Genomic DNA, 144,179 nt, shown 5'->3' on the forward strand with positions numbered 1-144,179 from the left:
TCTGGCTTAGTCACGGCATTGAGTCTACGGTAATTACTGCAACGGTGCCATGAACCTTGCTTCTTTTTCGTAACTAAGTGCAATGGGCTGGCCCACGTGCTTTCAGATCATCATCATCATCATCAAGGGCGCAACAACCGGTATCCGGTCTAGGCCTGCCTTAATAAGGAACTCCAGACATCCCGGTTTTGCGCGGAAGTCCACCAATTCGATATCCCTAAAAGCTGTCTGGCGTCCTGGCCCACGCCATCGCTCCATCTTAGGCAGGGTCTGCCTCGTCTTCTTTTCCTACCATAGATATTGCCCTTATAGACTTTCCGGGTGGGATCATCCTCATCCATACGGATTAAGTGACCCGCCCACCGTAACCTATTGAGCCGGATTTTATCCACAACCTGTGGAGGCTACGGAATCGTCCATCCTCATGTAGGGCCCAAAAATTCTTCGGAGGATTCTTCTCTCGAACGCGACCAAGAGTTCGCAATTTCTCTTGCCAAGAACCCAAGTTTCCGAGGAATACATGAGGACTGGCACCCTATGGTGAGACGTTTCGAGCGGAACAGTCTTTGTAAACTGAAATAGGCTCTGTTGGCTGACAACAACCGTGCGCGGATTTCATCATCGTAGCTGTTATCGGTTGTGATTTTCGACCCTAGTTAGGAGAAATTGTCAACGGTCTCAAAGTTGTATTCTCCTATCCTTATTCTTACTGTTTGACCAGCGCGGCTTGATGTTGTTAGTTGGTTCGTCTTCGGTGCTGACGTCTTGCCTTCATTGATGTGCAGCCCAAGATCTCGCGCCGCCCGCTCGATCTGGATGGAGGCAGTTTGTACGTCTCGGATGGTTTTTCCCATGATGTCGATATCGTCAGCATAGGCCAGTAGTTGGGTGGACTTAAAGAGGATCGTACTTCTTGCATTTACATCAGCATCATGGATCACTTTCTTGAGTACCAGGTTAAATTGGACGCATGATAGGACATCCCCTTGTCGTAGACCGTTGTTGATGTCGAGTGGTCTCCAGAGTGATCCTGGCCTGGCCTGCTTTTATCTGGCCTCGCACATTGGTCAGGGTCAAGCTAGTCAGTCTTATTAATTTCGCCGGGATACCGAATTCTCTCATGGCGTGTACAGTTTTACCCTGGCTATGCTATCATAGGCGGCTTTAAAGTCGATGAATAAATGGTGCAACTGTTGTCCATATTCCACCAGTTTTTCCATCGCTTGCTGCACAGAGAAAATTTGATCTGTTGCTGATTTGCCTGGAGTGAAGCCTCTTTGGTATGGGCCAGTGATGTTCTGGGGGTATGGGGCTATCCAGCCTAGCAAGATAGCGGAGAATATCTTATAGATGGTACTCAGCAACGTGATACCTCTATAATTGCTGCACTGTGTGATACCTCCCTTTTTATGTATGAGGCAGATAGTGCCTCTTTGCCAATCGTCAGGCATTGATTCTCTGTTCCATACCTTGAGCACAAGCTGATGAACCACTTGGTGTAACTGGTCGCCTCCATATTTAACTAATTAGGCTGTAATTCCATCGGCTCCTGGCGACTTATGACTGTTTCTCCTAAACTTGGTGATGGCAGTATTTGTCCGTCGTCTTCAGTTGGTGCGACCTCCAACTCGCCGATGTTCTGGTTGTTCAGTAACCAATCAAAGTACTCCACCCATCGATCCAATATGCCCATTCTGTCGGAAATCAGATTTCCCTCTTTGTCTCGGTAGGATGAGCATCGAGGTGTATAAGGCTTCATCCTACTGACTTGTTGGTAAAACTTCCGCGCCTGGTGCGGTTGCTCCTTGTACTTTTCTAGTTCACAGACTTGTTGGTCCTCCCAGGCTTCGTTTTTCCGTCTGTGAAGTCGCTTCTCCGGTCGACAGAGTTTGTGATAAGTCTCTGCGCGTGCCCGCGTTCTTTGAGAATGCAGCATTCTTCCGTTCCGTTGTTAGCTTACATTCGTCGTCATACCAGCCGTTCCGACTTCTTTTGCGGCTGGGGCCAAGTATGTTTGTGGCCGTATCCACGATAACGTTCTTCAGGTGGTTGTGAAGATCATTTGTTGATGCTTCATCTCCAGGTCCTCTGTTGACTGCGGTTATTGCGGCATCCAGCTCCCTCTTGTAGGTATCGCGGAGTGCTGTGCTATGAATGGCTTCAGTGTTAACTCCCACCTAATTGTCAGAGGGGATTCTAGGTGGTGTTGTTATTCGAGCTCATCAACGAGATAGTAATCCCAGTCTATATTGGCCCCCTATATGTTCTGACATTCATCAAGGCTGATAGGTGGCGGCGTTCAATCAACACGTGGTCAATTTGGTTGAAAGTGGTCCCGTCTGGAGAGGCCCACGTATGTTTGTAGACCGCTTTCCGCGCAAAACAGGTACTTCCAACAACCATTTCGTGTAACCCTGCTAATTGAATAGTCCGCAATCCGTTATCATTTGTATTTTCGTGTAAGCTATGGGAGCCAACGTATCCCCTGAATACGGGTTCCATCCCTACTTGGGTGTTAAAATCCCCAAGTGATTTTGATATCATATCTGGGACAGGCTTCGAGGGTTCGTTCTATTGCTTCGTAGAAGGTATCTTTCTCCGACTCTGCAGTCTCCACTGTAGGAGCGTGAACGTTGATGAGGCTTATATTTCTAAACTTGCCTCGCAAGCGTAGAGTGCATAGCCGTTCGCTTATGTTTTCGTCGCCAGCTTCTCAGGGTTAGTCTATGAAGACGTTCTGCAACCAATGGTGCAACGGTAGTCATATGATGCGTTACATATTTGTTTAAGTTTCTGAGTATCGAGCAGGCTGTGGTACATTAAGTCGCGAGTTACGCAAGAGACAGGGTATTGCACGACTGAGCTGATCCAGCCGGCCGTTGATAAGTACGTACCCGGATCCGTCAGGCGCTGATTCTTAATATCCACCACAGTTCCGAAATAATTTAAGAGAAAGATCATCGCAATCCGAGAAATAAAGTTATTTGTTTATGTCCAAATGTTTTTATAGGGGAATTGTTAGCAATAAGCTACTTCTACGGAGACGGTTTAAATTTATCTGCTAGTTTAGAACACTGAATGATGGACACGTCAGCTTCCGTAGCAAATCAAAAGAAGAAATTGTACTGATGTACGCGCATTACATTAACACCAACAGACAAGGAATTTAAATTCCTATGAACCCTAATAAAACTCAAGTGTGTAGTGTGAATTTGGAAGAATGGACAAATTTACGTAGCATGTTGCAGAGTGAGCTCCAAAAAATTTATTTAGTCGTGCACCACAGAATCAACCCAAAAATATTGTATACACTAATGTAATTAATTGAATTATTCATTTTTTCCAATTTATCCAAATAAAGAAGTCAAAATAGCAGGAGCCTGGCGCTTGAGGTTTGTGCTTATCTTATGAAGCTAAGAATTCGAAATATTCTGCCATATATTGCCATACAAAATATGCTTATGTACATACTTATTAAAGATATAAAAATTGTGCTCAAAACGCATCTTCAGGCATTTCCACTGTACTCTTTGCACGAAACATACGTAAATGCAAGTTACACCCAATATCAATACTGACCACAAACTCAAGATCAAACCCATTAACACTCCTGATAACGATATAAGAGCATACAAAAACGAGATTAAGTAATCAGTTTAAATCGTAATTCATTAAAATCATAAAATATTAGAATGACATTGCCAGATAAAATCAATGTAAATATTCTTCATACTAATGTAAACATCCTCTAACTAAAAAGCTAAGACCATAGAATGACTCACCCTCTTATCTCAAACTTGATATGAGTCAATCAGAACAATAAACAAAACAACATAATCCGCAGAATTACACATAGATATCAAGTTACCAAAATGCATTATCAGCATTTTGCACCCTTTGTCTTAGAAACTATAAATATAGGATAATAGTTCGAGAGCTTGTCTTCCTTGATAGAATCTACAGTCGTTTAATACGGAGTCTTTCTCAGTTAAATCTTCGGACAGAGTCTTTCTCTCATTAGAAGTCTTTGAACCTAGAAGTCTTTTTTAGTGAAATCTCCAGTCGTTTAAGACGAAGTCTGTCTGTCTGAGTAAATCAGTAATCGGTCGGAGTCATTCTCTAAAACTAAAAGGTATTAAGTGGATTTGTACAAGTGAAATAAATATAAATAAAGTATTTGTCATAAAAGAATTGAAGTGTTTGATAGACCAATCTCGCGGAAAACCAATTTTTTATTGTTATTTGCGGGTTATCACAATCTCGGCAGATGCCGGATTTTACCTAACACTAGCAGTAAGTGCCAAGCATTTAGGTTCGGACGAACCTACCTACTTAAAAACTAAAGGGGCACTGATGGTGGTGACCGTCAAGTACTCCCCGCAAAATCGAGCACGTATGCAGAATGGTGTACTTCTGCATGGTTTGAACCAGACTGTGCGAAAGTCCCAGGACATCAAGGGAAGCCGTGAGGGATTAAGGTACAGTACCTGTAGCTGACAATATTATACACCACCACAACCACCCGCTCGAGACGCCAAATTTCTTTGATTTCCCGCGCCAATGGCTCATAGTTCACCTTCTTCTCCACATATTTCCGTTCAATGTTGCTATTATGGGGGATAGCAACATCAATAATATACGCGGAGCGACCCGTCTTGTCAACTAACAGTACGTCAGGCTTATTGTGTACGGTATGGCGATCAGTCAGAACTTGCCGGTCCCAATACATGCTGTAAGCAGAACTATCAAGTACTGCTTGCGGCTCATATCGGTAAACCGGATATGTTCCCGTGATCAGCCCATGCTTGTATGCAAGGTTTTGATGGATAACCTTACATACAGCATTATGCCTGGTGATGTATTGCACCGGTGCCATAACAGTACAGCCAGAAATGAGAATGTCCAACGTCTCTAACGCCGAACCACACATTCTGCACTGGTCGTTTTCCACCCGTTCTTTCATGATGAGCTTTTTATAAGCTCGGGTGGCAACCACGCCGTCCTGAATGGCACACATGAAACCCTCCGTCTCAGCAAAGACCTCCCCAGCATACAGCCATCTGTTCAACAAATGGCTGCTAAAGACAATTCACGTGTTTACCGTGCATTGCCTTCGACTTCCATTCATCGACCCACTCTTGGTCCGACTTCACCCCACTCAGAGGATTGAAAGATCGATCCTTCAACTTAAATGGAGTCAGCCCACAGTCTGCCTTACAGAGAGCCGCATGCAAGGGACTCACCTGCTCTTTGCTGTAAAAATAAGTGCGCGGCGAGTCGACTTGGCGATGAAGTTATGCCGTCACGTCAACCACGCCCCTACCTCCGATGTCACGCGGCAGATTCATTCGCTCCACCGCAGACTTTGGGTGATGCATTCGGAATTTGGACATAGTTGTCCGTATCCGCCGCTGGACGTTTTCCAGATCGGTCTTCGTCCACGGCAATATTCCGAATGCATAAGCCAGTGAAGGGATAGCGAATACATTCAACGCGCTTATTTTATTCTTCCCCGAAAGATGCCATTTCAGCACCAGCTTTACACGTCGCAGGAATTCGGACAGCAGAGCTTCTTTCAGATCACCAACTCGAGCATGGGTTCCTTGCAGAATTCCTAGGTACTTGTAGAAGTCTGTCTCGGTCATAGCTTCGATGTGGAAGTCACCAATGCTATGTCCGGCATGCGGCTCGTGATGACCTTTGCGGATGGCTTGGATTCGACATTTGTCTAATCCAAACTCCATCCAAATATCACGGCTGAACATGTCTATTATTCGCAACAGACTTCTAAGATGGTTGTCAGTACCAGCATACAATTTGATGTCATCTAAGTATGATACATCAAGTGTGTCAGTTCGCACTTAGTACGTAGACCATACTTTATTGCAAAACCATGCCCTCTAGCATCATTCAGTAGCCATGAAAGGGGTTTCAGTGCCATACAAAACCAAACGCGACTTAACAAATCCCCCTGAAAGCTGCCCCTACGTATACGGATGGGCTCTGAGGTATTAGCACCCTCAGATGTACGCACCGATAAGGTGGTATGTCACCCTTCCATGACTGTCGCCAAAAACTTTATTAGTTTCGGATCAATGCGATACAGATGTAGGATATCGATTAGCCAGGTATGTGGAACGCTATCAAAAGCCTTGGCATAATCGATATAGCAACTAAAGAGGTTTCTTTGGCCTCTAGTTGCTTGTGCTACAACTACCGAGTCGATAATGAGTTGCTCTTTGCAACCCCTTGACCCAACTCGGCAGCCCTTCTGCTCCTCGGACAGAATGTTATTGGTCTCGAGGTGCGCATTGATCGTTCCACTAATAATGGGCGTGATGAATTTGTAGAGGGTTGATAAGCAAGTAATCGGTCTTGTGTCTGCGGGGTCCTGCACCGTGTCCTTCTTAGGGATAAGGTGGGTAATCCCCACAGTGAGGAAGGGTGGAAATTCCTCCTATTGTTATTATTTTTATTATTTAATTTTACACAAAACCTTAAGAAGTCAGAATACCGGAAGCTGGTGCTCCGAGTATACCGGTTTTGTGTTCATCTTATGTGAGCAACTTTGTATGCACATTTTTCCATTCGTATATGACTAAAAACCCAAAATCTTCCTTAATATTTTTTTACGTACATATTACAGAGGTAGAAATTATGCTCACCCTAAACAAACAAATATTGCCTTTTAACGAAGACTATACTTGTACATGCACGTATATAAATTGATCGCACTCATATTTACGATTTACTTCGTGCGCAAACGCATACTTATGTACATATACAGTACCTATATTGAATACCGATGGTTTAATGTACAAACATATCTATCTGAACCCTACCCCAAAGCTTCATTAACAAATACATGTAAATACATCCATATGGCTGTCTCGAATAATTGATATTGATGTATAAATGATCAAAAAACTAAAACGAAATATTTCCCTGCGACTCCCTTGAGTCGAATTGATGTCATGATGATGTCATACATGTTTAGATTACCCGAAATTTACATAAAATGTAAAAATGTCATCTTCCATAACGTTGTTAATAATAGTTCGATTTCCTTCAAACTCACCAGAGTTATGTCCTCTATAAACAAACTACTAAAATATGGGAATATACTATTATTAACTTTATTTGCGCAGATATCGAAGCGAGATGTTTTTTGAGGCCGTTCGTTTAGATACACCACTGTGATGAGAGAGATCTATTACACCTTTTGGGGTTCATATTTTGAGCTCCCACTCCCCTATGTTTCACAAAATATCAAACATAGGACCGGTTTCAAAAAGCACTAATTGAACCCTTTCATTTGATACCACACATGACCATCTTCTGTGAAAAAAATATTGGTGGTAAGGTGAGTGCAACAACCTTTCGCATGTATGGAGCAAAAAATAGCGCCACTTGTTATATATGAAGGGATTCATAGACCACACGTTTTCATCAAATTTGACAATCGGTCCAGCCGTTTCTAAATAAATCGAGTATGACAGCAGACAAGCAGACAGACAGACCAGCCAGACACTAAGAGAGATATCAAATCGATTGTAATAATGTTTTGTTTATCTAAGTTTAAAAACTTTAAAAACAGTAAATGATAAAATCGTGTATTTGATTTAATGTTGGTATTCGTGTGTAGTGAAACATGCCGGAAAGGGCTAGTTTATGCTAATAATAACCGGTTGTTTTCAACATTCCATCAATAACTGTTATGTAATTGTTTGCAATCAAATGCAGTACCAAATAATAGGCACGAATTTAGTCGCTACGTAGAAGTGCTTTTGTAACCTTCGGGTATAAAGGTTTTGTGTTCATCTTATTTAAGAAATTTCAATGCACATTTTTCTATCCGTATATAGCTGCAAATCCAACATAATCCTCCATATTTTTCCAAACTACGAGACGTACATATTACAGCCGTAGATATTACGCTCACACTAAACAAACAAACTGCCTATTTCCGAATACTGTACACATATATGATATGTACGTATATAAATTGATCGTACCCATATTTTCGATTTACTTCTTATATCTACCCGCAAAGTCCATTAGCACGCATATACTATATACCTACATACACACATGCCTCGTTGGAATAATTGATATTCATATGCAAATGATTAAACAAGTCGGGAAACCGGAAGCTCGACGCTTCAGGTACGAAAGGTTTTGTGTATTTCTTAGTATGTAGCACGTAATATATGCATATGTCCACTTTCGGGTGATATTGGCATTGATAGTCTTCAATTTTCAAAGATGCAACAACTTCGACGTATTATAAATTTGTTAGTAATAGTACGATTTCGATCAAACTTGGTATGATCATGCTCCACATTATAGCTTACATTACTGCAGAATTTCGTGCCGCTAGGATGAATTTAAGGGGGGTTTCCAGCCAATTACAAAAAATTATAGTAATATACTATTATTAACTTTATTTGAACAGATATCGGTATGAAAGGTATTTCGGAGCCAAGGTACCATATAGTGGCAGCCTCCTGATTTTTTTCAGATTTTTCGGTTTGGTAGTTTCTGAGAATGGCCCCCTTAAAGAAATGATCACTTCCAACCCCCCGCACTCCCCACGTTTCCAAGAAATGTCAAAACTAAGACCGGCTTCGAAAAGTACTAATCGAGACCTTTAATTTGATACCCCATATGACTATATTTGATGAAAAAAAATTGTACACCCCCCTTTTGCATGTATGAGGACCCCCCTTAAATTCAACGTAAAAGGATGTAACTCACTGTATGTATGAGCGTTCACAGTTCCCACCTTTCTACCAAATTTGGTGTCAATCGCTATAACCGTCTCTGAGAAAAATGCGTGTGACGGACAGACAGACAGACAGACAGACAGACGGACAGACAGACGGGTGGATAGCCCTCAGTTCGATCTGCAACCAAAGCAAGAGCGTGTAGGGATCAACAGACAAATTTGTTTGTAAATTATTTCACTGCAAACAGTGGAGGAAGCCGAGAATTTCGGGGGGCTTCCCACCAGCAAAACGGCTAGTGGGGAGTCGCCTTTGATGGTGTTAAGCCTTAATGATCCTTTTAGGCGGAGCGGTAAATTAGTGCGATCGCCTCCAGCGAAATCGAGTGAGAAACAGATGTCGGATCAAAGGAGCAGCAGCGGTGGAGTCAATTCTTTAAATGAGGCTGACGCGTTCACACAGCTGGGAGCAATGATCCAAAATCTGATGGAGTACGTTGGTCAGCGAAATAACGTCCATCACGCTATCAAAGACCAAGTGCGTTCTATTAGGGCGACGTACTTTAAGGCTAAAGAGGATGTAAAAGCACGCGAAGAAGGTATACTGCCGAACAGCCAACAGAAAGTGATGGTTACTGTAGCAACACAAACTATGGTGAAAACATCTCTTCCCAAGAGGCTTTTTGACAAAGAAGGTATCCAAGGTGAAAGAGACATCTCAGCAATGCGCAATAAGCGACAAAGAGACCCCAACGAAGAGGTACAATCACCCCAACGGACAGCGAAACGCAAAAAGGAGAAACCAATTCCGGCGCAACCTACGAAGACAGGAGACGGAAGCTTATCGGCCCACCCGAAAAAGGCCACTAACCGTGCCGAAGAATCTACCTGGACTAAAGTAGAAGGTAAGAAACGGTTGCAAAGGAGAGCCAGGCCAGACGCGCTGATCATAACAAAAACTAGCGAGCTGACGTACGCGGAGATTTTGCGTAAAGTAAAAGCAGATACCTCCCTGACTGAACTAAGTGGTAATGTTACGCGTATCAGACGTACGCAGAAAGGTGATCTGTTCCTGGAGCTTAAAGCGGGTGAAGATGTAGGCGAAAACCTACGAAAAAAAATCGAAGTGGCACTAGGTGAGGCTGCAGCAATCAAAATGAGCAGAGATTCAGTGGTGATAGAATGTAAGGACTTGGATGAAATCGCCACGAAGTCGGAGATCTGTGAAGCCTTGCAATCTCAATTAGGAATACAGTCAGTGAGCGAGGCCAACGTGCTACGACTTAGGAAGGCGTACGGGGATACACAGATAGCGTCGATAAGTCTTCCTGTCGAAGCAGCAAAAAAGGCTATAGCAGCAGGTAAAGTTCGTATTGGATGGGTGGTTTGCCGGATACGAGAGCAAAGTCAGGTGCATAAATGTTTTAAGTGCTGGCAGTTCGGCCACATTGCGAAAGCCTGTACCAGCTCACAAGACAGATCTAGTCTGTGTCGTAAGTGCGGAGAGCAAAGCCATTTTGCGAAGGATTGCAACGGAAAGCCCAAATGCGTGTTCTGTGTCGAAATGAAAAATAGTGACAGCGCCCACATTGCAGGAAGCAGTAATTGCCCAGTATTCAGAAAGGCGTTCATAAATAAGCACAAATGAAGTTTATGCAACTAAATCTGAACCACTGTCGAGCGGCCCAAGACCTGCTCTCCCAGAGCGTGTTTGAAAATAATGTCGACGTAGCTATTGTATGCGAACAATATGAAAATCTTCATAGCGGAGTATGGGTAGCTGACAAAAACAGCAAAGCCGCGATATGGAGCTGCGGAAGTCGTGCTATAGAAGATGTAAAAAAACATCCAGAGAACGGATTTACACGTGCCAAAATAGGAGGTATATACATCTATAGTTGTTACGCAGCCCCGAGCCTCACGCTGGAGGAATTCACTTTGTTGCTTGAGAAACTATCTTTTGATGCCAGGCGCTATAATCCCAAAATAATTGCCGGTGATTTCAACTCATGGGCAGAAGAATGGGGAAGCAGAAAAACAAATGCAAGGGGGCAAATACTGCTAGAGGCATTCTCGCGTCTAAATGTCGTACTTGCGAACTCTGGGGGAGCCAACACATACCGGAGGGGAGAATTACAATCGGTAGTAGACCTCACTTTCATCAGTGACACTCTTATCAAAGACTTGCAGTGGCATGTTAGCGAAGAGTACACACACAGCGATCATCAGGCTATTGTCTTCCAAACCTCGCGTGGGAATAACATGAAGCCACAAAAAAGAATAACGATGAGTTGGGTAACTAACAAATTCGATGAAGAAATGTTCAAGGAGGTACTTCTAGATGACACATTAGTATCGGGAAGCGCACAAGAAAAAGCTTTACAGGCCGCGGAAAAATTGCAGCGGGCATGCGATGCCTCTATGCCACGGCGTAGCGCTTTCCGAAGACGAAATCCCAATTTCTGGTGGAATTCAGAAATTGAGGAATGTCGGAAAAACTGCCTCAGAGCTAGGAGATGCTCCCAGCGCAGAAGAAATCAACCTGAATTCGTTGAGCTGCACATGCAATACAAGAACGCGAGGAAAAAATTGCAAGTAGCTATCACGAAGAGCAAATCCGAACATTTCAAGCGGATGTGTACCGAAGCTGATTCTGATCCATGGGGTGGCGCCTACAGGTCCGTAATGTCATCACTGAAAGGCAAGCGCTCCCCACCGATTACCTGTCCAAAATTACTACAAAACATAGTGGACACTCTCTTCCCAGAGGATGTGAACTACACAAATCTGCCTAAAGTGCATGTAAACCCCGACGAAATTCCTGAAGTGGTAGAAGAGGAAATTTTTGATGCAGCAAGTAAATTCGCTGAAAATAAGACCCCAGGGCCAGATGGAATCCCGAATATCGCCCTGAAAGTGGCAGCCAGGTCAGCACCAGGTATGTTTGCTAAAGTTTTTACGGCATGCCTCAGAGAAGGAGAATTCCCCGAGCAATGGAAGCTGCAAAAGTTGATACTTATTCCGAAGCCAGGTAAACCATTGGGAGACCCCTCCTCATATCGACCGATATGTTTGGTCAATACCATTGGTAAACTATTTGAACGAGTATTATACAACAGGCTGCTCGCTGTTGCGGAAAAGGAAGGAGGCCTATCCGACAAGCAATTCGGGTTTCGTAAGGGGAGATCAACCATCGATGCAATCAGCATGGTGACTGGCCTGGCTCGCGCTGCAATACAAGATGACAAATGCTGCGCAGTGGTGACCCTCGATGTAAAAAATGCTTTCAACACTGCAAAGTGGACGAAAATCGTAGAGGCTCTAACCAAACTAAAGGTTCCAAAGTACATTGTACGCATCGTTGTTGCATTTCTTCTTGGAAGAAGATTATATTGCGACTCGGACGATGGAGAGAAATTATTCCCAATGACGTGCGGCGTACCACAGGGGTCTGTCTTAGGTCCCTTACTGTGGTTAATTATGTACAACGGAGTGCTGACGCTACGCCTTCCTAACGGCGTGACAACTATTGGTTTTGCGGACGATATCGGGGTAACAATAGTGGCAAAACGCTTAGACGAGATCGAAATCTATGCAAATGAAGCGATATGGGAGATCAATTCCTGGTTGAAAAAGTCCGGTCTATCACTTGCTGAACATAAAACGGAACTAGTGCTAATCAGCAAAAGAAGGAAAGACACGACCGTGAAAATTAAAGTTGGTGGAAAAACAATTTACTCCCAAGAGTCGCTTAAATATTTGGGAGTAATGATTGACAAAAGACTCAACTTTAAAAAACACATTGAGTGCGCTGCAACTAAAGCATCCTCCATCGCTGTAACGATCTCGAGGATACTACCGAACATTGGTGGACCAAGACAAAGTCGACGTCGTCTTATTTCAAGGGTAGTTAATTCCGTGCTACTCTACGCAGCTCCAGTTTGGGCAACCGTTCTGGAAAACAAATCAAACTGCGGAAAACTAGGAATGGCGTATCGACTAAGTGCACTCCGGGTATGCAGTGCTTATCGAACGACATCAGGAGAAGCAGCATATGTACTGGCAGGGACAATCCCCATAGACATCTTGGCAGATGAAGGTCGGCGTCTCTACGACAATATGTATGCAATCGGTGAGTCTATTGTACTTCGCCGGCAACTAGCACGGCGAGAATCCATCGCAAAATGGCAAAAGAGATGGAACGAGGCACAAACTGGCCGTTGGACCTACCGTATCATTCCACACATTCGAAGATGGATGGAAAGGAATCACGGGGAACTAAGCTACGAGCTAACACAGTTTTTAAGCGGACATGGAGGTTATCGGGCTTATCTTTATCGATTTGGACACGACGAGTCACCATGGTGCCCAAGATGTGGTAACGTCGCTGAGAATGTGGAGCATGTTGTGTTTGAGTGCCCAAGGTTCACAGCACACCGAACTAGGCTGGAGGCGATCGCAGACAGGCGCTTAACACCTGGAAATATAGTGGAGTTTATGTTGGAATCAACGGAGGCTTGGAATCAAGTGGTAACTGAGCTGAAAATGATTCATGAACAGCTAAGGCATGAAGAACTGCGAAGAAAGCAAGAAAGGGAGCGAACAATAATGCGCCGCAGTTAAGAACTGATCCAGCCCCACGATGCAATGCTTATAGCAGTCCCGTGGGGAGAGTGGAAGAGGAAGGAGGTGGTTCCACCTTCCAACGATGAAAAAAAAAAAAAAAAAAAAAAAAAAGACAGACAGACAGACAGACAGTAACAGTCGACTGAGCCAGGCGAACTTTAAAACGCTCCGCGTCTATTTGGTGTTTAATAACAATTTTGGAAGCAGTGAACAAAACAAAGAACAAAAACAGTGAAAGTTGGTGAATAAGGTGAAAGTGACAAACAAAAGTGTATAATTATCTGAGTACTTTGCAAGAAATTCTTCTTCATTGACTCTTCAGTGATAATTTTTCTCTTTGTTCATTTCATTTCCTTTGTTTGCCCTCTGTATTGAGCTAGATATTAATTAGCCGTTTACTGAATGTATTAGCGGCTACAAACTTGACTAGTGAATAAAAAAGGAAGCTGGCGATAGTGATATACGTGGTGGGGTGCGAGCTTGTCTGCCCGTCGATCACGAGGACTCGGGTTCGAGCCCGCGCAAGGACGGCGCATTTTTTATCAACATTTTTAAACCTTGAATTCTGTTCGTATAATGCTGCGTATAACTTATTGATACTCATTCACCAGAATTCCATTTCCACCCTGGGTTTGAATCCCACTAAAAACGAAATTTGAATTTTCTATTCGTCAAGAATTACAGCTTATTATCTTCACAAACACTATGGAATGCAGTGCTACGGTAGGTAACTTGCTTGATTTGTTTTGATTAGTAGATTATTTAAAAAAAATGGAAGGAGAATATAAACAACTCGGAGAAGAGACATCCGCCCGGACGTTGGATGTTAACACAACATCCAGCCTGGTCCCCACTAGTAAGGGCGTCGGCGAGAAGACGCCACTGGTAAATATTGGAGGCGACCCATTTAAGAGGAGCAGTAGAGTCATGCGATCCCCGGCAGCAAAGCCCGATAATGCTGACAAAATTAGCCAACGCGCCTCGATTAAGGATGCGGGTAGTGAGCCGGAGGCGATAACTAAGCTAGGGGCAATGATAAAAAACCTCATGGAGTATGTAAACGCTCGGCATAATGTCCATCACGCGATTAAAGACCAAGTGCGTGCTATTAGAGCTGCGTATCTTGAAGTACGAGAAGAACTAAAACAAAGTAGTGAAGGGAAGAAACAGGGAGAAACTGCAGCACTGCAGTCAACGCCTAGAGTCCTGCTTCCATCTAGGGACAGCCCCTTCACTATTAAGGAAACTGCGGAGCTCCGTAAAAGACCGAGAGAGTCTAATGGGGAACCAGAATCTCCTCGACGTAGCCAAAAACGCAAAATGGAGAAAACGCCTCCACGGCAACTTCGCGAAAGACTACCAGAGCCTACGGCGAAAGACGGTAACTCCAATCAAGGTTCCACTTGGACTAAGGTGGAAAAGAAGAAAAAGCTGCAGAAGAGAAGCAGGCCCGATGCGCTAATAATAACAAAAACAAGTGAGCTTACGTACGCTGATATTCTGCGCAAGGTCAAAACAGACACCTCGTTAATGGAGCTAGGTGAAAGTGTGAACCGCATAAGGCGAACACAGAAAGGCGACCTATTGCTGGAATTCAAACCAGGCGAAAACAAGTCAGAAGACTTGCAGAAAAAAATCGAGTCGTCACTGGGTGAGGCGGCAGAAGTGAAGCTCAGTCAAAATCGTGTGGTCATTGAGTGTAAAGACTTGGACGAGATCACAACGAAGGACGAAATTTGTCAAGCGCTACGATCCCAGTTGGGAATACAGTCGGTCCAGGAGCGAGATATTCTACGGCTGAGGAAGGCATATGGCGGCACACAAACTGCGTCCATAAGCCTAACACTTGAAGCGGCCAAAAAGGCTATCACAGCCAGTAAAGTTCGGATTGGCTGGGTCGTCTGCCGACTACGAGAGCAGATAACTCTAAAAAGATGCTTCAGGTGTTTGGAATTTGGGCACGTGGCGAAGAAATGTGCTAGCGTTCACGATAGGTCCGACCTGTGTCGTAAATGCGGAAATAAAGGCCACATTGCAAAAGCCTGCGAAGAAAAACCCAATTGTCTGTTCTGCAGGCAAATAAACGACATTGACAGCGCCCATGTCACAGGCAGCAGTACATGTCCGGTGTATAGGAAGGCGATCAACACTATGCGCAAATGAGGTTCCTACAGCTAAACCTGAACCATTGCCAAGCGGCTCAGGACCTGCTCTCCCAGACGATATTCGAAAACAAAATCGACGTTGCTATTATCTGCGAGCAGTACAAAAACCTAGACAGTGGAGTATGGGTCGCGGATAAGAGCGGAAAGGCAGCGATATGGACATGCGGAAATCGGGCCATAGAAGGAACCACCAAGATCCTCGAGAATGGCTTCACTAGAGCAAAAATAGGCGGAATATCTATTTACAGCTGTTATGCGGCTCCAAGCCTTACGACAGAGGAGTTCCATTCTTTGGTGGAGAGGCTAGTAACAGACGCACAAAACCATAGTCCTAAGATAGTGGCTGGAGATTTCAACGCATGGGCTGACGAATGGGGCAGCCGAGAAACGAACGCAAGAGGACGAATATTACTCGAAGCTCTTTCTCGTCTGAATCTTGTAGTGGCTAACACTGGATGCGTGAACACTTTTCGTAAGAGAGAAATGGGGTCCGTGATAGATGTCACTTTTGTTAGCGATGTTTTAGCTAAGGATCTGCAGTGGTATGTCAGTGACGAATATACACATAGCGACCACCAGGCCATCATTTTTGAAATCAGACATGGAAAACGATTGAAACGGTCTCGGACGAGAGCTGAAAGGTGGGCAGCTAATAGGTTTGACGAGGAGATTTTCGTAGAGGTTCTGCAGCAAAATACAGCGCTTGAAGGAAGCGCAGAAAATAAAGCTCTGCAGATTGGCGAGAAGTTGCGACGAGCATGTGACGCATCCATGCCAAGGTATGTTGTATCACAGAAGCGAGCTCCGAACTTTTGGTGGAATTCTGAAATCGGAGAATGCCGCAAGGCCTGCCTCAAGGCCAGAAGGCGCAGTCAGCGAAATAGAAACCGATCTGGATACGAGCAATTACATGAAGAATATAAAAACGCTCGGAAGAAACTACATGTGGCCATCATGAAAAGTAAAAGCGAACACTTTAAGCGACTGTGTAATGAAGCTGATACGAACCCCTGGGGTGGCGCCTATAAAACCGTAATATCGAAAGTTAAAGGCAAACGCTCCCCACCGATCTCTTCCCCTACTCTGCTTGATGAGATAGTAACGGATCTTTTCCCGCGGAATGTGAGTACCGCTGACCTTCCCACTGTCGAGATAGACACCGCCGAAGTTCCAATGGTAAGCGAAAAGGAGGTCCTCGAAGCTGCGGATAAAATTGTTGGAAACAAAGCACCTGGCTTGGATAGCGTCCCCAATAAAGCTCTGAAGGCAGCAGTAAAAATAGCTCCAAATATGTTTGCCGAGGCGTTCACCACATGCCTTAAAGAAGGAGTATTTCCTACACAATGGAAGAAGCAGAAATTAATTCTAGTCCCCAAGCCAAACAAACCTTTGGGTGAAGCTTCGTCCTACAGGCCGATATGCCTTCTTAATAATACTGGTAAACTATTCGAGCGAGTAATCTATAACAGATTAATTCGAATTGCCGAAAAGGATGGCGGTCTCTCCGAAAATCAGTTCGGTTTTCGAAAGGGGAGGTCTACAACCGATGCACTTGTCCTAGTAGCTAACACAGCTAAGACCGCACTTGACGAGGGCAAATGTTGTGCAGTGATTACACTTGATGTGAAGAATGCCTTCAATTCCGCTAGATGGAGCAAGATACTTGAGTCCCTAATGAACTTAGGCGTGGCGAAGTACCTGGTGCGTATTGTTGCCGACTTCCTAATCGATAGGACTCTGTGCTGCGAGTCAGATGAAGGAATGAAATCCTACCAAACGACATGCGGAGTTCCACAAGGGTCTGTCCTAGGGCCACTCTTGTGGATTATTATGTATAACGGGGTACTGACCCTAGACCTTCCTACTGGTGTGGCTTCCATTGGTTTCGCGGACGATATTGGTGTGACGGTTGTTGCACGCCTTCTCGAGGAAGCCGAGCTCTATGCAAATGAAGCAGTCTATGAGATTAAATCCTGGTTAAAGAATGCTGGTCTACAGCTCGCAGAGCATAAGACGGAAGTAGTACTTATTACCAAGCGGAGAAAGTGCACTTCCATGAAGATCAAAGTTGGAACGCAAACAATTTATTCCAAGCCTGCACTTAAGTACTTAGGTGTAATGATTGACCAGAGGTTGAATTTCAGATTGCATGTGGAGGGTGCAGCAACCAAGGCATATAACATCGGAGCGCTGGTTGCGAGAATGCTACCAAATATAGGTGGCCCAAGGCCGAGCCGTCGACTCCTTATTTCAAGGGTGGTCAGTTCGATCCTACTGTATGCAGCCCCAGTATGGGGCAGATGCACTGGAAAATACAATAAATAAGAAAAAGATTGGAGCTGCGTATCGCATAAGTGTACTCCGAACATGTTGCGCTTACAGAACAATTTCTACTGAAGCAGCTTGCGTGATAGCAGGAATGATCCCGATTGAGATTCTGGCGAAAGAAACACAACGACTTTACGATCGAACGTACCTCACCGGAGAATCTCCTGCCCGTCGGCGACAGTTCGCACGAGGTGAAACTGTCGCGGAATGACAAGAGAAGTGGGACGAGTCAGAAAAAGGCCGTTGGACTCACAAAATCATATGGGATATCCGGAAATGGATCGAACGACCTCACGGCGAAGTAGGTTTCGACCTAACTCAATTCTTGAGCGGACACGGAGGCTATCGAGCATATCTGTATCGATTTGGGCGTGATGATTCGCCATATTGCCCACAGTGTGCAAACATTCCAGAGGACGCAGAACACGTCTTTTTTCACTGCCCCAGATTCGAAACCCAAAGGGCTACATTAGAAGCTACAACCGGGGAGCACTTTACACCCGAAAATATCATGGAGCTTATGGTGAAAGCCAAGGGGATATGGACCGAAGTTGAAAAAGTTACTACAGCCATCGGAAAGAAGCTTAGGCAGGAGGAAGTCATCCGAAAGAATGAACGCGAGAGGAGCACGAATGTTGACATGAGCGCAGAATAAATTCTGATCCAGCCCCGCGACGTAATACCAAATGGGAGTCCCGCGGGGAGAGTGGAAGGAGAAGGAGGTGGTTTTAGTGGGTAAGAGTCCCACATAACCGTGTGGCAGGAGCCTGCGGTAGCTTTTGAAGCTTTCCATCTTCCATCGGGAAAAAAAAAAAAAAAAAGACAGACAGACAGACAGACAGACGGTAAACCGATTTTAATAAGGTTTTGTGTTTACACAAAACCTTAAAAACTAAAACAAAATAATTCTTTTCCACCCAATTCGTACGAACTAACTTCGTTGTTCGTATTGACGAATTGATATGTGATGATGACGTCATGCAGGTTGTAGAGTCCACGAAATTCACAAAAAATTGTAAAGTTTCACCCCCTATAACTTTGTTAATAATAGTTGGATTTTCTTCAAACTTGACCGAATTGTGCACCATGTTCTTCATTACACCTGTGCTAAATTTTGTACTTCTGTGATGAAAATAAGGGGGGTGCCGGGTAAATTTCTAAAATGTGGAAATATACCATTATTAACTTTATTTGTGCAGATATCGGAACCGGATATATTTTGAGGCCTAGCTTTCATAGAGATGCACTACTGTGATTTTTTTCGGATTTTTCGGTTGGATAAGTTCTGAGAACGAGACCTGTTACACTTTTTGATGGTTATATTTTGAACCCTCACTCCCCTATGTTTCACCCAATATCAAATATTGAACCAGTTTCGAAAAGTACTAATTGAGGCCTTTCATTTGATATCCCACATGGCTACATTCTGTGAAAAAAAATGTTGCAACCTCCTTTCACCTGTATGGGGAGCCCCCCCTTAAACTTAACACAAAATGGCGCCAGTTTCTGCATGTAAAAGGGACGACAGATCACATACTCTTACCAATTTTCGTTACAATCGGTCTAGCCGTTTCCGAATAAATCGAGTGTGACAGACAGACAGACAGACATCAAATCGATTCTAATAAGGTTTTGTTTCACACAAAACGTTAAAAAGTTACAGGAAATGATAATTGTCTTAATTCATAGAGTGAACATATTGGACAACAGCAATCGAAGCGCCAAATTGTCAGTTATCAGCTAATGAAGCGGTTTCCAGTTGTGCTATAACTGGTGCAAGGTTCTCTGTACATCTTTGATAAAACCAATTGAGTGGACATTTGTCTCATTAGTATCTGGCATGCAATGTATGCATATATTATGTGAGGATGTCCACTTTCACAACAAATGGTGATTTTTAGAGCATCCTATGACAATGATGTCATCGATGTATAGGAATGCTATTTCTGGTGAAAACCTGTCATGGCTATGGTCATCATTCTTTGAAATGAATTTCGGCTGATGTTTAAACCGAATGGAAGACGTGTAAACTGATAATATCCAATATGGAAAAAGAAAGGTAGCCCAGCAGAATGTTCAAATCACCGTCTGATCCGGTTACTTTCCCATTCCATGAAGATTTTTGAACGCATTCTTGACAACCGTATTCGCGAAATCGTTGAAATAACCGTGAATCAAGCCGGATTTGTCAAGAACTGCGGAACTACTGACGCAATACACGCTGCGCGGTTACTCATGGAGAAACACCGTGAGAAGCATCGCCCTCTTTACATTGCCTTTCTGGATCTTGAGAAAGCGTTTGACCGTGTACCACACGAACTCATCTGGTATGCTTTACGACAACACTTCGTGCCAGAAGAACTCGTGCGCTGGGTTCAATTGCTCTACCACGATCCGAAAAGTAAAGTTCGAAGTATGGCGGGTGTATCAAAACCGCTTCGTATCTCTGTTGGAGTTCATCAAGGAAGTGCCCTCTCACCACTCCTCTTTGTCCTTGTTATGGACACCGTCACACGGGATATCCAACGTCCAGCGCCCTACACACTACTTTATGCAGATGATGTTTTCCTAGCATCTGATAGCAAAAATGATCTCGAGCAACTTGTTCAAAAATGGAATGATCGCCTCATGCAACACGGTCTCAGATTGAATTTAAACAAAACTGAATTTTTGACGACCGATCCCCATGAAACAGGCACAATCACTGTCAGCGGCAGTGATCTGCCCAGAACTGAGCGATTTAAATACCTCGGGTCAACGCTATCAGCCAATGGAGAGCTGCGTTATGAAATTGCTTCACGCATTAACGCAACCTGGATGAAGTGGCGTTCCACAACTGGTGTCCTTTGTGATCGACGTATCAACGAACGTCTCAAATCTAAAATTTACCGCAATGTCGTCCGTCCAGTCGCTCTCTATGGTTCTGAGTGTTGGCCGACCATAAAAGACAATGAACGGCGTCTTGCGGTAATGGAGACGAAGATGCTACGTTGGACTAGTGGCGTCACACGTTTAGATCACATCCGAAATGAGGATATCCGCTATCGTTATGGGGTTGCACCGATCGTGGAAAAGTTGCGAGAGAGGCGTCTTCGATGGTATGGTCACGCAATTCGTGCAAACGAGAATTCACTTGCAAAGATTGGTCTGAACATCGAAGTCGATGGTAAACGACCAAAAGGCAGACCTAAGCAACGGTGGCTTGATACGCTGGACGGGGATTTGAAAGCCTCGAGATTGCACCCAGATCAGGCATTCGATAGAGCCAAATGGCGAAGCCGATCACGACGAGCCGACCCCGCTTGTGAACGGGTTAAAGGCTGAAGAAAAAGAAGAAGAAGAAAAGAAGAAGAAGGCGGTTTATTTTCTAGATTTCGGTTCTATGGGTATTTGGTGAAAACCTGACATTAGATCTAGTGTAGAAAAATATTTGGCCCGGCCCAATTGGTCTAGTATGTCGTCAATGCGCGGTAGTGGGAATTTGTCTGCTAAAACTTTTTTATTTAGGTTTCGAAAATCTACGACTTAACGCCATTTTTTCTCATCTATACTCTTCTTTGGTACTAGTGAAATTGGAGAATTGTAGTCTGATGTGGATGGTTCTATAATTCCATCAGTCAACATTTTTTCTACTTACCTGTTTATTTCGGCTTTGTGGGTTTCGGGAATGCGATAGTTTTTAGTATAGACGGGTATTTGTTCTTGCAGTTCTATATGTTGTTTGTAGAAGTTATTTTCTGTTAGTGGTTCGTCACTTAAAGCAAAAATGTTGCATTTTTTGCAAAGTTGTTGAACATCTTTCATTGCGTAAATGGGGACGGCTTCGAAATTAAATTCATTTAGTATACGCTGATATCTTTCTGAACTGACTGATTCTTTGTTTTTTTCAAGTTGTTTGAAGTCCGAAAGAGGTTTAATACTTGGGTTTAAATCTTAATTATGGCTGTTTCTGAAGTTGTATTTAAAATTTTAATCAATGGGTTGCTGGGTGAGGTTATTGAGCTTGCTACGAAAATGCCTGGTTGTATTTCCTCATTTTGTATAACTACGTCGGTTGTGACTGGTATATACAATTTACGGATCACTTCACTTCTAGGTGGAATTAATATGGTGTTAGCATCTGGTCCGTCGAATATTGGTAGTTCGTATGGACCGTCTGAGGTGTTTATTGTCAACGTCCAACCGTCATAGTTAATTATTGCCTTAAATTTTGTGAGGAAATCAAGTCCTAATAAGGCATCTACTTCAATGGGAAAATCATTGGTACCTATTTGAAAAGTGTGTTCTATTGACACTTGTGGGTTAAAGTACACTTTAGTTTGTGTTGTTCCGAGAGTCTTTGTTTTGATCCCTGTAACATCCTGTATTACACATGCTCGTGTTGGATAATAATACTGGTCACCGTTTATCTTTTCTCTTTTAAATATAGAGATGTCTGCTCCCGTGTCTATGATAAAAGTGCATATTTTGTCACACATTTCGACATATGCTTTGATGAAGTTTGTTAGGGCAGGGTTTACTGAAAGGCAGTTCTTTGTGAGTTGTCCCTCAGCTGGGTTGCCCTTTCTTCCAGCTGAGGGAGTTCGGATTTCCCCGACTCATAATAGTTTATTCGTCGGTTCTGGTTATTTCTATTTTGGTAATTTCTATAATATTACCGATGTTTCTGTTTTGATTGCGCGAGCGATTGCTATTTGTGCGTGTCTATATCCATTATTGTTATTCTTTCTTATCTTATGATTCCTATTATTGTAATTATGGTTAAATGTTTGACGGTTGATATTGTTATGGAGTTTGTGCGAATTAAAGCGCAGTATTTTATTTGTCCAGTTATTGTCTACAGTTAGTGCCTTCGACACAGCATTCGTTAAGGTTTTTCGGGTACTTGCTCGGAAGATTAGCGCAGTTCCGGGATTGGTTAAGTTCTCAATAAATGATTGAGTAGAGAACTTTTCTGCGAGTTTTTCGGCAGTTTCACCTGTAGCGATTTTTTCAGTAATAAAGGCTTTTGTTAACTGCCGTGATAAATCTTCTATTTTCGTAGAGTATTCCGTAATGGAAGTATTCCCCTGTTTTTGTTTCCTTAGTTGAGGTAATATTGCATCTGATGACAATTTTGATGAATATTTGAGTCTTATTTTATTCGTTAATTTAGAAATTGTGTCGATATCATCTGTTATGGCGTATTTTGCTTTGCCCGTGATGCGTGTTTTGACAAATTTCAGCATAATTATTTTTTGTTCGACTGGAGTAATTTCGTCTAAAGTAGGACTGATTCTATGAATGAATCTGTTTCATCCACGTTTCCGTCGTATGGTTTGATAAGTGACGTGGCGGTTTTAATATCGTAAGCCATGTTTATAGGGGATTGTTTTGTTACAAGGTTTAAAATTTTATTTCCTAGTTGGTTCATTTCTTTATATGTCTCTAAAATAGACGGAGTGTCTTTTACCATTGTTGGTGTATTGTTAATTATGATTTCTGTATTTTTTATTATTTCAGTTACCTGTTCAGTTACCAGTTCTTGTTGAGAGTTTTTTCAGTGTATGGGCGATGTACACCTTTATTGAAATTTAGTAAAATTGTTTCGAGTTCAGCTTTATATTGAAATAATGATTCCATTTATGTGAGAATCGAGAGAAAAAAAAGCAAAACAATTTTTGTTTACAAATGCTAAAATATTCCCTTCTAAGACCCCTTTTTCTCTATTTGTTTTTGAATGTAAAATTTTCAGGTAGGAATATTATTCATTTATTTACATTCATATTTGCTTATTTTTATATATTTATATATTTACTTATAGTTAGACTTACTTATATTTATTTACAATTTTTCGTTTCTTTTTATTTATTTCTGCTTTTTTTGTTCTTAGCAAGAGGCTATATTTGAATTTTTCCTCTTCGCTTATAGTTTTCAAATTCGGCTTTCAATTTAACTCTTTTGCCGGCTCTTTTAGGCCTTGCCGGTTTTTGCTGCTCGAGCTGCTGATGATTACGTCGTTTGTATTCTTCTAGCGATATGGGTTTAGGTCGAGACCCAGGCTCTGTTGGTTGCTGGACTCGTTGTGGTGTGATCGGCAACTTCGAGTTTGCTGGATACAGCGTTAATTTTTTGATATTTTGTTCCGGCCGCTTCGCTTCTCCTGATCCGATGTCACGGTCGCCATGTTATGGAATCCTTGCCGCAACTGGTTATTATATATATATATTATTATATATATATATATAAACTATTATTACTAGTTTACAAAATATTGGTTCGGTGTCATAAGTTGCAAGTGCACAGATCATTGTGCATTGTTATAGTACATTTCACTTGTACAGTTGTACTGTGAATTCATATTTTGTTAATAAGTTTATAGTTTGAAAGTTATTATTATTATTAAGTATCATGACAATTGGTATGGAGAGTATTTCGGAGCTTAGGCACCCTATAGTGGCAGCCTCTAGATTTTTTTCAGATTGGGTAGTCTCTGAGAATGGGTTCGTGAAAGAAATGATCACTTTCGACCCTCCGCACTCCTCACCTTTCCAGCAAGTGTCAAAACTAAGCTCAATCTCGGAAAGTACTAACCGAGTCCTTTCATTTGATACTCAATATGACTATATTTGGTGGAAAAAAAATGTACACCCCTCTTTTGCATGTATGGGGACCCCCTTAAATTCGACGTAAAATGATGTTATTCACCGCATACGCGAACGTTCACAGTTCCCACCTTTCCACCAAATTTGGTGTCAATCGCTATAGTCGTTTCCGAGAAAAATGCGTGTGGCAAACAGTAAACCGATTTTAATAATGTTTTGTTTCACACAAAACCTTAAAAAAACAAATGCGTGTCTTTCCGATTACATCCATTCTTAGTGCGAGTTCGATGAACTTTAAATCACTCACTGACAGTTTCCTTGTTATGGCCAAGCCAGAAAGTGGAATCATCCAAAGGCGCTGACGTGCGCGATTCGACGTAAGTCCCCGCTAACATATTAAACCACACCCGTGCATCCTTCAACCGCTCACCCTACGGAAGAGTCGTTAGATATTACTTCACGGGACGGGTTAGTAATTATGCTGTCATTCCTGTATGACTGTTCGCTCACCTTTTCCTTTCCGCTATACGGAGCTTTTTTTGCACATTACGAATGACACTAATTCCTGCCATTTGTCTTCCGAAGCATGCGCTGTAGCAGAAGATGCACGCTCGGAATGTTGTCCCCCACACCGCGCAGCTACTGCAATAGAATATTGCATGCTCTGCGTCTTCTTCCTCGCCTGGACAGATTGGAAATGCTGACGAGTTGTCATGCCCAAACCTATATAGATATTTGCGCTACTCATCGTGCCCAAATAGAAACTGCGTCAACTGTTAACTACAGGCCCCGTGGCGACGATTGACCCACATACTAATAAAAAAAATCAGCTTATGCGTCCATCGGCCTTTCGTTGAGCTCCCTCATTGAGTCTGCCACCTGACCATTGTTGATGCTCTTTCCTCGCTCTTGATCAATTGCACAGCATCTTGGGTTGTCGTTCTCCTCATGTAGATTCGTGATATCTCTTAAGCCAGGATTTCTACCGGCAACAGCCCCGCTATAACATACGTTGCGTCGTCTGCTATCGAAAGCCGCAAATCACCCTCAGAGCACATAATCAGTGCGAGCGCAATAGACTTCTCCTGATTTCCTTAGTCGCCAATGCTGCAGCCCATACAGGAGCGGGATAGAGCAAGACTGAGTTTATGACTTAATATAGCGACACTCTACTGACGTATTTGGGTCAGCCAAGCTAAAGCACGAGAGTGAAGGCTGCAACAGTGCTGCTTTTTTTACGACATACTCTACATGCATTTTGAATCGGAGTCTATTGCCGAGCCTCACAGCTTAATATTTTACCGCCTCCTTGCTTCTTATAGTCTGGCTTCCACTCGAATTTTGTAGTCGTTGTCTCAGCCTCGTGAATGCGCTTGCAACCACAGCCACAGCAATATCGTACTTTTACCCCTTTTGGCAAATGCGGGGAGAAGACTCCATCAAACATGATGTTCCTCAAGAGTGGACCCAGTACGAACCCCTGAGGGACTCCAGCTGAGAGACAGTAGTAATTTGTGCCTCGGTCGCTCTCGTACTTAAGCTCCATCGGTAAAGTAGTTAGTTTCTCAGGTAGCGTGGAGTGTTAATTCGTCGGTGAGAATTGTTACTTTGAACAAATTTCGCATTAATTTTTTCACCGAAAGCCTCGTTCCATTGCAAAGTTTCGATAAATTGAGATTTCGAAGAAGCATAACCGATATACTAATCATCAACTTTTGCATTCTTTGGTGCTAAAATTGCGCGTTCTCTTAACTAATTATGATTTTGGTAGTTTTGAACAATGTTTGGAAAAACTAGTTCTTCTTTTGATGGCAAAATTACGTAAAAGTTATTTGGCTACCAAGGCAAACTTTCAGTCAATTTTTAAAAAATATGGTAATACAGCACCTACAAAAGTTAAATGAAGGGAAAAATTAAGTATGGGGTCAAGCAATGCACTGCAGGGTAGACTGACGCGGAACATAGCTCCCTGAGGCCAACATATCTCTCTTTGAGGATGAGCTGTCTCTCCACTGGGGCGGTGCGTGGCTTTTCAGGGGCCAAGCCTCTCGTCTACCAAAACCGTTAGTGAGTGGTGATAGCCACACCCTGTACGCAGTGACCCTACTATTAACAAAACGCTACGGATCTAGACTGGGGAGTCAAAAAACACCTCCCCCAATCCAGGGTGTTATGCGAACCGTGCCCATTGGATAGTTTGCAGTCGGGAGTAATTGACTGTATTCGAACGGAACCTCACTGATACCTGGTCGCCTCAGTGAGTAAGTTAGACCTCACCGTGCTAGGGGGGGCTATGACATGGCGGACCTCCTAACCCCCATACTCGTGGGAATCAAATGAGTACAAAAAAAGAAAAGAAAACGAAAACCAAGAAAGCGGGGCCCCGCATCGCACAAAAACTGGTTAATCAGACGGGGGCACATCTCCGAATTACTGAGAGCCACGTGATTACACCCAAGAAGGGAGAAGTTGGGACATCAAGCAGTGGATCCAAGGTTAACATTGGTATACTACGTGGACAACAGCCAACGAACGCATTGCTCAAAGAGCAGGGACCAGCAAAGGCACGTCTGAGATAAATATAACAGACGTCAGGAAGGAGACAGGTCTCAGTGCCGCCGGTGTTAAATGATACATGCGCTATCTGAAGGAAACCTAAAACCAGAAGAGGCCCTTAAGAAGGCTCAGGACAGACGTAAGCTATCTCTACCGGAGCCGAGAAAGTGGGGAGCAGCAGAGATCAGCCCGCATGAAGGGAATGCTCCCAAAAAATCCAAACCTGAACCCAAGGGGAGAGAAAACCCGGGCAGGGCAGGAGTGAAGGCAGGACCCAGGAAGCCCGCCATTAGCTATGCTAGTGCGGTGAAGGGCATTCGACTGGCCATACTGCCAAAAATGATTCCCGAGCAAATACTCACTCGTGAGGAGCAGGAAACCATTGTGGACCTTGTCGTCAGGCAGATGATCAAGGGATGGACTTCGAAACTGGTGTTCACCGGGATACACTTTCGACCACGCCTTATACTGATGGACTGCGCGACGAAAGACACCGCAGAATGGATTAGAACCATAGTTCCTAGATTGCCAAGCTGGGAAGGGGTGGAACTGTCAACATGTGCTGCGGATGATATACCAGGAGCCCACATGGTGACAATTTTTCTGCCAAAAGCCGCGACAATAGAAACGGAAGACCTTATGTGCCTTCGACCCTTCGACGCCACAACTGCCTCTCGAGTGCTTCTCCCGCTTTCCCATTAGACTTGGGTAGCCACAAGTTCCCCGGTTAAGAACTCTGAAAGACATACGTATTTTAAATTACGTTTAAGAATTATGCAAGCTCTTCGTTTTTCACAAGAGGAGTCCCAAATTACCTGCATGCTTCCTCCTTGCAGACCGCGAATCTGCCCCCGGTACATCCAGGGCTCCTGAGCCAGCACTATCTTGCCAATGCTAATGTTCTCCTTGGAACTTGCCCTTGCAATTACTGTAGATGCAGCTTTCGCATCGTGGAGGTTTATCTGGGCTATCTTAGTGCTGGCCATTGGCTCCGTTACTGTTTGGAGTTCTTCTTCACAGTCGGAGTATCGCCCTCCTCCTCCGACATGGCGCTTTCCTGCCCATCGCTGTCCACCCTGAGCCCTAGGAGTCCTAGGTCTAGGTCGTCCAGCTTCTGCTCTTCACTGGAGAGCTGTAATTCCATCGGCTCCTGGCGACTTATGATTTTTTAGCCGATGAATTGCACGAACTGTTTTTCCTATACTTGGTGGTGGCAGTATTTGTCCGTCGTCTTCAGTTGGCGGGACTTCCAACTCGCCGATGTTCTGGTTGTTCAGTAACCAATCAAAGTACTCAACCCATCGATCCAATATGCCCATTCTGTCGGAAATCAGATTTCCCTCTTTGTCTCGGCAGGCTCAGCATCAAGGTGTATAAGGCTTCATTCTACTGACTTGTTGGTAAAACTTCCGCGCCTGGTGTGGTTGCTCCTTGTACTTTTCGAGTTCGCAGATTTGTTGGTTCTCCCAGCCTTCGTTTTTCCGTCTGTGGAGTCACTTCTCCGCTCGACGGAGTTTGTGACAAGTCTCTGCGCGTGCCCGCGTTCTTTGAGAATGCTACATTACCCGATATGCGCCATTCTTCCGTTCCGTTGCTAGCTTACATTCATCGTCAAACCAGCTGTTCCGACTCCTTTTGCGGCTGGGGCCAAGTATGTTTGTGGCCGTATCAATGATAACGTTCCTCAGGTGGTTGTGAAGATCATTTGTTGATGCTTCATCTCCAGGTCCTCTGTTGACTGCGTTTATTGCGGCATCCATTTCCCTCTTATCGATGTTGCGGAGGGCTGTGTTGTGGATGGCTTCAGTGTTAACTCTCACCTGATTGTCAGAGGGGATTCTGGGTGGTGTTGTTATTCGAGCTCGGAGCACCATGACAACGAGATAATAGTCCGAGTCTATAGTAGCCCCCTTATTTATCCTGCCATTCATCAAGGCTGAGAGTTGGCGGCGTTCGATCAACACGTGGTCAATTTGGTTGAAAGTTGTCCCGTCTGGAGAGGCCCATGTATATTTGTGGACCGCTTTCCGCGCAAACCAGGTACTTCCAATAACCATTTCGTTATGGGAGCCAGCATATCGCCTGAATATGGGTTCCATCCCTACTTGGCTGTTAAAATCCACAAGTATGATTTTGATATCATATCTGGGACAGACTTCGAGGGTTCGTTCTACTGCCTCGTAGAAGGTATCCTTCTCCGACTCTGCAGTCTCCTCTGTAGGGGCGTAAACGTTAATGAGACTTATATTTCTAAACTTGCCTCGCAAGCGTAGAGTGCATAGCCGTTCGCTTATGTTTTCAAAGCCGATAACAGCAGGTTTCATTTTTTGGCTGACTAAGAAACCTACTCCGAGCACATGGTTTACTGAATGGCCACTATAATATATGGTGTAGCGGCTCTTCTCCAGGAAACCGGTGCCTGTTCAACGCATTTCCTGCAACGCTGCTACATCAGCCCTATATTGGGACAGGGTATCGGATAGCAGCTCAGCAGCTTCATCTCTGTACAGGGAGCGCACATTCCATTCCAAATAGGATCATAGTGGGAATTCTCACTCGTCATTGTCGGCTGAACTATCCTTAGGGAAGCTAGGGATATCTACGGACGCTGCCTGCAGGTTTTGTGAGGAGTACGACGAAACCTCTGTACACGTCCTGGGACAGTGTCCGGCACTTGTGCAAAGTAGGTCGAGGCATCTGGGAGAACATTTAATACCAGATGCAAAGCTGAAAGATCTGGAAGTAAGGAACATACTAAAGTTTCTGACGGTTATAGACCAGCTTTAGATACTATGATCAAAATATACAGTATAACCAGTAAAAGGTTCACAATAGTTCTTAAAGGACGCGGTGCGACTTTCCCTTAACAGAATAATAATAATAATAAGTTAAGTAGACTTCCGGCACCACAGGAAACTCTAAAAAGTTTTTCGCTAACTTTCTTTAACAAAGTTCGTCGTTCAATTTGATTTTACGTCGATTGCCACTGTTTGAAGGTTCATAAGAAACAATAATGCAGTCGCATTAACTTTTATGAAATATGTGCATACAATTAAAACAAATCGTTTGAGTCAATTGATTAGCAATGAAATTGATGGTTTCTTGTGCAGTAATTCCCAAAGGCAAACATAGGACAAATATACAAATTATATTAATCTCCCTAAAAAGTTGATAATTCCCAAAAATTGGCAGGCCTAAAAACAAACAGGTTACCTTTTTTGAATCTCTATTGTAATAAATATAGTAATATACTATAAAGTTTCACACAAAACCTTAAAAACCGAGGACTATGACCACTTACCGGACGATATAATACAAACATAGTGACTGACTACAGAAGATGCAAATAGTCCCAGTTGTAATTTCAACGAGAGGAATAGTCCTGCAAAATTTACATAAAGCGCTGAAGATGATGAATGACGAAGATGAACCTAAGGACCAAACAATACATTACGATGCAAAAACCCAACTTCTTTACGATTTTTGCTATAGCCCCAAGTCCCGCCTAGTAGTAAACTAGCCTGGCAGGATCTGTTTTCAATTTATATTTGTACTGACTTAACTTTGCCTCCTTTCGAAAAAATAATTAAACAAATTGCAAGATTATCTTTGTTTATCACTTAATACCTATATTTACTAACCACTAAGTAGCACGACAGTGACATTATATATGTTTCCGTAGAATAAAATCTCTTAACAAAAAAATCAACAATTGCTTCTCACTATAGTTCATATTATACAAAAGTTCATACATACATTCACGCGAAACAGCAAAATTTAGGCACGTGCAGCATTATTACACATAACTACCTACACTAACCTACCTCGGAAATCAAGTAATTCTTTCTTTCAAATCAGAATTACTTATTATTATATGTCATTTTAGAAACTCTTTTCGCTTATCGTTCTAATAAAATCATCCAACTAGCCTGAATTAGTAGAAATGCCTATCATTTTCATGTAAACGGGGCTGCTAGAAGTGGCTCAAAATTTAGCAAATCACTCGAGAAATTAAATTTTTTATATCCCCAAGCCTCCATGGCCTTTGTGCATACGCCTTGTATTGATTCGATCTAAAACGGGATAATTGAAATTAACTTTCTGCTGAGATTAACTAGCAATATTTTAAATTGATATGAATTTGCAAGAGAGTAATTCGAAGTAAAATATTCTTGCTTGCAAATATTAAATTTTTGGACTTACTTCATCCCAGGATAGATCCCTTTTCCAATGAAATGGTGTTGCTTTCGAATCTCGGAAAGTTGAACTCACGCCGCCTATGTCTATCTTCGTATGAGTATCCAAAAATTCTTCAACCATCGAATCGAATGGTAAACCCAAAAATTGAAGAATTTCTTGAGTTAAATCATAAGGACTTAGCGAGAGATCTTCGTAGCGTACTACTCTGGAATGATAATGTTTGCACTAGCTTAAATTTCCCATCAAATTAGTTTCGTTTACTTGAATCTCGAAGCATATTTCTTAGTGAATTGCTGCGCAGCTTTGTAATCGGCTTCTAAATCTGCACATAACCTGGATTCTTCATCGCAATCAGGATTTCCAGGACACCATAATCTATGCTTTCTCGACTGCATAGTGCCACGTGGATCCCGAATGAGAAGTATTATACGAACATTCAAACTGAAACGAATAAATTTGACTTAAATATAAATTTACATTGTGAACTACGTATATGTTACAATCATAACTTCATATATTTATGGAAACATGATAGTTAGCTGTGAACGATGAAAATAGACAATGTAAGCTTTAGTTTAGTCCAATTACAATTATCATACAAAAGTAAAGTGGGCTCCACAGCGTAGGTTGTGTTAATGAACATTTCATTTCACCTCCAACGAAAACTTCACTTTCGACATAAAACATTACAAGATAGCATATTATGACAAAATTGCAAAGACTGCATACTTCACAACAAGAAAAAAATTGTGCCCACCTTTTGATTGGGAATTTTTATTTATTTTATTTGCCGAGTAAGTAAGTTTTCTTCATTATAAAAACTGCGTCCAATTCATTAAAATCAAATAAATTGTGGTACATCTTAATATATACATATATGGCTGCTATTCACGCCTTGTCGAAGGATGGATTCCTTAACTAATAAGAGAAAGATCTTCCCTTTGTAAGATTGGAAACTTTATTGATCATAATTCATTAATTTATACCTAATTAACAATATGATTTTTTTTTTTGGCAGGGTAAGTGAATGCTTTTCCGCACACAGTGTTGGACTCCCGGTTCGGTACGTCGTCGGACTACCAACTAAACACCTCCCCATCGTCAGAGAGCTAGCCTGGAACACACTTCGGGCTAGTCCCCGAAATCTCGCGCCTTGCGGAGTCTTCAAATCAGGCAATTCCTTTCACCAACGGGAGGGGAGAGGAGGAAGGGAACTGTCAGTTCAAGGAACCCTCTGCCATCCGGCTCCTCCACCGGTCGAGTTCTATCTTCTTAGCAACGAGAAGGGCTCGAACATAATGGGCAACACGGCTCCACCTGTCAGCAGTCCTCAGCATCTCTTCGAAAATGTTGTCTGGAGAGAGATCCCCTGTGTTTGAATAGTGCTGCTGATGAACCCCATCCCACCTTTCACAAGAAAAAAAAGTGTGGTGGGCGTCGTCCACAACTCCATTGCAAAACACACAATCCGGAGATCGCGCCTTTACAATCTTGTGCAGGTAAGACTGAAAACTTCTATGCCCACTTAAAAATTGAGTAAGGGAATAGTCAGTCTCACCATGCTTCCGATTCAGCCACGCACGTAAGTTGCCGATGAGCCGCACAGTCCATCTACCTCTAGTTTCATTTTGCCACGAGTCTGCCACTCGTGACTTGTATATGGCTTGACGCTCCTTAGCAAGAAGGGCAACGGGGATCACTCCCGCGATCACCATCACGGCGGGTTCAGAAACAGTGCGATACGCAGACGCCACCCGCAAAGCTCCCCGTCTCTATACTTGCGCGAAGCGTTTACGATCCTCTGCGCCGTAGAGTAGGACAGACTGTGTTGAACTCATCAGGAGACGTCGCCTGCTAGACGTAGGACCTCCAATGTTCGCCATTAGCCTATCTAACGCCAAAGCTGCTGCTTTGATTTGCTCAAAAAAGCTCATCTTTGAGTCAAGAGTCAACCCAAACCCAAATACCGCTGATTTAGACTCGATTATCGATTCGCCGAACGATATGGGAGGCAGGGTCGGAATTCTCTTTTTAGTCAGGATGACTACTTCGGTTTTTTCCAATGCAAGGTTGAAACCATGAGTAGTCATCCATCCGCTTCCCCATCGCATCAATATGTTTAGTCTGCTTTGCGCCTTTTCGACAGTGCGTCCGAGCCGAGCAGGCGCGACTCTTCTGGCATGTCGACTTTAAGTAGACTGTCATAGGTAGCGTTCCAAAGGTCCATCATTCTTTGACCCTCTAGTGTCTCATAAAGCAGGGAGCGGTTCCTCAAATAGTCCCTCAATATTCGTAAAAGATAATTCGGCACGTTGAAAGTATTGTCTAGTGTGCCTAGAATGTCTTCCCATCTTACGGAATTAAAGGCGTTTCTGACCTCAAGTGTTACGAGGGGCACCACCCGTCGAGTTCGGCGGCTATGTGCCTCTGCTCGTCCAACAGCGTCCACAACTTGCATGACAGCATCAATTGTGGATCTCCCTGCTCTAAAACCAAACTGCCAGGGAGATAAATCTCCGGCAGCGCGTATCGCTTCAGCGAGTCTATTTCTGATGAGCTTTTCGAGCACTTTCCCAGTAGTGTCAAGCATACATAGTGAGCGGTATGAAGACGGCAAGTCGCCTCGCCTCGACGGCCTCGCAACCTTCCAACGAGCAGGGAAAATGCCCTCTTTCAGGCAAGCGTTGAATGCGCCGCGCAGTAAGTCTGGCCGGTTTTGGAATACCAGTTTGTATACCTCTGCTGGAATACCATCGATTCCTGGCGCCTTCTTGTCTTTCATAGAGAGGACTGCGCAGGCAAGAGTGCCCTTAAAATGCGATCCCTCTGCTCCGCCTTAAGTGAACAGGGTTTCCGCAGAGCCCTGATTTTTCGGGTTACCAGTTTGTAACTGAGTCTCCACGGATCCCCATTCACCTCGTCGACCAGATCTTACCAGCAGCGAGCTTTGCTCTTGTTTGTTGCGCTGCGGAGTCTCCTTTTGGCTGATTTGTACTCCGTCATTATGGTACATGCCTCGGAGCCTGTAACACTCCTTCCGGAGCTCTGCGATTTCCACTGCCCACCAATACATGGAAGGTTTGCGTGCCTCGATGGTTCCTGGGCATGGAGGCTCTGCAGACTGTCGTTATCAGATTTATAACTGAATTTACGACAATGTCAGCTGCGGCACCACCGCCCCCAAGAGTACCCTCCAGCGTGGCCCCACTTTTTCCCAGAGTTTCGAGAAACTTCCCGGTGTTCACTTTCGCGACGTTCCATGCACAGAAATATCGCCGGGGTGGCGCACACCGAGAGTTTGTGTCCACCACTTCGAAAGCAATGTATTGGTGGTGGTCACTTGCCGAGAATTCGTCCAGAACTCGCCACCCGTTCACCAGCGACATCAGTGATTCCGACGCGAAAGGTATGTCTGGAATGCTTCCCTCGCAGCCCGGGCGCCGGAACGTTGGGGTTGATCTGGTGTTTAGAACTACCAGTCCTGTTTTCGCCGCCATTTCCTGAATTCGCTTCCCTCTGGAATCTGTGTGAGGCATGCCCCATTTACGTGCCCTAGCGTTGAAGTCAACCCCGACCCGGATCCGCCCATCCGTGCCTAAGATAGCGTCCTGCAAAGCATCAATCCTCCGACGAAAGTCCGGCATCGTCTCGTTCGGCATAAGATAAACACTAAAAACGTTATCCCTTAACACCGAATGCAGACAAAGCCGTCCCCTCGGCCTTGGGTAAGAACCCTAAGGAGGGTGCCGTACCGAACCCAAATGGCAGCGGTACCTGATATGTCAGGGTGCCATGAAACCCCCCTTGTTTTGGTACTGCTCACTGATGAGAAACTGGACACCGCCTCGATCCCGCAGTGTGCGCAACGCTCTCATCAGTCGCGCCACGGTCCCTGCATAGGATGTAGCTTTCCTTTTCATTGCAGGTGTTCGCTTTATGGCCTGCCTGGCCGCATTTACGGGATGTTGCCCTTCTGTCAGGTCCCCGACAGTTTGCAGATGTGTGCCCATGATCCAAACATTTCTAACATTTGGTTGAGGCGGCCCGGATTCGTATCCTGTACACTACCCAACCAATTCTTATTTCCCCGCTGTTTAGAAGCTTCCTCGCGGATTGCTCGGCAACTTCCACCACAGCGAGTTTTTAGCCTCGAGAGTTCGCAGAGGTGATACCAATCCGGACATTGGTTACCTCCAGACATTCGCGTTTGATCTTCTACCTCGTTCTTTTCCATGAGACAGTCAAGGTCTCGGATTTCCAAAGAACACGGCTGGAAACCAAAGCTTTTTTTCCCAGAAACCCCTTGACTGCTTCAAAGAACGTGACTTTATTTATAGTCCTCGGGCCTAGTTCGACTAGACTCCACCACCCTTCGTTTTACGAATGGAAGACACTTCTGCTCCGTTATTTTCGGGTTTAATCTTGTAACGGATTTCGCTTAGGACTTCCGCAAGTCTTGCCTTCCGTCGGCTTAATAGATAAAGCTGGCGGTCTAGTCCTCCTTCGTCTCCCCACCTTTTCTTTTGGTGCTCCGTCCTTCGTGTCCGTCTTAGTCTTAGGCAGAAGTTTTTCTGATGGCGCGACGTGTTGTTGTCTTTTGTTCCTCTTCGCCTTCTTCTTTTCAGCCCTGGAGATTACCTGAGTGAAGTCTCCTTCAGATATCCCCTCCTCCTTTCGTTTTTTACCAATTCGCTCTGCAATGGGCTGTCAGTGATCCGTTTGGTACTCGTCGGGAAGCGCGGTTGTTTCTGCTTCCTGCGGATTTTGTCTTACTTTCCATGTCCGCCTATAGTATGAAATCCTGTCCAGGAGCTCCTCCAGTTCCATTAGCCGGTTTTTCACCCCCTTGCCGACGTTTTTCTGGAGGAACGTCGCAGATCGCATGTGCTTCACAACTGCCGTGCATTTCTTAATAAGCCTTTCCTCTTCAGCTTGCCACTCGGCTTATATTCGAAACCATTTGATTAGTTTCGGCAGTTTCCACTGTGCCTCTTTCCGCAATTATAGCACTGTGTGGTATGGTCTGGGGTCTTATCTGCGTTGAAAGTGCCGCATCACTTTGCGAGTCCCTCTCTCCGTCTGCGCGTCCTGATGTCTCGTCGGGTATTTCAGCCCTTGTTGCGTCCTTCGCTGGGCGCTGGAGCGAACGGCGCATTTTCGTGCTGCGAATAAACGCAGCCAGCTCACTCTCCACTTCCACTATCTTCTCGTTTCGTTTGTTTTTATTCTCCATTTACATTTGAGTTGTTTACCAGCGCAACGTGTGCAAGGGGGCGGGCCGCAATAGTCAGCAACAAGTATATCCTCGGGGACAAAGCCCTTACCCCAGTTCGCTGAGGCCTAACCTACGATTAGCTGATCCCGGAACTCACGGACGGATCAGCGCTCGCTCGGGGCAACGCGATCTACTAATACCGGTTCAATGCACACTACCCGACCAGGGTCCCGAAGGGGCTGGCTCCTGATACACGTCACAACTACCACCTTAGCAGAGCTAGGCTTCGGGGACTAACAGTGAGTCCCGGTGTTTATCGGTCATTAGCAGTTCGCTCTTCACCGAAAAATTTTCTCGAGGCTAGTACCTATGACGCAGGTATTATGCCAGCTAGGGGGTCAGAACTACTTGCTCGGGCACCTCCGGGACGCCACTCCCCGTATCGTAAGCGACCCGTGAAGGATCGCTGACGATCCTTGAGGGACAATATGATTACATCAACAAAAACAATAACAAACATAAACGTATCACTAAAGGGGATAAATATAAAAAATACTTATTAGAAGAATTGAATCTCGTTGTATATCAGAAATTCTTCTTTGCCAAGAATTTCCTAACTTTGGAGAAATTTAGCATTGAACTTAGCAATTCAGATTTTAATAAAAAAACAGAAATTACACATATATGTAAGAGAATAAAATTCTAGTTTTTATTCATGTGTGAATAGTTTATTCAGGTGTGAACACTCCTTGTGGGGTATAGTACAGCAATGAAATTGTCGCCTCTCCTTAATGTGTGACTTATCCACTACCACCTCCGCCTACAGATAACAGTGCGTACGAGTGTCAGACCTGTTTTTTAAGGTTTTGTTTGCAAAACTACCATACATGGGGTATCAAATGAAAGGTCTCGACTAGCTGGTCTTAGTTTTGAGATTTGTTAGAAAGCGGGGTGGAAAGTGATGATTTATTTAACGGACTCATTCTCAGAAACTACCCAACCGAAAAATCTGAAAAAATTCATGAAGCTACATTTATATGATGCCCAGGCCTTAAAATTGTCTCCATATCGATATACGTTCAAATTAAGTTAATCATAGTATATTACTATATTTTTTTGGAAAATTGAGTAAAACCCCCCTTATGTTTATCCCAAACTTATAAAAATGGCAGTAGTATAAAATATAATATGAAGCGATGGCGGCTTTACGGTTTCTTACCAGGGCAGAGGCAAATCGTCAGACGCTGCCTCACCTCTGCCCTGGGAGCAGCGTGACCGTAGCGGCTCGCAGATGTTGCGTGCTCCTTTATATAATTCGTAGAACACTACATGACTACGAATTATATTGAGCGCAAATCCGCCTTATTGACCAGACCTGGCCAGAGCTGAAATATTCGTTTTAGGAATGATGGGGTCACTTTTTTTGAGAAGTTTGGGTGCAAGCCCTAAGCGAGGGGTCCGTGGACCAGGAAAGAGGGAGTAAGTTGCTTCCCATTCGGTCCGGTCCTGCATTAAGTTGATGCGGACTTAGGACCCCATCATTCCTAAAACGAATAATATGAAGAATATAATCCCAAGTTTGATCAAAATCATACTATTAGTAACAAAGTTATAGTAGCTCAAAGTTGACTTCACCGTGTAAATTTACTGCAACTAAATATCAATATCACACTAAAGTGGGTAGTCAGACATGCTAAATGCATATACATAAAGGGCTACGTACAAAAGGGATAGTTCTGCACTCAAATATACTCACAGAAGCAAACAAAACCTTCATACCTGAAGCGCCCAGCTTCCGGTTTCCCGACTTATTTCTTGTTTGAAATACCGTACTCTGATGATACGTTCCAGACGCACACAATACCTCATGGAGCCTTGAAGCTTTCGAGTAACATTGGCGGCAACACAGAACAACCTCAACTTGATACAGATGTAGAGATTACAGCGTTTACAGATCTTAAACAAGGCAGCGAAGGCGGATATAGAGCTGTAAATGCGTCGAGCGACAGTTAGTTCAGTTCCACGGTCACATAAATCACGTTTCATAAATATACAAATTAATCGACGCTTTCGATACTCTGCAGATAGGGAGACTGCGATCATCTTAGACTTAGAAATTTGGTTTAGTCGATGTTTATCTTCAGTCCGGCTTTACTTGCCTCTCTTTTCAAATCCAGAACCATTTGGCCAAGGTACATTATCCGGTGTGAGAACAAACAGATGTTATAACATTAGTCGAGGTGCTTGAGGAAAGGTCTTATCGTCCACTGAACTCCTCCATGTCCTCGGGCCAAGGTAGCATGAAAAAACATGATCGATAACAAGAAGACCTTAAATTTCACTGAAATTTTACCTCGCTCTGATAATAGCTATTAGCTTCCCCAGGATGCTCCTCCTATGCAGAACACACTAGATAACCTCACTGGAGAAAGCTTTCTCCAATTCGATGCAGAACAGATGAAGCGAAGATCTAAACTTGATACACTGTTCCAAAATTATCCGTAAAGTCTTGATGCGGTCAGTGCAGGATGATCCAGAGAATTAACCTGTCTGCACTTTCTCTCGATTAAGCTTTCGGGATGTTCCTTGATGCGTCCTAGGATTATTTTAACCACTATGTTTGCAACGACAGGGAACATACAGATACCCCTCGAATTCTCACACTCAAAATGGGTGAACTTCTTTGGAATCTTAACAATCACAAGCTTCTTCCACTTTCTGGGAAAGATGTCGGACTCCCAAGACTTCTGTACTAGTGGAAGTAGCAGATCTACAATAACTGCAAGTGCAGCGATGAATAACATTGCGGGGAGATCGTCAAGCCTCGGAGGCCTGCATTGATGCATAGGACTGTACAATTGTGATGCTTCTTAATCTAGACCGAAATCTTGCAGTTCAGAAACCGGCTCTCAAGGTCAAAAGAGCGAGTTTTGCGATAGCAATCAAAAACAAACTGACACCTGATTCATTCGTCATCTACCTCTCGGCTTTCCAGAGTACGTTAGCACATTGCCTTAAGAAGGAGAGGAATACTCTCCAGAGTCGTATACAGAATTCAGCTTATATCTTTGGAATTCTCGAAAACCTGCATTCTGAGGAATATTGCTACCGTTCCAGAAGCCAATTGTTGTCCATTTTCGATAGCCAATGGTCTTCATCGCGAAAAGACCTACCTACCCCTACCCTACTCCTTATGTTTTGGCAACAGCCAAGTTTCAAAATTTCCAGGTTACTATCCCACAAATCTTTATTCCTTTTGGTCGCCTCTTACGACAAGCAGGGATATTCTGAAAAACCAAATCACAGGATACAATGGTAATGAAGAATAATGTTAATAATAGTATAAACTCCCCCGAAGCCGGTCCCAAGCCCGGTTGTGAAAGGAGGAGGGATAGATAGCTTCAGTCTGAATGGCTGTACGCCACCGCAGCGTCTCAGGGGGTAGGTGAGGAAAGCGCAGGAACTTTGCAGTCTTGCAGATTACTCACTAAGGAAGCTATCTCAACACCTGGCAGCTAGGGATAAAATGCACCACCAACAATGAGAAGAAGGAGAAATTTGACGTCCGGTACGGATAACCGGCGGGAGCCGTCTGACTTGGTGACTGGGTCGGGCTCTCGTAATGGACAGCACGGCGTCGAAACCGCTAGTCGTGGGGCGGTTCGACGTCTAGGCGCCACGACGACCAGGAGCACAGCTCCGCCTGTTGCAGCTGTTTCGCAACAATCTGTGGCGTTATTGGTTTCAGATCAGCACTGGCAGTGCCAGCCGACGGGTGAGAAATAAAGTGCAGAGGGTTTACCGGAACTATGCCATCCCCTGTGAGACACCCGTTGTTGAAATTCTGGACACACTAAAACAGAAACTTCCTGTCATATGCAGTCGGTTACGACGGTATGGCGAAAGTTATTCCGGACGTGTCCAGAATGCAACATACGCGAGGAACCAGCGGAGCTTTTTCAAATCTCTCAACGAATCCCAACAGAGCGCCCAGACAATACAGTTCTCGGTGACGGAAGCGAAAGAGTATTGGGGTGGACTTTGGGGGTTACCTGCCCAGCATGCTGAGTGGATCATCGCCGAAGGCACCCGCCATGCCAATGCACCTGGCATGAATTTCGCGGATGTTACCGAAGAGGAAGTTCGACGAGCCATAAACAGCTCGAAGAACTGGAGGGGTCCAGGTCTGGATCGGGTGCAGAATTTCTGGTATAAGAAATTTACCAGCGTACACAGTCGGTTGGCACGCAGTATAAATGAGGTCATGAGTCGGCCGGAGGAATTTCCACCTTTCCTCACTGCGGGGATTACCTACCTTATCCCTAAGATGGACACGGTGCAGGACCCCGCAGACACAAGACCGATCACTTACCAACCCTCTACAAATTCATCACGTCCATTATTAGTGGAAGGATCAATGCGCACCTCGAGACCAACAACATTCTGTCCGAGAAGCAGAAGGGCTGCCGAGTTGGGTCAAGGGGTTGCAAAGAGCAACTCATTATCGACTCGGTAGTTGTAGGACAAGCAACTAGAGGCCAAAGAAACCTCTTCAGTTGCTATATCGATTATGCCAAGGCTTTTGATAGCGTTCCGCACACCTGGCTAATCGACATCCTACATCTGTATCGCATTGATCCGAAACTAATAAAGTTTTTGGCGACAGTCATGGAAGGGTGGCATACCACCTTATCAGTCCGTACATCTGAGGGTGCTAATACCTCAGAGCCCATCCGTAGTATACGGCGGGGCATCTTCCAGGGGGATTCCTTGAGTCCCCTTTGGTTTTGTATGGCACTGAACCCCCTTTCATGGCTACTGAATGATGCTAGAGGGCATGGTTTTGCAATAAAATATGGCCTACGTGCTAAGTGCGAACTGACACACTTGATGTATCATACTTAGAAGACATCAAGCTGTATGCTGGTACTGACAACCATCTTAGAAGTCTGTTGCGAATAATAGACATGTTCAGCCGTGATATTCGGATGCAGTTTGGATTAGACAAATGTCGAATCCAAGCCATCCGCAAAGGTCATCACGAGCCACATGCCGGACATAGCATTGGTGACCTCCACATCGAAGCTATGACCGAGACAGACTTCTACAAGTACCTAGGAATTCTGCAAGGAACCCATGCTCGAGTTGGTGATCTGAAAGAAGCTCTGCTGTCCGAATTCCTGCGACGTGTAAAGCTGGTGCTGAAATGGCATCTCTCGGGGAAGAATAAAATAAGCGCGTTGAATGTATTCGCTATCCCTTCACTGGCTTATGCATTCGGAATATTGCCGTGGACGAAGACCGATCTGGAAAACGTCCAGCGGCGGATACGGACAACTATGTCCAAATTCCGAATGCATCACCCAAAGTCTGCGGTGGAGCGAATGAATCTGCCGCGTGACATCGGAGGTAGGGGCGTGGTTGACGTGGCGGCACAACATAATCGCCAAGTCGACTCGCCGCGCACTTATTTTTACAGCAAAGAGCAGGCGAGTCCCTTGCATGCCACTTAACTTGAAGGATCGATCCTTCAATCCTCTGAGTGGGGTGAAGTCGGACCAAGAGCGAATCGATGAATGGAAGTCGAAGGCAATGCACGGTAAACACGTGAATTGTCTTTGGCAGCCATTTGTCGATTTGCATCGAACAGATGGCTGTGTGCTGGGGAGCTCTTTGCTGAGACGGAGGGGTTTATGTGTGCCATTCAGGATGGCGTGGTCGCCACCCGAGCTTATAAAAAGCTCATCATGAAAGAACGGGTGGAAAACGACCAGTGCAGAATGTGTGGTTCGGCGTTAGAGACGTTGGACCATCTCATTTCTGGTTGTACTGTTATGGCACCGGTGCAATACATCACCAGGCATAATGCTGTATGTAAGGTTATCCATCAAAACCTTGCATATAAGCATGGGCTGATCACGGGAACATGTCCGGTTTACCGATATGAGCCGCAAGCAGTACTTGATAGTTCTGCTTACAGCATGTATTGGGACCGGCAAGTTCTGACTGATCGCCATAACGCACACAATAAGCCTGACGTACTGTTAGTTGACAAGACGAGTCGCTCCGCGTATATTATTGATGTTGCTATCCCCCATAATAGCAACATTGAATGGAAATACGTGGAGAAGAAGGTGAACTATGAGCCATTGGCTCGGGAAATCAAAGAAATTTGGCGTCTCGAGCGGGTGGTTGCGGTGGTGTATAATATTGTCAGCTACAGGTACTGTACCTTAATCCCACACGGCTTCCCTTGATGTCCTGGGACTTTCGCACAGTCTGGTTCAAACCATGCAGAAGTACACCATTCTGCATACGTGCTCGATGTTGCGGGGAGTACTCGACGGATTCTCCCACTGACCTACCACCGGCCACCACCACCAGCGCCCCTTTAGTTTTTAAGTAGGTAGGATCGTCCGAGCCTAAATGCTTGGCACTTAGTGCTAGTATTAGGTAAAATCCGGCATCTGCCGAGATTGTGATAACTCGGAAGTATATTACCAACTATTTTTAAATTGACCGGAAAACTCAATTGCAATAGCAAAGAGAAAAGTATCATGCACAATATAACTTAAATTGATGGGAAAACTTCCTCTGAGTTCAGTCTAGGGATACTCAATCACAGTAGCAAAGAGAAAAGTATCATGCATAATACTGGTTTAGTAGTGGCTTAGTTTTTGTGGAGATTCTGCTATCAGTATCAAAGTTATAGCAGTTCAAACTTATTGATTTCGCGCGAATTTACTGCACATTAAGGTTTTCCCCATCATTTTGCCTCAAAAAGCAAGCCTATTTTTATGAATTTTTCTGACGAATTGTGTTGTATATAATGATTAAATTCCGTTTGGATTACATTAATACACTCTTGAAATATAGTATTAATTTTACACTGCCAATGAATATAATGTTATAAAGAAATGCTTTAAAAGAGAGGTAGTCCACTTGCGTTATTAAAATCTTCAGTTTGGAGGGTGTGAAACCAAATCAAAAATGTTTACAATCTGTAAAGAAGTGGCTATCGTCCCTACCTTGGTTAAACTTTTTGTTGAAAAAAAAATAGAAATACGATTGAAAAAACAATTCGGAAAATCGGAAGCGAGACGCTTCGGGTCTAAAGGTTTTGTGTTTATCTTATGTGAGGAACTTTCTATGTGAGTTTTTTGTCGTACAGGGCTAAAACTTCAAAATACAGTGAATCCTCTCTAAGACAAAATTCCGTTAGGTTGAATTGTTCTCTAACTCGACCTTTTGGGGCTTTCATAGGCGTTCCCGTCAATTTATTGTGTAAAATTCAACCTCTAAGTCGAACCATATTTTGTAACTTCAGGAAAATATTATAATTCATCTAAGTTGAAATCCAAGCGGCGCAAATCGCAAACCATTCTACATTCATCTATATAAGTGTCTGGGGCACAATTGCTGTTTTTGGAACATAGAAACTTCAATGAAAACAAGTCGGGAAACCGGAAGCTGAACGCTTCAGGTATGAAAGGTTTTGTACATTTCTTCTATAAAGAGATTTAAATGCACATTTATCCCATTAGTATATAGCACGTAATATATGCATATACTATGTGAGAATATCCACTTTCGCATGATATTTAAAGTCTTGAATTTGCACAGAAGCGGCAACTTTGATCTATTATAACTTTGTTAGTAAAAGTGCAATTTCCACCAAACTTGGTAGAATCATGCTCTATATTGTAGCCTATACTCCTCCAATTTTGTGGTACTAGGATGAACTTAAGGGGGGTTTTGCAGCTAATTATTAAAAATTATAGTAATATACTATTATTAACTTTATTTGATCAGATATCGGCATATAGAAAATTTCCGAGCTTAGGCATTTTGATTTTTTTCAGATTTTTCGGTTGGGTAGTTTCCGAGAATAGGTCCATTAAAAAAATGATCATTTTCAACCCCCTGGACTCACTACCTTTCCAAACAAGTCCAGCTTCGGAAAGTACTAATCGAGATCTTTCATTTGACACCCCATATGCCTATAATTGATGAAAAAAAAGTTCAGCCCAGTAGCATGTATAGGGGCAGGACCTGACGACATTGCATCTGAGCTCTGAAAAGCGAAGAGCTGGGACCCAACACTGTGGCTCAGTGAATTCTTTAATCTGGTTATTCACGAAAGAAGAACGCCATCTGACTGGCATGAAAGTACCACGGTCCTAATATGGGAAAATAAAGATAGTCCAGCAGAATCTTCAAATTACCGTCTAATTCGACAACTTTCCCATATCATGAAGATTTTTGAACGCATTCTTGACAACCGTATTCGCGAAATCGTTTAAATAACCGTGAGTCATGTCGGATTTGTCAAAAACTGCGGAACTACTGACGCAATACACGCTGCGCCGTTACTCATGGAGAAATACCGTGGGAAGCATTACCCTCTTCATATTGCATTTCTGGATCTAGGGACACCATTTGACCGTGTTCCACACGAATTTATCTGGTATGCCTTACGACAGCACTTAGTGTCAGAAGAACTCGTGCGCTGGGTTCAATTGCTCTACCACGATCCGAAAAGTAAAGTTCGAAGTATGGCGGGTGTATCAAAATCGCTTCGTATCTCTGTTGGTGTTCATCAAGGAACCGCCCTCTCACCACTCCTCTTTATTCTTGTTATGGGCACCGTCACACGGGATATGCGACTCCAGCGCCCTACACACTGCTTTATGCAGATGATGTTTTCCTAGCATCACCAGAACTGAGCGATTTAAATATCTCGGGTCAATGCTATCAGCCAATGGAGAACGTTATGAAATTGCTTCACACATTAACGCACCCTGGATGAAATGGCGTTCCACAACTGGTGTTCTTTGTGATCGACGTGTTAACGAAATCTAAAATTTACCGCAATGTCGTCCGTCCTGTCACTCTTTATGGTTCTGAGTGTTGGCCAACTATAATAGACAATGCGGTAATGGAGACGAAGATGTTACGCTGGATAAGTGGCGTCACACGTTTTGATCACATCCGAAATGAGTATATCCGCGATCGTTATGGGGTTGCATCGATCGTGGAAAAATTGCGAAAGAGGCGTTTTCGATTGTATGGTCATGTAATTCGTTCTAACGAGAATTCACTTGTCAAGATCGGTCTGTATATCGAAGTCGATGGTAAACGACCAAAAGGCCGGCCGAAACAACGGTGGCTTGATGCACTGGATGGGGATTTAAAAGCCTCGAGATTGCACCCAGATCAGGCATTCGATAGAGCCAAATGGCGAAACCGATCACGACAAGCCGACCCCGCGTGTGAACGGGACAAAGGCTGAAGAAAAAGAAGAATAGAGACCCCCTTAAATTCGACATAGAATTATGTAACTCACTGTATGCGCGCGGCCGCAGTTCCCACCTTTCACCAAGTTTGGTGGCAATCGCTACAACCGTCTCCGTCTAATTAGGTTTTGTTTAACACAAAACCTTAAAAATGGATAATAGAGGCGCTAGCATTATTTTCAATGCATGATTTTCACCCAGGGTCCAGATTCCATCCTTGCGGTCCAAGATCACTCGTTGCACGAAATTTTAACATTAAGTGTCTATTTACAGAGATTTTATCCAGAATACTCACATACGCAAGATGCCAAAACAGACAAATCGCTTGTTCAATTTCAAATTTACCTTATTATTTTACCACATATTGAGAAAGAAAAGCGCAGAAGATTTGGAAATGCTAGTTCTAGTGAAAGTCTTAAAGTTAAATCCGGAGAAAGTGCAGCATAAAAAGGTGTGGATGACGCTGGGTGAAAGGACTTTTTCAATATCGTCTTATTATTCTACTGTTCGGTCTCTTTAAAGTTTTGTATGAAACCAAACTCTACTAAAATCGATTCAATGTCTGTCTGTCTGCCACACCCGATTTACTCAGAAACTGCTGAGCCTATTTATCACGAAATTTGGTGAGAATGTCATTTACTGTTGAGTATAAGGGAGGGGTGCAATTTTTTTTCACAGAGCATGGTCATGTGGAGTATCAAATGAAAGGGAACAATTACTGCTTTCTCAAACTGGTTCTATTTATGATATTAGGCGGAACATTGGGAAGGGAGGGTTCAAAATGAGAGCCCCGAAAAGTGAAATATGTCTCCTTCTCAGAACCTATCCAACCGAAAAATCTGGAAAAAAAATCAATGATGCACCTATATGAAATTTAGGCCTTAAAATATAACCCATTCCGATATTTTCTCAAATAAAATTAATAATAGCATTCGTTTTGAGAATGATGGGGTCCTAAGTCCGCATCAACTTAATGCTGGACCGGACCAAATGGGGAGGAACTTACTCCCTCTTTCCTGGTCCACGGACCCCCCGCTTAGGGCTTGCACCCAAACTTTTCAAAAAAGTCAAGCGATGGCGGCTTTACGGTTTCTTACCAGGGCAGAGGCAAATCGTCAGACGCTGCCTCACCTCTGGCCTGGGAGCAGCGTGACCATAGCGGCTCGCAGATGTTGAGTGCTCCTTTATATAATTCGTAGAACACGACATGCCTACGAATTATATTGAGCGCAAATCCGCCTTATTCACCAGAGCTTGGCCAGAGCTGAAAATATTCGTTTTGAGAGTGAAAGAGAGAGTAAGTTGCTCCCCATTTGGTCCGGTCCAGCATTAAGTTGATGCGTTCTTAGGACCCCCCACCCCCAAGTGGGACTCCCCACATATGCGGAAGGGAGAGAGAAAAGTTTTTTTTCACAGAATATGGTCATGTGGAGTGTCAATCGAAAGAACTCAATTTTCGAAAAGTGAGGTGTATGGTAAAATCAAGGTGGTGCACCTATACAAGATCAAGGCCTCAAAATACACCCCGTTCCGATATTTACTCAAATAAAGTTAATAATAGCAGAATTCGACTTGAAACCCCTCCTCAACTTTATTATAGACGCACACAGTTTGCACTGTTGCAATAATATAGCTGATACTGGCTATTTTCATGGTAATCGTATTGAACTAAACAAAGTTATACTACATAAAATTAGTATTTTTCATAAGAAAATTGCCAATTATTGTATAGGGTCTACAAATAAGTTCTGTCGGTTTCACAATAGATGGCGTAGCTTGTTTTTTATTCCATTGAACCACATTTCCAAACATTCATCGGAAAGCTACTGTCAATAGGCACAAACGTCAGTATAAATTATTTAATTGAAGTGTAAACAACAATACTTTTTTCATCAACGAAAATGGCCAATTTTGTACCAAATAATGTGTTTTTGCGGGGAGTTCTACTTCATTATTTCAATATGAAGAAAAAAGCAACCGAAAGTCATCGCATTTTGGTGGAAGTTTATGGTGACCATGCTCTATCTGAGCGAACGTGTCAGAGGTGGTTTGGATGGTTTAAAAGTGGCGATTTTGACTTGGAAGACGAAGAGCGCGCCGGACGGCCAACCATTTTTGAAGATGAAGAATTAGAGGCATTGCTCGACCAAGATCCATCGCAAACGCAAGAAGAACTTGGAAAAACACTTCGAGTCACTCAGCAAGCCATTTCCAATCGTTTAAAAGGAATGGGAATGATCCGAAAGGTCGGAAATTGGGTTCCGTATGAACTGAAGCCAAGAGACGTCAAACGCCGTTTTTTCACGTGCGAACAACTGCTCCAACGACAAGAAAGGAAGGGTTTTCTGCATCGAATAGTTACTGGCGATGAAAAGTGGATCCATTACGATAATCCCAAGTGTCAGGCAACGTGGGGATACCCCGGCCATGCCTCATCATCGACGGCCAAAGCGAATATTCATGGTGAGAAGATCATGCTGTGTATATGGTGAGACCAGCTGGGTGTGGTATACTATGAGCTGCTAAAACCGAACGAAACCGTCACGGGCAACCTCTACCGACGTCAAATTATGCGTTTGAGCCGCGAACTCAAGAAAAAACGGCCGCAATACCAGCAAAGACATGATAAAGTTATTTTGCAACATGACAATGCTCGTCCACATGTTGCACAGCCCGTTAAAACATATCTAGAGACGTTGAAATGGGAAGTCCTACCCCACCCGCTGTACTCTCCAGACATTGCTCCTTCTGATTACTATTTGTTCCGGTCGCTGCAGCATGGCCTGGCTAACCAGCACTTCTCCAATTACGAGGAACTCAAAAAATGGCTCGATGAGTGGATAGCGGCCAAGCCGGCCAATTTTTGGCGCGATGGTATCTATGAATTGTCTGAAAGAGGGAAGAAAGTTGTGGCTAGCGATGGGCAATACTTTGAACAATGAATGTATAACCAATTTTTCACAATAAAGCTTCAAATTTAACAAAAAAACCGACAGAACTTATTTGTAGGCCCTATACATTCATTGCCAATTGCACTTACACTGCAACCCTTCATCACAAACCATTCTATTACAATACCCACTACTGAAAAGAGTTCGCTATCTGGGAATTGGCTTTGTATGTGAGACACATCGCCGGGCGGAGCAATTTTACGAGTTGCAGTATTTTGATGGGGTTAATATGGGATTTTTATTTTCATTATTTTCCTTTCACTGAAGTTATAAGAAAACACAGAACAGATCTTCGAGACAGGAATTATTTTTGACCTTAGTTGTAAAGTGCGGGGCTCGAGAGGGTTCACTTATTTCAAGAACCGATTCTCAGAAATTACTCAACCTAGATATCTGAAAAACTGCATGGCCATCCGCGCACACTTCTAGGCTTCAAAATACTCCCCGTTGCGATATCTGCTCAAATAAGGTTAATAATCTTTATATATAAAAATGAAATCCCCCCTGAAAATGTCCAAATACTTTGTAGAAGGTTGTTAGGCAAAGAAAAGTTAAGAAAATTGCGCGGAAAATTGGAAAATAACTGAAAATTTCCGCGTTTCACGTTTAGCATATGCACTTTTTGTTTTGGTAGCGGGACGCAGAACTGCTTTAATGAAAACAAAAACGTCTATGTGTCTTAGCTAAAATAAATCGGTTTTGGTGAATATGTGGCGTCGTCATTACTCCCTCCAGCCACTTAGCGTCGTCTTCGAGGTCATTGGTTTTTACAAAATTTTGTTTTTGATTATCAGTGAATAAACATTGTAAAGCAGACTTACTGGCTTGTTATTCTCTGTAAACCCCTCAGGTGTCGTCATCGACCTCTAACAGGTCACTTACCGTACGTGGTGTGACGTCCCCGAGGTGTCCAACTAGTTCTGGCCCACTAGCTGACAGCATACCTGCGTCCTAGGTAATAGCCTTGAGAAAGTCTCTCGGTGAGGAGCGAACCGCGATTGACCGGTACACGTCGGAACACACTGGGAATACCGGAGCCGTCGACAGATCTTTGTCGACGTCGATGGGGTGATGTGAGCCTAGATCTGCCAAGGTGGTAGTTGTCACGTGTATCAGGATCTAGCCCTTTCGAGACCCTAATCGGGTTGTAGGGTATTGAACCGGTGTAGGTAGACCGTGTTGCCCCGAGCGAGCGCTGATTCGTCCGTTAATTCCAGGATCAGCTAAGCGTAGGTAGGGCCTCAGGCAGCTGAGGTAGGGGCTATGTCCGCGGTTCGCTCCCTTGCACACGTTGCGCATTTTCCATGGAGAATAAACCGGAATTAACAAAAAAAAATTGACGAAATATCAGGAAAGGAGGAATAACTGGGTTCGTTTGGGGGCAACACAAAAATGCGTCGTTCATCGCAGCAATCAGTGAAGGAGGCAGCGAGAGCCGGCATACTCCATGTGACACCGGGACGCTCAAATAAAGAGGGAGCCTTAACAAGAGGCGCGGGGACGGCAACCCCAATACCCTGTATTTCCCCTGTTCCGAAAAAAAAGCCCAGTCAGGATCGCGAGTCCTGAGCAGGTGGACTCGGACACGAACGGAGTGCAAGGGCAGTCGACCGTCCTAGCTAGAGCCGAAGAAGAAAACCTCATCGGAAAATGCGTGGCAGTGGTGAAGCCTATGCGGTCGGCAACGTTACTTCAGAGGAATACCAGCAAAGGCGTCAAAAAGGGCTGACGGAACTGGAGGAACTATTAAATCGCATCTCCTTCTACAGGGGAACGGGAGAGCAGCAAAAGACAATGGGAAAACAGCCGCACTCCCCGCTACACTCCCATACCGAAAACGACGGGTAGCAGAGTCCTCGTCGAACTGAGCCCGGAGACGATTAGCAAGAGAACATTCTGCGAAGCGGTCAAGGGGTTTTTGGGAGAGAAGGCTTTTATTTCTACCCTAGAGCCTTTGTGCTCTCTAGAAATCCGGGATTTTGACTGCCTCACAGAAAAGGTCGAAGTGGAGGAGGCCATAAAGCGTGAATGTCCAGAGGTAACCAATGACCGGATAGGTATCTCCTCTGTAAATGCACAAGGCCAAAAACTCGCCGTGTTGGAAGTCCCCGAGCAACATGCGAGAGAACTCCTTAGCAGCGGGAAAATGCGGATAGTCCACATCAAATGCTACAGGTGTCTGGACTATGGACACACGTCAGCAACTTGCAAGGGACCGGACAGGAGGGCAGCATGCCGGAGATGCGGGCAGGTAGGCCACCAAGCGAAGACCTGCAATGAAAGAGAATGTTGCGTTCTCTGCAGGGATCGTGGCGCGTCTGGTGAGAACGTCGCACACACTGCGGGCTCGGGACTGTGTTCAATCTTTAGAGCGGAATTGGAAAGGGGTAGGGCGCGAATGGCATGATCCGCATTTGGAGGGCAACCGCTCACCAGTTGCAAGCGCAATTCGCTACGGAGATAAATGCTGATCAAATGCTAATCAGCGAGCAATACCGAAACACGGACCCACCTTCATGGCATCTCGACTTATCGGGCGCCGCCGCCATCTGGATTCGGAACGACGTTCGACTTCGTGTTCTTGCCGAAGGCCGAGGGAATAGGTTTATCTGAATTCCGTGTTTAGGGGTAATGTTTTCTAGTGTTTACCTGGTAGGCGGAGATTTTAATGCTAGCGCCCTTAGGGGGGCTAGGGCAAGCCTCAGCCAGACTCCAGAGGGAAACGGATTCTAGAAATGGCGGCGAGAACCGAGCTTGTAGTTTTGAACACCGGATCCTTGCCAGCCTTGCGGCGCGTGAAGGAAGCATTCCTGACATAACTTTGGCATCGGAATCCGTGGACGGGTGGCGAATTCTGGAATACTTCTCGGAAAGTGATCACCAGTACATCGCGCTCGAAGTAGTTCACGCTACTTGCCGGCGAGCACTAACGCGACGCTCCCCCTGCGTGTGGAATAATGCGAGGGTGAACATCAGGAAGTTCGTCGAAGCTCTTGGAGCAGGCAGAGGCGCGCTGGAGGGTGCTCCGGGGGGTGGTAACGTCGCAACTTACACCGTCGTAAATTTGGTGATGAACCTGAAACGACGGCGTGTGGGGCTTGAATGCCACAACGTTTACACGCCAAAGAGGAACCATGCGCCATAAAGGCACGGTATAGATCAGCAAAAAGGAGACTGCGCACCACGATATATAAAAGCAAAGCTTGCGGCTGGCAGAACCTGGTCAAGGAGATGAACGAGGACCCGCGAGGATTTGGCTATAAGCCTGTTACCCGGAAAATCGATCCACAACGAGTGCTGTTATGGAGGTCGTGCATGCGGTTCATCAAGCCGAGGCACACAGCCCCCAATCTCGACGGATAATGCTAGTCATAACGCTTGATGTCAGAAATACTTTCAATTCCGTAAGGTGGACAGAAATGCTAGGCATATTCGAAAACTCATTCAACGTGTCAATCAATCCCTTGCGGGTATTGAGGGATTATCTGAAAGACCGCCTCTGAGACACGTCCGTCGGCAGTAGCTCAGGGATCCTTCCTAGGGCCTCTGGATCGCTTCCTACGATAGTCTGCTGAGACTCGATATGCCCGAAGAGTCGCACTTGGTGGGTTATGCAGACGACGTTGCGGCACTTGTTGCCGCACGCACTGTTGAATAGGCGCAAAGCAGGCTTGGCATATTGATGCAACGGGTAAGCGGATGGATGACTGCTCATGGTTTCAGCCTTGCACTAGAAAAAACTGGAGTAGTCATCTTGACCAAAAAGGAGAATTCCAACCCTGCGTCCCATATCAATCGGCTCCTCGATTCGAAGATGAGTTTCTTTGAGCAAATTAAAGCAGCAGCAGATAGGGCTGTAGCTGGAGTCTTGGCCTTGAGTCGGCTAATGGCGAACGTCGAGGGTTCTATATCTACTAGGAGACGTATCCTTATGGGAGCAACGCAGTCAGTTCTGCTCTATGGCGTGGAAGTAAGGGCTAATGCTCTTGACAAAGAGGTGCATCGTAAGCGCCTTGCTAAAGTACAGAGACGGGGAACTTTACGAGTGGCATCTGCTTATCGCACTGCCTCATAATCGGCAGTGATGGTGATCGCCGCTGCCCTCCTTGCCAAGGAATGTAAAGCTTAAGGGCGAGAAGTTAAGAGAGGTGGTTGCCCGTAAAGAAGGTTAATGCACCCTTACCGAGTGGCAACTCTCTTCGCAAAATGAGCCTAGGGGAAGATGGACTGTGCCGCTCATCGACAATTTAGACCCCTGGTTGAACCGAACGCACGGTGAAATTGATTACTTCCTTACCCAACTTCTTCTTCATAGAGGTTTTCAGGTTTACCTCCACAGGATTGGGAAGGCGCGATCTCCTGATTATGTGTTCTGCAATGGACGCTGAACACACCTTTTTCTCTTGCGAAAGGTGGGACGGCTTTCGTCAGCAGCTTTATGCAGACACAGGAGAGCTCACTTCAGATAACATTGTCAGAGAGATGCTGAAGAGCGCTGGCAGCTGAAGTCGCATTGAGCATTATGTTCGAGCTCTTTTTATTGCGAAGAAGATTGAACTCGATCGGCGAAGGGACCCGAAGGTAAGGGGTTCCCTGAACTAACAACTCCCTGCCTCCCCTCCCCTCCCGTTGGTGAAAGGAATTCCCTGACTTGAAGACTCCCATAGCTAGGAGAGCGGGAGGGCTAGCCCGAAATAATGTGTCAAAAGGCTAATTCTCCGATGATATGGAGGTGTTTAGTGAGTAGTCCGACATCGTATCGTTGTGGAAGTCCAACATCCTGTGCGGAAACGCATTCACCTACCCTACTCCCAAAAAAATAAAAATATAATTCATACCTTATCAGATTTTGAATTTAATATCGAAATCAGTCAGACGAAAACATTTGTAAAAGTATTGGGGACAAAAAAAACATTGCGGCCGGGAGTATGTCAAAATGTCCATCTGTCTTAGCTGAAGCAGCCGAGTTTGTTAACCTGACGGGTTGATGAATACAATTCATTACCTCCTGGGGTTTTTAGCTGATTGTTGAATCCAAATATTTGCTAAATCTTAACAAGCCATAGCAAATTCAAACGTGTGGTTAAGGTGTTTTCCTTGGTTGGACAAATCAAAGGGAATTCGTTTTAAGAGGTTTCATGTTTGCGGCAGGTGACGAACGTGTGGAGCCATCATAATATGGACGTAGCTCGTAGCTCCTTCTGATACTGCTGCTTCACAAGACAGAAGAACTGCCATCAAAACCGAAGCCAAAAGCATTTTGATTTCGTTTAAGAGCTAGAGTTATATGAGTTTCCATCTATCGATTAAAGAAATGTTTGTTTAAAAACAAATTATAAAACACAAATAAGTTCGGGTAGATTAAGATGATATAGAAACATTATGGGAATCAATTCTTTATTTTCAGTTGAATTTTGGTTCTACAAAAAGCCACCAATTAGACGTACCAACTTGGGTCGCAGCACTCGCAATGCTAAAAGTCAAAGGTATAATATGAGTAAGTCAACCTGGCGAGCAATGCGAAGCCCAATGAAGTTGAATGCAATCGATGGAGTTTTAAATCAACAACGTAGTGTTTCCACATACAAAGCAAATCATTCAATTTAAGGTTAAAAATGAATGTGGATTCTCAATTATGCTGAATTGCAAGAACTGAATATCATTAAAAGTACAGCAAATAAAAGTTAAATGACAAGAATCAAATATCATCTGTCCTTATATAGTATCAGCGTATAATTCCAAATTGTTGTCCATTATTGAATATCAACTACTGGCTCAATGTCGAGGATGACCGCATACTACAACGCTCTTATGCCTATAGCCAAGTTGGCGCATTTAAAATTTTGTTGCGGTCTAGTGTTTATAAATATGCGACGTAGCATATTAAAATCAAAAACCGTTTGACCACGTGGCTAGATGCCTACGACGATGAAATCCGCGCACGGTTGTTGGCAGGCAACAGAACCTATTTCAGCTCACAAAAACTGTTCCACTCGAAACATCCCATCATAGGATCAACAAAGACAATTCTTCGGAGACTTGGGTTCTTAGGAAGAAAAATTGGAAACTCTTGGCATTACATTATTCGGGCTTTGCACCAGGAAATTCAACCGTCGAGAAGTGGAAGCCTCAAACAGGCTGTTACCGACGAAAATATGATGGAGGTAGGTGAGGTTCTAAAAATACCAAACAAATGTGTTGGACATATCGTGCATGAATGTTTGAGTATCCGAAAGCTCTCTTCAAAATGTGCCGCGCAAACTTACAGTCGGCCAAAAACAACAACAATTTGACAATTCTGAGCAATGCTTGAAGCTCTTCCTCCATAAATACTCGAATTTATGCGTCGATATATGAAAATGGACGAAACGTGGCTCGATTATTTCGCACCAGAATCAAAACGATCGTCATTTGAGTGGACTGCACCTGGTGAACCGACTGGAAAGCGTGCAAAGACGCAACAGTCGGCCTTCAAGGCTATGACATCAGTATTTTTGGATGCGCATAGTATAATATTGGCGGTCAACTAGTAGTATAGGTCCCAGGGCGAAATATGGATCGGCACCCACGATGGAGCATCAAACCTGGGAAACGCCTGCTGAACCAACACCAACAGCTCTACTATCAAACCCTATCTCCACCTCCACGTGGTGATCGCTGGGAGTTCTTTCTTCATGAAAAACTGCAGAGGGAGAAGGCGAGTCTCCCGCACCTAAAAACGGGACAAATTGTACCAACTGATCCTCCAGATTGGGGGTTGGGTAGGGCTGACAACCCTACACGGAAAACCGATGCTACGAAGCCACGAAAGGGGCCTCGGACAGGATGGATTTTACAACATCGAACCCGACAACGACAATGGAATTAACGATTAGCACATTTTCTCACGGAATGTGCGCTCCCTGTACAGACCGAATGCTACTGAGCAGCTTGCCGATACCCTGTCCCAATATAAGGCTGATGTAAAAGTGTTGCATGAGATACGAAGGATAGAGACCGGTTTCCTGGAGAAGAGCCGCCATACCATATATTATAGTGGCCATCCAGTAAACCATGTGCTCGGTGTAGGTTTCTTAGTCAACCAAAATATGAAACCTTCTGTTATCGGCTTTGAAAATATAAGCGAAAGGCTATGCACTCTGCGTTTGCGAGGCAAGTTTAGAAATATAAGCTACATAAACGTTCACGCCCCTACAGAGGAGAGTGCAGAGTCGCAGAAGAATACCTTCTTTGAGGTAGCTGAATGGACTCTTGAAGCCTGTCCTAAGTATGATATCAGTAGAGAAGGAAACGATACGTCAGTTCATACAGCATACATAGGGATACCAATGGTAACGGACTGCGGATTATTCAGTTAGCAGTATCGGACGAAATGATTGTTGGAAGTACTTGGTCTGCGCGGGAAGCGGTCCACAAACATACGTGGGCCTCTACAGACGGGACCACTTTCAACCAAATTGACCACATGCTGATTGAACGCCCCCACTCTCAGCCTTGATGAATGTCAGAACATATAGAGGGGCCAATATAGACTCAGACCACTATCTCATTGCCATGGTGCTCCGAGCTCGAATTACGACACCACCGAGAATTCCCCGTGACAATCAAGTGGGAGTTAACACTGAAGCAATCCACAACACAGAGGTCCTGGAGATGAAGCATCAACAAATGATCTTCACAACCACCTGAAGAACGTTATCATTGATACGGCCACAAACATACTTGGCCCCAGCTGCAAATGTAAGCTAGCAACGGAACGGAAGGACGCAGCATACCGAGTAATGTTGCATTCTCAAAGAACGCGGGCACGCGCAGAGACTTGTCACAAACTCCGTCGAGCGGAGAAGTGACTCCACAGACGGAAAAACGAAGGCTGGGAGAACCAACAAATCTGCGAACTCGAAAAGTACAAGGAGCAACCGCACCAGGCGCGGACGTTTTCCCAGCAAGTCAGCAGGATGAAGCCTTATACACCTTGATGCTCATCCTGCCGAGACAAAGAGGCAAATCTGATTTCCGACAGAAAGGGCATATTGGAGCGATGGGTTGAGTACTTTGATGAGCTACTGAACAACCAGAACATCGGCGAGTTGGAAGTCCCGCCAATTGAAAACGACGGACAAATACAGCCACCACCAAGTATAGGAGAAACAGTCCCCAAACTCTAAAATATGGATTAAAAGATACAACATGTGAACAGCTCGCATAGTTCACATTTACGAAAGAATTTTTCGAATGTTCTACCCCAAATGTCACCACCCGTTCAACCCAAAAAATTTAACCCGCAACAAAAAAGTGCGACACCACGAATTCCGAGAAGTGATTTCTACCCAGCACGGTTGTTGTCAGCCAATAGAGTCTATTTCAGCTTACAAAAACTGTTCCGCTCGAAACGTCTCACCATAGGTTCAAAGCTCTTACTGTACAAGACAGTGATCTTCCCAGTCCTCATGTATTCCTCGGAGACTTGAGTTCTTAGCAAGAAGAATTGCGAACTCTTGGCCGCGCTCGAAAGAAAAATCATCCGATTTTTTGGCCCCCTACATGAGGAGGACGATTCCGTAGCCTACATAATGACGAAATCTATGAGCGACACCATGACCGTCAGGTTGTGGATAAAATCCGGCTCAATAGGTTACGGTGGGCGGGTCACTTAATGGGTATGGATGAGGATAACCCAGCCCGGAAAGTCTATAAGGGCAATATCTATGGTAGGAAAAGAAGACGAGGCAGAGCTTGCCTGAGATGGAGCGATGGTGTAGGTCCGGACGCCAAACAGCTTTTAGGGATATCGAATTGGTGGACCTTGTACCTGTGGACCTGTAATAAACTACAAATATGAATCAAAGATAAAGTGAATATTTAGAAGTAAATGTTAGCAAACGTCAAATACTACTTTTTAAGGCCTCAAAATACTGTCGTTACGATATCTGGTCAAGTTAACTTAATAATGCAATAGTATATAATTACATTTTGAAAATGTACTGTGAACTTCCTTAAGGGGTTATATCTAGCCAGGAGACCCAAAAAACTGATCGTCATCAACACCTAGCAAATGGGTTCTAAAACATACATAGGGTGTTTGTTGGAAAAATGCAAGACGGTGATTACGACATGCGAAATCCGTTGGACATTAGGGTATAAGATAATAAAATGTACGAAGGTCATTGAAATTAGGATATAAGATAATGAAATATACGAAGGTCGTTGAAATAACAAATATGAGGGAGGTTATTTTAGAAGGATAAGGTAAAGATAAAGATAGGATGTGGAAAATCCCACAAAAGATAAGAACATGTATTAGAAACGTAAGTGTAAACTTAAGAAGAAATTTGTATCTGATTCAGTGTTCTCGTACTCGAGAAACGAAGATCGAAAACCGATCTTTTAAATTGCATTTGTCCCATTAGTATGTAGCAGGTAATATTCATATGCATAATTTATGTGAAAATATCCACTTTCAAGTGATATTGACATTCAAAGTCTTGAATTTGCACAGGAGCGACAGCTTTCACCTATTATAAATTTGTTAATAATAGTGCGATTTTCACCAAATCATGGTAGGATCATGCTCAATGCTGTAGCCTACATTGCTGCAAAATTTCCAGATTCTAAGGTGAACTTAATGGGGGTTTCCAGCCAATTACCAAAAATTATAGTAATGTACTATTATTAACTTTATTTGAACAGGTATCGGTACGAAAGGTATTTCGGAACCTAGGCACCATACAGTTGCAGCTCTTTGATTTTTTTTTCAGATTTTTGGGTTGGGTAGTTTCTGAGAATGGGGCCGTTAAAGAAATGATCACTTTCAAACCCCCCAACCGCACTCTCCACCTTTCCAACAAATATCAAAACTAAAACCGGCTTCGAAAAGAGTACTAACCAAGACCTTTAATTTGATGGCGTATCATGACTATATTTGATGAAAAAAAATTTGCACCCCTCTTTTGTATGTATGGGGACCCCCCTTAAATTCGACATAAAAGGATGTAACTCACTATATGCGTAAGCGTTCACAGTTCCCAACTTTCTACCAGATTTGGTATCAATAGCTGTGTCTCCGAAATAAATGCGTGTGACGGACAGTAAACGGCTTTTAATCGATTTTAAGGTAAAACAAGTCGGAAGCTGGACGCTTCAGGTATGAAAGGTTTTGTGTATTTCGTTTATAAAGACATGTGAGTGTGCATTTGTCCCATTAGTACCTAGCACGTAATATATGCATGTATAATGTGGAAGTATCCACTTTCGGGTGATATTAACATTCATAGTCCAGAATTTGCGCAGAATCTATAACTTTGATGTATTGGAATTTTGTTAGCAATAGTGCGACGTCTACCAAACTTGGTAGAATCGTGCTCTATGTTATAGCCTACAACACCGCATTTCGCCGTTCTAAGAACTAAAAGGGGATTTTGTAGCAAATTACGAAAAACTATAGTAATATACTATTATTAACTTTATTTAAACAGATATCGGTATGGAAGATATTTCGGCTTCCTGATTTTGGTTGGGTAGTTTCTGAGAATGGGTCCGTTGAAGAAACGATCACTTTCGACCCCCGCGGAAAGTACTGACTATATTTGGAGAGCTCTCCTTAAATTCGACGTAAAAAGATGTAACTCACTGTATGCATGAGTGTTCAGTTCCCACCTTTCCACCAAATTTGGTATCAATCGCTGCAACACTCTCCGAGAAAAATGCGTGTGATGGACAGACAGACAGACGAACAGACAGTAAACCAATTTTAATAAGGTTTTGTTTTACAAAAACCTTAAAAAGGGCTGGGGAGAAATAGGTTCTTTATGAATGAAATTTTAATATTTCACTCGAATGTCAATTATTCTCGTTAATTATGACGTCAGCATCTTATCTGTGTGGCTTAGGGTGCAGTTGATTCGCATAAGACTGATAAGTTTGAACTGCTATAACTTTGACACTAATAGCCGGATTTTCATGAAACTTGACAGGCGTATGTACGATACTATCCTCTATGCCGGGTACTGCTAGGATAAACTTAAGGGGGCTTTTTAGTCAAGTTGGTAATATACTAATAGTAAGTTTATTTGGGCAGGTTTCGGAATAGGATATCGTTCGAGGTTTAAATTTCTCATAAGTGTTTTACAAAAAACTTTAAAAAGGGATGGGGAGAAATAGATTCCTCATAAATGCGACTTTAGTATTTCACCTGAATGGCAATTATTCTCGTTAATTATGACGTCAGCATCTTATTTGCATGGTTTTAGAAACAGTAAATTCGCGCGAAAGTTTGAACTACTATAACTTTGGTGTTAATGGTTCAATTTCCATGAAATTTGGCATGTATATGCAAGATATTGTCCTCTATGCTACTGGTATACGTGGTATGAATTTAAGGAGCTTTTTTAGTCAATTTCTAAAAGTTGGTAATATACTACTAGTAAGTTTATTTGAGCAGATATCGAAATGGCACATATTTTGAGGCCTAGATTTCATCTAAGCACACTTCCATGGTTTTTTTTCGGATTGGGAAGTTTCCGAAAATGAGTCCTGCCTCACTTTAAGTGTGTACATTTTGACTCCTTACTTGGGCACTTTACAATTCACGTGGAAACTAATATCAGCACTAAGCGCGACCTTTCATTTGATGCCCCACGTTCCACCTAAATTTACATTCCCTGGCCATATTATTAGACGCACTGCAGATTCTATGCAAAATTTTAATTATCGGGTGTTTTTCAGCTTTAAAATTAATTAATAGACACATTTTTGTAATTTGTTTGTATAATATACTTAGTTACCTAATTGTTAACAAAAAAAATATCATCTTTTTAGCAAAAATATGTATTTATCAACTACTAAAGAACTTGTTGAGCCACCTTTTGCCTTTTGTACTACAACTCTAAAAGATGGTTAACCCGCACAGTACACACTAAGTCAATTGGCATATAGCAATTGTTAATGTAATGGAATGATTTGTGATGTAGGGTCGTGTACCTCTAATTGGTAATGAGTGTATAATAATTGGTAATTCTCTCATGAAAATTACTAATTTGATGTACTATAACTTTGTTAATTTCAACACGATTACCGTGAAAACTGCCAGTATCATACGATATATAATCACCTATGTTACTACAAAATGGTGCGTATCTACAATAAACTCGAGGAGGGTTTTCAAGCAAATTTCTAAAATATAATAAATATAGTATTAACTTTATTTGACCAGATGTATTTTGAGGTCTACATTTCGTATAGGTTCACCACTGTGATTTTTTTTCAGATATTTCAGTTGAATAAGTTCTGAGAATGAGACCTTTTTCAATTTTTTGGGCACACATTTTGAGTTCTCCCCCTTTATGACCATAGTCTGTAAAAAAAATTTGCTCCCCCCTTTGCAATGATGCAACTCGTTGCGATCCACATATCACCTCTTCTCACAAATTGACGTGATGATAACTCTAGCCATTTCAGAGTAAATCTAGTGTGACAGACGAACGGACTAAGGTTTTGTTTCACACAAAGAAGCAAAGTTTCTGACGCAGACGAAATCACAATATGAAAATCACAAGAACATATCACGACGAAGTAGCATATGTGAACCTTGCAAAGAATTTTTTGTGATATTAAGTCCACTTGAGTTATACTTCAACTTGTTTCATCAGAATGTCATAATTCTATAATGTGTCCAATCAACAACACTTTAAACCAGAATTCATTCTAGAATAAATAATCTCCCGAGGGCATTTTCCTTTTCCTTAAAATCGTTGGTTCACTTACTGTATGTGTACGCGATAACGACAATTTAAATTATAGTACTCTTTCATAATCTTCCGATACAAAATACAATGACTTACTATTGCTGATGTAAACGCACTTTCAGAGAAGTACTCCGATAAGTTTTATCATGAGACTGCTATTTCCGCTACTCTACATATTTTCATCTCTGAAATAAGTGTTTCTTGGCGGCTTTAACTGCTGTTTTGAAATGTATATTTGAAACAAGCAAGAGACCGATCACACACAGATCAGATATTAAAGTAGTGGAACAGATATATGTACGATCAGCTCAAAAATATGGAAATAATAATAAAAAGGGGGCAGAGATAATTGAATGTTTGTCGAGCTTAAAAATGTCGTAACATTTAAATTTGATCAAGTTTCCAGCAACATTTTCTTGAAGCAATATTTGAGAATCAAACCGATTTTTTTGCCAAAAAAAGTTTATTAAAGAAACTCATAATACGTGTGTACAACACAGAAAAGGAATACCCAAACTGAACCTTTGATTCGGAGATATATTTAGAGAAAATTATCTATAGAGCATATTTTGTACTAAAACTAGTTTCTGAAAAATACGCCTGAATACATTAACGAATACTAGGACGCCACCAAAAGTGCATTTATCTCTGAACTTGTCGGTCAAATCACATCGACGATGCGTTTGAACACATGTGTGCAAAAAGTGCGCAAATGTAATGTTACATCCCGATTGTCGGAAACACTTCAAGCAGTGACGTGGTTGTTCTAATCTGCAGAGACATACAGATTTTAAATCTGAAGCCCACTAGGCCGGGCTGTTACTGGACAAGACTCATCGGTCTATAGCACAGGTTGGAAGGATTATCGCTTTTTGCATCTTCATGTATAGTCCAACCAATTTACCGTAATGTCGTCCGTCCTGTAGGTCTCTATGGTTCTGACACGTTTTGATCACATCCGAAATGAGGATATCCGCGATCGTTATTGGAGTTGCACTGATCGTGGAAAAGTTACGAGAGAGACGTCTTCGATGGTAGGGTCACACAATTTGAGATTTCACTTGTGAAGATTGGTCTGAATATCGAAGTCGATGGTAAACGACCAAAAGGGGATGGCTTGATACGCTGGATGGGGATTTAAAAGCCTCGAGATTGCACCCAGATCAGGCATTGGATAGAGCCAAATGGCGAAACCGATCACGACGGGACGACCCCGCTTGTGAACGGGACAAAGGCTGAAAAAAAAAGAAGAAGAAAGACGAATAAATTCTTACGATGATTTTCTATGAGTACGAGTATATTCGTATTCGAATAAGTGAATATTTTCGTATTTGCACAAGCGAATACGAATACGGCTGTCCTTTTCCGTCTGAAAGTGATTATAAACGTATTTGTATTTACGAGTGTGGATACCTAAGTGCGAATACAAATTGTTTGTATTGAAATGTTAGTATTCGCCTGGAAAGCGAATATTAGCGCCTTAAGGAGGTCGTCCAGTGTGAAGGCCGTTTTTTTCGCTTTTTTTAGAAATTTTTTGTGAAGAATTGGATAAAGGTACAAATACGAATTTTTCACCATATATTTATTAATGTCTTGAGCATGTGTAGTAATTATTTCAGCCTCCAAAAAAACGTGTTTCTCTGCTGCCACGCTAGAGGGCGCTGGGGTCGTCTTAGAGAAAAATGTAAACGGCATTTTATAGTGTGGACTTAACCACAGTCCGCAAGTTAGAATTATTGATAGATAGATAGATAGCTTTATTAGTGTAAATCAATTCATGTTCAGATACAATCAATATTTAAGTGATACAGACTAAGTCTTTTCAACTATGGTAAGTTGTGCAGTATAAACAATCTTAATAAGTGCAATCGCTTCAATTCTCAAAATTCCCTAGGAAAATTTAAAAAAAAACCTAGCTTGAAGTTAGAATTATTAAAAAATATTGAAAACTAAATTTTTGGTGCCTTGTTAAAATTTTCTCTAAATGCTGGCGTTTTTTCAAAGCAATTATCCTAGTTGTTCTGAATAAATCGTGAGAATTTCAAAGAATTTCGTTGGATAAATTTTGGGCTTTTCAGTAGCATAACCTAATACTGGCGTCATGAAGAATGTACCTTTTGTAATTTTTTGTTGGGGCGGATGCGCAGATCTTCGAGGGTTTTGGTACTTTCCTCCTTTTAAAAACCTGCAGAGAATGCTTTGATTAGTTGTAACTGGCCTGTTAGCACTTTCACTTATTTCTTTGAATATACGACCTTATTTAAATAAATTACACTCTTTCGCTCTTCCACAGTTGTTCCACGCTCCTTTCGTCGCATATTGCCTTAATTATTAAGTTACAATGCTTGAAATCTACCGCTTTAAATATATTTATATTATTATATATTTATTTATATATATTTATATTATTATATAGTATTATAATACTAAATAGACTATAACAATGCCGACTCACTACACACCAAAATGTTTTAATAAGTACCCTTTTCTGGTAATATTTCAAGGGTAAATGCATAGACGATGTGTAATTGTGTGTGATTGATGTATAATAATGACGATCATTTTATGTTTTTTAACAACAATTTTTCATTTTATTTCTACAGAATAGCAAATAAAGAAAATTTGAAGATATGAATTGAATATTGTCTTTTTCATTTAGTTATGAAAATTCTAACTTAATCACGGAAAAGAAAAGCGACGAATATTTTTTTGACACACTGTATGCTAACTTATAACATCTGCGTGCCGGATGTTGAGCAGTACCGAATACACTAATCGTCATAACTCCGTCTGCAAAATTTTCCATCAAAGCTTTGAGTTGAAGTATATCTTGGTGGCAAACTACCGTCCTTATTATAAATTTACTTCGCAGAAAAATGATTCGGCCTAACTACTGTGGGATCATACTATTGCCACAAATACAATAGACCCGATCTAGTTCTGCTGCTCAAGGAAGAACGAGTGTGCTTCATAATCGATGAAGCTTTACTGCAGGACCGGAATATTGGAAAAACACTTCACACTTACAACAGTTAAAATACTTAAATTAGAAAATCCGTAATCCGAGGTGAAGGAATCGATGCGCCTATCGGATGAATTACAGCGTTACGCCTTATTACAGCGGCTCCCCTCCAAATACCTTCTCTTTGGAGGTAAACATGAGGCATTGGAACATTGGGATTCTTTTGCAGAGTTGACTGCCTCCTCAACACTCGTGGGAACAAAATTGAGGATATTTTAAATAACCTTAATGGGATCCCACGGCCACGAAGACAATACCCAACACGGTTAAGAGCCGCTCAACAACATCAGAGCGGCTCTTTGCCCTTGGATGTTTTGGCGGTTATGCGCGCTTATTACCGTGCCACCGATTTGGAACGGAACCCATCAGAGTACAGACATCGACTACATGACGCGTTCAAAACTCGATTTCCGGAACTAAGTCATGTTCCGAAGCAGAACGTTGTCGACCAGTACCGGGTGATAGTGAACAACAACCGCCCCAACAAGCCCTACCAACTAGGCAACAAATCTCCCAAAAAGTTTCACTTGAGCTCGATCTAGAGTCATCAACTTACCAGACTAAGGAGCAACACAAGTGCTGAATCCAGTAGCCATGGGGAGCTTAGTAACTGGGAATGTCCACCCAATTCATAAAGAAGCTTTGACCGCATTCCAGGTCGCATTGACAGGATATGCTGAGATTCTCCCAGACGCTAGGCCAAGGATCCCGAAACTAAAGTTTACTTCGGCAACTACTAACATGATTACCGCCGTTGACAGAATTTTAACTGATTAGTGGAACAGAGGTTCACAGCCTGGTCTACGTTGCAGCTGCCACAGTTGTTCGTTTCAATAATCAACACTTGGCGCGAATAACAGAGTTACGTGCAGGAGGACTTTAACTTTCTGGGTATTTTCATCATCATCAACGGCGCAACAACCGGTATCCGGTCTAGGCCTGCCTTAATAAGGAACTCCAGACATCCCGGTTTTGCACCGAGGTCCACCAATTCGATATCCCTAAAAGCTGTCTGGCGTCCTGGCCCACGCCATCGCTCCATCTTAGGCAGGGTCTGCCTTGTCTTCTTTTTCTACCATAGATATTGCCCTTATAGGCTCTCCGGGTGGGATCATCTTCATCCATACGGATTAAGTGACCCGCCCACCGTAACCTATTGAGGGGAACAGTCTTTGTAAGCTGAAATAGGCTCTGTTGGCTGACAACAACCGTGCGCGGATTTCATCATCGTAGTTGTTATCGGTTGTGATTTTCGACCCTAGATAGGAGAAATTGTCAACGGTCTCAAAGTTGTATTCTCCTATCCTTATTCTTCTTCGTGTTTGTGTTTGACCAGTGCGGTTTGATGTTGTTGGTTGATTCGTCTTCGGTGCTGACGTTGCCACCATATATTTTGTCTTGCCTTCATTGATGTGCAAATAATCGGGCCAAACTACCGTGGGATCACACTATTCACACCGACCACAGGGTTATTTTTATCATTCTGTTAAAGGAAAGCCGCACCACGTCCTTAAAGAACTGTTGTGCCCCTTTTGCTGGTTATAGTGTAGCTATTAAGCATAGTATCTCAAGCAAGCCTATTCCCACCAGGAAATTTAGTATATTCACTACTTTCAGATCTTTCAACTTTGCATCTGGTATAAAGTGTTCTCCCAGATGCCTCGACTTACTTTGTGCAAGTGCCAGACACTGTCCCAATACGTGTATAGAGGTTTCATCACACTCCGTACAAAACCTGCAGGCAGTGTCCGTAAATATCCCTAGCTTCTCTAGGTGATAGTTTAGCCGACAGTGACCAGTGAGAATTCCCACTTTGATTCAGAGGTTCCTTTCATTTCTTAATGTCATAGCCATGAAACCGTTTCCGATTCCACAGAAGGGTTCTGGCCCGTGTAAAGGCGTCCCTGCTCCCTTCTTGGCTAGTTTGTCCGCTACCTCATTGCCTTCCAACTGAGCATGACCTGGAACCCAAAGTATCCAGACCTTGTTGTACGAGCCCAAAGTAGTCAGTCTCTCAGGGCTAAGAATATCAATCTTCCTTCGGTTCAGGCAGCTCCCTGCCTCAGTGATATATTGCCCTCCTTGCCTGCATCTGTATGTGCAAATGGAGATGGGTTAATCCCAGAAAGACCTCCAGCCGCCACTGATACGCACACGCAAGCCAGTCTTTGTAGTTTGTGCAATTCCCTGGTTTGTGTACTGAGTTCGGTTCTTTCTGCCCGGATTACCGCTCCATAGGTAATCATTAGCCTTACTATTGCAATATATATCCAAAGTAGTATCTTCAATCTGCAACCCCATTTTTTCCTGTTATGGACATACAAGGCATCAGAGACCTCGTGGGTTTCCGACATATGTCTCCCAGAATTCTTTTGTGGTCTAGCGTAATTCTCAAATATTTGACCTCTGCTTCTCGTTTCGCCACCATGTTATGTAACCCCTAGTGAAAGGTACTATGTTGGTTTCGGTTGGATTGATCCGCAGTACCACCTGGACCTGAATTCCAGTATTTGTTAGCACGTCCACAAGTCCATCCAGTACCATACCCCACATAAACGGCGATAGACAACAATGTTAATCAGAAGACAAAATCTAGTTCTGCTTCTCAAGGAAGAACGAGTGTGTTTCATAATCGATGTAGCCGTACCGTTGGACCGGAACACTGCTGAAAAACAACAAGAAAAAATCCGGAACTGCGGCCCTTTAGCGGACGACATGAAGCAGGCTTGCAGACTACAGAAGATCGAGGTAGTCTCAGAATATACTTTCAGCGACGGGATTAGTCCCGAAAAATTTACATAAACCGCTGAAAACGCTCGATCTTAGGGCTGGACTATACATGGGGATATAAAAAGTGGTCATCCTTGCAACCTGCGCTATAGTCCGAAGGGTCCTGTCCGGTAACAGTCTGACGTAGTGACCTACATTCGCTGATTCGTACTGTTTTCGATCAACATCAATGTGTCTCTTTAGTATAAGCACCGCGTCACTGCTTGCGCATGGTCACACACACTTTGCCCTGAAACGCATCGTCGCTCTGACACGGGCTTTTGGATGTTGCGTTCAGCCCATTCTTAGGTTGGTCGCCCCTCGGTCCGGTTAGGCAGGAAGAGGATTCCCGGGACCCTCGGGAAACGATTTCAATTGACTAATAGACTAATGATTGCACGAAAATCGGTTATAATACTAAAGAATTGGTCTAAAATTTGTCTGATAACTAATAGCTGTGTAGATATTGAAGTAAAGTAGCCGCATTGGGTTTTGTAACTTCCTTATGAATTGTCTATAATTATATAATTAACGTGGATATTTCAGGACTGGGCAATATTGAAACAAGTCGGAATACCGGAACCTGATGTTTCGGGTATAAAGGTTTTGTGTTCATCTTATGTGAGAAAAAGAAACAACAAGTTTTTAATACTTCAATTCCTTCATATGTTTTCCAAACTAGAAGATATACGTACATATTACATACTATACGCACTATACTATACTCACCCTAAACAAACAAGCATTGCCTATTACCGAATACTGTACTACTATACGGTGGTCCTAGGGCGGAAACGTGGATTGGTACCCTCGATGGAGCATAAAACCTCGGAATTACCTGCCGAATCAATACTAACAGCTCTACTATCAAACACTATCTCCACTTCCACGTGGTGACCGCTGGGAGCTCTTTCTTAACGAAAAGCTGCAGACGGAGAAGGATGAAGGCGAGCCTCCCGCGCCTAAAAACGGGAGAAGTTATACGAAATGGTGCTACACCGAAAACAACTTGTTACGAAGCCACAGAAGGAACCCTGGACTGGACTGACAACACAACGATGAACCCGGCAACGACAACGAAGTAACGATTTGCGCATTTTCTTATTGAACGTACGCTCCCTGTACATAGATGGAGCTGCTAAACAGTTAGCCGATACCCTGTCCTAGTATAGGGCTGGTGTAACAGCGTTGCAGGAGATGAGTTGGACAGGGACCGGTTTTCTGGAGAAGAGCCACTACACCATATATTATAGCAGCCATCCAGCAAACCATGTGCTCGGAGTAGGTTTTTTAGTCAACCAAAAAAGGAAAGTACTGTTATTGGCTTGGAAAATATAAGCGAACGGCTATGCAGTCTGCGCTTGCAGGCAAATATAGAAATATAAGCCTCATTAACGTTCTACTCCCCTTGCGAGCCAAATTTAGAAATATAAGTCTCATTAACGTTCACGCCCCTACAGAGGAGACTGCAGAATCGGCGGAAACTTTCTACCAGGCAGTAGAACGAACCCTCGAAGCCTGTCCCAGGTATGATATAAAAATCATACTTCAGGATTTTAACAGCCAAGTAGGGACCGAGCTAGTATTCAGGCGATACTTTGGCTTCCATAGCTTACATAAGGATACCAATGATAACGGACTGCCGATTATTCAATTAGCAGTGTCACACGAAATTGTTGTTGGAAGTACCTGGAAGTACCTTCGTGCGGAAAGCGATCTACAAACATACGTGGGCCTCTCCAGGCGGGATCACTTTCAACCCAATTGATCATGTATTGGTCCGATGCCGTCACCTTTCCGCCTTGATGAATGTCAAAATATATAGCGGGGCCAATATAGACTCGGATTATTATCTCGTTGGCATGGTGTTCCGGGCTCCAAAAACAACACCACCTAGAATCCCTCCGACAATCAGGTGGGAGTTAACACTGAAGCCATCTACAACACAGTCCTCCGTAACACCTGTAAGGGGGAAATGGATGCCGCAATAATCGCAGTGAATAGAAGTCCTGGCGATCAAGCATTGACAAATTCTTTTTTGCAATCACCTGAAGAACGTTTTTATTGATACGGCTACAAAAAAACTTGGCCCCAAGACATGGGAAATGCTCGCTGAACCAACACCTCCACTACCAAACCCTGCCCCCACCACCACGTGGTGACCGCTGGGAGTTCTTTCTTAACGGAAAGGTGCAGACGGAGTGAAGGCGAGTCTCCCGCGCCTAAAAACGGGAGAAATTGAAAACAACTTGTTACGAAGCCATAAAAGGAACCTCGGATTAAGAACACAACAACGAAAATGGAATACCGATTTGCGCATTTTCTCATGGAACGTGAGCTACTTGTACAGAGAAGTAGTTGCCAAGCAGTTAACCGATACCCTGTCCCAATATAGGGCTGATGTAACAGCGTTGCAAGAGATGCGATGGACAGGGACCGGTTTCCTGGAGAAGAGCCACTACACCATATATTTTAGTGGCCTCCCAGTAAACCATGTCCTCGGAGTAGATTTTTTATTCAGCCAAATGAAACTACTGTTATTGATTTTTAAAACATAAGCGAACGGCGATGCACCTGCGCTTGCGAGGAAAAATTTTGAAATATCAGCCTCATTAACAGTCACGTCCCCACAGCGGAGACTAAAGAGTCGCAGAAAGATACTTTCTACGAGGCAGTAGAACTGATCCTCGAAGCCTGTCCCAGGTATGATATCAAAACCATAGTTTGGGATTTTACCTGTCAAGTAGGCACGGAGCCCGCATTCAGGCGATACGTCGGCTCCCATAACTTACATCAAAATACAAATGATAACGGACTTGCGCGGAAAGCAGTCCGCAAACAAACATGAGCCCCTCCAGGCGGGATCACTTTCAACCAAACTGACCACGTGCTTATCGAAAGCCGCACCTCCCAGCCTTGATTAATGCCAGAACATATAGGAGGGCCAATATATACTCGGATCACTATCTCGTTGGCGTGGTGCCGACTACCCAAAATCCCCTTTGGCAATCAGGTGAGAGTTAACACTGAAGCCCTCCACAATACAGCCCTTCGCAACACCCATAAGGGGGAAATGAGAGATCCTGGAGATGAAGCACCAACAAATGATCATCACAATCACCTGAAGAACGTTGTCACAAACTTACTTGGCCCCAGTCGCAAAAAGAGTCGGAATGGCTGGTTCGACGAATGTAAAATACGGAACGGAAGAATGCTGCATACCGAGTAATGTTGCCTTCTCAAAGAACGCGGGCACGCGCGAGCGGAGAAGCAACTTCTCAGACGAACAAAAAGCCTGGCAGAACCAACAGGTCTGTGAACTCGGAAAGTATAGGGAGCAAACGCACCAGGCGCAGAAGTTTTACCAACAAGTCAGCAGGATGAAGAAGGTTTAAGGACATCTCGATGCTCATCCTGCCCAGACAAAGAGAGAAATCTAATTTCCGACAGAATGGGCATATTGAAGCGATGGGTTGAGTACTTTGATGAACTGCTCCACTATAACATAGTCTGGATGGAATTACAGCCGAATTGGTTTAATATGGAGGCGACCAATAACAACAAGCGGTTCATCAACATATACTCAAGGCGTGGGACAGTCTGACGACTGGCAGCGCGGCGTTATCTGTCCCATACATAAAAAGGAAGATATCATGCAGTGCAGCAATTATAGAGGTATTACGTTGCTCAGTACCATCTATATATTTTACGCTATCTTACTAGGCCGGATAGACCCATACGCTTAGAACATCATTGGCCCATACCGAAGAGGCTTCACTCCAGGCAAATCAGCAACAGATCACATTTTCTCTCTACGGCAAGCGATGGAAAAACTGTTGGAATATGGCCATCGCTTGCACCATCTTTAAGGTCGCCTATGAGAGCATAGCCAGGGTAAAACTGTACACGGCCATAAGAGATTTGGTATCCCGGCGATGATAAGACTGACTAGGCTGACCCTGAACAATGTGCGAGGCCAGATAAGCAGCAGGAGTACTCTCAAGACTATTCTACATCAACAACGGTCTAAGACAAGGGGATGATCTATCATGCGTCCTCTTTAACCTGGTAAATCTTAACTTGGCCTATATTAACGATATCGGCACCATGAGAAGAACCACCCGAGACGTACAAACTGCCTTCATCCAGATTAAACAGACGGCACGAGATCTTGGGCTGCACATCAATGAAGGCAAGACGTCTTACTATAGGGTCAAAGCTCTTACTGTACAAGACAATGATCTTCCCAGTCCTCATGTATTCCTCGGAAACTTGGGTTCTTAGCAAAAAAAATTGCGAGCTCTTGCACGCGTTCGAGAGAAGAATCCTCCGAAGAATTTTTGGCCGCCTACATGAGGATGGACGATTCCGTAGCCTACATAACGACGAAATCTATGAGCGATACCATGACCACCAGGTTGCGGATAAAATCCGGCGGGTCACTTAATCCGTATGGATGAGGATGATCCAGCCCGCAAAGTCTATAAGGACAATATCAATGGTAGAAAAAGAAGACGAGGCAGACTCTGCCCGAGATTAAACGACGGCGTGGGCCAGGTCACCAGACAGCTAGGGATATCGAATTGGTGGACCTCGTCGCAAAACGGGGATGTCTGGAGTTCCTTATTAAGGTAGGCCTAGACAGAATACCGGTTCTGGCACCGTTGATGATGATGATGATACTTATATATGCAGGTATACAAATTGATGCACATATTACCGATTTACTGCATGCACAAAAACATACAAAGTTTCATTAGCGTATACATATAAATACATCCATATGTCTGTCTCAAGTAATTGAAATTGATATATAAATGTCTAAAAAAACTAAAACGAAATGTTTCCCTGCGATCCCCCATTCATATGAGTTCACTTTGTTGTTGTTTTGACGAATAGATGTGATTGTGACGTCATACACGTTTTAGAATGCACGAAACACACAGAAAATGTAAAATTTGCAGCTTCTATAATTTTGTTAATAATGGTTGGATTTCCTTCAAACTTTCCAAAGTTATTCCATATGTTATCCTTTATGCCGTTGTCAATTTTATACCTCTAGCGTGAACTTAAGGGGGTGCCTGGGTCAATTTTTAAAAGGTGCTAATATAGAACTATTTACTTTATTTGTGCAGATATCGGAACGAGAAGTATTTTGAGGTCTAGATTTCGTTTAGATACACCTCTGTGATTTTGTTATTGTGTATGTGCTAATTAGATTTGCGGGTAGTATCCAATACCCAGTACCAGTCGTCTTTACTTTAATTACATATTTGTATACTTTTATGCACGGAATAAAATGGAAATGCCTGAAGATGCGTTACATCCATTTGGATGGACAACGTTTATTTATTTAGGATTATTGATGCCTACATATGTATAACTGGAGTTTAGCAATTAATGAAGGAATATTTTGCATTTTTAGCTATGTACGAATAAAAACCATGCATAAGGAATTCCTCACATAATATGAACACCAAACTTTTTACCGGAAGCGACCAGCTCCCGGTATCCCGGATTGTTGATTTCTGCATTCTGCATTCATTCATTGTATAGTAATACTATCCTCTTTAATATCTATTTTCATTGAAACTATCATTTGAGTTCTCGCAGATATGTTGATTTATGACTGATTTTTTGTTTTCCATGGCACGATTTCGTTATTGACATTGAAAGATATTGTGAATGTTTTCTAGCCAATTTTGCACATCAATTGCACCATTAAATCCACAATGTGGAAAACTGTTTTGATACGTTGGTTCCCAATTAATAAATTTAGGCAAGATGTTCCTAATAATGTTTATTCTTGCGTAATTACCGTAAGTTTAATTCTATTTTCAGTGTACATATTGTATCGGTTCCATTGCAGTGCAACCAGAAATAATATGGTGCTGGTTGTTTTCCACCCGCTCCTTCATTATGAGCCACCCGAGCTTATTGGGCGCCGACTACGCCGTTCTGAATGACACACATAAATCCCTCCACCTCAGCAAAGAACTCCCCAGCACAAGGCCATCTGTTCGACAAATGGTCTGGATTCGTCACACTAATCCAAATTCCATCCGAACATATCCGCTAGTCCCAACCAACTTCTAAGCCTTCTTAGCGCGTAGGCCATATTTTATTGCAAAATCAAAGGGTACTCAACGAATCCCCCTTGAAGATGCCTTTCCGTATATGGATAGGCTCAGAGGTATTGGCACTCTCATATGCATGCATTGATAAGGTGGTATGCCAATTTAGGATCAATGCGATACAGAATTAGCAGATCGACTAGCCAGGTATGCGCGACACTGGCTGAAACTGAAGAGGTTTTTTGACCTCTAGTTGCTTGTCCTACAACTACGGAGTCAATAATGACTGGCTTTTTGCAATCCCTTGAACCGACTCGCCAGCCTTTCTATTCCTCGGGCAGAATGTTGATGGTCTTGATGTGCGCATTAATCCTTCCTCCTTAATGGACGTTATGAATTTATAGAGGGTTGGTAATCGGCCTTGTGTCTGTAGGGTCCTGTACCATAACCTTTTTAGGGAGCAGATAGGTAATTACGGCAATGAAGAAGAATGTAAATATGCCAACCGACTGTGTATACTGGTAAATTTACTACACCAGAAATTCTACACCGATCCAGGCCAGGGCCCCTGTTTATGGCTTGTCGAATTTCTTCTTCGGTAACATCCGCAAAATTCATGCCAGGCGTAGTTGCATGGCTGGTGCCTTCGGCGGAGATCCATGGGCAACCCCGAAACTGAAAATTGCACTGTCTGAATACTTTGTTGAGATCCGTTGAATGATTTGAAAAAACTCCTTTGGTTCCTCGCGTACGATACATTCTGAACATATCTGGAGTGACTTTCGCCTGTCGTAACCGACTGCATACAACAGAAAGTCTCCTCTTTAGTATGTCCCGAATTTCAACTACGGATGTTTCACTGGGGTTCCTTTAAACGCTCTGCACTTTATTTCTCACCCGTCTGCCGGCATTGCCAGCGTTGATTTGAATCAGTCTACCAATGTCTCGTCTTAGTGAGTCCCGCCGCCGCTCCAGACGAATTCCATGGTGAATCTCTTCGATCACAAACCAATAACGCGAAAGCGAATCTTCTGACCATGCAATCTGAAAGTGCAACTGCACCACAATACACAAATGATTTTAGTTGAAGCAGCGACATATCAGCACATAGCCAAAGATGTAATCTCATCATTGATTTGAAATATAACTCTCAGAGATGCTGGAGACGCACAGAGCGCACAGACGTAAGGGATCCGTTTCCGAGAATTCTATACACGCTCTGTGAAATTCGTCCGAACTTTAGCGGAGCCTTCAGCTGGACGATGATGAAGAGTGCTTCGACGAGTACTGAAACTGTTGCCTGCAGTGCGGTGTGGTGTTGTTGATGCCGCCGCCTCTGCCGCCATCGACTCTTGGTCACCATTGTTAGTATTTCTCCTATTTTCCCGATTGTTTCTATCATTTCTATAATCGTTATCATTTCTATAATTATTATCGTTACGGTTATTGATATTTCTATTATAACGGTTATTATTTCCATGGTTATCCCTGTTGCTATTATTATTATACCTATGGAAGCTCCTTACAATGTCACCATTATTTCTACAATTTTTATTTTGGTTGTTACTGTTTTCATTTTGCTGTTACGCGGGTTTTCTTTTGAAAAGTTGAATTCAACATATTATGTATTTGCAGAATGAATGCAGAAAGCAGAACTATAGATCGGGTCTATTGTGATTAACACTGTCGTCGCTGCCAATATTGTGATCCCACAGTAGTCTGACCAGATCATTTTCCAAGATTCTCTGCGGAGTATACCTATAATAAGGATGGTAAGTTGCCACCAAGATATATTTCAACTCATAGTTTTGATGGGGAACCTTGCAGACTGAGTTATGACGATTGGTGTACTCGGTACTGCTCAACATCCGGCATGCAGATATTATATGCTATTAACATAGCATGCTGGTCCCAAGCACAGGTAAAGGAGGAAGTTTTGAGGCAACGTACTCTGTACTATCCTCAGTAAAACAAAAATAAAACGCTGAGATCAGGGAAAGAGATAAATAAAGTATAGTTGCAGTTATTCCACTATGCTAAATCCTATCTGATCTCCCTTGATGACAGGTCCCGCGACAGGCCGACCAAGCAAATGCATACAATGTCCTTACAAACATGATGATCCGATTGAGTCACAAGCCTCGGAGAAATGCTAGGGCGTCGACCTACGTCGACGTGGCAGGACGAGCCCCAGTCCTGTCGAGAAATGGGCAAGGGTTCTTCACGCATGGACGGCGTCAGGAGGTAAGCAAGTTAGTCCGAACAAAACGCTGTGCAAGAAATCCGATGGTCTGGTGCCAAAAGCTGCGACATTGAACGCGAATGCGGTAAGAATGGCTATAAATTTCTCTATTTTGGTAAACCACACGCTCAATATGGTGTTGGCATTGCCATCTCAGAGGGTTTCCGTGATAACATCAAAGAAGTCAAACGATTTGATGATCGGCTGATGAAGCTCACAATTATATCAGCTGATCACACTATTCACTTCTTCACCGCATACGCACCACAGACAGGTCGATCTGATGCCGAGGAAGATGCCTTTTCGCAACTTCTCGATGAAAAGACTTGTCACGTGCCCGCTGACGTCTATATCATCATTGCCGGCGTCCTTAATGGTCATGTGGGTGAAAACGCAGACGGTAACAGGTGCCATGGGGTAAAGGGGTTGGAGCACGCAATGAGGGTGGCGAGCGTATAATCGATTTTGTGGGCACACATGACCTTGTACTTATGAAACTTCAAACAATTGTCTCATCTTCCTACATTTTATAGTGGGAACAGTAAAACGCAAATCGATTATATTCTCATAAGAGGCCGATATTTTACCACCGTCACTGATTGCAAAGCCATTCCCTATGAGACCATCACACCTCAACATCGACCACTGATTGCCGTCCTGCGAATTAAGGCACCGATAAAACACCGTGAGCCGCGGCCCGCCGCGCATTAAATAATGGCGGTTTGGTGAGAAGAAAGAAGAAACGATCTCACTCACACGATTACCAACAATTACGAATGTGGATGAATCGTGGAACCAAACGAAAGCTACGATCCACAAAGCGGCCTCTACAACCCTCGGGATCACCAAGACGGGTAAGCGGTACAACCAAGATACTTAGCTTTGTAATGATGATGTTAAAATGAAGGGCCGCGAAGAGATTTCATCACATCTGAGCTCTGGAAATCGGAGAGCAGGGACCCAACACTGTGGCTCAGTGAATTCTTTAATCGGGTCATTCAGGAAGGAAGAACACCATCTGACTGGCAAGAAAGTATCACTGTTCCAATATGGAAAAAGAAAGGTAGTCCAGCGTTCAAATTACCGTCCGATCTGGTTACCTTCCTATACCATGAAAATTTTTGAACGCATTCTTGACAACCGTATTCGCGAAATCGTTGAAATAACCGTAAATCAAATCGGATTTGTCAAAAACTGCGAAACTACTGACGCAATGCACGCTGCGCAGTTACTCATAGAGAAACACCATGAAAAGCATCGCCCTCTTTACATTGCCTTTTTGGATCTAGAGAAAGCGTTTCACCGCGTGCCACACGAACTCATCTGGTATGCTTTACGACAACACTTAGCGCCAGAAGAACTCGTGCGCTGGGTTCTATTGCTTTACCACGATCCGGAAAGTAAAGTTCGAAGTATGGCGGGTGTATCAAAACCGCTTCGTGTCTCTGTTGGAGTTCATCAAGGAAGTGCCCTCTCACCACTCCTCTTTGTCCTTGTTATGGACACCGTCACACGGGATATCCAACGTCCAGCGCCCTACACACTGCTTTATGCAGATGATGTTTTCCTAGCATCTGATAGCAAAAATGATCTCGAGCAACTTGTTCAAAAATGGAATGATCGCCTCATGCAACACGGTCTCAGATTGAATTTAAACAAAACTGAATTTTTGACGACCGATCCCCATGAAACAGGCACAATCACTGTCAGCGGCAGTGATCTGCCCAGAACTGAGCGATTTAAATACCTCGGGTCAACGCTATCAGCCAACGGAGAGCTGCGTTATGAAATTGCTTCACGCATTAACGCAACCTGGATGAAGTGGCGTTCCACAACTGGTGTTCTTTGTAATCGACATATCAACGAACGTCTCAAATCTAAAATTTACCGTAATGTCGTCCGTCCAGTCGCTCTCTATGATTCTACGTATTGACCGAGCATCAAAAGAAAAACAATGAACGACGTCTTGCGGTAATGGAGACGAAGATTTTACGTTGGACTAGTGGCGTTACACATTTTGATCACATCCCAAATGAAGATATCCGCGATCGTTATGGGGTTGCACCGATCGTGGAAAAGTTGCGAGAGAGGCGTCTTCGATGGTATGGTCACACAATTCGTGCTAACGAGAATTCAATTGCTAAGATTGGTCTGAACATCGAAGTCAATGGTAAACGATCAAAGGCAGGCCGAAACAACGGTGGCTTGATACGCTGGATGGGGATTTAAAAGCCTCGAGATTGCACCCAGATCAGGCATTCGATAGAGCCAAATGGCGAAACAGATCACGACGAGCCAACCCCGCTTGTGAACGGGAAAAGGCTGGAGGAAAGAAGAATGCAATCAGCCAATGGAGAACTGCGTAATGAAATTGCTTCACGCATTAACGCAACCTGGACGACGTTCCACAACTGGTGTTCTTTGTGATCGACATATCCGCGAAAGTCTCAAATCTGAAATTTACTGCAATGCTCTTTATATTTGTGAGTGTTGGCCGACTAGAAAAGACAATGAACAGTGTCTTGCGGTAATGGGGACTAAGATGTTGCGTTGAACTAGTAGCGTGACATGTTTTGATCACATCCGAAATGAGGATATCCGCGATCGATATGGAGTTGCACCGATCGTGGAAAAACTGCAAGAGAGACGTTTTCGATGGTGTGGTCACGTAATTCACGCTGACGAGAATTCACTTATCAATATTGGTCTGAACATCGAAGTCAATGGTAAGCGCCCAAAAGGCCGGCCGAAACAAAGGTGGCTTGATACGCTGGATGGGGATTTAAAAGCCTCGCAATTACATCCAGATCTGGCATTTGATAAAATAAAATGACGAAACCAATTACGACGAGCCGACCCCACTTGTGAACAGGACAAAGGCTGAAGAAAAAGATGTGAGGAGCGACGAGTTAATGACAGCTCCGTGTCACATAGCCAAAAATTCCATTGCGCTCTATTTTTTAGAAAGCGATTTAAATAAATTATTTGATGGAAAGCCCTGTATTGATAATAGTCAACCTCATACGCTTCACACTCTGAGTTTAATATTATTAACAAATGCGAAGAATTTAACCTACATCAGATATAAACAAGTCGGGAAACCGGAAGCTTGACGCCGTAGATATTACGCCCACCCTAAACAAACAAACTGCCTATTTCCGAATACTGTACACATATATGCACGTATATAAATTGATCGTACCCATATTTCCGATTTACTTCTTATATCTATCTGAATTAGGCACTACCCGCAAAGTTCATTAGCACGCGTATATTATATACATACATACACACATGTCTAGTCGACAAATAACTAAAAAACTAAAACAAAATAATTTTCTCCGACTCAAGTGATAAGAACTCATTTCGTTGTGGTATTGACGTATTGATATATGATGATGACGTCATGCAGGTTGTAGAGTGCACGAACTTCACAAAACATTGTAAAGTTTCACCCCCTATAACTTTGTTAATAATAGTTGGATTTTCTTCAAACTTGACCAAACTGTGCATTATGTTCTTCATTACACGCACGCCATTTTGTACTTCTGGAATGAACATAAGGGTGGGTGCCGGGTAAACTTCTAAAATATGGAAATATACTATTATTAACTTTATTTGTGCAGATATCGGAACCGGATATATGTTGAGGCCTAGATTTCGTAGAGATGCACTACTGTGATTTTTTCAGATTTTTCGGTTGGATAGGTTCTGAGAACGAGACCTGTTACACTTTTTGGTGCTCATATTTTGAACCCTCACTCCCTTATTTTTCACCCCAATATCAAATATTGAACCAGTTTCGAAAAGTACTAATTGAGACCTTTCATTTGATACCCCACATGGCTACATTCTGTGAAAAAAAAATTTGCGCCCTCCATTCACATGTATGGGGAGCCCCCCTTAAACTCAACAGAAGATGGCGCCACTTACTGCATGTAAAGGGAACGCCAGATTACATACTCTCACCAATTTTCGTTACAATCGGTCTAGCCGTTTCCGAATAAATCGGGTGTGACAGACACCGTCTCAATTTTAATAAGTTTTTGTTTCACACAAAACCTTAAAAAAGACTGGGAAGAATTGGATTCTACTTGGAATTGAATTTTAATGTTTCACTCGAATGTCGATTATTCCCATTAAGATGCTGACGTTATTTTTCTGGCTTAGGATGCTGTTAATTCGCACGAAATTGCTAAGTTTGAACTGCTATAACTTTCCCACTAATAGTTGGATTTTCATGAAACTTGGCATATGTATGCATGAGGCTGTCCTCTATGTCGGTGCACTTGGTACGTCTAGGATGAACTTAAGTGGAGCTTTTTAGTCAATTTCTAAAAGTTGATAATATGCTATTAGTAAATTTATTTGGGCAGATACCGGAATGGGACATATCTCGAAGATTTGATTTCACATAAACGTTTTATATAAAGCCTTAAAAAGGGCTGCAGATAACTAGATTCTTCATAAATGCGACTGTAATATTTCACGCGAATGTCAATTATTCCCGTTAATTATGGCGTCAGCATCTTATTTGCATGGCAGCAGTTAATTCGCGCGAAATTGCTAAGTTTGAACTGCTATAACTTTGGCATTAATGGTCAGATTTCCATGAAATTTAGCATGTGTATACGAAATATTGTCCTCTATGCTGCTGTCCTAGGATGAATTTAAGGGAGGGTTTTCAGTAAATTTTTAAAAGTTGGTAATATACTATTAGTAAGTTTATTTGAGCAGATATTAGATTGGGACATATTTTGAGGCCTAGATTTCATCTAGGCGCACCACCCTGATTTTTTTCGGATTTTTAGGTTGGGCAGATTCCGAAAATGAGTCCTGTCTCACATTAAGTGCGTACATTTTGACTCCTTACTCCCGCACTTTTCAATTCACGCCAAAATTTATGTTTGGGAAAGTACTAATCGAAACCTTTCATTTGATATCCTACACGACTATATCCGGTGAAAAAAAATGTTGAGTGCCCCCTTTGCATGTATGAGACGCCCCCCCCCCTTTAAACTCCGCATAAATTTATGCCACTCGCTGTATGCGTGGGATTTCATAGTTCCCATCTGTCCACCAAATTTCGTTCGGATCGGTTTAGCCATTTTGAAAAAAAATGCGTGTGACAGACAGACAGAATCGATTTTAATAAGGTTTTGTTTTAAACAAAACTTTAAACAAGTCGGGAAACCGGAAGCTGGACGCTTCAGGTACGAAAGGTTTTGTGTATTTCTTAGTACGTAGCACGTAATATATCCATATATTATGTGAGAGTATCCACTTTCGGGTGATATTGACATTCATAGTCTTCAATTTTCAAAGAAGCAATAATTTCAACGTACTATAAATTTGTTAGTAATAGTGCGATTTGCATCAAACTTGGTACGATCATGCTCTACGTTATAGCCTACATCACTGCAGAATATCGTGCCGCTAGGATGAATTTAAGGGGGGTTTCTAGCCAATTACAAAAAATTATAGTAATATACTATTATTAACTTTATTTGAACAGGTACCGGTATGAAAGGTATTTCGGAGCCAAGGCACCATACAGTGGCAGGCTCCCGATTTTTTTCGGATTTTTCGGTTTGGTAGTTTCTGAGAATGGCCCCCTTAAAGAAATGATCACTTTCAACCCCCCGCACTCCCCACGTTTCCAAGAAATGTCAAAACTAAGATTGGCTTTGAAAAGTACTAATCGAGACCTTTAATTTGATATCCCACATGACTATATTTGATGAAAAAAAAATTTACACCCCTCTTTTGCATGTATGGGGACCCCCCCTTAAATTCGACGTAAAAGGATGAAACTCACTGTATGTGTGAGCGTTCACAGTTCCCACCTTTCTACCAAATTTGGTGTCAATCACTATAACCGTCTCCGAGAAAAATGCGTGTGACGGACAGACAGACAGACAGACAGACAGACAGACAGACAGACAGACAGACAGACAGACAGACAGACAGACAGACAGACAGACAGACAGACAGACAGACAGACAGACAGACAGACAGACGGTAAACCGATTTTAATAAGGTTTTGTGTTTACACAAAACCTTAAAAAGGGCTGGTGATAAGTAGATTCTTCATGAACGGAATTTTAATATTTCACTCGAATGTCAATTCATCATCATCATTAACGGCACCAGAATCGGTATTCAGTCTACGCCTGCCTTAACAAGGACATCCCGGTTTTGCGCCGAGGTCCACCAATTCGATATCCCTAAAAGCTGTCTGGCGTCCTGACCTACGACAACGCTCCATCTTAGGCAGGATCTGCCTCGACTTCTTTTTCTACCACAGATATTGCCCTTATAGACTTTCCAGGCTGGATCATCCTCATCCATGCGGATTAAGTGATCCGCCCACCGTAACCTATTGAACCGGATTTTATCCGCAACCTAACGGTCATGGTATCGCTCATAGATTTCGTCGTTAGGTAGGCTACGGAATCGTCCATCCTCAGGTAGGAGACCAGAAGTTCTTCGGATGATTCTTCTCTAGAACGCGGCCAAGAGTTCGCAATTCTTCTTGCTAAGAACCCAAGTCTCTGAGGAATACATGAGGACTGGCAAAATCATTGTCTTGTACAGTAAGAGCTTTGACTTTATGGTGAGACGTTTCGAGCGGAACAGTTTTTGTAAGCTGAAATAGGCTCTGTTGGCTGACAACAACCGTGCGTGGATTTCATCATCGTAGCTGTTATCGGTTGTGATTTTCGCCCCTAGATAGGAGAAATTATCAACGGTCTCAAAGTTGTATTCTCCTATCTTCATTGTTTTCATTTGACCAGTTTGACCCGGCGATTCGATGTTGTTCGTTCTTCTGGTTTTGGAACCGACGTTGCCACCATATACTTCATCTTGCCGTCATTGGTGTGCAGCCCAAGATCTCGCGCCGTCTGCTCGATCTGGATGAAGGCAATTTGTGTGTTTTTCCCATGTTGTGTGTTTTTCCCATGATGTCGATATCGTCAGCATAGGCCAGTAGTTGGGTGGACTTAAAGAGGATCGTACTTCTTGCATTTACATCAGCATCATGGATCACTTTCTCGAGGACCAGGTTAAAGAGGACGCATGATAGGGCATCCCCTTGTCGTAGACCGTTGTTGATGTCGAATGGTCTTCAGCGTGATCCTGCTGCTTTTATCTGACCTCGCACATTAGTCAGGGTCAGCCTAGTCAGTCTTATCAATTTCGTCGGGATACCCCATTCTCTCACGGCCGTGTACAGTTTTACCCGGGCTATGCTATCATAGGCGGCTTTAAAGTCGATGAATCGATGCAACCGATTTGCATATTCCAACAGTTTTCCATCGCTTGCCGCAGAGAGAAAATCTGATTCATTGCTGATTTGCCTGGATTGAAGCCTCTTTAGTATGGGCCAATAATGTTCTGGACGTATGGGGCTATCCGGCCTAGCAAGATAGCGAAGAATATCTTATAGATGGTACTCAGCAACTTGGTACCTCTATAATTGCTGCACTGTATATTTCCCTTTTTATGTATGAGACAGATAATGCCCCTTTTTCAGCCGTCAGGCATTGATTCTCTGTTCCATACCTTGAGCACAAGTTGATGAACCACTTGGTGTAATTATTCGCCTCCATATTTAACTAATTCGGCTGTAATTCCATTGGGTCCTGGTGACTTATAATTGTTAACCCGATGAATTGCACGGACTGTTTCTCCTATATTTGGTGTTGGCAGTATTTGTCCGTCGTCTTCAGTTGACGGGACCTCCAACTCGCCGATGTTCTGGTTGTTCATTAGTTCATCAAAGTACTCAACCCATCACTCCAATATGTCCATTCTGTCGGAAATCAGAGTTCCCTCTTTGTCTCGGCAGGACGAGCGTCGAGATGTATAAGGCTTCATACTGCTGACTTGTTGGTAAAACTTCCGCGCCTGGTGCGGTTTCTCCCTGTATTTTTCTAGTTCACAGACTTGTTGGTTCTCCCAGGCTTCGTTTTTCCGTCTGTGAAGTCACTTCTCCGCTCGACGGAGTTCGTGATAAGTCTCTGCGCGTGCTCGCGTTCTTTGAAGCACCAGCTTCCGGTATTCTGGCTTGTTTGATATATGACGTTGTTGAAAGGAGTGAGCGATATGTGCAATTTCGAATGCAGAACATGGAGAAGTTTCCGTTTATAGTTTGATACTATCGAAGGTCGCGCTAGCTCAGACGTAATAAAAGGGAAATGTGTTGACATGTTTGTCATCTGAGTCGTGCTGTTCGCTAGTAACTTGCGGCGTAATTGAATATACGGCTAGATATATAAATATATATATATATGAGGGTAGCCAGGTGTGCTATCATGTTTACGGAAGTACAGATTGTATGGATACAATGACATTATGAGAATAGAATATCTCGAGTCGATACTGTGGTTGAAAATAATGTGTATGCACATTTAAAGTGTAAATAAAACAAGGTCAAGTTGATTGATTGTTTAGGAATTGAATTGGAAATGTATGTTTTGAAAGTGTAGGTGCACTATAGTTAGTAGTAGTGGTATTTATTTTAAGTACATACAATCAACCAATTAAAAAGTTGGACAGTTACTCCAATATACTTTGAAGTCAAATATCTCGGAAGCCAAGTTTTCCTTTAAATAAGTTATAAAAGGAGAAGTGTCCGGATAGCTGAGTGGTTAGAGCATAAGGCTGTCGTACGGAAGGTCGCGGTTCAAATCTCGCTGGCGGCAGTGGGATTTGTATCGTGATTTGACGTCGGATACCAGTCGACTCAGCTGTGAATGAGTACCTGAGTCAAATCGGGGTAATAATCTCGGGCGAGCGTAATGCTGACCACATTGCCTCCTACAGTGCTCTGTAGTGTACCGTTACGGTCTTGAATGAAGTGCTCTAACACACTTCAAGGCCCTGATCCAATATGGATTGTTGTGCCAACGATTATTATATTATTATTATTATAAAAGAAGAAACAATTTTTATGGGTATTATTTATCTTATTATTATTTTACCATTTTTATGTTACACAGAAATATTACGGAAAAAAAGTGGGCGTTTACAAATAAGCAGTTGTCCTGTGACTCAAAAGCACTGATGAAATATTATAATAATAATAAAAGAATTTAGAATATAGTTCAAATAATAAAAAAGCCAAACTTCGCCGTAGCCGGTTCCAAGTGCGGTTGTGAAAGGAGTACGAATAGCCAGCTTCTGTCTGAACGACTGGCTCTACGCCACCGCAGCGTCTCACGGGGTTGCTGAGGAAAGTGCAAGAACTTTGCAATCTTGCAGATTACTCACTGAGGAAGCTATCACCACACCTAACGGTTAGGTATAAAATGCAAACCCAAAAATGAGAAGGAGAAATTTGAGGTCCGGTACGAATAACCGGCACGAGTCGTCTGATTTGGTGATTTGCTATTCTCCGAAGTACTCTTCTCCGCTTTCCAATTGAGGTTTCCGCTGAGGTTGGGATAAATTCCAAAGAGCGTGCATCTCCAGCAACTCCAAGAATTCTATCTCAAATCAATGATGAGATTGCTTCTTGACTGTGTGCTGATATGTCGCTGTTGCAACTACAATCACTTGTGTAGTGTGACGCAGTTGCGCGTTGTTGATTTGAGTGACCGAAGAGGTCCACCATGGAAAATTCGTCCGGAACGTCGTGACTCACTTAGACAGGACAATTGCTAGGCTGACTCAATTCAACTCTGGCAAAGACAGCAGATGTTTACAGGAACTATGCCATTCCCAGTGAGTCGCTCGTGGTTGAAATTCTGAGCACACTAAAGCAGAAACAGAAAAGTTACTTCAAACGTACAGTTTTCGATGAAGAAAGCGAAAGAATATTGAACTTTGGTGGTTACCCATGCTGAGTGAATCACCGCCAAAGGCACCCGCCATGCCACTACGCCTGGCATTAATGTTGCGGATGTTGCCGGAGCGGAAATTCGACGAGTCACATAAACAGCTCGCAGAACTGGAGGGGCCCAAGTCTGGACCGGGTGCAGAACTTGTGGTACAAAAAGTTCACTAGTATACATGGTCGGTTGGCACACAGTATAAATCAGGTCATTAGTCGGCCGGAGGAATTTCCAAACTTCCTCACTGCGGGGATTACCTACCTTATCCCTAAAAAGGGCACGGTACAGGACCCCGCAGACACAAGAACATTCTGTCCGAGGAGCAGAAGAGCTGCCGAGTCGGTTCAAGGGGTTACAAAGAGAAATTCATTGTCGACTCGGTAGTTGTAGGACAAGCAACCACACCCCAAAAAAACCTCTTTAGTTACTATATCGATTATGCCTAGGCTTTCGACAGCGTCCCGTATACCTGGTCAATCGATGCCCTACATCTGTATCGCATTGATCCGAAAGTAATAAACTTTTTGGCGACAGTCATGGAAGGGTGGCACACCACCTTATGCCCGCCTTCAGCTGAGGGTGCCAATACCTATCCATATACGGAGAGGCATCTTCAAGGGGGATTTGTAGAGTCTCCTTTGATTTTGCATGACACTGAATCCCCTAAAATATGTCCTACGTGTTAAGTGCGAACTGACACATTTGGATGTACTTAGATCACATCAAGTTGTATGCTGGTACTGACGACCATCTTAGAAGTCTGTTGCGCATAGTGATATCCGGATGAGGTTTCGGTCTAATCGAAGTGTCAAATTCAAGCCATCCGCGAAGGTCATTCGAGCCGCATGTCGGACATAGCATTGGTGACCTCAACATACAAACTATGACCGAGACAGACTTCTACAAGTACCGAGGAATTCTGCAAGGCACCCATTCTCGAGTTGATGATCTGAAAGATGCTCTACTGTCCGAATTCCTGCGTAAAGCTGGTGCTGAAATGGCATCCCTCGAAGAAGGATAAAATACTCGCATATGCATTCGGAATATTGCGGTGAACAAAAACCGATCTGAAAAATGTCCAGCGGCGGATACGGACAGCTATGTCCAATTCCGAATGCAGCATTCGAACTCTGGCGTAGAGCGAATAAACCTCCCTCGTGACATCAGAGGTAGGGGCGCGATTGACGTGGCGGCACAACATCATCGCCAAGTCGACTCGCTACGCGTTTATTATTCCAGTAAAAAGTAGGCCAGTCCCTTGCATGCGGCTCTCTCTAAGGCAGATTGTGGACTGCCTCCACTTAATTTGAAGGATCGATCTTCCAATCCTCTGAGTGAGGTGAAGTCGGACCAAGAGCGAATCGATGAATGGAAGTCGAAGGCAATGCACGGTAAACACGTGAATTGTCTTTGGCAGCCTTTTGCCCATTTGCATTTGTCGAACAGATTGTCGTGTGCTGGAGAGTTCTTTGCTGAAATGGAGGGATTTATGTGTGTCATTCAGGACGGCGTGGTCAGCACCCAATAAGCTGGGGTGGCTCATAATGAAAGAGCAGGTGGAAAACGACCAATGCAGAATGTGCGGTTCAACGTTACACACCTTAGACCATCTCATTTCTGGCTACACTGTTATGGCATCGGTACAATACACTGCCAAGCATAATCCTGTATGGAAGGTGATCCATCGAAAAACATGTCTAGTTTACCAATATGAGGCGCAAGCAGTGCTTGACCGGTAAGTTCTAACTGAGCGCCATACTCCACACAACAAGCCGGACGTGCTGTTAGTTGACAAGACGGGTCGCTCCGCATATATTATTCATGTTGCTATCCCCCATAATAGCAAAATTGAACGGAAATACGTGAAAAAGAAGGTGAACTATGAACCACTGGAAATCAAAGAAATTTGGTGTTTCGAGCAGGTGCTTGTAGTTCCCATAATATTTTCAGCTACAGGTAATGTAACTAAATCCCTCACGACTTCTCCTGATATCCTGAGACTTTTACACAGTCTGGTTCAAACCATGCAGAAGTACAACACTCTGCATACGTTCTCGGTGCGGCGGAGATTTCTCGGCGGATTCTCCCATTGACATACCCCCGGCCACCACCACCAGCGCCTGTTTATAATATAGATAGGTAGGATTGTCCGAGCTTAATTTGTTGGCACTTAGTGCTAGTATTAGGTGAAATCCGGCATCTGCCGAGATTGTGACAATTCGGAAAGAAAAGTCCAGTGGTGATTAGGTAATAAAAAAGTGTAAAGAAAGTGAGTGTGTCCGGATAACTCAGTGGTTAGAGCACTGGGTTGTCATACGGAAGGCCGCAGTTCAAATCTCGCTGATGGCAGTGGGATTTGTATCGTGACTTGGCGTCGGATACCAGTCGACTCAGCTGTGAATGAGTACATGAGTCAAATCAGGGTAATAATCTCGGGCGAACGCAATGCTGACCACATTGCCTCCTACAGTGTTCTGTTACGGTCTAACACACTTCAAAGCCCTGATCCAATATGGATTGTTGCGCCAACGATTATTATTATAATGCCAAAAAGACTCTTCCTTATCCACTCGAAGGCCCGTATTCAAATCCAATAGAACACTAGTGGGCACACGTTAAAAGGGAGTTATTTAAAAGAGAGATAAGGAGCACAAAATGCTTGGGGGATCACATAAAGGATATGTGGAGATCTTTCCTGCAGAAGGTACCGAAAAATTGGTAGAGCAAATGAAAAGATGGTCTCTCGTAATTATAAAATTTAATGGTCATCATAATAAATATAATTTACTCAAATGCTCGGATAAATTTGTTTTGTTTGTATTAAAATTTATGTCTCCAAGTTTTTTGGCTTTACAAAAAGTTTATCTTTTCATTTTACCACTATTTTTCTGTATAGAATAAAACTGATAAAATAACAACAGTAGAAAATTATAATTTATCTAAAATATAATCTGGCTTCTGTCCAACTTTTTAATTTGTATGTATTTTATGCACGATATGGAAGTGGAATAGCAAGTGAAAATGTGTTAAGATGCGTTACATCAATTTCAATGCGTACATATATATGCATGTATACATCTGTATGCGATAATCGGCAACGTTTGTTTATTTAGGATGAGCACTATGTCCGGATGGCTCAGGTGGCTAGAGCGCTGGGCTGTCGTAGCGGAAAGTCGCGGTTCAAATCTCGCGGGGGCGGAGGAATTTGTTATCGTGACTGGATGTCGGACACCAGTCGACTCAACTGTGAATGAGTACCTGAGTCACCTCTGGGGCGGGCATTTCCTCCCACAGTGTACTGTGGTGTACCGTTACGGTCTTGAATGAAGTGCTCTAACTCACTTCAAGGCCTTGATCCAATATGGATTGTTGCGCCAACGATTATTATTATTATTATTACTATATTCCTAGTATTAAATAAGTTACAATTCATACAGGTGTGGTTAGATCAACCTGATAAAGCAGGCGCCTCTACGGAAAGAGCCGTCCAACTGGCTCAATGCATCGCCAAAGCATGTGACGCGTCTATGCCTAGGAGGTGCTCATTCCCCAGTAGAAGACCAAACTACTGGTAGAATGATGAACTGGCCGGTCTTCGATCAGCCTGCCACCGAGCCAGAAGAGCGGCTCAGAGGGCGGTAGGTAGAGTCGATCAGGGGCAGAAAGAGTGCGCCTATAAGGCAGCCCGCAAAACCCTCAAGCTCGCCATCCAGCGAAGCAAGGCGAAATGCTTTAAGGAGCTCTGCTCAGAAGCGGACATAAACCCGTGGGGGAGTGCTTATAGAATAGTGATGGGACGATTCAGAGGCCGTTCCTCTCCCCAGATCACGTGTCCCACCCTCTTGCTGAAAATCATCCAGGCGTTATTCCCCCAGCAAGAGGAGAGCACCGACATATTCCAACCGCCTCTGAATGTGACGGCAATTCCTCCAGTCACCAGAGACGAACTGCTGGAGATCTGCGGCAGAATAGGAAACAATAAAGGGCCGGGCCTGGACGGAGTACCGAATAAGGCCCTTAAGCTTGCCGTGAAATCCAGGCCGGATATGTTCGCTGAGTTGTTCGAAGCGTGCATGTCCGAAGGAATATTTCCGGCGGCTTGGAAGCGACAGAAGTTGGTACTTCTGCCTAAGCCTGGTAAACCTCCAGGTGAACCATCGTCATACCGACCCATATGTCTTTTGGACACTGTGGGGAAAATGTTGGAGCGGGTAATCTACAATAGATTACTCCCGGTTGTTGAGAGTCAAGGCGGCCTTTCAGCTCGGCGGTATGGGTTCCGAAAAGCCAGATCAACCATTAATGCCATCAAATTGGTTACTGGCTTGGCCGAAGATGCAATTCACGGAAAGGGTAGTACCAGCAAATATTGCGTAGTAGTAACCCTGGACGTGAAAAATGCATTCAATTCGGCCAATTGGAATCTAATACGCAAATCCCTAGCGAAAGTTGGTATTCCCGCCAATCTCGCTGCTATCGTCGATAGTTACTTAACTGAAAGGAGGCTCTGGTATGACACTGATGACGGACCGCAGGAGTATGTTATTTCCGCGGGTGTCCCACAGGGCTCCGTATTGGGCCCACTACTGTGGAACATCATGTACAACGATGTACTTAATCTTCCCCTTCCGGAGGAAGCCACAGTGGTGGGTTACGCTGACGACATAGCACTGGTTGTTGTCGCAAAGCATCTTGAAGATGCTGAATTATACTCAAGTGAGGCAATCAGTGCTGTCAAATGCTGGTTGGAGAGCTCTGGTTTGACGCTTGCGGAGGAAAAAACAGAAGCGGTCCTTATCACGAAGCGCCGGAAGAGAAATTGCGCCTGTGTTAGAATCGGGAATCATATCATCACTTCCAAGCCGACCATCAAATACTTGGGGGTGGTGATAGACAGGAAGCTCAGCTATAAGCAACACGTACAGTATGTTTGTGATAAATCATCCACTGCTAGTATGGCCCTGGCGAGGATGATGCCGAATGTGGGAGGGCCACGGCATACCTCTAGGTTGCTTATAGCCAGGGTGGTGACCTCAATCATGCTCTATGCGACCCCAGTTTGGAGCAAGGCATTGCGGATGTCAGTTAACACTAGCAAACTGAATACAGTCTACAGGAGGACAGCTCTGAGGGTATGCTCTGCCTTCAGGACTGTCTCAGATGATGCAGCATTCGTCATCTCTGGAATGATGCCGATTGACATCTTGGCAGATGAGATGGCGAATATATACCATGCGAAACCAATCTCTCCCGTATCGCAGACGAATAACGCTGAGAGGGAGAGATCCATAAATAGATGGCAAGAGCGGTGGGAACGCTCAGGAAAGGGTCGGAGGACTCACAGGCTCATTCCTGCCATCAGGGAGTGGTTGGAGAGACGACACGGTGAGATTAATTATAATCTCACCCAGTTTCTCACGGGACATGGAGGATATCACAGGTTTAAGTTGGAGACCTCAACCGACTGTCCAAATTGTGATGGAGTCCTAGATGATCCAGAGCATGTATTCTTCCACTGTCCGAGATTTGTGGAAGAAAGGAGGAATCTAGAGGAGACTCTAGGAGAGGTGCTGGTACCAGAAAATCTGGTGCCGAAAATGCTAGCACATCAAAAGAATTGGGATGCGGTCAACTCCATGATCGCATCTATTCAAGATAAATTGCGAAAGGCAGAGGAAAGGAGAAAAGCGCGGTCACGTGCGCCGCGAATAGAAGAAATGGGATTAAGTTAGAGTGAGCTGACTCCGCCCCGTGATGTAATACCTTATGGTGGTTCCGCAGGGCAGGGAGGGAGTCGGGGGTGGTTTTAGTGGGTGAAAATCCCACACGCTGGTGTGTCCAGACCAGTGTATTTTGAAGATTTCCACCTCCTCAAAAAAAAAGACAAACGGACAGCCAGACACCGTCTCGATTCTAATAAGGTTTTGTTTCACACAAAACCTTAAAAAATAAGTCGAAATACAGGAAGCTCACGCTTCGGGTATAAAGCTTTTGTGTTCTACGCAAATTTTTCCATTCGTATAAAGCTACAAATCCAACATATTCCTTCATATTTTTCCAAATTACAAGACAATACTGTACATATACATGCCCGCATACACATTGATTGAAGTCATATTTCCGATTTACTTCGTACATAAAGGCATACATATGTACATATATAGTACGTATATGGAATACCGCTGGTTTGATGTACAAACACATCTATCTGAATTAGACACTACCCGCAAACTTCATTAGTACCTATATACTATACACCTGCATACACACATGTGTTTGGAGTAATTGATATTGATATATGAATATATGACTAAAAAACTAAAGCAAAATCTTTCTCTGCGATCCCATTCATATGAATTCACTTCATTGTGGTATTGACGAATTGATATGTGATGATGACATCATACTCCTTATAGAATGCGCGAAACTCACAAAAAATGCTAAAGCTTCACCCACTATAACTTTGTTAATAATAGTTGGATTTTCTCCAAACGTGACCAAATTGTGCCTTATATTATCTCTTACACCAAAGACATATTTTGTAATTCTATGATGAACTTAAGGGAAGTTACCGGGTAAATTTCTGAAATGTGGAAATATATGGTACTATTATTAACTTTATTTGAACAGGTATCGGAATCGGATATCAAATATAATTTGGTACCCCACATCGCCACATCCTGTGAAAAAAAATGCCCCAAAGGGGATTTAACAATTTTTTCACCAGATATAGTCGTGTAGGGCATCAACTGAAAGGTCCCGATTAGTACTCTCCGAAACTGATAGTACTTTTGGCATGAATTGCAAAGTGCGCAAGTAACGAGTCAAAATGTACGCACTTAAAGTGAGGCAGGACTCATTTTCGGAAACTACTCAACCCAAAAATCCGAAAAAAAAATCAGGATGGTGCACTTAGATGAAATCTAGGCCTCAAAATATGTCCCATTCCGATACCTGCTCAAATAAACTTACTAAAAGTATATTACTAGCTTTTAGGAATTTACTGGGAAACCCCGCTTAAATTCATCCTAAAACCACCAAATTTTGCACTAGCATAGACTACCACATTTCGCATGCCATTTCATGGAATGCACCCGCATAGAGGACAGTCTCGTGCATACGAATGCCAGGTTTCATGAAAATTCGACTATTAGTGTCAAACTTATCAATTTCGTGTGAATTTACCGCATCCTAAGCCATACAAGATGCTAACGTCATAATTAACAATAATTGACATTCGAATGAAATATTTAAATTCCATTCATGAAAAATCTACTTCTCCACAGCCCTTTTTAAGGTTTTGTGTCAAACAAAACCTTATTAAAAGCAATTCACTGCCTGTCTGTCTGCCACCCGCACTTTTCTCCAAAACGGCTAAACCGATTCGAACGAAATTTCGTGGACAGATGGGAACTATGAAACCTCACACATACAGTGAGTGACATAAATTTAGGTGGAGTTTAAAAGCAGCATACATGCAAAGGGGGATTTAAATTTTTTTTTTCCGCCGGATATAGTCGTGTAGGGTATCAAATGAAAGGTCTCGATTATGGCTACGCAGTTCTCCATTGGCTGATAGCATTGACTCGAAATATTTAAATCGCTCAGCTCTAGGCAGATTACTGCCATTGCCAGAACTGAGCGATTTAAATATCTCGAGTCAATACTATCAGCCAATGGAGAACTACATTATGCCCCTCACATAGGGAAACATAAAACCTTTTATTCCTGAAGCGTCAAGCTTCCGGTTTCCCGACTTGTTCGCATCTGTTGTTGGTTAAGTTCTTCATATTTGCTAATAATATTAAACTCCGAATTTAAATTGTGTGAGGTTGACTATTATGACTACAGTACTTTCCATCAAATGATTTATTTAAATGGAATGCTTTATGAAATTGCTTCACACACTAACGCAACCTGGATGAAGTGGCGTTCCACAACTGGTGTTCTTTGTGATCGATGTATCAACGAACGTCTCAAATCAAAAAATTTACCGCAATGTCGTCCGTTCTGTCGCTCTCTATGGTTCTAAGTGTTAGCCGACTATAGAAAACAATGAACGACGTCGTGCGTAATGGAAACGAAGATGTTACGTTGGACTAGTGGCGTGACACGTTTTGATCACATCCGAAATTAAGATATCCGCGATCGTTATGGGGTTGCACCGATCGTGGAAAATTTGCGGGAGAGGCGCTTTCGATGGTGTGGTCACGCAATTCGTGCTAACGAGAATTCACTTGCCAAGATTGGTCTGAATATCAAAGTCGATGGTAAACGACCAAAAGGCATGCCGAAACAACAGTGGTTTGATACGCAGGATGTGGTTTTAAAAGCCTCGAGATTGCACCCAGATCAGACATTCGGTAAAGCCAAATGGCGAAACCGATCACGACGAGCCGACCCCGCTTGTGAACGGGACAAAGGCTGAAGACAAAGAAGATTTGGCATTTTTAGCTATGTATGAACGGAAAACCGTGTATAGAGGGTTTCTCTCATAGGATAAGCACAAAACCTTTATAGCCGAAACGCCCAGCTTCCGGTATCGGTATTTGATCCCAAAATGGGGAATTCGCGGACTGGAAAGCGATAATTTCTTTGACGGGCCGGAAAAAATCACCAAGTTGCCACAATATTGTACTACGTGTATAGACCTGAACTTATCCTCCAAGCTGATATCTTTTTAAATAAAGTTTTATTGTACTACGTGTATAGACCTGAACTTATCCTCCAAGCTGATATCTTTTTAAATAAAGTTTTTAATAGTTTTATTATATTCATAATTATCATACTTTTTAGAAACTAACCTAAAACCCGCGTAAGTTGATCCTAGAACCATCAAATTTTACAGTAATATAGACTATAACATAGAGCGTGATGCTACCTACCGTGAAGGGAATCGCCCTATTACTAACAAAATTACAATAGGCCCAAGTTGTCTCTGATATTCAATTTTACTGCAATCTAAGACTAAATGTCACTGCCAAACTAAAGTAAAAATCTTACATAGTAAAACCATTCAGCTATAACTAAGACGTCCACACCTACGCGCCATCGTTCGCAGTTCAATTCCCCCAGGACTTCCCTAGACGAACGGACTCCTTTACTGTTCTGCGACAAGTGCCAAGTTCTTTGTTTGAAACAGTATCATATCAACGTACTGTGGTGATACCTCGCAAATACACACAGCACCTCACAAAGGCTTGGAGCTTTCGAGTGGCAGCGGTGGTTACTTTCTATGTGTTACTCCCATATAACAACACAGAACAATCTCAACGTGATCTTCGTGTTGATGTAACTGCATTTCCAAATTTTAGACAAGGTAGCGAAAACGAATCTAGCGCTGTTAGTGCTTCAAGCAACATTCAGTTCGCTGGCACCGTCAGCAGAAACCAGGATTCCTAGATATACAAATTGATCGATGCCTTCGATGCTCTCCTCATTAATGCAGATGGGGAGAATTCGATGACCCATCAGACTGAGAAACCTAGCTTTATTGGTGTTCATCTTCAGTCCAACTCTACTTGGCTCTTTTTCCAAACCCATAGACATAGACAAGGTCCATTACCCGATGAGAGAGCATATGTTATGAGCATCAGCGTAGTCGAGGTGTTTAAAGAAAGATGTTATCGTCCATTGAACTCCTCACGTCCTCCGGACACAGCATGAAAAACCGAATTAATAACAAGAAGAAATATTATCGGCTAGAAGATGCAACCTTGATGGGCTCCGCTTGGGATCTTAACTTGTATGCCGCTTTGATGAAGCTATACCTTTCTCCGGGATGTCCCCAAATATACTCCCTGTTCACACTGTCGAAAACTTTCTCGGAATCGATCGAGAGCAGCTGAAACGAAGATCTAAATTCCCCTTCAGGGTTACGCGAACGACAATATTTTAATCTGTAGGGGCAAACATGAGGATAACCTATGTGATCGAATCCAAATAGTACCTGGTGCGGGAAGGCGGGGCTGCGTATTAATCCAGCCAAAACCACCATATTACCATTCTCTAGGAAACGTAACCTTGATCACGTGAGAGTCATAAGGTTACACGACATGGAGGTCAAATGAGAAACAGAGGTCAAATATTTGGGAATGACGCTAAATCAAAAACAAGTCGGAATACCGGAAGCTCGCGCTTCAGTGAGGGGGGGAGAGCCTAAATCGAAGGATGATATGGTTTCTAGGCGATACTTTGAATTATTACTTTGATAAGAAGTTTGAAACCCGTTGGAATAACAAAGTACACTGAGAGAGCGTCACTATGATATATGACTCAAACCAGCAACTGATTACTTGGTACACTGGTGAATGCCTCACAGCAGAGGCCGCGGGTGCCGGGGTCATCATTTCAAGGAAAATGTACTTGTAATAGGTAAGCACACTAGCATATTCCAGGTGGAAATGTACGCAATAGATAGATGTACCTCCTTTAATTTCCAAAGGAACTGCAAGCACCCTGAGGGGTGGTCAACGATCCTTAACGGATCGTTTGCGATACGGGGAGTGCCGTCCCCAAGGTGTCCCGAGGTGAAGAGCGAACTGCTAATGACCGATATAAGCCGGGACACACTGGGAGTCACCGGAACCGGCGACAACTCCTTGTCGACGTCAATAGGGTGATGTCAGCCCAGCTCTGCCAAGGTGGTAGTTGTGGCGTGTATCAGCAGTCAGTCCAGGCAGGCCAAAACAACGGTGGCTTGATACGCTGGATGGGGATTTGAAAGCCATGAGATTGCACCCAGATCAGGCATTCGATAGAGCCAAATGGCGAAACCGATCACGACGAGCCGACCCCGCTTGTGAACGGGGCAAAGACCGAAGAAAAAGAAGAAATCCTCTCTATGAAAAGCAAGAAGGTGCCAGGACCCAATGGTATTCTAGCAGAGGGATACAAACTGATATTCCGAACCTACTGACCTACTGCTTGGCGTATTCAACGCTTGCCCGAAAGAGGGCATTTTCCCTGATTGTTGGAAGGTGGCGAGGCTTGCGCTGATCAACAAAGGGAAAGGCGAGCCTGAGTTGCCATCTTCATACCACCCACTTCGTACTCTTGACAGTGTTGGAGAAGTGCTCCAAAAACCTCATCAGAAGTAGACTCCCTGAAGCGATACACGCTGCCGGAGGCTTATCTCCACGGCACGGTTTTAGAGCAGGGAGATCCACAGTTGATGCTGTCATGCAATTTGTGGATGCCTTTCAACGAGCGGAGGCACATAGCCGCCGAACTTGATGGGTGGTGGTCCACGTAACACTTAACGTCAGAAACGCCTTTAATTCCGTCAGATGGAAAAACATTCTAAGCACACTAGACAATACTTTCCTCATGCCGAACTATCTCTTACGGATATTGAGGGATTTCACTGCTCTACGAAACGCTTGAGGGTCAGAGGAGGATGGAGGTCACGTCGGGGGTAGCACAGGGATCCATCTTAGGGCCGGACCTACGGGCCGCTACCAATAATAGTCCACTTAAACTTGACATGCCTGAAGATAATGATGTCGTGGGACACACTGTCGAACAGGCGCAAAGCAGACTCGACATATTGATGCGTCGAGCAAGCGGATGTATGACTACTCATGGTTTCAACCTTGCACTGGAAAAAACCGAAGTAGTTTTCCTGACTAAAAAGAGAATGCCAACCTTGCGTCCCATATCATTCGGCGAGTCGATTATCAAGTCAAAACCCGCGCTAAAGTACCTCGGGTTGACTCTTGGCTCAAAGATGAGCTTTTTTCACCAAATCAAAGCATCTATCTGTCCTACTCTACGCTGCAGAGGTATGGGCTCACGCTCTCGGCAAGGAGGTATACCGTAAGCGTCTCGCGCAAGTACAGAGACGGGGATCTTTGCGGCTGGCATCTAGGTACGGCACTGTCTCTGAACCGGCCGTGATGGTGTTCGCGGGAGTGGACGTCCGTTGCCCTTATTATTAAGGAGCGTCAAACCTTGTACAAACTCAAGGGAGATGAGCCAAGGGACGTGGTTGCTCGTGAAGAACGACAACACACCCTAGATGAGTGGCAATTCTCTTGGCAAAATGAAACTGAAGGTAGATTGGCACGTGGCTGAATCGGAAGCATGGAGAGAATGACTATTTCCTTACCTAATTCTTAAGTAGGCAAGGTTTTCACATCTTATCTGTACAAGATTGGAAAGGCATGATCTCCGGATTTTGTAGCAATGGAGTTGTGGACGATGCCCATTACACTTTTTCTCTTGTGGAAGGTGGAATGGAATTCGTCAACAGCTCTATTTAAACACAAGGGATCTCTCTCCAGACAACATTGTCGAGGAGATGCTGAGGACCGCTGACAGGTGAAGTCGTGTTGCCTATCCGTTCAGGTCTTTCTCGATGCAAAGGAGATAGAGTGCGACCGGTGGAAGAACCGGATGGCAGGGGTTTCTTGAACTGACAGTTCCCTTTCTCCCTCCCCACCCCAAAGAAAAGGATTTACATAGGGAAAAACATTGCTATTCTGACTGAGAGCCTAGTGACGAACAGGGCACTTAGGTCTAACCAGGTGAACTCTAAGCTGGTATGGGAATGCCTTGAAAGAACGAATACACTCGGCTCGCACAATAATGTCTGGATACTCTGGGTTCTAGGCCATGTTGGATTCGAAGGCAATGAGGCAGCGGACGAGCTAGCCAAGAAGGGAGCATGGATGCCTTTACATATGCGAGAGCATTGTGAGCAATCGGAAATTGATATTGAGAAATGAAGAGGAACGGATGAGGGAACTATACTGGGTGGGTCTGGGGGGATACGAACGCAAGCGCATAAAGAACTGTTTAAACCTCCTCAGGAACAACCTCCGAATCATAGTGGGAATTTTCACTGGCCATTGCCGACTAAATTATCACCTAGGGCAGCTAGGCATATTTATGGACGCTGCCTGCAGGTTCTGTGCTGAGTGTGCTGAAATCGTTCTTTAAGGGCACAGTGCGATTCCCCTTAGCAGAATAATAAACACCCCTCAAATTGTCACACTCAAAATAGTTGCCGTTTTTTTAATCTTAACCATCATCCACTTCCACCAGTCTCTCGGAAATGTTTCGAATTCCCAAGATTACCTACGAGGGGAAGTAGCAGAAACTGAATATACAGCGATAAATAACTCTGCGGTAAGATCATCGAGCCCAGCGGCTTTACTGCGTTTGAGTGTGATTTCTCTTCTGCTTGGAGGAACAATCTGTATCCGCTTGTTAGGTAACTAACCATTTCCTCCGGATGTGATACGTCTAAGAAAAGTTATGGAGTGTTTTTGCCACCTCCTCAGCTGCCCATCATGGTGGATGATGAGGAATCAACTGTTAACAGGACCATCCAAAGGTTTGCGAACACATATAAGTTCTTCCGTGATGCGGTATGCAGATCAGAAATCATTGCTTTCTTTGCGACACTTGTCGTTTCCCCGACCAGCGCAACAACAAATATCCCTTTTGCCACGGCGCAGTACTACCCGAGATTTCGCAGTTCGAGCGTGTCACAAATGCCATCACTCATGGCGGTCGATAGATCCTTCCCTCCCTTCCGTTCATCGACCCATTTTCACGATTCCACAGTCAACTATATCTGATTACGCCCCTTCGGGACGTGGCCTACGTACTAGGTAATGACAAAGAAAGGAACATTTTGGAAATACACAAAACTTTTCATACCTGAAGCACCCAACTTCCGATTTCCCGTCTTGTTCTCCATACATGCAAAAGGAGGGTCTTTTTCACAGAAGATAGTCATGTGGGGTACCAAATGAAGGATCCCGATTAGTACTTTTCAAAGTTGGTCTCAGTTCTGACATTTAATGCAGAAGAGGGAGGCCGTGGGTTGCAAAATGTTCATTTCGTTCACGGACCCATTCTCATAAGTTAACCGACCGAAAAATCTGAGAAAAAGTCAGGAAGCTCTCAATACGCGGTGCCTAGGCTTCGAAATACCCTCCAAATAACCTTCATCTCTGTTCAAATGAAGTTATTAATAGTATATTAATAATTGATTGTAGCCACCCTGAAGTTCTTCCTAGGATCATGAAATTTTGCAATAATATAGGTTATAATATGAAACATGACCCTACCAAGTTTGGTCTGGTTTTGAAACGTTATTCAAATGTGGTAACAACCCATTTGGAACCTTGTGTTTAGTACTTATTCTCAATACATTGAGTGAAATTTGTAAGTTTAAGATTTAAGAAGAGCAATAATTAAAGGCAATTAAACGCACACAAGTTAGGACTATTGGTGTCCATTTTAACAAATAGTTCTGCTTTCCAAAAAATATATGCTGCATACGCCATTATTACTTACCTTTCATCTTTAAGTAGGCTTTCAGTAAGCGCTAACCGAATACGTACGACTTTCATACTCTGTAGAGGAAAGAGGCGGCAGAATGGTTCCAGAAATCTTGGTTGCCAACAGTATTGAGGATATGAGCTGCATTGATTCCATAATCGTACATTATGTTGAAATAAATACGGATGATCTTTGCCGTACGCCAGATAATCATGCATATCTGTATAGTTACAGTTCAAAAGATTTTTCAAATTTAATACTGCAACATCTTGCATGGGCGGCCCACGGATTTGCACAATATCGAAATTCAAAAGCGGCTCATAGTGATAGTAATTTCCTGGCATTGCATTCAAAATATCTCCAAGAAATGTGGATCCTGACCGCCAGGTGGTAATGATAACACTTCGAACGGGCTTTGCCACCAGTCTCAGGTGTCATGTCAGACAACTTTTCTGCGTCGACCCCAAAACGGCCACAAGGATAGTCGAAATTCTCCATCTCCCTTGCAATGCGGGCACGTTGCAGGGTCAAAATATCGCCGATTGTAGCTGTTTCATTAACAACCTGTGTTGAATAGCCAGCGGAATCCGGAAGCGGAATCCGGTGCTGACTAGCTATCAACAATAGGGCACAAATACTGCTGACGGCACATATTCCAATCATATTCATACGCCGCGACATTTTTCATAATTTTTTATCACTTGGACACTTTTCTGATATAGTTCCATAACATTTTATGATCATTAACTTTATCAGTTAATTGAAGATTTTCTATTTAAAGTTCATGGTAAAACCACTAGCACTACCAGTCCACTACAAATAAACTAATGTCCATTCTAATTGCTATGAAATACAATGGCTACACCACTTTTCTTTCAGCGATTTAACCCAAGTTATGCACACATTTTCTTTGACAAACGTCAATTTCATCAACAAATTTCTCATCTCATTTTCCAGTCTTTTCCATTCAAACGACCGGTGTTGCCGGAAGCAACAACTTCATGACACCAATAAAATGATAGTAAGGTTTAGTACTTTCTAACACTTTTTAGAGTCATTAAAATCATATTACGTAGGAGTCTATATATTTCTATATAACAGCAAATTGTATTAGATGTTATGTGTCACAAAAATGGATAAATATGTGAAAAAGAAAATGTTAACCATATTCCCTGACTCCGTTTGAAACTACAGCGTGACTATTGCAAAGTTGGGAAATAAACATCAAAAAAGTTTGTATCCAGTCAGTCAGTGCTTGATTGTTGAAGGGACTATTTCTGGCACAGATTATCTAATTGAAGTATCTTATTTTTTTAAACGAAATTACATGTTCTCGAGATATTTTAGAGACAAAAAAAACAAACAAACTCACTATCATTTTACATTTAGAGACAAAAAGCGAACAAACTCACTATCATTTACTCAAAAAACCGAAGAATGTCAAAACATGGCACCCCGTATTAAGGAACTGTCTAAAGAATTCGAAGAATTAACAAGCCGGGAAACCAGAAGTTGGACACTTCAGGTATGAAAGATTTTGTATATTTCTTATATAAAAACATTCGAGTGAACATTTGTCCCATTGGTATCTAGCACGTAATATATAAACCTATATTATGTCAGAATATCCACTTTTACGTGGTATTGATATTCAAAACCTTAGAATTTGCGCTGAAGAGACAACTTTGACCTATTATAACTTGGTTAATAATGGTGCGCTTTCTAGCGAACTTGGTAGGATCATGCTCTATATTACTGCTCTTCTAGAATGAACATAAGGGGGTTTTGCGGTCAACGACTAAAAAATAGACCAATATGCTATTATTAACGATATTGGAACAGACATCATTATAGAAGGTTTTTCGGGGCCTAAGCACCATATAGTGGCTACCTGGTGATTTTTTTTTAAATTTTTCGTTTGGGTAGATTCTGAGAATGGGTCGATGAAAGAAATGACCATTTTTAGCGCCCGCCGTCTTTCCTTGTGTACTAAATGACAAAAGTGAGACCAGCAAATTTCGTTTTTATAAGAAGAACTTGAGGAGGGTCTCCAGCCAATTACCAAAAATTATAGTAATGTACTATTATTAATTTTATTGGGACAGGTATCGGTATGGAAGGTATTTCGGAGCCTAGGCGCCATACAGTCGCAGCTCTTTGATTTTTTCCGATTTTTGGGTTGAATAGTTTCTAAGAATGGGTCCGTGAAAGAAATGAACACTTTCGACCCCTCGCACTCCCCACCTTTTCAAAAAATGTCGGATGTAATCGCGAGGTATTTAAATTCCCATCCAGCGTATCAAGCCACCGTTGTTTCGGCCGGCCTTTTGGTTGCTTACCATTGACTTCGATGTTCAGACCAATATTGGTAAATTAATTCTCGTTAGCGTGAAGTACGTGACCACAACCACAGTAGATATACTATAGGCAGTACCCTTACAAAAATGACCCCACTTGCAAATGTGCTTGCAGAAGCTTATCTGTACACATCAGAGACGCTAAACAAGGAAAAGGCATAATCTTCGTCAAATCGTATTGGTAAGAGAGAGATCGGTGAGCGTTTGCTATTCTCGTACTACGGCGTGCTCACCCATATAGCAAAAAGTTGGTTCACGTATTTACTTATACATAAGCAAAAACTTGCCAATCCCACCAATACATTGGCAAGTCCGGGCGGTATGTCAAACACAGCTGATCGGGTTTTCGGTACATCTCGCTCATGCTCAAGGGCAAAACAATTTGAAATCGTGTGTACTCGCACTGATTTCCCCCCTTGAGGGGCAAGGGGGAGTGAGGTAGCTGTCTAGTATCTAACTGTGACCACAACATCGAAAACGCCGCACTCGCAGTTTTTCCACGATCGGTGCAACCCCATATCGATCGCGGAGTAAATTACAAATTTGAGACTTTCGCAGATACGTCGATCACAAAGGCCACCAGTTGTGGAACGCCGCTTCATCCAGGTTGCGTTAATGCGAGAACCAATTTCATTACGCAGTTCTCCATTGGCTGATAGCATTGACCCGAAATATTTAAATCGCTCATTCTGGGCAGGTTACTTCCATTGCCAGAACTGAGCGGGTCGCAAAGAATTATTTTGTTTAAGTTTTTTAATCATTTGTATGTGAATATCAATTACTCCAACCAGACATGTGTGTATGTAGGTATATAGTATATGCGTGCTAATGAATTTTGCGGGTAGTACCTAATTCAGATAGATATAAGAAGTAAATCGGAAATATGGGTACGATCAATTGATATACGTGCATATATGTGTACAGTATTCGGAAATAGGCAGTTTGTTTGTTTAGGGTGAGCGTAATGTGTACGTATGTCTCGTAGTTTGGAAAAATATAAAGGATTATGTTGGATGTGTAGCTATATACGGATAGAGAAATGTGCGTTGAAATTTCTTACATAAGATGAACACAAAACCTTTATACCCGTAACGCGAGCTTCCGGTATTCCGACTTGTTTCTAATATATAATTAGCTTGTTATTGAGTTGGAGGCTGATATTGTTGTTAGCTGGTTTTTTGTTAACTGCGTGAATGTAGGTTCTACTGAAAGTTAGGTCTCGATCTAAGGCTGTTGCTTCTTAATTCAAGTCTGTCGTTCCAGAGACTTATCAGCCCGAATTGGAAGTCGAAGGCGGCTCTTCCAATGAAAGTATTTTCAGTTGGCTTGGGCGATTGCATTCCTGCATATTCGTCATTGCTCAGTGGAATGCCATATTTCTTACTTTCAGTGTGTAAAAACGAGAGACACGCACTTGACTTTCTCACGAGTATAGTTGTCGATTAAGCGATTTAAATAATTTCGCTTTTAAAGTGAAACGAAATAAACAAAAGTCGAATGAAAGGAAAAGATAATTGAAAAACTGTTTGCCTTTTAATTTTTGTCAGAGGCGTGTCGTCTTAATTTTTATCAGAATTAAAAAATTATTCGTTTTTATTGTCAATACGGTTGTCTCTGAAAGTTATTCCGGGCTATAGTTTTTCGAATTTCTTAGGTCCGTTTGTCAAACTTTTTCGATTCATTGTCATCAATTGGTTAAAACAAAAACTATATTTGAGTTTGAGGTCAATCCCACTTTCGTTAAATTAAAATTTATTTACTGATACTTTAATTATTTATATATTCACTTTGTACTGAAGACGTATTTTTAAAGTTTGATGGGAAACAAAATCTTATTAAAATCGATTCGATGTCTGTCTGTCCATCTGTCTGTTTGCCTTTTTAAGGTTTTGTGTAAAAAAAAAACGTTATTTGAATCGGGTCTGTCTGTCACACCCAATTTATCCGGAAACGGCTAGACTGATTGTCAAGCAAATTGGTAAGAGTGTGGCGCAGCTGTTAATTAGATTGTCAGTGGTATTCTCCGTGGCGGAGCAGGCCATGATTTAAATGATAAATATCAAAGTTGTTTTTCGGAAGTCAGTTTAAGAAAAAATGGGATTAGCCTGCGGTGTGAAAGAAAAAAGTAGAATGACGATTAATTAATTTTTGAATTGTAAATATTAATATTGATAAGCTTGGAAATGAAATTGATTTTAAAAGCAAAGATTTTCTATTTTAATGTTCTTAATTAAATGTAAAAGGATGTGAAAGGATTAATATGAATAGTGTGTTACTTTACCAAATAAGGTAGATCTACAATTGGTGACCCCGAACTACAAAACCAATCCAAAGTTCCAGAAATTAATGTCAAACAATCGACGCTTTTCTCACCATCGGAAATTGTGAAAATTTTCCCAAGCCGAAGCTACGAACTGACATCCTATTAGCCAGATGGAAAGAAGTTTATATCTTCAACATTAAGTCTCTTATCCTCAAGAACGCCTGCTCTTTGAACGCCTAGTCCATCGAGCTCCACTACTTCAAGTTCCGGCCAGTTCAAAGTTCAGACTCTTCCACCAATCCCAGCTAGTCTGCGTTTCGCTCGAGTGGGCTTTTTTGGGTACGGTCTGCCGTAGCTAGTGCAGGGCCTTGTTAGAATCCGGTACAGTCGCGCCTTCGACAACACTCGCGTCGGTAACTTAGCTTTAGTTATGTCGTTTGACAATCAAGAGGCGGCAGGCCTATCTGACCTTCATGTGACCGCCCTCGCTGTCCGCGTCCCTCCATTTTGGCTACGGAATCCGAAACTGTGGTTCGTCCATTTGGAGGCCAGTTCCACATGTCCGGATTCACGGCAACCAAATGTAACCACACGATTGTAGGTCTGGATGAGGAGTCCATCCTCATGTTAGCCGACAATGTGAAATCGGCCTCCTACACACTGTTGAAGAATGAGTTAATCAAACGCTTGTCAGTTAATGAGTCAGCTAAGCTGGATCACGTGCTGACAGGGTTTTTCGTTGGGCGATCGAACTCCTAGTCAATCGCTTCGTGAAATGAGGCAATTGGGTGGGAGCAAGACCACGACTCCCGGAGGGCACCCAAGCAGTTCTCGCGTGCGTCTCCGGTTCTTTAGAGGCGCTGGTGGATGCGGCGGATAAGGTGCACGAAATGCACGCGCGTCCAACAGTAGCGGCCGTTCAGTAGCCTTCTGACGAAGTTAGCAAGCTGAAACGTGAAATAGCGCCGCTAGTGGCCAGTATGGCTGAAATGAGGGGACGCTTTATGCTCAGCGTTCGGGCGGCAGGTCGCGAGTTCGCTCGCGGTCTTCTGCTCGAAAAGGGCAATCGGATAGCAGGTCGTGAGGGCAACCTACGGACCGAAGTATTTGTTGGTACCATCGCAGATCCGGCGAGAAAGCCACCAAATGTACGATCCCGTGTAAATTCGCACCTACCTCCAAAAAAATAGATCCGCGGGGGGTCCTGGCGACGGCCACCCAGAACGCAGCGCCACGTCGCCTAACAATTTACGACTCTCAGCAGGTGCAGCTATCTTGTAGATACTGGTGCGGAGGTTTTGGTTCTTCCCGTACCCCGGCACCATCGACTTTTTCGACAACGTCTGAAACTGGCGGCAGCAAATTCCTCCCGTCTCAATACCTACGGGTATAGGCAAGTGGACGTGAGTCTTGGCTTATGTAGGACGTTTTCGTGCGATTCATCCTGGCGGATCTTAGCTTCCCCATACTAGGCGCAGACTTTTTGTGTCACTATGGGTTGCTGGTGGATTGGAAAACAAGTCACTTTTAGATCCCACGACCAGCCTTAATTCGTCGAGACAAATGGCATCTCATCCAAGTAACAATCTCTCGTACTTTTGGAAGACATTACCGACTCTCGTGTTCGGGCACTTCTCCACAATTTCAGCCAGATTACTACCGAGTGTAGTCTCTCTAAACCAGTGAACCACAATGTGCAGCACCACATTAACACTACTGGTTCCCCCGATCATCTCGAAGGTGCGTCCCCTACCACCCCAGAAGCTGGCTATTGCACAGAAAGAGTTTGAACAACTTATCTAACAGGGTATCTGCAGACCTTCGGACAGCTGTTGACCGATATCCTATTCCTCTCATCCACGACTTTGCGCATCATCTTACAAACTGCTGCATCTTTTCGACCTTGGATTTAACTAAGGCCACCAAATCTTTGCAGCTCCGGAAGACATTCCAAAGACGGCAATATGTACACCCTTTGGACTCTTCGAGTTCATACGCATGGTTTTCGAGATGTGCAATGCGGCGCAAACCTTCATTCACTCGGTCCTGCAAAACCTCGATTTCTGTTTCGTGTACTTGAATGATGTTTTGGTCACTTCTTCCACTGAATCTGAGCACTTAGTCCATCTCGAGTGCATTTTTCAACGTCTCCTTGAGGCTGGCTTAGTCCTAAACGTTGAGAAATGCAAGTTCCTCCAGACACAGCTAAGATTCATCGGTCATTTAATTTCCCCTGAAGGAATACAGCCCTACCCAAACAAGGTGCAAGCGATCTCAAGCTTCCCGCGCCCGAAAACCGTGGAGGATTTGCGGAGGTTCTTGGGCATGCTAAACTTCTATCGTCGTTTCCTGCCCAAGGCCGCCCAGCACCACTCCGTTTTGAACGCGTACTTGTCTGACCCCAAAACAAAGGACACACGAGAGATTGTGTGGTCTGGAGAGGCTGTCAGCGCGTTCGATAAATCCCGACAGTAATTGGCTGATGCTCATTCCCCGGCACTACCAAGCGGTTCCACATTATACACCTCGACTTCGTAAGACATTCGAAATTTATTTCGAATGTTGTTAATTCGATTGACAATGGCTACCATCGGATGTTCTCCATTGCGGAGCAGGCCATGATTTAAATGATAAATTTAAAAAAAAACAAGTCGGAATACCGGAAGCTCGCGCTTCGGGTATAAAGGTTTTGTGTTCATCTTATCTAAGAAATTTCAACGCACATTTTTCTATCCGTATACAGCTACAAAACTACGAGACATACGTACATATTACAGCCGTAGATATTACGCTCACCCTAAGCAAACAAACTGCCTATTTTCGAATACTGTACACATATAGACACGTACATAAATTGATCGTACCCATATTTCCGATTTACTTCTTATATCTATCTGAATTAGGCTCTACCCGCAAAGTCCATTAGCACGCATATACTAGATACCTACATACACACATGTCTCGTTGGAATAATTGATATTCATATACAAATGACTAAAAAACTAAAACAATTTGTGCAGATATCGGAATCGGATATATTTTGAGGCCTAGATTTCCTAGAGATGCACTACTGCGATTTTTTTCAAATTTTTCGGTTGGATAGGTTCTGAGAACGAGACCTGTTACACTTTTTGATCGTCATATTTTGAGCCCTCACTCTCCTATGTTTCCACCGAATATCAAATATTGAACCAGTTTCAAAAAGTACTAATTGAGACCTTTCATTTGATATCCCACATGGCCGCATTTTATGAACTCTTTTCACATGTATGGGGAGCCCCCCTTAAACTTAACACAAAATGGCGTCATGTAAAGGGAACGGCAGATCACATACTCCTACCAATTTTCGTGACAATTGGTCCAGCCGTTTCCGAATAAATCGGCTGTGACAGACAGACAGACAGACAGTCAGAGAAACATCGAATCGATTCTAATAAGGTTTTGTTCCACACAAAACCTTAAAAAGGGCTAGGAAGAATTAGATTCTTCTTGAATGGAATTTTAATATTTCATTCGAATTTCAATTATTCTCGTTAATTATGACGTCAACATCTTATTTGTATGGCTTAGGATGCTGTTAATTAGCACGAAATTGATAAGTTTGAACTTCTATAACTTTGACACTAATAGTTGGATTTCCATGGAACTTGGCATGTGTATGCATGAGACTGTCCTCTATCTCGGTGCACTTAGTACACCTAGGATGAACTTAAGAGGAGTTTTTTAGTCAATTTCTAAAAGTTGATAATATACTATTAGTAAATTTATTTGAGCAGATACCGATGGGACATCTCTCGAAGATTAGATTTCACATAAGTGTTTACACAAAATCTTAAAAAGGGCTGCAGATAAATAGATTCTTCATAAATGCGACTTTAATATTTCACGCGAATGTCAATTATTTCGGGTAATTATGACGTCAGCATCTGATTTGCATGGCTTTGGAAGCGGCAAATTCGTTCGAACTGCTGTAACTTTGGCGTTAATGGCCAGATTTCCACGAAATTTAGTACGTATATACGAAATATTGTCCTCTATGCTGGTACAGAATTCGGAAGTCTTAGGATGAATTTAAGGGGTTTTTTTCAGTAAATTTCTAAAAAGTAGTAATATACTATTAGTAAGTTTATTTGAGCAGATATCGGGATGGGACATATTTTGAGGCCTAGATTTCATCTAGGCGCACCACCCTGATTTTTTCGGATTTTAAGGTTGGGTAATTTCCGAAAATGAGTCTTGCTTCCCTTCAAGTGCGTACATTTCGCCTCCTTATTCACGCACTTTGCAATTTATGCCAAAACTAGCGTCAGTTTCGGAAAGTACAAATCGAGACCTTTCATTTGACACCCTACACAACTATATTCGGTAAAAAAAAATGTTTAATCCCCCCTTTGCATGTATCCTTTGCATCTCCACCTAAATGTATGCCACTCGCTGTATGCGTGGGATTTCATAGCTCCCATCTGTCCACCAATTTCGTTCGGTTCGGTTTAGCCGTTTTGGTGAAAAATGCGTGTGACAGGCAGACATTGAATCGATTTTAATAAGGTTTTGTTTTACACAAAACCTTAAAAAGAATTGTTTTTTGGTAGTCAGTTTAAGAAAAAATGGGATTAGCCTGCGGTGTGAAAGAAAAAAAGTAGAATGACGATTAATTAATTTTTGAATTGTAAATATTAATATTGATAAGTTTAGAAATGAGATTGATTTTAAAAGCATTTTAAAGATTTTCTATTTTAATGTTCTTAATTGTAAAATGTAAATGTAAAAGAATTAACTTGAATAATGGTGGTTATTAAATGTGAAAAGATTAATATGAATAGTGTGTTACTTTACCAAACAAGGTAGATCTACAAGAGCATGTGGTCTGTTATTCTCTTTACATACAATAAGTGACGCCATTTTATGTTAAGTTTAAGGGGGGCTCCCCATACATGTGAATGAAGGGTGCACATTTTTTTTCATAGAATGTGGCCATGTGGGGTATCTAATAAAAGGGATTAATTAGTACTTTCGAAACTGGTCTCATATTGAATATTGGGTGAAGCGTAGGCGAGTGATGGCTCGAAATATGACCCCCAAAAAGTGTAACAGGTCTCGTTCTCAGAATATATTCAACCGAAAAATCTGAAAAAAATCACAGGGGTGTACGTAACCGATATCTAGGCCTCATGAATAATGTTAGTAATAGTATATTAGCATATTTCAGAAATTTAGTCGGAAACCCCCCTTAGGTTAATGCAAGAGCTATAAAATTTGGCACTCGCATAAGAGATAACATAAGGCATAACTTTGGTTTGAAGTTTGAATCCAACCATTATTAACAAAGTTATAGAAGGTGAAACTTTTACATTTTGCGTGAATTTTGTGCATTCTGAAATGTGTATGACGTCATCATAACATATCAATTCGTCAAAACTACAACAAAGTGAGCTCACGTGAATGGGACGTCGAAGGAAAACATTTCGTTTTAGTTTTTTAATCATTTGTATATAAATATCAACTACTAAAGACAGATATATGTATGTATTTATATGGTAGGTACATATATGTCAATGAAGCTTTGGGGTAGTGCTTAACTCAGATATTTATATATATGTACATTTAACCAGCGGTATTCAATATACGTACTTCATGTTTACATATGTATGCTTTTGTGAAATATGTGTACGATCAATTTATATGCGTGCGTATATAAGTACAGTATTTGTTTGTTTGTTTAGGGTGAGCATAATATCTATGTCTGTAATATGTATGCATTTCTTATAGTTTGAAAAAAATGGAAGAGATATTTTGACTTTTTAGCCATATACATAGGGAAAAATGTGCGTAGAAACTTTTTCACATAAGATGAACACAAAACCGGTATTCCGACTTGTTTTTTATAAAGGTGGAAAGCATCGGAAGCCACAGTGTGGGACTTTAACCCACTAAAACCATCGCTCCTCACCCGCTATGCCCATGGAACTATTTAGAGACATTATATCTTGGGGCGGGTTAAAGCCTTACTGGCTTACTCCTACGAAGAATTGTTGACATTGGGTGATTTAGCCAAATACAGAAAATATTATTTTAGAAAAAAGGAAGTGTCTTAATTAATTAGATTGAATAAAACATCAGTTGGGTTAGTTAACCGAAATCACATAATAAAGGAATATTTAAAAAATGCTCTGCAAAATATGCAAATTTAACCTCCTTGACCACTTAGAGGGTATAAAGTGCATTAGTTGCGAGACTTCCATACATTTTTACTATGCTGGATTCTCGGAACTTCTTTTTCGTAAGTTGTCGAAAAAACGTAGGGCCAAATGGATATGCACGTCGTGCAAGGAAAGAGCTGATGCCTCAGCAAAGAAGACGGGAGGCACTCCTGATTTCCTACTAACGCAAAATGATATTCTGGGTTAACTTACTGAGACAAAACTAATTAATTAAACGCTTTGCAAAACTTGAAAGGACTGTCAAAATAAACTTCAGGAGTATGAAAAATCACTGAAATTTTGCCGCAACAAGCTGGATCACTACAATACGATCATGGCGAATATAAACAAACAAGTCAGGAAACCGGAGGCGCTTCAGGTATGAAAGGTTTTGTGTATTTCCTTTATAAAGACACATTGGGTGTGAATTTGTCCCATTAGTACATAACACGTAATATACGCTTATATTATGTGAGAATAACCACTTTCGAGTGATATTGACATTCAAAATCTTGAATTTCCAAAGCAAACAAACAAATTTGACCTATTTTAACTTTGTTAGTAATCATGCGTTTTGCACCAAACTGATAGGATCAATCTCTATACTATAGCCTACATTGTTGCAAAATTTGGTGGTGCTAGGGAGATTCTGCAGCCAATTACTGAAAATTATAATAATATACTATTATTAACTTTATTTGGAGGGATATTGGTATGGAGGGTATTTCTGAGCCTAGCTACCATATGATGGCAGCCTTTTGATTTTTTTCAGAATTTTGGGTTGGGCAGTTTCTAAGATTGGTCCCGTTAAATAAATGGTCACTTTCATCCCCCCGCACTCCCCGCCTTTCCAACAAATGTTAAAACTAAGACCATCTCCAGAAAGTACTAACCGAGAACTTTCATTTCATACTCCGCATCGCTATCTTTGATAAAAAAAAATGTACACCCCCCTTTTGCATGAATATAAACCTTTCCTTAAATTCGACGTAAGAGGATGTAACTAACCGTATGCGTGTGCGTTCACAGTTCCTATTTTTCCACCGCCAATGGCTGCTACAATCTCAGAGAAAGATGCGTCTGTCGGACAGACAGACAGACAGACAGACGCTTATCTCGTCCCTCCTTTCCTTTACACAAAATGCGTTTGGGGTCTCTATTGCACCTTTTCTTAGGCTCACGATAGATCCTTCGCTGAATTGCTCCAACTTGAATTGTTGCTTTAAGGCAGTGCAGATCTCTTCTCTGGATGTTATCTTATCGAGATCCTTGCACTGGATATAGATCTCATGTTTTTGGGAACGAACCGCGACATTCTCCCCAAGTGAGTTTAAAACTTGGTTACGAAAGCCGTCAGTTTTCCCCACGCTGGATTTTTTCAGCTCAAACATGAGATCCCCTTTCTGGGTCTTCCGGATTTTGCTGACATTTCCCGCTAGGTCTTTTAGGTCGAGGTTAGATTTCACTTTCTTCAGTATCTCCGCATACGCTAGATGTCCTCAGCTGGAGATTACAATTGCCTCCGGGTGAATTCGCACCTTTGGTTTCTTGTTTCTTTTCTCGTTCACGACCTTACTCCAACCACCGCTCTTATTTTCTTTCGGTTTCGCTTCGCTAGCCGACGTTCTTACTTTGAGCACTTGAGGCCCTTCTAAACTTTTAGGTCTGTTTGTTGGACTGGTCAAGACTCCTCTTTTCCTTTTTGGTGCCTTTTGATTCCCCAAAACTTCCCCCTCTTTGTCTCGCATTCGCTTACTTGATCTAAGATCGATGACTTTGTGCTTTGGTGTCACTTGGGTCGCCTGTGACACAGTTGGATGTCCGGATTTTCCCTAGGCTTTCTTACTTCTTCTTGGGGCGTATTGTAAAGTACCCTGATGGCTCTCAATATACTCTTAATGGCTTGGTGCACATTGTGCTTGTCCTTGATAAAAGGTAGTTCTTCTGGGTCAGGGCTCTGTTCTCGGTGAGTCTTGGCCAGATTACTCCTTTTACTGACTCCTTCGTCTTTTTCAATTACTGAGCTCCCATGGACTTTCTCTTTTGCCGGCGTTGGTATTGGAGGCGATCGTAAAATTGATGAGCTTCTCCTAAATGGATCTGTTTGCTGCTGCCCCTTGATCAAATCCGATGGGTGTCCAAATTGGCTTTTTTGGCCAGCTAACTCCTTTTAGCCCACCAGTCTTTGCTTTTGTAATTGGTGTTCTTGGCAGAGTTGTGCTTCGTTTGAACACTTCCTTCTCCAAATCTAAAACACTTGTAGTATTAGATGCAACGGTGGCCAAGTTGTCCACCACCGAGGCACTGCGGCCGAGAGTTATCGACGGTCGGGAACCCGCTTGCTCACTCTCAAAAGTCGCCGGTACTGGGGTTCCGAACCCCTGCACCATAACTTTACTCCTTCTGAATTCGTCCATCTTGGTTTTATTATCTGGGTGTCCTTCCCATAGCCATTTTGGTCAACGCACCAGGAATGAGCAAAGACTAGCCCAGGCACAGTCAGAAAAGAAAAGTGCATGAACACATATTTACATATTAATAGCTATGCCCCAATCCGCCATCTGGCGTCGCGCCTGATGGGAGATCTGTCCACTCCTCACAGAAAGCGCTAACTTCAATGGAAAAATAAGATTTATTCAAATAAACCTCAGTTATTGTAGGGTCGCTCAAGATTTCCTCAAGCAGACCATCTACGAATCCGAAATTGCCGAAATTGCCATCATTAGCGAACCCTATATAAACCGTCACGGTCGCGTATGGGTTACAGATGCGACTGGTGGAGCGGCGATATGGGCATGTGATCGAGAAGCCGTAAAATATACTGGGGTCAGGCATACAGCGGCTTTGTGTAGGCGAAAATAAACGGGGTATATGTGTACAGCGATTACGCCCCATCAAACCTGACACTGCCCGAATTCGAGGAAATGCTTCACAATCTTGTTCTTGACGCAAGGAGTCGTAGTCCAAGGTCCATTGCTGGTGACTTCAATGCGTGGGCCCGTGAGTGGGGTAGCAGAGAGACAAAAGCAATGGGCCCCAGTCCATTAGACGCTTTCACACAATAGCATATCATTCTGGCCAACGAAGGATATGTAAACACCTTTCAGAATGGGGGGTCTGTCTCAATCGTAGACCTAACTTTTGGCAGCGCTGCACTGACACGTGGTATGTCCTGGTGCATCAGCAATGACTACACCCACAGGGATAACCAGGCAATCTTCTTCGGGCTAGGGAAGGAGTCACCGGAGAGAAGACCATCATGCCAGAAACCAAGAAGGTTGGTCTGCTAAAGCTCTGGATGAACAGACCGTCATAGAGGTGTGGTTAGACCAACTTAATAAAGCAGGTGCCTCTACGGAAAGAACTGCCCATGTGGCCCAAAGCATCACCAAAACATGTGACGAGTTCATGTCTAGGAGGTGCTCATTTCTAGTAGAAGACCAAACTACTGGTGGAATACTCAACTGGCCAGCTTTCGCTCAGCCTATCACCGAGCCTGAAGAGCGACTCAGAGAGCCGTAGGAAGAATCCACCAAGAGCAAAAAGAGCGCGTCTATAAGGAAGCCCGCAAACCCTCAAACTCGCCATCCAACGGAGGAAGAGGGAATGCTTTAAGGAGCTCTGTTCAGAAGGGGACGTAAACCCGTCAGGGAGCGCCTATAGAATCGTGATGGGACGATTCAGCGGCCGATCATCTCCGCACTCTTGCTAAAGATTATCCAGGGGTTATTGCCCCAGCAAGAGGAGGGCATAGGCAGCTTCCAGCAACCTCTGAATGTGACGGCAATACCACCAGTCAGCTGAGTTGTTAGAAGAGTGCATGCATGAGGGGATATTTCCCGCGTCATGCAAACGACCGAAGTTAGTGCTACTGCCTAAGGCTGGCAAACCTCCAGGTGAGCCAACCTCCTACAGACCTATTTGTCTTTTGGACACTGTGGGTAAAATGCTAGAGCGGGTAATCTATAATAGTGTTATGGAATTCTTGCCGCAACTGGTTGATCCCGATTTACGGGTTAGAGCAGCGTGAGGCGCTGTAGTTCTAGCCAGGTACGGTGGTATACACGGGATCAGGGGCGAGCAGCTAAATAGCTTTAACTCGACTTCCAGGGCAGCGTGGGCGCTGTAGCACTGGCCTGACCCGTGGAGAAGGTGGAGAAGCTAAGAAGCTATCCTCCTGATTCCAATCCTGGAGAAGCTGAAAAGCTATACTCCTTGTGAGCAGCAAGAAAACTACTGGAGCTCAGTTAGATATGGAATAGAATTTATTTGCAAATTCTCGGCCTTATATACAATTTCAAATTCTTACGGGACTAATTTCTTACCTGCCTAAATTATTATTTCTAGTTTACAAAATATTGGGTCGGTGTCATAAGTTGCAAGTGCACGGATCATTGTGCATTGCTATAGTACATTTTATTTATAGAATTGTACTGTGAATTCATATTTTGTTAATAAGTTTATAATTTGTAAATTATTATTATTATTAAGTACCATGACACCTTTCCCCTAAAAAAAATGATTTGCGAATCATTTTGTTGTTACTAATCTAATCTAATTTAAGAGATTAATCTAACAATATTTTTAAAGTATAATTTACAATTTTCCTTACATCTATGTTTTTAATTCAGATTGTTTTTCTTAATCTATTTTTGTGCATTATAGTGTTTTTCTCAATATCCTCTATTATACAATTAGCCTTATCTATTGAAATAATTTTATACGGTCCTTTAAAAAGTGGGTCTAACTTTTTTCTATGGATAGTATAAGGGTATAGGGTTACCTTTTATATCTCTTCTTGATTTAGTTTTTCTTTTGGCTATTGCCAAATATTGTTTTGCTTTTTCGATTGATTTTTGCAATCGGTATTTCATTTCTTTATTATATAAGTCATAGTTATAGATAGGTTCTGGGTTGATCTTTTTTAATTCAATAGGTAAGTTCGTTTTTTTCGCGAATATTAATTCAAATGGGGTGTACCTGTGTGTGGTATTCGGTGTTGTATTATAACAGAACGTGTAGTAATGTAACCATTCATCCCAATCGTCCTTACTGTTATTTGCAAAACATCTAAGATACTCATTTAGGCATTTGTGATTTCTTTCCAATGCTCCGATTGTTTCTGGATGAGCTAGAGTTGCAAAAATATGGTCAATTTGCAGTATTTTCGGTTGCAAGGTCGGTTTTTATTTTTTTCATTGGTCCGTAGATTAAGATGAATGAGCTTACTATAGCTTTTGCGACAGTGTTAGCTTCCTTGTCGTGAATTGGAATTGCAGCAACGTACGTAGTGAGGTCGCACTGCATTGTTACTGCATAGCGGTTTCCATTATTGGTTTTTTGAAAGGTCCTACTGTGTCTATTGAAACAATGTCGAATGCTTTAGCTGGGGTTATTGTTATTTTAAGTAGCTCTCTGTTGTTTCTTTGATGTTTGTTTTTAGCGCAGATTTTACAATTTTTTCAGATAATTTTTGATGGATTTTCTCGTTATTCCATTTGTAAAGTTCTTTTATGATAATTTTCTATACATCCTGTTTTGACATATAATGTCCTCCGGCAGGTGCTGAGTCAAAGTTATTTAATATTTTGGATTTGAGTATACTCCCGAATGATTATCTGGGGTTTATATATATATATATTTCTGTGTATTTAAGTACTTTATTAGCTAGCTTTTTAAATGCAGTTTGGTTCATTAATTGAAATATTTGACTTTCGGCCGAAAGTTTCAGAGTCTTGGTCTGAAGTATATTATTAATATTTATATCCAATTTTTTGAGTTCCTGCTCTAGTGCCGGTTCAAGGAATTGGTTTTTGTATTATATATATTAAAAAACTGCGTAAGTAGTATCTTGCTACTTTTTACTATACTTACTTGTATGGCCATCTTTTGTTTATTTTCCTATGCGATTCTGAATTCAAGCTCTGGTAGAAATGTAACCTCGGATGGTGAGAGAACTTCCAATGCGTGTAGTTGATCAGGCTGCTGTGTTGGGTATGTTTCAGGTGCTTTTTCAATTTTTGTCTCAATATCAGTTTGTTTATCTGATTTTGTCATAGCTCGTGTTTGTACTTGCAGGATGTTCATCTCTTTTAGTGATTCACTATCAAGTTGAATTCTTGATAGGGGGTCAGGTCCTACATTTTCTTTGCCTTTTATGTATTCTATGGTAAAGTCGAACTCCTCTAGGTCAAGTCTCATTCGAGTGAATTTAGATGAGGGATTTTTCATACCGAAGAGATAGACTAATGGCCTGTAGTCAGTTTTGACAACAAAACTTCTCCCGTACAGGTAGGGTTTGAAATGGTTGATTGCCCAATGAATGGCTGTAAGTTCTTTTTCGATAGTTCATTTGTTTTTTTCTCCTTTTGTCAGCGTCTTGCTTGCGAAAGCAATTGGTAAATCAATTCCGTTATGGTTTTTCGAGAGTACTGCCCCACATTGCAGTATCAGAAGCATCGGTTGCTAAGATAAATTGTTTTGTGAAATTGGGACATTTTAATATGATCGGTGCAAGTAATAGAGATTTTAAAGTTTAGTAAGCGCTGTTGCACTCGTCTGACCATATGAAAGTTGAATTTGGTATAAAACGTCGGTAATAGTTGCAAAATGGGACGAAACGTCTGACTTCATCTGCATTTTTTGGTTGTGGATAATTTTTGATGATAGTGTATTTTGAACTGTCGGACTTAATACCTTCTGCTGAGACTTGGTGGCCCAAGAAAGTTACTTCGGTTTGGAAGAATTTGCATTTTTTGGGATTCAATTTTAGATTTCGGGATTTCCAAATTTTTTAAATGGTAATTTTTAGACCATCCTATGACAAGGATGTCATCGATGTATAGGAATGCTGTTTCTGGTGGTAAAACTGTTATGGCTATGGTAATTATTCGTTGAAATGAATTTGGGCTGATGTTTAAACCGAATGGTAGACGTGTAAATTGGTTATGTCCATCAGCTGTTGAGAAGGCGGTTTATGTTCTAGATTTTGGTTCTATGGGTATTTGGTGAAAACCTGACATTAGATCTAGTGTAGAAAAATATTTGGCCCGGTCCAATTGGTCTAGTATGTCGTCAATGCGCAATAGTGGGAATTTGTCTGCTAAAACTTTTTTATTTAGGTTTCGAAAATCTACGACTAAACGCCATTTTCTCTCATTTGTACTCTTCTTTGGTACTAGTAAAATTGGAGAATCTGATTTGGATGGTTCTATAATTCCATTGTTCAATATTTTTTCAACTTGCCTGTTTATTTCGGCTTTGTGAGTTTCGGGAATGCGATAGTTTTTAGTATAGACGGGTATTTGTTCTTGCAGTTCTATATGTTGTTTGTAGAAGTTATTTTCTGTTAGTGGTTCGTCACTTAAAGCAAAAATGTCGTTGTATTTTTTGCAAAGTTGTTGAACATCTTTCATTGCGTAAATGGGAACGGTTTCGAAATTAAATTCATTTAGTATACGCTGATATCTTTCTGAATTGATTGATTCTTTGGTTTTTTCAAGTTGTTTGAAGTCCGAAAGCGGTTTAATATTTGGTTTTAAATCTTAATTATGGCTGTTTCTGAAGTTGTATTTAAAATTTTAATCAATGGGTTGCTGGGTGAGGTTATTGAGCTTGCTACGAGAATGCCTGGTTGTATTTCCTCATTTTGTATAACTACGTCGGTTGTGATTGGGATATTCAATTTACGGATCACTTCACTTCTAGGTGGAATTAATATGGTGTTAGCATCTGGTCCATCGAATATTGGTAGTTCGTATGGACCGTCTGAGGTGTTTATTGTCAACGTCCAACTGTCACAGTTAATTATTGCTTTAAATTTTGTGAGGAAATCAAGTCCTAATATGGCATCTACTTCAATGGGAAAATCATTGGTAACTATTTGAAAAGTGGGTTCTATTGACACTTGTGGGTTAAAGTACACTTTAGCTTGTGTTGTTCCAAGTATTTGCTTCCTGTGCGGAGTTGCCAAATCTCCCATCAGGCGCGTCCCTTCGTGCGGATAAGGGAATGCTCGGCGAATGTGTCATGGGCATGCATATGCACGCATCCGGAGATGTGCGTGTATGGGCATGCTTATGCGCAGGCCGGGTAGGTGGGAAGTAAACGCCCACCCGTGGATAAAAATTGGCTATGGGAAGGACACCCAGAAATTAAACCAAATATGGAAGAGGAGAAAAGTAGTTTTTTTTACGGTGCAGGGCTTCGGAAACCCAGTGCCGGCGGTTTTTGGGAGTGAGCAAGCGGGCTCCCGGCCGTCGATATCCAACGACCGCAGTGCCTCAGTAGTGGGAAACTTGGCTACTGTGGCATCTAATGCTACAAGAGATAATGGTGGAGTGGAAATTAGGTCCACACCGGATCCCTTTAGGAGGAGTTCGAAGCTTGGGAGATCACCACCGAGAACAATGGTTCTTTTTGGTAGTCGAGATTCGTCGCGGGACTCTGAAAGAAATACGAATAGTCCCTTAATCGAGATCATTCCTTGTGGCGCAAGGCGCGAAAGCAAACGGGAACATACCGGAATGGCGTTCGTTACACTTGGGGAACGAATAAATGAACTGTGTGAGTTCATCAAGGAGAGGCGGAATATCCATCAAAATATTCGAGCCTTGATAAGAGGCATTAAATTGTCTTATATCAGGGCACTCGAAGAAAAGAATTCCCAAGCGTCAGTTGGCAAGGTCACAAGGGAAACGCAGGTGACGCCTCCCCGTGATAAAGCAGGCGGGAAGACAGGAAAACGGGCTAGAGACGGTACCAGCGAGCCTCTTGGACCACAGCAAGCCCCGAAGAAAAAAAAAGCCTCTTCACCAAAGAAGGCGGAGTCGGCGATAGTACCCGCGAAAGTCGGTAATCTCACGATTGCAGCCACAACACCAGCAAAAGTGGAAGAAACCAACGCCCGGAGGCCCGAACAATGGACTAAGGTGAGCAACAAGAGGAAAAAGGACAAAAAGAAGCTCCGCCCGGAAATAATAATTATTTCCAAGAAGGGAAATATGTCCTATGCCGACATCCTCCGAAAGGTGAAGTCAGACCCGCAATTGAAGGATTTGGGGGATAATGTGAGCCGTATTAGGCGAACACAGAAAGGGGATCTGATGCTGGAGTTAAGTAAATCCGCCGACAAGTCGGCCGATAACTTCCGCGGGAAGGTGGAAAGTATACTTGGAGAGGAAGCTGAGGTAAGAGCTCGGAAACAGGAGATAGTGGTTGAGTGCAAGGACCTAGATGAAGTCACCTCACGGGAGGACATCTGTGCTGCGCTAAAGCAGCAGTTCAACCTTGGCGATATAGACCAGAGTGCCATAAAAATGATGAAGAAGGCATATGGTGGCACACAGACCGCTATTATTAGTTTGCCGGCGGAATCAGCTATTAAGTTGATTACCGCGGGCAAGGTAAGAGTAGGTTGGGTCGTGTGCAGGCTCAGGGAACAAATCTCTCTAAAGAGATGCTTCAGATGCCTCGATTTCGGCCATTTTGCGGCGGCATGCACTAGCCAGCATGATAGGTCGAGGAGTTGCAGGAAGTGTGGGGAAGAGAGCCACCTCATCAAAGATTGCACCCGAGATCCACGGTGTATGTTATGTAGTGGGAAAGAGGGCGTGGACGGCCGGCATATTGCGGGAAGCAGCAGATGTCCGGTATATAGGAGGGAGCTGAACCGCACAGGAAAATGAGATTGATACAAATCAATCTCAATCACTGTGAGGCAGCTCAGGACCTGCTCTCGCAAACCATTCGAGAGTCGAATGTCGATGTCGCGGTTATTTGCGAGCCATACAGAAACTACGGCGATGCGACTTGGGCGGTGGATGCGTCTGACAACGCCGCAATCTGGGCGTGCGGAAGACAGGCCATTCAGGAAGTCATGGCCCCCCCGGCAGCCGGTTTTATAAGGACGAAGGTCAACGGTGTCCATATTTACAGCTGCTACGCTCCTCCTAGTGCAACCTTAGCACAATATGAGGAGATGTTAGACAGTCTGGTGTTGGATGCTAGAGGCCGCAGCCCTAAAATCATTGCGGGCGATTTCAACGCGTGGGCCCTGGAGTGGGGAAACCGATCGACGAACACCAGAGGTCAAATTCTGTTGGAGTCATTTGCGGAGCTGGACATCGTGCTGGCCAACGTTGGATGCGTGCCCACCTTTCGAGGAAGAGGGTCGGGTTCGATCGTTGACCTGACATTTGTTAGCACTTCACTGGTGAGGGGGATGGCTTGGCAAGTGAGTGAGCACTACACCCACAGTGACCACCAGGCCATCTTCCTCCACACTGGGAACCGGGGAAGCAGTCAACGACGCTCTGGAGGTGGAAAGGCTAAGGCGGTTGGCTGGTCTATCGGAGCTTTCGACGAGGAGACATTCCTGGCCGCATTGGAGGGAGCCCATGATCCGGATGGAACAGCGGTGGAAAGGGTCACACAGCTGTCTCAGCGTGTAACCGAAGCATGCGACGCTACGATGCCACGACGACGTTTGCACCACGGCAAGAGGCCAAACTACTGGTGGAACACGGAGATCGCTGCCTTGAGATCCTCTTGTCTCCGAGCGAGGAGACTTTCCCACAGGACAAGAGGAAGGCCGGAGCACCAGGAGCGTGAGGAGGAATACAGGGATCTGCGAAGCAACCTTAAGAAGGCCATTCGGAGAAGCAAGCGGGAATGCTACCAGAAGCTCTGCATGGAGGCTAATACGAATCCGTGGGGTACAGCCTACCAAGTTGTAATGAAGAAGATCCGCGGGCGAAAATCACCTCAGGTGATATGCCCACGGTTCTTGTTGCAAATAATTACAACTCTTTTCCCGCAGCAGGAGCAGGACGAAAGAGAACCCCAACTGGCAGCTCAGCAGGACGTCTTCTCGATCCCTGATGTTACCGAAGAGGAACTTTGGGAAATCTGCAGACGTATTGGGGACAGCAACGCTCCGGGATTGGACGGAATTCCGAACAGGGCTCTGAAGGTGGCAGTCAAGGCCAGACCAAGGTGGTTCGCAAGCACATTCGAATCGTGCATGGCGGAAGGAGTGTTTCCCGCCCAGTGGAAGAGGTAGAGGTAAGAGAAACTGGTCTTGCTACCGAAGCCTCGAAAACCACCCGGCGTGCCCTCTTCATATCGCCCTATTTGTCTCTTAGACACCATGGGGAAGATGTTGGAGAGGGTGATATACAACAGGCTGCTCCCGTTCATCGAGCTTGCGGGTGGTCTTTCAGAGCGGCAATATGGGTTTCGGCGAGCCCGTTCTACGGTCGGTGCAGTAGCAAAGGTCGTGGAATTGGCTCGAAATGCGATGGCCATGGGCAAATGCTGTGCTCTGGTGACGCTGGACGTCAAAAATGCTTTTAACTCAGCCAACTGGGCTGGATTAAGGGCGCTTTGACCAAACTGGGTGTTCCTAGCTACTTGGCTCGGCTCATCGAGAGTTACTTTTCGGATAGACTTCTCTGGTACGAGACGGACGACGGGCCGAAGGAGTACATTGTGACAGCAGGTGTGCCTCAAGGTTCTGTATTGGGACCGCTGCTGTGGAACATAATGTACGACGGAGTGCTTGGCCTTCGCGTGCCGGAGGAGACAACGCTGATTGGTTTTGCGGACGACTTGGCGGTAATTGCAATTGCAAAGTATCCCGAGGACGTGGAGCTTTATGCAAATGAAGCCATTCATACCATCAAGTCATGGTTACGAATGGCCAAGCTGGACCTGGCGGACGAAAAGACGGAGGCGGTCCTCATTACCAACCGTAGGAAGAACAACACGGTTACCATCCGGGTTGGTAATCGTGAGGTCGTCTCAAAATCGGTTGTCAAATACCTGGGGGTGATGATCGATGCCAAGCTGAGTTTCAAGGGACACTTGGATTATGCGCGAGAAAAGGCAGCAAATGCCAGCTCATCCCTTGCAAGGATGATGCCTAACGTGGGAGGGCCGAAGTATAGTCGCAGGCTACTCATCGCGGGAGTGGTGAGGTCGATCCTGTTATACGCGGCCCCTGTCTGGGCGGGAGCATTGAACCACGCGGTCAACCGGAGGAAGATATGTTCGGCATACCGGCCAATTGCGCTAAGGGTGTGCAGTGCATTTAGGACGGCGTCGACGGAGGCAGTGTGTGTTATCGCAGGAATGATCCCTATAGATCTTCTAGCGAGCGAGGCACACTGGCTCTACGAAAAACGGAAGGCAAATCCAGTCGAGGTGAATGCGGATTTCCGAAAAGCCATCAGGAGAGAGTTGTGTGACAAGTGGCAACAACGATGGGATAACTCCGACAAGGGCAGGTGGACCCATACATTGATCCCGTGCATCGAGAAATGGGTCAACCGAAAGCACGGAGAATTGAATTACCACCTGACACAGTTCCTTACGGGACACAGTGGCTATCGGAAGTACTTGCATCGCTTCGATTTGGACGAGTCTCCCAACTGTCCTGAATGCGGTGCTACACTCGAGGACCCGGAGCACGTTATGTTCTATTGTCCCAGATTTCTACAGCAGAAAAGGAGGTTGAACAGCATCTTAGGGGCGGACATCGAGCCCTCCAACCTGGTGGAAGAGATGTTGAAGTCGGAGGAAAACTGGATGGCGGTAAATGAGGCATCTGATGCTAGGAAAACATCATCTGCATAAAGCAGTGTGTAGGGCGCTGGACGTTGGATATCCCGTGTGACGGTGTCCATAACAAGGACAAAGAGGAGTGGTGAGAGGGCACTTCCTTGATGAACTCCAACAGAGACACGAAGCGGTTTTGATACACCCGCCATACTTCGAACTTTACTTTTCGGATCGTGGTAGAGCAATTGAACCCAGCGCACGAGTTCTTCTGGCACGAAGTGTTGTCGTAAAGCATACCAGATGAGTTCGTGTGGTACACGGTCAAACGCTTTCTCTAGATCCAGAAAGGCAATGTACAGAGGCCGATGCTTCTCACGGTGTTTCTCCATGAGTAACCGCGCAGCGTGTATTGCGTCAGTAGTTTCGCAGTTCTTGACAAATCCGGCTTGATTCACGGTTATTTCAACGATTTCGCGAATACGGTTGTCAAGAATGCGTTCAAAAATCTTCATGGTATGGGAAAGTAACCCGATCGGACGGTAATTTGAACATTCTGCTGGATTACCTTTCTTTTTCCATATTGGAACAGTGGTACTTTCTTGCCAGCCAGATGGTGTTCTTCCTTCCTGAATAACCCGGTTAAAGAATTCACTCAGCCACGGTGTTGGGTCTCAGCTCTTTGCTTTCCAGAGCTCAGATGCGATGTCGTCAGGTCCTGTTGCTTTCCCCGATTTCATTTGTTTTATTGCCTCCTCGACTTCAGTTGCGCTGACTGGTGGAACTGCTCCAAATGTCGGCAATGATTGTGGAAGTGGAGGATGAGCAAATTCTACAGTTGAAATATGCTCGAAGTATTCTCGCCATCTATCCGTCGCGGCTCGACGGTTGGTAAGCAAAGTACCGTTCTTGTCATTAACACAACAGAAGTGTTCGATATCCTATGTGCGTTCATCACGGCTTTTAGCAAGTCGGTACAGATCTCTCTCGCCATCCCGAGTGTCCAGTTTATCGTAAAGATTTTTGAAATGGTTGGCTCGGGTGACAGCGACCGCTTTCTTTGCTTCGCGGTTGGCATTCTTATAAATTTGCCAATTAGCAGGCGTTTTATCGTCGAGAAATTTGTGGTAGAGGCGTTTCTTTTCACGGACCTTCATTTCAACATCATCATTCCAAAGCCAAGTATCTCGGTTGATGTACCGCTTACCCGGCTTGGTGACCCCGAGGGTTGCAGAGGCCGCTTTGTGGATCGTGTCTTTCATTTGGTTCCATGATTCTTCCACATTCGTAATGGTTGGCAATCGTATGAGTGAGACCGTTTCTTCGTTCTTCTCACCAAATCGCCACCATTTAATGCGCGGCGGGCCAGTGCGTTCCTCACGCCGTTTTATCGGTGGCTTAATTCGCAGGACAGCAATCAACGGCCGATGTTGAGGTGCGATGGTCTCATAGGGAGTTCAGCTTTATATTGAATTAGTGATTCCATTTATGTGAGAATCGAGAGAGAAAAGCAAATCAATTTTTGTTTACATGTTTACGACTGCCAAAATATTTCTATCTAAGACCCCTTTTTCTCCATTTGTTTTTAAATGTAAAATTTTCAGGTAGGAATATTATTCATTTATTTATGATATTCATATTTATTTATATTTACTTATTTTTACGATTATATTTACTTATATTTATTGTTTAAAGCTGAGGGTTGATGAAACTCCTTCTCTGTTGCCTCGAATGCTTGGTCAAGGAGCTGTAGCTCTAGCCAGGTGCGGTGGTATACACGGGATCAGGGGCGAGCAGCTAAATGGCTTTAACTCGACTTCCAGTGCAGCGTGGGCGCTGTGGCACTGGCCTGACCCGTGGAGAAGGTGGAGAAGCTAAGAAGCTATCCTCCTGATTCCAATCCTGGAGAAGCTGAAAAGCTATACTCCTTGTGAGCAGCAAGCAAACTACTGGAGCTCAGTTAGATACGGAATAGAATTTATTTGCAAATTCTCGGCCTTATATACAATTTCAAATTATTACGGGATTAATTTCTTACCTGCCTAAATTATTATTTCTAGTTTACAAAATATTGGGTCGGTTTCATAAGTTGCAAGTGCACGGATCATTGTACATTGCTGTAGTACATTTTATTTGTACAATTGTACTGTGAATTCATATTTTGTTAAGAAGTCTTTGATTTGTAAATTATTATTATTATTATTAAGTATCATGACAATAGATTACTCCCGGTTGTTGAGAGCTAGGGAGGTCTCTCAGATCGACAGTATGGGTTCCGTAAAGCCAGATCAACCATTGATGCCATCAAAATGGTTACTGGCTTGGCGGAAGATGCAATCCACTGAAAGGGCAGTACTAGCAAACACCGCATAGTAGTGACCTTGGATGTGAGAAATGCGCTCAATCCGGCCAATTCAAACCTAATACGGGAATCTCTGGCAAAGATTGATATTCGCGCTTATCTTGCAGCTATTGCCAACAGCTATTTACAAGAACGGAGGCTTTGGTATGACAATGATGACGGACCCCAGGAATACGTTGTATCCGCGGGTGTCCCGCAGGGCTCCGTACTGAGCCCACTGCTGTGGAACATCATATACAACGATGTACTTAATCTTCCTCTCCCGGAGGAAGCCATGGTGGCTACACCGACGATATAGCGCTGGTTGTGGTCGCAAAGCACCTCGAAGGTGCTGAGTTATGCTCATGCGAAGCGATCAGTGCTGTTAAGGGTTAGCTAGAGAGTTCTGGTCTGACACTTGCGGAGGAAACAACGGAAACGGTCCTTATCACCAAGCGCTGTAAGAGAAATTTTGCTCGTATCCATATTGAGAATCATATCATCACTTCTAAACGTGCCATCAAATATTTGGAAGTGATGATAGACGGCAAGCTTAGCTATAAACAACACGTGCAGTATGTTTATGACAAAGCATACACTGCAAGTGTGGCCTTGGCAATGAAGATGCTGAACGTGGGAGGGCCAGGGCATGCTTCCAGGTTGCCTCTAGCTAGGGTAGTGTGTTCGATCCTGCTCTATGCAGCTCCAGTTTGGGGTTATGGGTAAGATTCCCACACGCTGGCGTGTCCAGGCCAGTGTCTTTTGAAGATTTCCACCTCCTCAAAAAAAAAAACAGACAGACAGTAAACTAATTTTAATAAGGTTTTGTTTTACCTTAAAAACTGCACTCGGCCGAAATTACTGTAGAAAACAAAACCTGCAATAAACACCTTAAAGCTCAACTACAGGCAGTCACACAGTGGTTATATACTTTGGAGCAGACAATGCTAAACAGTAACATCGAATTCAATGATATACCCGATACCTCGACTGAAGATGTAGAGCTAATTTTACAGAAAATAATGCAAGTGCTTAACAGCAAAGCAACAAGTCTCTGTACAAAGAGATTCTATCTCAAAGCCTAGAGCTGGAAGCACTCATTCGATTGAAGTTAAATTGCAAATCAGCTTGTGTGCAATTCTCTCAGCACGAATCTTCCGGCGAGTAGATTCTATATCTCAACCCAGCTGAGAAAATACAACAAAACAATTACGTACGAAACGAAGCAATTTGCTAGGTCCAATGGAATTAAGTATATCTGGTCAACTGACGGCCAAATATTTGCCAGGAAAAATAAAGGAAGGGCTTCTGTCCAAACTAGTGTTGCATACAGTAAAATGGGTCCTTCAATATTGGGCATCATGCCAGTTAACGCAGCTCCAACTCTCGTTGCTTTCTCGCCCGTATAGCTCAATTGTTTCTTAAAAGTCAATCGATGATCGTCATAACGTCGAGGTATTTGATGAAATTCCGAAACCGTTCAGTTTACGGCTGCTGAATAGTATTGCTTCAGTTTTGTGTTCCGCCAACTCTAATCCATGTGATACCCACCAATCCTTGATCAGGCTAACCCATGGCTTACATCCCCGGATAATATCCTCCAGATGTTTGCCTACTACAGCAATTGCGATGTCGTTTGCATACCTGATAAGGGTAGCTTGCCGCGGGAGTTTGTTTCACAGCACATAGTCATACATCACGTTCCAGAGCAATGGCCCAGCACTGATCCTTGAGGTACTCCGCCGGTTATCAAATATTCAACTGGACCTCCATTGGTGTCATAGAGGAGCTTTATATCAGCGAAATAATTCCTAACGATAAGGTAAATATACGTGGGCATATTCAACTGGCTTAATGATTTAAATATATGCTGCCATTGCGCTGAGTTGAAAGCGTTTCTCATTTCGAGGGTGATGATCTCACAATATTTTTTGGCACCGCCCTGCCACTTTATACCTGCAATTGTTTCCTCTGCCAGATTGACTACTGTGTTGATAGCATCCACCATCGATCGGCCGGCGCGAAAATCGTATTGTTGTGTGGGTATGCCTTCTGCTTCCTCTACAATTGGGAGCAGCCTGTTGCATATAATGCCCTCCAGCAACTTTCCCATAGTGTCCAGCAAACAAATGGGGCGATGGCTCTCCAGACATTTTACCGGTCTTTGGTGGCAGCAACACCATTTGCCTTTTCCACTGAGTCGCGAAGGCGCCCTCTTCCAAGCAGATAACAAAAATGGAAATTAACCACTTTGGTCTTGCGTTTATCGCCGCTTTCAAAGCCACGTTTGGTATTCTGTCCAGCCCATGTGCTTTTTTAGCCCCAACCTTCTTGCAGGCAATGGTAAGTTGATCCTCCGTTATTCTTGGGATATCCTTTGTGGGATACCCTCTTTCGACCACAATAGTCTGTTTGCTTTGCTGTGGCAATATAGTGGTCACTATTCTTTGCATTAAATTGGGCACTTTATCTGCGGGGACCCGCTTCTTTCCAACTTAGCCAGAACAACGGCCTCGCGATTGCATCCTGATTAGGCATTTGATAGAACCAAATGGCAATCACGACGAGCCGACCCCGCTTGCGAACAGACAAAAGCTGAAGAAAAAGAAAAAGGGGCCTTCCCCACGGGTTGATGTCGGCCTCTTCACAGAGTTCTTTAAAGGAATTCCGTTTTCTTTCAGGGATCGCCTTTCTGTGTGCAATTTCCTGCTTGGTGTGCGTTGGTAATTTCTTGTCCCTTGCAGGCATATGACACGGGAATCTGAGAGCGTTATTTCTGCACCGTGGTATAGAGGCATCGCGGGCTGCGAACATGTTTCTGACAATTTAATAATAGTAATAATCGTTGGCTCAACAATCTATATTGGATCAGGGCTTTGAAGTATGTTAGAGCACTTCATTCAAGACCGTAACGGGACACTACTGTACACTGTAGGAGGCAATGTGGTCAGCATTGGGCTTGCCCGAGATTATTACCCTGATTTGACTCAGGTACTCATTCACAGCTGAGTCGACTGGTATCCGACATCTAATTACGATACAAATCCCTCTGCCACCAGTGAGATTTGAACTGCGACCATCCGCTACAATAGCCAAGCGCTCTAATCAGTTGAGCCATCCGGCCACTGACAATTTGCTCAGATTTTTCACTCGCTGTACCTGTTGGTGTAGGACTATCCTCAAATATGTCAGTAAATATTTCCGTGTCAAACATCTTTGAACTCAATTGCTTCATCCGGCATGACTTTATGTCTTTCGGATACTCTATTCTCCTGTTCTCAACTACACTAAAAAATATAGCTTTAATGTCCCTTGTCAACGCAATGCTTACGAAGGTAATATTACTTAAAATATCTTAAAATATCCCCCATTAAACCTGTCCTACCTTTTCGGAAGATATAGGTACTTCCTATATTAGCAAGAACAATGTCCAGCGAAGAAAAAGCTTCCGGCAATATGAGCGCCCTGTTGTTAGAAACCTTGCTTCCCCACTCGGGAGACCATGCGTTGAAGTCTCCCGTGATGACAATAGAGGATCGTACAGTCCGATCTGATCTTGACTTTGCCAGCTTCCAGCAACTGGTTTGCCCAAATAACTGGCAAGCTAATGATTGTTGTTGCGCGCTACCGTATGCTTTCCGCAAATTCTTAATTGCGTTGAAATTACCTCTGGAATTTGAAATTGCCGCACCAGTTCTACCAGTTCTATGTTCTCCTTCGTCGTGATCTCGTCAGGGTCCTTGCATTCCACAGTTATCTCGTGGGTTAATTGCCTCACCGTAATTTTTTCGCTTAAGGATCTTCCCAAGAGCTCTGGTAGTTGAGCGTCCTTTCGTCCTACGTCTTCCGAAGCTCCAGGAGTAGTTTTTCTTTCTGCGTTTTTCTGCTTCGTATGGCATGTACCAGGTCGCTTAGCGTCGAATCTCCCGTGACCTTATACAGAATCTCAGCGTAAGGGAGGTCACATCTGCGATAGCAATTGCATCCGGACACAGTTGTCCAAATATTTGCTCCCTATTTTTGAGATGTCATTTGTGAAGCCAATTCGAGGTCCAAATGTTGCACTCCCTCCGTTACTAGTTCTTTGGTACCGCGGGCTTTTCTTTGGTGTTGGAAGCTTTACAGCAGTATACTCCAATCTTCCTCCGCTATTCTTTACGCACTCTACAACTTCCCATTTTAGATTTGTTTGGGTTCCATCCTTTTGGTAGCAATACTTACTTGCCGCAATGGGGTCAACATAGGAGTTTGTGATTGTGTTGTATTTTCGGGCATTGGTTCGTTGAACCTAAATCACCCAGGTGACTTTAAGGTTTCGAGCAACCACCTTAATGTAGCGATGAACATTATGCTTCGGCCCGATGAATTCGTAGAGCGTGTTCAGGGTATTGCCCATCTCCCTCATGCAATTTTCCACTCTGAGTACTTTTGCTAGCACTGCATCAATTCTCTCGTCATTGGCATGCATTCCTTGCCAGGCCCGGTACAACCTTTGCCATTATCAATACCTGGTCGCGCAGCCGTCTTCACGGACCTGGGTGGGGAGCGTAGCATTTTATCATTTCGCCTAAAGGGATACAGGTTTGTTACCTCCTCCTTATCACTTTCTGCAGGGGTGTTTGCCCCGAATTCAGGCACGGCCTCGCGTTCACGGACCACAACCGAGGCAGTCCCCAGCATTTCGCCTCCCGCTATCCTTGTGCTCCATAATAGGTCCTGTTCGATCGTCTCAAAATTTGGTGAGAACGTGCGGTCTGCGAATTCCTTTACATACAACAAGGGGCCCCATTTTGTGTTGAGTTTAAGGGGGGCTCCCCATACATGCGGAAATATGGTCAGGTTGTCAAATAAACGGGCTCAATTACTACCTTTCGAAAGTGTTATCGCGTGAAATGTAAGGGAGTAAAGGCTCAAAATGTGACCACCAAAAAGTGTAACAGGCCTCGTTCTCGGAAACTATCCAACTGAAAAATACCAAAAAAAATGACGGTGGTGTTCCTAACAAATCTAGGCCTCAAAATATATCACGTTCCAATATCTGTACAAATAAAGTTAAAGATAGTATATTACCATATTGGAGAAATTTAGTCAGAAGTACAAAATTTGGAAGTTATATAAAGTATAACATAAGGTATAATTTTGCAAAGTTTGAAGGAAATCTATATATTATTAACGTTCCAATATCTGTACAAATAAAGTTAAAAATAGTATATTACCGTATTTGAGAAATTTAGTCACAAGCACAAAATTTGGAATTGATATAAAGTATAACATACGATATAATTTTGCAAAATTTGAAGGAAATCTATATATTATTAACGAAGTTGTAAATGGTGAAACTTTTACATGTTACCTAATTTAGTTGAGCGACTATTCGTCGTTCGATGTTTTGGCGGTTATGCCTTCAACCACCAGGGACGGAAGATCTAGGCGTCGTATGGTTTGGAACGAATTTATTGTTTGCGCCTATTACCGTGTCACGGATTTAGAACGGAATCCATCAGGGTACAGACACAGATTCCATGATGCTTTCATAACCTGATTCCTGGAACTAAGTTACGGTCTGGCACAGAACGTCGTCAACCAGTATTGAGTGATAACGAATAACAACCAACTTGCCCTACAAAACGGGCATCAAATTTTCTTAGAAGTTTCACTTGAGATCGATGATGAGTCATCGGCTTACTGGACTAGTCAAAGGAGGAATACCAGCACTCCACCTGAAAACCATTCCATGAACCCACTAGTCAGGAGAAGCCCCCAAAATTAAGTTTACTTCGGCAACTACAAACAACATTGCTGTGTTAATAGAATTTTGGTTGATTATTTGGCTAGCGAGATTATTGCTCCAGAGGTTTTTAGTCTGGTTTACTTTGCAGTTGTCACGGTTATTCGTCTGCAGAATCAACACATCGGAGCGAATAACAGAGGTATGCGCAGGAGGAATTTACCGTTCTGGATGTTTGGTCTCAAAAGAGTCAAAAAGTTGAGATGGGAGACTGGCGGTATCACGCAATCACGCCCCCCATTAAGTGAATGACGGGCTCAGGACAAAGGCTGAAGAAAAAAAAGAGGACATCTCACTTCCAAACAAAATTTTTATTTCATTGGCTGAAACCAGTCTAAGTTCAAACCAGGCGATTTCGATGGGTATAATTCATACCCTTGTCGAGTTTTGAATTTAATAAACAAGTCGAAATACCGGAAGCTCGCGCTTCGGGTATAAAGGTTTTGCGTTCATCTTATGTAAAAAATTTCAACCCACATTTTTCTATCCGTATATAGCTACAAATCAAACATATTCCTTCATATTTTTACAAACTACAAGACATACGTACATATTACAGCCATAGATATGACGCTCACCCTAAACAAACAAACTACCTATTCCCGCATACTGTACACATATATGCACGTATATAAATTGATCGTACCCATATTTCCGATTTACTTCTTATATCTATCTGAATTAGGTACTACCCGGAAAGTTCATTAGTACGCATATACTATATACCTACATACACAGAAATCTGGTTGAAGTAATTGATGTTCATATACAAATGAGTAAAAAACTAAAACAAAATCATTCTTTGCGCCCCATTCATAAGAACGCGTTTCGTTCGGGTACTGAAGAATTGATATGTGATGATGACGTCATGCAGGTTGTAGAGTTTCACCCCCTATCAGTTTGTAATAATAATTGGATTTTCTTCAAACTTGACCAAATTGTGCATTATTCTGTTGTTTGTTCTTCACTACACACATGCCAAATTTTGTACTTCTGGGATGAACATAAGGGGGATTGCCGGGTAAATTTCTAAAATGTGGAAATATACTATTATTATCTTTATTTGTACAGATATCGGAACCGGATATATTTTGAGGCCTGGATTTCGTAGAGATGCATCACCATGATTTTTTTCAGATTTTTCGGTTGGATAGGTTCTGAGAACGAGACTTGTTACACTTTTTGGGGGTCATGTTTTGAGCCGGCACTCCCCTATTTCACCCAATATCAAATATTGAATCAGTTTCAGAAAGTACTAATTGAAACCTTTCATTTGATACCCCATATGGCTACATTCTCTGAAAAAAAATTTGCACCCTCGATTCACATGGATGGGGAGCTCCCCTTAAACTTAACACAAAATGGCGCCACTTACTGCATGTAAAGGGACCTCACCGGAGAATCTCCTGCCTGTCGGCGAAAGTTCGCACGAACTGACACTGTCGCGGAATGGCAAGAGAAGTGGGACGAGTCAGAAAAATGCCGCTGGACTCACAAAATCATATGGGATATCCGGAAGTAGGTTTCGACCTAACTCAATTCTTGAGCGGACACGGAGGCTATCGAGCATATCTGTATCGATTTGAGCTAGATGATTCGCTATATTGCCGTCCTTTTTCACTGCCCCAGATTCGAAGCCCAAAGGGCTACATTAGAAGCTACGACCGGGGAGCACTTTACACCCGAAAATATCATGGAACTTATGGTGAAAGCCAAGGGGATATGGACCGAAGTCGAAAAAGTGATTGCAGCCATCGGAAAAATACTTAGGTAGGAGGAAGTCATCCGAAAGAATCAACGCTTGAGGAACACAAATATTAACATGAGCGCAGAATAAATTCTGATCCAGCCCCACGACGTAATACCAAAGGGGAGTCCCGCGGGGAGAGTGGAAGAAGAAGTCGTCGATCTCCTTAGCAAACGCAATCTCCTGGAGTAACCGCAAGATTCTGAGCCGATCCCCACTTGATAGAAGGCATCGCTCTGTCGACTTCCAAAGAAGGGTTCTGCTGCTGCTTGTTTTAAGCGAAAGTTGTCCTTCTTAGGGTTTGATATCAGAACAAAGGGTGCCAATCGCTGAGCCTTGTATGAACTCATGCAACCCCATTTCCTTGAATTCTCCAGCAATATCCCCTAAAACGCTGAGATCATTTGAAGTTCACTTGCATAGGTTGAATCCATCGAACCTTAACACGCCCGACATTTGTTTAGTACATCTTGTCTAGTGCTGTCTTTAACTTCTTTGCAGGAAGTGGGAACTTCGGTTTCCCATCTTTGGCAAGCTGCAACAACGTTCTGATGGACAGGAATGTAACCGGGGCTTCTCCAAAATAAACGCGCATACTCCTAGGCCGGCATATCATTCGATGGCCTGTACAGAACACGTTGAAAATCCTGATACTTGTCATATGTGGCGCAGATCAGTACACTTCTGCAATTCCTTAGAGGTGCAATTGCAGGGTTGTCGTTAAACGGTAGCGTCCTTGATTGAATCGTCAGAGTCGAAAAAACGCCCGAGCGCCTTATGGAAATTTGCAGTGGAGATGTTAGATATAAATTTGATTCCCGTTTTGCGTACCGGCATCTCCCCAGATAGGATCCAGCCTAGCTTCGTTTCCTGATCTAACAATGGTTTGCTCTTCCGCAGCCCTCGTCCAATAATCTCTTCAAAGACCTCTGATTTAACATTGAAGTCGGGATCTGCCAACTGCAGACTAGAGGTACACTTCGGTTTATAGATAACCAATCCTTCGTTTGGAACCAAAGTAGTTAATGAATTCATTACGTAGGCCACCAAGAGTAGACTGAAATTGGACTGGAAGCTGAACGAAATCTTCACTGCTGCGTGCTCGCCACCAATCCCGCTAATCGAGGCAAATCTTGGTGTTCTCTATGCCCAATTTGTTAACGACTTTCAGAGAGATGAAGGATGTATGAAATCCTGAATCAACTAAAGCGCACAAAATCATGTACCTTCACTCAACCCCAAAAGTCTTTACTAGAGACTTCGTGATCCTTAGCTCGATGCAAGGTGCTTTGTTGTTGCATTTCCTGGTGTCGGCATATGCTAGGCAACAATTTCACTTGTTTTGCGAACCGACACCTTTCCTCAATTGTAAGTTATTTGAAAGCATCGCAGGCAAATAGTAAATGGTCCCCTTTTTAATAGTAACACGTTTTGTTGATAGGCGTGGGTAAAGCAACAAACGATTTGCATTTGGGAGGCTGAGAGGTTGGAAGCTGGGTTTTGATTACCACCAATAGTTAGTGCCAGACTCCAATCCTGAGTTGCGAACCCCAGGTTACGTAATTCAGCGAGACAATTGCAGATTGTAGAGTACATTGGCATTACGTCAGTCGCAGACCTGTAATGCAGTCTTTTAATACCAATGAGCCACATCCAAATATTCCACAGCTGCTTGGCGGGTGTTGGCAAACCGTTCCAGAATATTTAATGCCGTCTCGTAGTTGATAAATGATAATTGACGATGAAATCCGTGCACGTTTGTTGGCATTCAACAGAGTCTATTTCAGATTACAAAAACTGTTCCGCTCGAAAAGTCTCACCATAGGTTCAAAGCTCTTATTGTACAAGACAATGATCTTGCCAGTTCATGTATTCCTCGGAAACTTGGGTTCTTAGCAAGAAGAATTGCGAACTCTTGGCCGCGTTCGAGAGAAGAGTGCTTCGAAGAATTTTTGGCCCCCTACATGAGGATGGATGATTCCGTAGCATACATAACGACGAAATATATGAGCGACACCATGACCGTCAGGCTGTGGATAAAATCCGGCTTAACAGGTTGCGGTCGGCGGATCACTATTAAGTGATATGGATTACCATATGAATGAGGGATATAGCCGGGAAAGTCTATAAGGACAATATCTATGGTAGAAAAAGAAGACGAGGCAGACCCTGCCCGATATGGAACGGGGGCGCCAGACAGCTTTTAGGGATATCGAATTGGTGGACCTCGGCGCAAACCGAGATGTCTGGAGTTCCTTACTAAGGCAGTCCTAGACCGGATACCGTTTGTTGCGCGGTTGATGAGGAACTCACTCTATATATGATTATAACGTATGTTGTACGAGTATTATATTTTTTTTTTTTTTTTTTTTTTTTTTTGTGCGTACACGGAGGTGGAAAATCTTAGAAAGACACGTCCGCCGCAGCTCCGCCGCCCGAACGGCGGAACAACAGCGGGCGCGTGTGGGATTCACACCCACTAAAAACCACCCCCGGTCTCTCCAGCCCCAGCCCCGCGGGACCACCATTGAGGTATTACTTCGCGGGGTAGGTTTGCCCTTAGGCACTCATCCTTCTCCTATTTGCAGCTTTCCTCCTTCTTTGTTCTTTCAGCAACTCCTCCTGCATTTGGATGATTGCGGAGCCAACCGCAAGCCACTTCTCCTCGGACTCCAGCATCTCAGTAACCAAGCTCTCCGGGGTCACACTCCTGCCCAGCACCTGGTTTAAGCTCCTTCTCTCCATCGCAAATCGTGGGCAGTGAAACATCACATGCTCTGGATCCTCCGGTATGCCATCGCATCTGGGACAGTTCGGAAAGTCATCCAACCCAAAGCGGTGCAGATACTGCCTGTAGCAACCACCGTGTCCCGTGAGGAACTGGGTAATGTGGTAGTTGGTATCCCCATGTTTTCGCTCAAGCCACACCCTAATGTTGGGAATGAGCCTGTGCGTCCACCGACCTTTCGCAGACTCGTCCCATCTGCGTTGCCAGAGATCAAGCGACTCTGACCTTGCCGCATTTCTACGCTGTGCATGCCCCTCCATATGTCTTGCATTGTACAGGACACTCATTTCTTTGGCCAGAATGTCAACCGGGATCATGCCTGCCACCACCAATACTGCCTCATCTGATGTGGTTCTAAAAGCACTGCAAACCCTCAAAGCCATCCGCCGGTAAACCGAGTTCACCTGCTTCCGTCTCTGAGAGTTTGCAAGCGCCTCTGCCCACACAGGCGACGAGTAGAGCAGGATGGAGCGCACCACTCCGGCTAGCACCAACCTCCGGCAATGTTTCGGCCCACCAATATTTGGCAACATTTTTGCAAGTGCCGTGGTGGCACTGGCTGCCTTTTGGCATGCATACTCTAGGTGCTCCCTAAAACTCAATTTGGTGTCAATTATTACCCCCAGGTATTTGATAGCCGGCTTTGATACGACCGTATGTCCACCGACCTCCACTTTTACAGTATTATTTTTCCTGCGTTTCGTTATCAAGACCGCTTCCGTTTTCGCGTCCGCCAAGGTCAGCCCGGCCTTTTCTAGCCAGGACTTTATCGCTCTCACTGTTTCCGTTGCGTAAACCTCCACATCTTCTGGGTGTTTTCCTGCAACAACCACAGCTAGGTCATCAGCAAAGCCGACAATCGTAGTCCCCTCTGGGACGGGAAGAGCAAGCACCCCATTATACATGATATTCCACAACAGGGGACCAAGTACCGATCCCTGTGGTACCCCGGCTGTGACAATGTACTCTTTGGGGCCCTCATCCGTCCCGTACCAGAGAGTCCTCTCTGAGAGGTAGTTTTCCACCAAATTCGCTAAGTATCCGGGGACACCTATGTCAGCCAACGCCCCTTTAATTCTATTCCAGTTGGCCGAGTTGAATGCGTTTTTGACATCCAACGCCACCACGGCACAGCAGCCGCCAGAAATCAGTGCACCTTTTGCCAGGTTTACCACCATGCCAATTGCGTCCACCGTAGAGTGGGCTCGTCGGAAACCAAACTGGCGTTCCGACAAACCATTGCTGGCTTCGACGATGGGCAGAAGTCTGTTGTAGATGACTCTCTCCATCATCTTCCCCATTGTATCCAACAGGCAGATAGGACGATACGACGCTGGGTTTCCAGGTTGCTTGCCAGGCTTCGGAAGCAACACCAACTTTTGCTTTTTCCACTGGGCAGGGAATATTCCTTCTTTTAGGCACGCCTCGAAGGTGTTGGCGAAAAGGTCGGGCCTAGTCTTCACTGCCAGTTTCAAAGCTCGGTTGGGGATGCCATCCAAACCTGGGGCCTTGTTGTCACCGACCCTACCACATATTTCCCGCAGCTCCTCCACAGTTACAGGCGGTATTATGCCGTCATTTGGCTGGACACAAACTTGCCTTCCCCTATTTTCGTGGTGAGGGAACAGAGTGGTAACAATCTGTTTCAGGAAGCGCGGACAGGTCACCTGGGGTGATTTCCGCAGCCTTTTCATCACCACTCTGTAAGCCTCGCCCCAAGGGTTTATGTCGGCATGGTCGCACAGCTGTTTGAAGCAGTTCTTTTTGCTCCTCCGAATGGCTTCCTTTAGGCGGCCACGCAATTGCTTGTGTGCCTCCTCTCGACCGTCGCCACCGGGTTTTCCCCTGAGTCTCTGGCAAAGCCTCCTTGCCCGAAAACATGCGGCTCGCAAACTTGCGATTTCATTGTTCCACCAGTAGTTGGGCTGCCTACTGGGGAGCAATCGCCTTCTGGGCATAGTAGCATCGCATGCTTCCGTCACCCATCGAGTGATCTGGGTGGCTTTCTCTCCAGCCGTACCATTCAGGGATATGTCGGATTTGAGCACCGCGGAAAACGTGTCCCCCTCGAAAGCTTTCACTGTCCAGCCAAGCATACCACCCGGCATTTTGCGAAAACTCTTTTTCGAGCTCGATCCGCCCTTGATCTCTATGCAGATTGCCTGGTGGTCGCTGTGAGTATAGTCCTCACTGACATGCCAAGCGATTCTACTGGCTAAAGTGGCACTCACGTATGTCAGGTCCACTATAGACCCCAGGCCCCTTCCCCGGAAAGTGTACGAAGACCCAACATTCGCCAGTACCACGTCCAGCTCCGCGAATGCTTCGAGTAGAACACGTCCCCTGACATTAGTTATCCGGCTGCCCCATTCAAGAGCCCACGCGTTGAAATCGCCTCCTATTATGATCGGCCAACGTCCTCTTGCATCCAAAACAAGAGCAGCAAGCATCCGCTCATACTCGACGAGTGTAGCGCTGGGTGGAGCATAGCAGCTGTAGATGTGGATGCCCTTCACCTTCGCTCTGATGAATCCCTCCTCCGGGTGCTCCATTATTTCCTGGAAGGCTTGTTCTCCACAAGTCCACAGCGCTGCTTGGCCCGTTTGGTCTTTGACCCAAACGCTACCACCGCGGTTTCGGTATGGTTCACTTAGTATGGCCACATCGATGTTTTTTTCGCGGATGGTTTGCGCGAGTAGAGCCTGCGCCGCCTCGCAGTGGTTGAGGTTGATTTGTATCAACCTCATCTGCGATTTGTGCTAAGGGCTCTCCTGTATTCCGGGCACCTGCTGCTGCCTGCAATGTGCCGATGGTCCACACCCTCCTTTCCTTTGCACAGTAGACAATTTGGGTCAGCTCCGCAGTCCTTGCTGATGTGGCCTTCCACTCCGCATCTCCTGCATTGCTTTGACCTGTCATTTGGGTTAGTGCATGACTTCGCAATGTGACCAAAGCCAAGGCATCTAAAGCACCGTTTTAACGCCACCTGTTCCCTAAGGCGACACATAACCCAGCCTATTCTCACTCTCCCTGCTGCTAACACGAGTATTATATGAACAAGAATAAATGTATAATGTATGCTGTTTGTTATTAAATGAGTTTAACACCATCCTGTCTTAAAAAGTTAGAAGGCTCCTGGACGGAATATTCTGGTGAAACCTTGGAGCATCTAGTTCAGACGCACTTTCCCTTGCTTGGAAGGCAACCCAGCTGTGCGAGGATAAGATCGCCTGGGCTATAAACAACTTCTCCGCATATAAATCTGCGGGTCCAGATGGCATAATACCAGTCATACTATTGAAGCAGCAGGAAAGATTTGTGCCGTGGCTTGTCAAGATTTACCGGACCTTGATAAATCGGCAGTAGTACCCTGACATACCGAGAAATGAGCGCAAGTCTTCTAGTGTTCGAGGCGATGGAAAGGAAGCAATCGCCTCCACCTTTTTAGGGTTGGTTTTTATATCTTGTACGCTCACAATAAAACCTAAGAATTCGACTTCGTTCTTGAGGAATTCGACGGAGTTCAATTTCCGATAGTCAATGACCATTCGGGATTTGCTTTTTTCCAACGCATCTTGTTTCTTTTGAACAATCCATACAGGTGCATTGTATGGCGATTTCCACGGCCTGATGATATTGTCATGTAGTAGTTTCTAAATTTCTTTCTCTACTTCTTTCTTAAGAGCTATGGGATACGGATAATACTTAGCCTATACTGGATCATTCGCAGTGGTACAAATTTCTGCTGTTAGTGTAAGCAAGACTTCTGTTTGGTTCTGAAAATAAATGAGGGTATCTTCCTAAAATATGTTTGAATTATTTAATTTGATTTTCGATCATGTGGGAGATTCAGATGATTTACACCATGCCAGATTTGTTGTTTTAGAGGAACTTTGAAATCGTGCCTAATAGTCATAAAATCGTTGTTAGTATGGATGACAACCTGAAGTGCTTTTAAGCTATCGTTTTCAATTATTCCAGCAAAGGCTTTAAGAGACTGGACTAAGTAAAATTTGAGCTTTTCGAGTTTGGGCTCAAAAAGATTGACATAGGCATGATGTGTTACAAATATTGGTCCACCCACCTAGTTGGCTTTGAAATATGTTTCATTAGGAATAGGGTTTTTTTATGAATATTATTGTTGTTCTTATTCGATCCAGTGTCGATTAAGAATTTAAATTTTTTTGCACTCTTCGCAACATATTCCATGTAGGGAAGCGAAGGGCTTAACAATCTAGAGAATGAATCTCGTCCTGTTGTTCCTCATTGCCAGGGTTATATATGTTTGTTATGTTGGGTTCGTTCGTTAAATGTGTATATCTTATTGTGACTTGTTATTTCATATTAATTAAACAATAAATTATTTTTCCAAAATGCAACTTAAAAAACTCCTCATAAGGTTCGTTTTTCTGCCTTTGAAGGTAGTTTTGATTTGCTTAATTTATTTTTCTTCCTTATTAGTATTGTTTTATACATTTCTTCCTTATCGGTATTCGCATATCGGTTGCCCTTACACGATCAATATTTCGTTAGTGTGCCAGAAGTCAAACCATCTAAATTGAACTCATGAAATACTGCTGATTAATGTGTTTAATATAGACAAGATGGTAAAAAACCATTTTGTTGCATGTATTATATTTAGAGATTCGAACCATTCAGAAGTCATATTTCCATTAAAAGCACCATCTTAACTGCTAACTTATCATCAAACTGCCAGATTCTATTTATTGTCGCCTAAGGTCAGCCATACATCCGCTCCGCGAATCTAGCTAATTCTACAACACACTTTAACGTTATCTATGAAAATTAATTCCGACCATTCCAAAGTTCGAACTGGACATGCAAAACGAGGTTAGTAATTTCCAAACTAGTAGTTGCGTCCAGCGGGCGACTAATTTTTTATTTTCGAATTGGATATCCGTTAGCAATTTTCCTGTCAAAGTGTCTGGACATGCATAATATATTCTTGGAAATAGCAACAATGGTCATAATATATTCGTAGTTTCAAACTGAATATAAAGTTTGTGAAAAATCTTACTCGCCTTTCTATTCATTTTTGTCCGAATTTACGTTACCCTTAGGACATCATCTTATATATAAAATTCTCATGTCACTGGACGCGTAAAATTACCGACCGATTTCTGCACAATAGTTGATTCGCAAGATACTCTCATTGAACAAATATTTCCTGATGTACACACGCATCAAGCGTCCGCTTCGAGGTGCGTCGTTGGTTTCTCTTTTTCGCAACATATTTCATGTAGGGGAGTGAAGGGCTTAACAATCTAGAGAATGAATCTCGTCCTGTTATTCCTTATTGCCAAAGTTATATATATATATATGTATCTATATGTCTGTTATATTAGGTTCGTCACATGAATCGTCTGGTGGTTGGTCGTAGTCGGTGATATCGTCGTATTGATAGTTTGTGTTACATTGGGAGTCATACGTATCATCTGTGTGTGAAGGTTCTTCTTCTAGATTATAGATTGTTTACTGTTTGTTAGGTAGGGCAATCTGTTCCTGATGCTGCGGTCTGTTCTGAAAGTTTACAGCTTGTGATCGAATAGATCGCACGGTTGTTGTCAGCCAACAGAGCCTATTACAGATTACAAAAACAAGCCGTCTGGCGTCCTGACCTACGCCATCGCTCCATCTTAGGCAGGATCTGCCTCGTCTTCTTTTTCTACCATAGATATTGCCCTTGAAGACTTTCCGGGTAGGATCATCCTCATCCATACGGATTAAGTGACCCGCCCACCGTAACCTATTGAGCCGGATTATCCACAACTGGACGGTCATGGTATCGCTCATAGATTTCGTCGTTATCTAGGCTACGGAATCGGGCCAACAATTCTTCGGAGGATTTTTCTCTCAAACGCGGCCAAGAGTTCGCAATTCTTCTTGCTTAGAACCCAAGTCTCCGAGGAATACATGAGGACTGGCAAGATCATTGTCTTGTACAGCAAGAGCTTTAACCCTATGGTGAGACGTTTCGAGCGGAACAGTTTTTGTAAGCTGAAATAGGCTCTATTGGCTGACAACAACCGTGCTGGGTAGAAATCACTCTCGGAATTCGTGGTGTCGCACTTTTTTGTTGCGGGTTAAACCTTTTGGTTTGAACGGGTGGTGACATTTGGGGTAGATCATTCGAAAAATTGTTTCGTAAATGTGAACTATGCGAACTCTTCACATGTTGTATCCTTTAATCCATATTTTGGAGTTTGAGACAGAGGTGTAGAGTGGTTGTGGAAGATCTACCGGTTCGAGAATTCTAGGTAAACGAGGAAGGTCATCCTTTAGCACACGCACGAAAGTATCTTATGCTTTATCTCGATAACACTGTGTCATATTACGGAGAGATTCCTGTCCCATATCTATTGATGACAGTTTGTTCAGTATCAAGGAAAAATGGTGATACATAATCTGATAAAACTCATTAATACTATTATTGCCTTGCACGAGGGTTGTCATCTGGTATTTAAGAGTACCAAGGTGATGCTTGCCGGCATATTGTAGTGTTGAACACTTTGAAATTCTTGGCCAATTTAGCGGGGTATTATAGGCCTCGAGGGAAATATCGGCCTGCCCTGTAATTTTGTTCTGCATCACTGATAGTGTACCGAAATATTTGGGAGTACCTCGGAGATGTTCATAGATTTTTCAAATCCACTCTTCCTCCATGGTAAGAATTCATTTGGATCACCAGTGAATGTCCGTAAACTTTTCACAACATCTGGTATTTTATCAACGTCGGATAAATCTCTCTGCGAGTTGACGTTAATGGGTACATCATATTCATTGTTTGAATCTGATGCGAGATTCATGAAAGAATCGAAAATTTGCCTCCCTTCAATTCTCAAGGTTTCAGTCACTATTCGCGTTATGATTGGCACTAGATCCCCATGTTTTGAGGATTATTAGGAGAAGGAATATCCTGATTCTCAACTTCACCGCGGGGTGATACGATTAATGGCAAGAGTTACTTCACCTAAGCAGCACCCGAAAAGTAGGACACACTGAAGTAGTCACTTACACAAAAGAATCACTTCCTCAAAAAATTCCGAGCAAAAAGAGAAACACTTTGCTTGGGAGAAGTAACGAATATTGATCCGGCCCGTAAAAAATCTTGATTTGCGTTAGCAAATCTCGCCTAGCTTCACGTCCTGAAATTGTGGATCCGCGTTGTTTTCCTGAGCTTCTCTTACTAAGCTTTTGAACCTCCCTAGACGCCGTTGCTGAAAGTGAATACGTTAGAATATGTTCCTTACCGATAGTAGCCAACTCCTCTAGCCCCTGTACAAGCTCGTCGACCGAGTTCATTAAGCAGTATGAACTCTTATAATTTCTGCTGGTATGTAAACATCACACGGAAGTAAATACACGCAAAGTCGTCGATTGTGTGTGTCGGAATACAGAACATGCTGTTTCAGCGGAAGTATTGCGCAGCATACCTGTTTATGCGGCTGCTGTTTACCGCAATAACGTTATGGCCTTACCAATATTGGAGCGTTACAGCTGGTCAATTATATAACGAACGGGAAAGAATTTCGTTCCGAAATTCTTGCAAACATTCTCCCACCCGAGGAAAACCTATGTCCATCATAAGGTTCACAATATTCTTTGGCTGGCCCGGAGGCCGTCCTTGCCAATTGTCATTTACATTACATTGCTCGCGATGAGAACTACGCGGAAACCAGTTCATAGCTGCTTATTGAGTGATGAGACGGACGACTAACTGCACCTATTTCTGCTTCTTTCCGGATATCTTACCACCTAATCGTAAAGCTATTACCTTATTGTCTAGTTGTGCCAAGCAGATTACAACATTACATGCTGCCGAACACTTATTAAAAATATAGTGGTCTGCCTAGCTTCGCCTTAGCTTTTCGCCCTTGTCAATTACAGTTCCTTACATTGAACTGGGCGCTAATTATCTTATCTTTGTCAGTTATTCCATTAATTTGACAAGAAACTCAATGGACTCAATTACGGAAACTTGCATTCCTCATGTTCCTAGCGTCATACTTCATTCCTGACGTCACGGAATTCCCTGATTGTATTTCACATGCTCTGTTGACGTTAAAAGATGAGGAAGCCAGCCACGGGCCCAGTTGGCAGTTTCGATTAATGTTGTGGTTTAGTAGATGTCCGGATCACAGTAGATCTACTATAGGCAGTACCCTTACAAAAATGACCCCACTTGCAAATGTGCTTGCAGAAGCTTATCTGTACACATCAGAGACGCTAAACAAGGAAAAGGCATAATCTTCGTCAAATCGTATTGGTAAGAGAGAGATCGGTGAGCTTTTGCTATTCTGGTACTACGGCGTGCTCAGCCATATAGCAAAAAGTTGTTTCACGTATTCACTTATACATAAGCAAAAACTTGCCAATCTCACCAATACATTGGCAAGTCCGGGCGGTATGTCAAACACAGCTGATCGGGTTTTCGGTACATCTCGCTCATGCTCAAGGGCAAAACAATTTGAAATGGTGTATACTCG

The 144,179-nt window shown here is 43.3% G+C and overlaps 1 protein-coding gene across 1 annotated transcript; it reads right to left on the reverse strand.

The window, feature by feature from the left end:
- Positions 1-30,514: 30,514 nt before the first annotated feature.
- LOC119651493 (carbohydrate sulfotransferase 1-like) lies at positions 30,515-100,974 on the reverse strand. Its single transcript, XM_038055107.1, is given in 5 exon segments — positions 30,515-31,057; positions 31,188-31,389; positions 31,446-31,625; positions 99,646-100,046; positions 100,048-100,974. Coding segments are annotated over 5 exon segments (1,164 nt in total). The 5' UTR covers positions 100,312-100,974; the 3' UTR covers positions 30,515-30,940.
- Between the last annotated feature and the right edge of the window lie 43,205 nt (positions 100,975-144,179).

Source organism: Hermetia illucens, chromosome 3, assembly GCF_905115235.1.
Source record: "Hermetia illucens chromosome 3, iHerIll2.2.curated.20191125, whole genome shotgun sequence".
Taxonomy (NCBI): Eukaryota; Metazoa; Arthropoda; class Insecta; order Diptera; family Stratiomyidae; genus Hermetia; species Hermetia illucens.